General features: G+C 45.2%; 1 protein-coding gene across 4 annotated transcripts; it reads right to left on the bottom strand.

Annotated features, from left to right (window-relative positions):
• Positions 1-44,834: 44,834 nt before the first annotated feature.
• Positions 44,835-126,471, bottom strand: AADAC (arylacetamide deacetylase). Of its 4 annotated transcripts, XM_090054141.1 has the most exons (7): positions 126,455-126,471; positions 126,245-126,342; positions 114,734-114,837; positions 59,014-59,236; positions 56,918-56,987; positions 51,605-51,776; positions 44,835-50,290 (listed from the first exon to the last, which is right to left on the bottom strand). In XM_090054141.1, exons 3-7 carry the CDS (start codon positions 114,770-114,772, stop codon positions 49,682-49,684), a joined length of 1,113 nt encoding a protein of 370 aa, XP_089910267.1. In that variant the 5' UTR covers positions 114,773-114,837; positions 126,245-126,342; positions 126,455-126,471; the 3' UTR covers positions 44,835-49,681. The 4 variants fall into 4 exon arrangements, with proteins under 4 accessions (XP_089910267.1, XP_089910266.1, XP_089910268.1 ...); XM_090054140.1 differs by lacking the exon at positions 126,455-126,471 and having other exon boundaries at positions 126,245-126,384; XM_090054142.1 differs by lacking the exons at positions 126,245-126,342; positions 126,455-126,471 and adding an exon at positions 113,810-113,896 and having other exon boundaries at positions 114,734-114,782.
• Positions 126,472-144,179: the final 17,708 nt, after the last annotated feature.

Below are 144,179 nucleotides of genomic sequence, written 5' to 3'. Positions count from 1 at the left end.
CCCCATGCACCAACTTTGGGCAACTGGGCAACTCACCAACTTGGACAGAAGTCCGGCCACAGGAATTCCTGCTACTGCTGATGCTACCAGAGGACTTGCTGCAGTTGCTGTTCCTTCTGAAACTGCTGCTGGAGTTGGAGCTGGTGAAACAGCTGCTGTTGTTGCTGCTGTAGCCTCCTCTCTCCTTTTGCTACTCTCCTGAGGAGACTTTAACTATCCTTCTGACCAGTCAATCAACTTTGCCAGCTGATCCCAGGATTCTTAGCAGGTAGGCTTATCTCTAACCCCCCTGCAGCTGGGCTTCAGCTCACAAGCCATGCACATCATTACACTTACAATAAAATGGAAATTACATTTTCATTCACAATGCTAAAACATCTAACAATTTCACCTCCTATTATACAAAGTTTTAAAAGAATTTGGTTAACTTCTAGAAAGTTTGAATTATGCCTCAATGTGAGACCATCAGTGGTGATACGGGTACCATCTGGTCTTTGAAGTTTGTGTAGTTTCAGTCAGCATCCCTATTCAGCTTAATGATAGGAACTCAGGCAGACAAGGTTCTTTGGTTAAATCCAGTATCTTTTATTAGACCAACTCAAATAGTTGGAAAAATTCTTCTTAGTAAGCTTTTCAGGACAAATGTCCTTTATCAGCCTGAGGAAGTTTCTGAATAATGCCTGTGCTCTTCCTGGATGTAGTGGTAAAACAGACAGAGGTCAGTACCTATACAAAAAAGCCAGTCAGTTAAAGTGTAAATTGAGGTGGTCAGTAGGTGAGAGACAGGTGGGGGGTGGTGAAGGGGGAATAGACTCAGATTCATAGACATTAGGGCTGGAAGTGACTTCAGAAGATCATCAAGTCCAGCCCCCTGCCCCAGGAGCAGGAAGTCAGCAGGAATCATAGGATCCCAGCAAGATAAACATCCAAATGTATCTTGAAAGGTTTTCAAACTGGGTGCTTGAACCACCTCTGGTGGCAGTCTATTCCAGACCTTGGGGGCTCGGACAGTAAAGAAGTTCTTCCTTAAGTCCAGCCTCAAATGGTCCTGGAGGAGTTTGTGACTGTTTCACCTTGTCATCTCTTGGGGCGCTCTAGTGAACAGATGTTACCCCAGATCGTGGTGAGCACCTGTGATAAACTTATAGGTGGCCACCAGATCATCCCCAAGCCTGCGCTTTTCCAGGCTGAAGAGTCCCATGGCTCTCAGCCTCTCATCATAAGGTCTGTTTTCCTGACATCTGATCATATGCATGGCTCTCTCAAGCCTCTCCACGTCCTTTTTGAATTGTGGAGCCCAAAACTGGACGCAGTACTCCAGCTGCGGCCTCACCAAGGCCGAGTACAATGGGAGAATGACGTCCTGGGATTTGATTGAGAAGCATCTCTGGATGAAAGCCAGCATTTTGCTTGCTTTACTAGCTGCAGCATCACATTGAAAGCTTGTGTTCATCTTGTGGTCCATCATGACCCCCAGGTCCCTTTCATCTGTAGTGCTAGCTAGACTAGCACTGCCAAGCATATAAGTATGCTGCAGGTTTTTCTTCCCAAGGTGGAGAACCTTGCATTTTTTGGTGTTAAACACCATCAGGTTCTCATCTACCCATTTCCTGAGCCTGTCAAGGTCAGCCTGAATCACCTTCCTGTCCTCAGGTGTAAACACTTTACCCCAAAGTTTGGTGTCATCAGCAAACTTGGCCAGTCCATTTCCGATACCAATGTCCACATTGTTAATGAAGATGTTGAATAGTATAGACCCAAGGAAAGAGCCTTGAGGAACCCCACTGGTTACAGCGCACCACAACGATTGACTTCCATCAACCACCACCCTATGGGTCCTACCACGGAGCCAATTCCCCAGCCGGCCGGTTGTGGTGAAGCCAAGGCTGCAGTTAGCCCGTTTTGCTAAGAGGTGATTGTGGGATACCAGATCGAAGGCTTTTTTTAAATAAAGATATATGACATCGATCTCTTTCCCTTGTCCAGGTGATAGGTCACCTGGTAGTAAAAGGATACAAGATTGGTCAAGCAAGACCTACATGCAACAAACCTGTGCTATCTGTTAAGAATGGACTCTTTGCTCATTTTTTCTAAGACCTTCCTTGGGATAGAAGCCATGCTGATGGTCCTGTAGTTTGCTGGATCCACTTTCCTCCCTTTCTTGAAGATAGGCACCACATCGGCCTTTGAATGAATGTAGCTGTAGTCAAAGGATGAGACACAAGACGGTGGGGGGAAGGGAATGTTATATTGTGTTATAGATCCACATTTATAGGAACCCAGGCTTTTGAGTTATACTCATCACTAATACAAAATCTAGTCTAGATTTTGAGAATTAATCTCCTTTCTCTCAAATATGAAACATATTTAAATATAATGTACTGTTTTCCCTCTACAGATAATTATATCTTTCTGACACATAGCCATGTGGATTTTCAGGCAAACTGTCAATCTCCCAAATGATTGATGAGAGGGAAGTAGTGTCAGGCTGAAAATATGTCTCTGAGTTTGGACACAGGACATGTTCACACTGGTGCAGTCAGCCTTTACTCAAGTATAATAAAGGAATGAATGCACATTTATTTAATCTCTGAACTAAGAGTTCTAGAGTTTTGCATTACTTTTTGTCTCAGACCAATAGGACTATCAAATACATCCCTGAAACATAGAAGATGCCAAATTTTAGCCAATTTTGGATTATAAACTTCACTGCTGAACAACAAAAAGTTTCTATACTTCCCTGCTTGCATTCTCACACCACCAGAGAAGGAATCCTGCCTGATCTGCACAACAAAGAGAAACTCACAAAAACACTCAGAGGGACAGATTTCCATCCTCAGCTTCCTCTGTGCAAAAATGAAGTTTATTTCCTACCTATAGGGACTTTTTACCATCTTTAATTTTCCTAAGCCTGATGAAGGGCATGTGAGCCCAAAAAGTTGCAGAAAAAGATGGGGTTTGTTGTGATTTCTTAGTTTGTCTAATAAAAGGTATCATCTCTGAACCAAGAGTTCTAGAGTTTTATATTTCTTCATTGTACAACCCTCTACTCATGTAAGCCAGTCTCTGGCTCCAGCCACAGGAACTCTAATTCTTCAATTTTGTCCACCTGCATAGCCATCCAGCCTTGGGCATCTTCCACTCTGTAAGGAGTTTATATGGTAGGTTTGTCGATCCTTTCAGTGTCCCAGTTTGAGGACCTCATAATCTACTGATCCCATCTGTTGGGAAACTTCAAAGAGGCCTTGCCATTGTCTGGGCTGCTTGCTCACTGATGTAGGGAGTCTCATCAGGACCTTGTCTCCTGCTCACAAAGTCCTCATTGTGGTTCCTCTATCATACTGTGTCTTTTGCCTTTGCTACGTATCCTTTGAATTCTCATTGGCCAATTGCTGTACTTTCTGCAGGTGCTCTCACAACTCTTGTCTATACATTTCAGCCCCAACTCTGGATTCTACCAGCTTCTTCCATTCTTCCCAGAGGACCTGCATCAGGCCCCTATGGTTTTGGCCACACATGTCACAGAGTGGGGCCTAGGAGTGGCCGTGATCCCACTAGTGCCCCCTACCGTGTCAATTAGGCGATTCTTATCTCACCCGCCACATCTTTGATGATATCTGGTTCTATATGGGAGGCTGCCTTTGATCCCCTAATACGCGGTGTTATGCTGAACTATCCCCCATTCTGTATGAGGTGACTCGGTGCACCCCCAGCCTTATGGACAATGCATGCCTCCCACCTCCCCTTTAGCACGCCCCAGGCCTCGCAGCTCTTCCAGATGTTATCAGGTCCAATTGCTACCTGCACCTTGCCCAGCACACTTGGGCCTGGCACGCAACCAACGCCCCTTCCCTGGCGCCCCTGGGCTTGTCACGCAACCGGCGCCCCTTACAACTGATTAGCCCTACCGGGCTTACTAACAGTATTCTTCCCCACTGGGCTAGTGGCCTAAACCTTACCTAGCCCCTCTGGGTTTGTACCCCCAATCTGTATCAATTAGGCTTAGGCGGCCTGAGCCTTACCTGGCCCCTCTTAGCTTTTGTTAACAATCTGTATCCAATTTAGGCTCAGGCGGCGTGAGCCTTACCTGGCCCCTTTGGGCTCTTGTTAACAATCTGTATCCAATTTAGGCTCAGGCAGCCGGAGCCTTACCTGGCCCCTCTGATCTCTGGTTAACAATCTATATCCAATTAGGCTCAGGCAGCCGGAGCCTTACCTGGCCCCTTTGGCCCCTCGAGGTTCTCACTGCAGTGGAGCCTCTCTGGGGCTCCTTCCTGTCCGCACCCTCTCGAGGGTTGGTCAACCATACGACCCCCCTTCTTGAGGTTTCTTCCTCTACACGTGCCCCACCTGGGGCCTCTCTTAAAATACGTGCTGGCTCCTACGGCTTCTCGTCACCGTCTCCAGGCTCTATATAGCTGCTGACTCACCCTCACTGGGCTAGTCACCTTTACAGCACCCACCCTAGGCTTCCTCTCGTGTGGCTCCCACCTCTGGAGCCCAACACGGGGCCCTACAGGCTTCACTCTGGTGCTAGGACCCTTGGTCGGGGTCCTCTGCCCTGCTCAGGCCTCTGACTATCGCCCATACAGGGCTACCTGCCGTGCCGCCTCGGCACTGAACAGCTGTGCCTTTTCAGGCACCACTCGTGTGCCCACACAAGGCACCAGGAACCCCCAAGTTGCTGGGGAGCTCCTGTGAGGCCTCCTCGCACCCCTACAGCCTCACCCGGTCCTCCGGTGTAACAGTAACTAAACAGAACCATAAGCTAAACGGCTGAAACACAACAATAAGCCTCCTGGCTATAACATAAGATCTAAGCCCACCTGGCTCTCTCGCAAAGGCCTCCCAGTCAAGGTCCTCTCCACCCTCACCATGCTGTAGCCACTTGGATGGTCAGGCTGCAACAATCAATTCTGCTCTGCTCAGCTCTTCTGCACCTCAGGCTGCCAGAAGGGAACTGCTAACTAACACTCTGGCCTGGGCTGTTTATAAAGGCCCGGCTCTGCCCCCTTCTGGCCATGCGACCAGCCTGGTTGCTCTGGCAACCACCACCTGTGCTGTCTCAGGGAGCTTCAGCAGCCCTTATTCCTTCATAGGAACAGGGCACCTGCGTGACCCTGTGACAATACACTAGTTGGAATGGGGAGAACTGTGTCAACTCCTGAGAGGCATCCCATAAAGCAAAGAACAACGGAGTGAACACCAGGTTCCACCTGCAGGGGTCATTCAGTGTACACCTCCATATCATTCTCTTTAAGTTCCTGTTCAACCACTCAATCAACCAATTGGTTAGTGCGTGATTAAAGGAATTCTTAATGTGAGTAATCCCTAATGTGCTACGCAACATCTTCATGACATAAAATTGATCCCTTGATCAGTCAAAATCTCATGAGGGATGCCAACTCTTGTGATCCACTTCAGCAGTTCCCTGCAACCCTGGGGGCCATAACAGACCTAAATGGTATGGCCTCAGGAAAGCATGTAGTGTAAACAATAAGCACCAAGAGGTACTGGATATCCCATGCTTGTTTGGGGTAATGGACCCACAAGATCCAGTGCCACTCAAGAAAAAGGGGTCTCTCATATGGGAATGGGTTACAAGGGGGCTTTCAGAGGTCTGTGGTCCAGAGTCTTTTGGCACTCTGGACATGTGGATCCCCACTGTTCTACATCCTCCTGCAGGTGAGGCCAGAAGAAGTTCTGGACGATTCTCACATGGGTCTTATTTCTCTCCATGTGGCCATCCAGAAGGGATGCAAAACCAACTTTCTAAATATTCCTGTTACCACCAGCTGGACTATTTCTTCCCCTGTCCCTCTGCACTTCCAGATACACTATAGGAGAAGTTTCCTTACATTGTACAGGGTGTCTGTGCTTAACGGGCCCTCCCTAGGATCTTCCTCTGTGAGGTGCTGTAGTTCAGGATCATCACATTGTGCTTGCTGAAACTGGGCTGGACTGGCCACTTGTTCTATGTCAATGTCCATGCCGGCCTCAGCTGGGGCTACTGTTGACACTTCTCCGATCCATGCCTTGCCCCTCTTCTGTTCCTCTTCAGTGGTTCTAAACTTCTTCAAGATGTTGTATATTGGCTCCCACACCCTTCTGATAACCATTTCACAAGAGAGTGTTGGTGCTATCCCCACTTTCAACTCCTTCTGGTATTCCAAAGGGGCACACAGCAGCCTTCGAAATGCATTTCGCCCCGCCCCCCCCCCAGATACATGTCATTGTGATTGGCTCAGCCTGATAGACCCCAATTGTAAGAGCCAGGTTTGATCTTAACAGTGACTGTGAACACTTTGTGTCTAGGGTGGCCCTCACTGGCCATTCCCCAATCCAGGCTGTGACAACCGGGCACTCCCAACCTTTGGCATGGGTCCTGTAAGCAAGACTGCAATCCATAGATTCCCCATGCTCCTCCACCCTGGGTCTTTCCCTAATTGACTTACTCAAGGTACTAAATCCCTATGAGCAATCCTTAGCCATATGTCCTATGCTGCTGCAGAAATAACACACTACCCCACATGGTATTATCTTTGGTGGACCCTGCTTCCAATCTTCCTCATGTAGCCCACTCAGAGTAGGGGGTCAGAGACCTCAGCTGCAGCATCTGTCACATTCAGATACTGTGAAGGCCTCTGTGATTCAAAGGGCTTCCTCACAGTTATGGGGCTGGTGTCTGCACACCCACCTCTGTGTAGCTTCCTCTAGGTCCCACATGAATTTCCTTAGCAAAATCTAATCCAGGACCACGTCACAGTCATAACGGTTTAGAGGGAGCCACTTTTTCAATCTAACCTTTAGTACTGGCATAAGAATGCAAAGTCGTCTCTCCTTGCACACCTTCCAGACCTGGAATGCCAACCTATGGTTTTCCGATGTTATCTTAAGACAGTATAATATTGCCAGCTTGACAGTCTCATAATTACAAGTGTCCTGTCTAGACAGAAACCAGTAGGTGGCCTGAGCTTTATCGACTACTGATGTTCCCAGTTGATGAGCCAACTGGGAGTGAGCCAAGCCCACTTGTAAGGCTGTTCATTCAAACATTTCTATATATATAAGCCTCTAAATCATCTTCCTTAGTCATCCACAGCATTTAGAATCAGGAAGAGTTCCTTTGTAGCCATTCTTCCTGCGGGGCACCTTGCCATTGTTGCAGGTCTAAAACCTAGCCAGTGACCTGGAGGACCTGCCCCAACAGCTCCACATGTGATATAACTGTTAGATTCATAATGCAAGACCCCGGATCAGATCAGTGATCCTCTACCAGTCACACCAATGCACCACTGTAATGCTTCTACTTATATGCCATATGATTTTCCTCAAGTGCTCACATAGTTGGGCCTCCCCACGACTCACCTGCCATGACTTTGATGGTAATGAAATTAACAGGAGGGGTTCATTGTCATCATTAAAGAGGTCCCACTTGGGGTACTCATGGTTCTGGGAGTGGTTGACTCTGTGGCTCCACCTCCCCTACATCCCAGCCATGTGCCAGCCATCAGTGTTGAGATGATAGGATATGATGCAGGCCTTGAGCCTGATTTGGTTATGATGTGTGGCAATCCTGTTGGCGTTTTCCTGGCCTTCTTTGGATTGCCTCCTTAGTTCTTGTATGCAAGGGGGTTGATCCCCGAGTTGTTCCCTAGATAAGGGCCTAGCTGGGTACTGGTTCTAACAGCCCCTCCAGTAAAATGGCAAAGCAAAAAGACCAAAAAACCACAAACAAAGAGAAAACTTCTCTCCATCCTGGAGGGGTTCCCTTTTTTCTCAGCTAAATACCCCTGTAGGGTTTCTCTACTCTACTCCCTATGGGAGCTAAATCTAACAAAGCATTGAGGCTCAGTGTTCCAGCCTCTGCCCAACAGAGTCCCCTCTGTGCTAAATGAGATCTCACAGCTCCAGTACCATGCTGCCTTGGTGCCCCAAAGGTACCTCTGCCTCAGCCTCAGCAGGCCCTAAGGCAGTTCCTCCTCTCTCTTTGCTGGTACTCAGAGTGGCTTTTAAATTCTGAGGGTGGCACTGGAAGCTGACATCATCAGCCCCCGCTGTCCAAGTTGATTGACAGGCAATTTTTAAACCATGGTGACAGTGCCATGCATCACCACAGCTCTGCTGATTCCTGCCTAGAAGGTAAGTTTTCTTGCTTGTTGTGGGCTTGCCTGGCCTGTACAGGGTCCATGGGAGTGCTGGTAAGGTGTCTCGGGCCCCTTTCATCACAGATTATAAAAGTTCTCCTGGGTAGAAATGAAAGTTCATATTTCATAGGATTTCACAGAGGAGTCAATAGATGGAGAACTCCTTTGGGCAGATGGTATGGAGTCTCACACTTCTATATGAGGTTCTGTGATGATGCAAATTACCTTGAAACAAAGGCAGGGGCATTGTCTCAGGTTTCAGATGGTCACAGTTGCTTCCTGCTTGGGAAAATATGAAGATTTCATTTTAAAAAATCAGTTAAAATTAGATATCTTCCATGTGTCAGGCATTCAGGTTGTAGCCGTATTAGTCTAGGGGAAAAAGCAATCAGGACTCATAGTAAAGATGATATCTTTTATTAAACCAACAAGATTTTTGCAAAAAAAATTCTTTAATTGCAAGCTTTGGGGCACAAACACCCTTCATCAGGCATTGGAGAAAAGACCATCAATTGACTCTGCTGCGAAATCCTCTGTGAAATCCAATGAAATATGAACTCTCATTTCTATCCAGGAGAACTTTTACAATCTTTTCTCCAATGCCTGACAAAGGGTGTTTGTGCCCAGAAGCTTACAATTAAAGACTTTTTTTGCAAAAATCTTGTTGATCTAATAAAAGATATCATCTCTACTACAAGTCCTGATCACTTTTTCCTCTAGGCCAATATGGCTACAACCTGGATACCTGGTTTATGCCATGGAACTGATGCAAAAAGTGGTTCGTTTCTTTGGAGGCTCGCAAAGAATCTCAGACACACACTTATTAGCAGCACAAAAGGTGTATTTGCAAATAGGGTCAGAGCAGAGTCAAAGACTCAGATTACTCCGAACCCCTGAGGAATTTTTGCAGCCCGTATTTATCCTTTCCCTCCTGGGCACGTGTGCAGAAACAGGAACTCTTACAGCTCATTTCCGTTTCATACAAACATATGTGTGGTTACATCACTACATCCATCGCATGTACATTATAATTAACTACTTAAGTATGCAGGGTGGAGAAGTAAATATGCATCAGCTAATTGCGCATGCTCAGAAAGTTCTTTAGGTCACCAAGAGTTTAAATCCCACCCCCTTTCAAGGACACAGTCAGTTGAATTCCAGCTTTTGTAATCTGCATGAGAAAAGCTGGGGGGAGGCTGGGGGAGAGTGTGATTTAGTATAAGAAGAACTGTGGCAAGGCTGGCCAAGGAAAAAAAGTCCTTGGCAGTGTTTTTTCTTATCAGGTACGAGATGCAAACTGTGCATTTCTAACAACACTCCATTTCTAACAATATTATAACAATACACCATTTCTAACAATATTCCCCCCTCAAGATGCTTTCTGCTCCCCATTTTCATTTAAGCAGATCAAGATAATTACGAGGAATTTTTCTGAGTACCATGACTTTTGCTGCAGTCTGCGCTTTGAGGGGGACTGCTGCAACTTGCATCCCTTCAACTGTGGTGGTTACCAATCTTTTTGAAGCAGGTCTCTTCATCATACGGGGATGATTGTGGAGTGGATGGGTTACATTTCATCCATGTGGAGTTTGGGAGCTTAACAGCAGTAGAATTCCATTGACCTGCATACCTGCTGCAATTAAGGGCATAACAGGTAGTGCATGTTCGGACCCATTTCAATGTCCATGTACACTGGCTATGTCCCAAACTCCTCCCTGTACCATTATTGCTAATACAGTACTCTCCTAATGCCACTTGGGAAAGATCCCAGCTGCGGTTCTCATCCCATTCTTGACCAGTACTCTTAATATCCGCCTTATCACTTACCAAGCATTTTGGGGCCAAAGGAAAAGCCCTCCAAGGCCACTGTTCTCTGGCCTCTCGGAGTCCCCCACAGGCCCAGCAGTTGGTAAGATTGAAGGTACCTGCAATTCTTTCCATCATGTCAACATACAAATTTGTCCCTTGGGGGAGCAATTGGGGGAAGCGGGGATATAGGCTGGCGGCTAGGGCTGCTCAATCCTGCTTCTCTTACTACATAGATAACAAGGCATATTAAGATTCCCACCATATTCTCCCTTTCTTGAGATCAAATACAGCCTAAACTTTTCCCTTTTTACTTTCTTGTCTAATTTTCTGAACTTTGATTAAGCCGTCTCAGGCGCACTTGGAGATCACCAGTAGGTTCACAGCTCCACTTGCTGGCTTCTTGTTCCGAAGACGACTCAGCTTCCAGAGTGAGCTCGTCTTGGGAGTTGGTGTCCTCTGACGCTCGTGGATGTCATTTCACACGGGTATGGTGTATCCAACGGTCACGGCCAGCAATCTTTACAGTGGTGTGGGTTGTTAGAAGTACCTGGAAAGGGCCACTCCACCTCTCAGTCAAAGGTTCCTTTTTCCACCGCTGCACCAAAACCCAGTCTCCCGGGCAGAAGTCATGTACCGGAACGTCTAAAGGCAGATGCTGAAAGGAGGCTGCATACCTGTGAAGAGAAGACGAGAGAGACTGCAAAGCAATAATGTACATATGAAGCTCGCTATTACCTAATTCAAAAGTTACATTTTCTCGCATCCCAGGGGGTAAGACTCGAGGGGGCTTGCCAAACATAATTTCATATGGGGTTAATTTAAGGCCCCGTCGGGGTGTGTTTCGAATGCAAGTAAGAGCTAGCGGCAATGCTTGAGGCCACTTAAGGTGTGCTTCAATACAGATCTTGGTGAGTAGAGTCTTTAAGGTCCTATTCATGCGCTCCACTTGTCCTGAACTCTGTGGTCTCCATGGTGTGTGTAGTTTCCAAGTGATCTTGAGAGCTTGTGCGACTTCTTGAACTACCTTTCCCACAAAGTGTTGTCCTTGATCCGACTCGATGGATTCAGGCAGAGAATACCGGGGAATGATCTCCTGCAACAAATACTTCACTACTGTAGCCGCAGTGGCAGTCCTGGTGGGCCATGCCTCGACCCAACCAGAGAGCTGGTCTACCATGACAAGTAAAAACCCATGATGTCCAAACCGTGGGAGCTCGGCAACATCAATCTGCCATGCTTGTCCAGGGTACGCTGCCCAGGGTCTACCTCCCATTGGCACAGGGGGTTTCCTTCGAGGGTTTACTTTCTGGCATGTGATGCACCTGGTAGCAATACGCTGAGCTTCTACATATAGCCCTGGGGCTACTGCTTGGCGGATCACTAGATCACCCATAGCCAAGCCTCCCATATGGGTTCTTGCATGGAGCTGTTGCAGCACCTCCCGAAGCAATGGCCTGGGTATCATGACCTTTCCTCCTGGTACTATCCACCACCCCAGGAGTTCTTTTTTGCACAAGCTTTCTGTGCAAATTTATCTTCTTCAGGGGAATACTGCGGGACTAAATCCTGGACGTATGGCCATATGGCATGGGACAAGGCCTGCCTGGATACTTCCTCTGCTTCTCCACCAATACATGCGGCTTCTTTTGCTGCCGCATCAGCCTTTGCATTTCCAAGCTTATGCTTTTCCTCAGCAGCCTTCCCATGGGCCCACACATGAATGACTGCTACCTCTTTAGGCTGGTGGAGTGCCTCTAGTAGCTTGATAATCTGAGGGCCATTAGCAATTTTATTCCCAGAAGCCTTAATGAAACCCCTTTCTTTCCACAATAGTCCGTGAGCATGGACCGTAGAAAAAGCATAGTGAGAATCAGTGTATACATTAACCCGCTGGCCTGTCCTCAGCTGTAATGCTCGGGGGAGCGCAGTGAGTTCCGCAGCCTGTGCCAACCATGAGCTCGGCAATGACTCCCTCCATACTACCTTATCCAAGTTACCACTGCACATCCTGTTCGTCTTTTTCCATCGATGACAGAGCTGGAGCCGTCTACGAAGTATTCAGCATCTGGGTCTTCAATTGGGTCCTCAGCAAGATCAGGCTGCACCTGTGTGGTATGATTCAGGACCTCAAGGCAGTCATGCGTCGGTTTCCCTGGCTCCAGCAGCAAGGTTGCAGGGTTCAAGGCTGTAGTATGTTTGAAAGTAAGTCCTGGATTAGAGAGCAAAAATATTTCATACCGTGATTGTCTGGAGGGGTTAAGAAACTTTCCTCCCTCAGTCCCTAGAATCTGGAGAACTCCATGTGGGGTGTGTATTTCCATATCCGCACCCATGACTATCTTCTGGGCTTCTTCAACAACCACTGCTGTGGCTGCCAGGTTGGCTCCAGGTTGGGCCTGATGGCTGTGTCAGCACACCTGATGCGACCCCTCGATTCTCATGAACATACAGTCGATATGGCTTTTTACTATTTGGGATGGCCAGGGCAGGGGGCTGGGTTAATGCTGCCTTAAGTAGATCAAAGGCATGCTGCATTTCTTTATTCCATTTCCATTTAGCGAGACTCTCCTTAGTCAGGGAGTCATACAGTGGTCTAGCCTTCCCACCATAATCTGGTATCCATAGTCGACAGAACCCAGTTAGCCCTAGGAATGCCTGCAACTCCTTGGGTCATTTAGATGAGGTTAGACCTTGGATTGCCTGTATGCGATCTGCACTCAGGGCTTTGACTCCTTTTGAGAGCTTATATCCCAAAAATGTAACTTGAGGCTGACATATTTGGGCTTTCTCTCTAGAGACTTTATATCCTTTTTCCCCTAGAGTGTTTAGCAGTGACCTGGTGGCTTTCTCGCAGAGTTGCAAGTTTGGGCTTGCAACTAGCAGGTCGTCCACATACTGGAGGAGAGTCACTGTGGGGTGTGATCCCTTCCACTCCTCCAAGTCCTTCTGAAGGGCAAGTCCAAAAATATGGGGGGGCTGCTATGAATCCTTGTGGAAGAACTGTCCGCATGAGTTGGGCTTTATGGAAAGTATCTGGATCCTCCCATTCAAAAGCAAACAATTTTTGACTCTCTCGGTGAAGGGGAATGGAGAAGAAAGCATCTTTCAAATCTAGCACTGAAAATATTTCAGCTTCCCCCGGTACTTGTGTCAAAATCGTGTGTGGGTTCGGGACTACAGGATGGTCTGAAAGGACCTTCTTATTTACTGCTCGCAGGTCTTGGACCAGTCTGTATGAGACCCCATCTGCCTTTGGCACTCCAAGAATGGGGGTATTATATGGTGAGGATCCTTCCACTAGCTATCCGCACCTCTTGTATTTCTCTATTAACGGCTTGAGTCCAGCTCTGGCCGCTCGGCTGAGTGGATACTGCTTTACCCAAACGGGCCCCTCCCCATCCTTGAGTATGATCCTTACCGGGGAGACCGACTTAGCTCGCACAGGGGTTCCATCAGCCCATACCGAAGGGTCTACTCCAGTCATGTGATCTTCAGAACTTACTACAGGGCGTCGGTCCTCCAGGAGAGCCATCTGATAGTTCGAGCTCTGCTTGACAGGTAGCTGGACCACCATCTGGTCGTCTCTGAAAAATATCTCAGCTTGCAATTTTGTGAGTAGGTCCTGCCCAAGTAGTGCAACCGGGCAACTTGGAGAATATACAAAGGAGTGCTCAAGCAAATGGTCCCCCACTTTGGTGAGGAGTGGTTTACAAACAGGGAGTCGGGATTGCATTCCCTCAATCCCTTCCACAAGTACATGCTGTTCACTAGTTCCTGCACAGGGGGGGTTTCTGGAATCATTGAAAATGTAGCCCCAGTATCCACCAAGGCTTCAAAGTTTTTGCCACCCACCCTAATGGTTACCATGGGATCTTCTCGGGCTCCAACCCGAAGGGTAGTGGTCTTAGATCCCCGTCCCCTTCATTCTGTGTCCTCACCCTTTTCCTCTGCGCGCATGAGGTGACCTCTTGGCTCACCCTCTTTCTTCTCCTTTAACTTTGGGCATTCCAGTGTCCTTTATCCCTGCAGTAAGCACAAACGTCTGCTCCCACTCTTTCTCCTTTCCCTTTCTGCATCCCAGCCTTTCCAGGGTTACCTCCAGTTATAGCAGCTGCCAGCGCTGCCATCTGTCGCTGAGCCTTTTTATCCTCCTTGCGCTCCTGCATATGCTCATGATTCCCATATGCAATTTCCACCAGCTCTGAAATTGGTTTCCCAGCACCTCCCTCAGTTTTCTGTAACTTCTTACGAATATCAGCAGCGGATTGACCAATAAACATAAGATTTACCATGCGTTGATTATCTGGGGCTTCTGGATCTAGGTCCGAAAACCTGCGGAACGCCTCTTACAGCCTCCTGAGGAAAGCTGAGGGATCCTCTTCTCTCCTCTGTCTCACTTCATACAATTTAGACAGATTAGTAACCCAAGGCACTGCCTTCCCCATTGCTTCCACTATAATCCCCAGATACTGTGCACTCAGCTCTCTTCCTTCTGCAGTATGATTATCCCATCTCGGTTCCTCAACAGGGCAGGTATCACGCAAGGTACGACCAGCAGCTCCCTCCACTTCTACCCTGGCTACTGCAATGCGCTCTGCCGTCCCCAACACTAATCTCCTTTTCTCCGGGGTCAGGAGGGTTTGGAGCATCATCTGGACATCAGCCCAAGTGGGTCGATGGGTTTGCCCAATAGATCGAAACAGGTCCCTCATCTTTTCCGGGTCTTCATGAAAAGAGGGGCTCTGATTCTTCCAGTTAAATAAATCTGAAGTACTAAATGGGGTGTAGACAAAAGTTGCATTGCCCCCCTCTCCGATAACCTCTCGCATCGGGCAATTCAGCACCGGCTGTGATTCTACAGTCTTGCGCAAATAATAGCCCTTATTCCCTGATTCAGATGGGGCACTTGGCTGAGGCTCACGCTCTGAATCATTAGGTATGTTTTGATACACCGGTGGTGGTCTCCCTGAGGGAGGGAGCGGTGGTGCAGAAGGACTGGATCCTGAGGAGGTGTCTGATTCAACCTCACTACCTGACAGGGTGACCAGAGACCGGGTCCGATACTCAGTCAATTCAGAATTCCCCCCCTCATTAGACTCAGGGAGTACAGGTGGTCCTCCTCGAGTCTTTCCTTTAACAACCATCACATGAGACTTTACTAAGCATTTCTTAATCCAAGGTGGCTGATTTTGAACCACCCACAACCAACAATCGATATAAGGAAATTGATTCCAATATCCGTTCTGCATAACTATTTCATGGATAGCTATCACTTCTTTTACTACGAAGGATCCTTTCGGGGTCCAGTGGACCCCAAATGTTGGCCACTCGAGTTGACAAAACTTAATTAAATCACCCTTTTCCTCTTCACTCCATAATCTGCCTGCTTTCCAAATTTACTGAAGTTCCATAATATACATCCTAAAGGCGTATCTGGGCTCTCTACACGGGAGCGACCCATACCCATATGCCCACAAGAGTGCGCTCAATGCACACCAAATACCAACAGGTCCTTACAACAGATGATTTACTGTCCGAGCCCCCAAGGTCTGGAACAGTCTGCCAGCGGAGGTGGTTCAAGCACCTACATTGAACACCTTCAAGAGCAAATTGGATGCTTATCTTGCTGGGATCCTATGATCCCAGCTGACTTCCTGCCCTTTGGGCAGGGGGCTGGACTCGATGATCTCCCAAGGTCCCTTCCAGCCCTAATGTCTATGAAATCTATGAAATCTATGATTTATAACGAAAACCTGGCCAAAATTTTTCCTGGTAATCGTACACGTCTTTGTTCCTGGACCCAGACCAAATTGGTCAAGGGAATTCATATACTCACTCAGATACCCCAGAGATCTCGATCAGAATGCCGGAGTGTGTGTCTGGCATCCTCAGAAACTAAAAATTTGCACAGGAGCCTTTAACTTCCCGAATATTCCGACTCACGTCTCAAACCCCTGGGCGAGCCCAAAAAGGCGGCTCAGTGCGCACTCCCCGTGGTGGCAGAGACGGTTTTGTCGCTGAATTCCGGGGTAGTCCAAAGATGCCCCACGTTGGGCGCCAAATTTGATGCAAAAAGCGGTTCATTTCTTTGGAGGCTCGCAAAGAATCTCGGACACACACTTATTAGCAGCACAAAAGGTATATTTGCAAATAGGGTCAGAGCAGAGTCAAAGACTCAGATTACTCCGAACCCCTGAGGAATTTTTGCAGCCCGTATTTATCCTTTCCCTCCTGGGCACGTGTGCAGAAACAGGAACTCTTACAGCTCATTTCCGTTTCATACAAACATATGTGTGGTTACATCACTACATCCATCGCATGTACATTATAATTAACTACTTAAGTATGCAGGGTGGAGAAGTAAATATGCATCAGCTAATTGCGCATGCTCAGAAAGTTCTTTAGGTCACCAAGAGTTTAAATCCCCCCCCCCCTTTCAAGGACACAGTCAGTTGAATTCCAGCTTCTGTAATCTGCATGAGAAAAGCTAGGGGGAGGCTGGGGGAGAGTGTGATTTAGTATAAGAAGAACCGTGGCAAGGCTGGCCAAGGAAAAAAAGTCCTTGGCAGTGTTTTTTCTTATCAGGTATGAGACGCAAACTGTGCATTTCTAACAACACTCCATTTCTAACAATATTATAACAATACTCCATTTCTAACAAAACCCTCCTTGGTAACACAAACAGGCTATATATTAGCAAGGCACAGTAATTTGCATATAACCACCCCAGGATGGGTGCCTGGCTGTCCACTCTACACCCTGATGTCATCTACAGTGGTGTAGAACACGGATGGAAATTACACCAGTGAAAACAAATCATGTGTTCAGCTCTTAGAATGGAACAGATAATTAAGGAAGTTTCTTTTCCATTTATAGTAAAAAAGATCCAGTATTCAGTTGTTTGCAGGAAGGCTTCCAAACACAGACTTGAGTGCTAAATATGCAATTTTCCAACTTTCCTTTTGCTGTTCTTTTATAATATCTTGCACTGTTATAGAAGGACAAGTATACATTTATTTTCTGACCATTAGTACTTATCTGTGCTTTTTCTACTATCACCATCTCAAAAAAACCTTATCTTATGGTCCTTCTTTTACCCAAATAATCTAAAACCGTAAGCATCAGCATGACTAAAACCTGTACTTGCTCATTAAGTATGAATCTTATCATACATTCCATACCAAATTAAGATGACATTTTAATGAAAATAAGTTAACTTTGAAAAATATAAGATGGATTAATGCTCTCAATTTAGATTTAGCAACCCTGTTGTGAGACACATCAAGAGAAATCAATCTCTACCACACTTTCACAAAAATAAATATGTTGTTGGTATGTATGTGTCATGTTTGCTATGCATATACATACAGAGAGACAGACATAAGACATAAAGAAACTGTGAACTTGAAGATTTCAATACTTCCCAGGACACATGACTTATTAGAACAGTGAGATACAGAAGATAACTGGAGTTTCTAAACATATTTGGAAAAATCACATTCCCCATGGAGCTCTTTTCTACAAGAGAGCACACATCCATCACCGGCGAGTGAAATAATTTCTGAGATGCCTAAATCCTTGATGGCTAATTTATTCAGAAGATACCAAAAGTAACTGATGTTCTTCACCTGTAAGTTAGACATTATAAAAATACTATCACCAATATTTTCATTGAATGTCCCTCTAGCAGCTGGTATATATATTTCTGTGTCATGAAAATAACATGCAAATGATTTAGAAGGTAAATCCTATTGTGGAAGTGCAGGCGTTGAGCCATGAAATGCACTAGATGTTGTTTATTCCTAACAACAGGCAGACTCGTGTGTCTATCAGAAGAGGGTTCCAATGAAAGAATTAAGGAAGTTTTAATTATGCAGTGCTGACAGAAGTCAGTTTCTCTTGATACTACCATTTTCCTGAAAACGCAACTTGAAAATCTTTGGCTGCATATCTTTTGGCTCAGTTCAAATGATCTGAGAGAATTCTTCTAGGTTTGTTTTCCTGGTAGAAAAACATCCTCAGAGATCCCAGAACAAACACCAAGCCACTGAACAGCCAGGGAGCCCCTGTGCACAGATAGCTTATTCTGTATGCTCCCCAATATGCCTGATGACAGCTTGTCATAGTGCACAAGTCAGTCCTGGTTGGCTGACTCAGACTGCCACACAGGCTGCCTCCCTACAGCACAATGAGGGGGCTGTGAAGGGGGGTCCCTGAATTGTCAAAAATGCATAGCTACACCAAGAGAAAATGGCAGTGAGGTGCAAAAGCAGTTAGGTGATTTTTAACAATATTATATTTTTCTATTACCGTGACAAAGAAACATGCTGAACTAATGAACTTTGGTTTAGGAAATCCATTATTGCCCTTGACTGTTAACAACACGTTATAAAGAACAGGGATCTCGTATAAGCAGGGAACATATCACATTTTGGATTACATACAAAAAATGTATTAAAAGAATAGTATTTAGGTAGCAGAATCAAACAAGGAAATGCCAGATGACAGCGTTCCCCTTATAAACTTAATTAAGCTCCCTTGTGTGTCTATTCTGTGCACTGAATGAAGCAGGATTATATATGAAAAAGAGGCAAGTCAGGGCAAGAAAAGAGCCAGTGGGGCCAAATGCTTTTGTGAAACGAAAGCAGGATCTCTCACTGCAGGTTGGTTTGGTTCCATGTATTCCTGCTATAGTACGATAGTGTGGCTGCTCTGGTGGTAACATTCACTTATTTGCACTTACTGTTTTGACTAGCTGACAAAATTTGCCTCAGAAACTCAGCTAAGAATAAGTAAATTATGCTTTTGAACGATTGATACAGCAACAAAAGCTGAAAGGAATTTCATGGAACAAAAAAAAAAAAGGCATTTTTGTAGCCTAAGGCTCTTTTCCCACCAAATATGAAAGGCCTGCCACAAAAAGGTGGCAAGAATCCTTTATGATGGAAAGTGTAAAAAATTTACATATAGGGATCCCTACTATCTCTCCATATACACATGCTGCATCTATGTATTTTAATCGTCTCTGTACACCAGAAATTGGGAGACTCAGTATAATGGAGAACTATGGAAATTTCCTTGGTCTATATAGTGTATCTGCTTTGGTTTCCTGGAAGAAAGTAGTGCAGCACATGTGTCTTTCTAAGAATAATTTGCAGGTAGGAAAAGATTAGTTCCACCTTTACACTACTTTATATATATTATACAAAAAGCCTACTAAGGTTATTAGAAGAGGAAATGGTTATGTATTATAGGGGAAAGAACTAGCAGAAAGAAGTAAATACACAGAGAAATTAAGAAGGGATTGACTGGTGATAGCTGCATATGAGACAGAAAGCCAGAAGGAAAGGCAGAGAAACCGAGAGAAGCACTGATAAACATAGCCCCTAAAAGGACACAGAAACATAGCTCCTTGAGCAAAGAACAAACTGGAGACCAGGAAAGTGGAGACCAGGAAAATGTGAGAAAGGAAGCCCTCCTCTTTGTTCCTACTGTGTTCAAGGAAATGGGACTTTATAACAGGCTGTGTCAAGATTTTGTGTACATTGCTAATAAACCAACAAGACTGCACCAAAGACAGCTGATTTTTATTCTTACTTTTCCTTGTAACAGGAAACAACCTGGCCCCAAATATGGCCCCCAATTAATGCCATTATTCATGCCAAAACAGGGCATCAGTTTCTTTAAAGGGCCACATTCTGTTTGTGTCTTAAGTCCTGTGCAGTGTACTGTACAATTAAGACTCTTTAGCATGAGAATGATGTATAGTTACTGTTAGAAAAAAAAAGATACCATATAAAACTCCTTCACAGTTTTAGTAAATTTCCATTTAGTAGGAAAAGGTCAGATGGGTTGTTTATCAGTAGCATTCACACACTATAGTTTAGTGATGGCTTGTTTCCCATACACATGGTCTACTTCTTGAAAAGAGCAGCAAACTCTGTGAATCCTTATAGAGGTCTTTGTATTTGTATTGCCTCTCACACTTCCTAAATCTAAGTCAGGCTCTTTTCCCTTACTACATCTTTCAGCTGCATTAAGTTACACTTGTGCTGTTACTGTCTCTCCTTCATCTCATCAAATAACTATTGGTTTATTTCCATTGTGCAATGGCTAGAATTCAATTATATCAAAACATACACCTATAGGGCAATGTATTTTGCCCATCCCTGAGTTAAGCTATGACAGCTTAACATCTGAAAAAAAGCTTAAGCTAACATTTAGTTGCATGTTATTTGATACACAAGTCATACAGACATTGTCTATCTTAAAGGAAATCTAACAGTACAAAATTGGTAAACCAATGCAAATGTTTAACGAAAATGCAAATCTAGGTTTTAAACTACAAGAGATAAAATAGTAAAAATCCAAGCAGTGCCCTTTTTGTTAAGGTAAATCTGTAACTTAGAGGCATAATTAGGGTGGCATAACAACTTAGGCATAATAATTGTAGGGAAATTCAGGACAGGGAGTACCAGCACATGCACGTACATGCAAACACACACACCCACACAGCCCCAACCCCAGAGCTTCCAAGAGTGGGGCCAGGTGGGACTGCATGGCATATGTGCATATACACACGCACACACACAAGCTCTGATCCTGTGGCTCCCAGGAGTAGAGCCGGGTGGCACAGCATGGCACGCATGCATGTCTGCATGTGCACGTGAGCGCATAGTGTAAGAAAAACAAGATGACCCGTGAGAAGCAGATGACCCTTGAAAAGCAGATGGCCTTTCCCTAAGCTTAAAGATAGCCTTTTGCTGACAGCAAGCAAAAAACGTTAGCTGCAAAACTGGTTTCAAGCAGCCCAAACTTGCTCTGTGTATCTTGCAACTTTCTAATGGCAAGAGGAAAAGCCTGGATGCGCGCGCAGCAATGTAACGGTTAAAGTGTAAATACCAAGCTGTAAACTCAGGTCTTTGTCTTTGTGACACTGAGTACCCCTCTGCAGAGCAACAAACTTGCATACTGACAATCCCTTGTTCTGTGCAAATTGATCGCAGCTAGGAACGAGCCCAGAGACGGGACGTGGCCAGTGCTCCTCGGTGTATGAGCACACCCTTCGGTGAATGGGTGCTACACAGTAGCTGACCAAATTCCCCGACAAAATACACACACACACAGCCTTGGAGCAGGATGGGACAGCACAGAGGCCCACAATCAGGCTCCATCCTCCATGTGCAGAGACGGGGCCTAGCTAGCAGTGGCCCCTGTGTAGCATTCTCCAGGCTCCACCAGCTAATGCTGTGCAGCCACACAATGTCTCCCCACACAGCCGTCAGCTAGCCAGGGTTCGGTCCCAAGGCAGAGCCTGGAGCCCAGAGCCACGCCTCCTCCCCCCTAAACAAGGGTCCCCAGCAGCTGGGAGGGCAGGATTGGGGAGAAACCCCTGTTCCCCTCAGGGCAGGGGTCCAAGCTGCCCAGCCCCACAGAGAGGTCTTGTCTTCACCAGGGCACTAGGCAGTGGCAGTGGCTGCTCCCTGGTCCCAACTGCTGGACTGAAAGCCAGGAGTTGCTTGCCCAGTAGAGCCAGTCAGGAGCTGGGCAGGTTCCCACCAATGACTTTTGCTTCAGTTTTATTCAGTGGCTGGGATATTGAGACTGCCTATGTAATCCAGGACTGTCCTGGCCAATCCAGGGTGTATAGCCACCATAGGCATAATGTGAACCTAGACAGGTCTTTTGTTTTTCCAAATTTTCTCATCACTTTTTCATTAGGATTAGAGATAATAAATAACACTATTTATAAAATCTCAGGAGTAATGGGCATGCAAACCAGTGGAAAACTGCAAGATTGGCCATTTCTGAATAGGATAAAAACACAAAATAAAAATAGTTGTCAAACACCTGCTTAGGGTTATTTTACATAAGTAGCCCAAAATCAACAACGACTCATTTGTACCCTAAGGCATACTTCAGCCCTAAAACAACAGCCATTGATGAATCTGAAAACTAAAAAGGCATGTTTTACTCTGCATAGAAATATTTTTCTATAAAATTCATGATATATATATAACCTTTTTTAATTAATCTGTCGGTAAGGCCATGTTTGGAATTATACTAATTGTGCAAGCATACAATTTGTTTTTTAAAACAGTATTTTCAAAATACATGACAGAAATAATTTCTTCCCCAGTGGCTGCATCTACACATGTGCTTTACCACAAAGTAAACTAATTGCCTCCTCAGCTTCACCATCTCCACATGCATCAGTATTTGGGCCACAGTAAGTTAGTGAACTCTTTAATAGTACTATCTTACCACAGAGTCATTTACTGCCCTGAAACACACGTGTGGACAGTGAGCAGGGCAGCAGCACTTCGAGCTGGGGCAGAGCAGCCCTAGGCTGACACGAAATTCGAAGGGTCAGTCACATGGCTTCACAGTTTCAGCACTCTCATGCCTCGCCAGCCTGTCTGCCACCCAATGCTGCCACGTGGAGCCCAGCACTGACTCCCCATGAGCCTGCTGCCAGCCCAGGATTGCATTGTCCCAGCTCAACATACACATGAAGATGCTGCTCCTAGGAGCAATGTACTCTGGCACAAACTGCTCCAGATTTTATCATGTCATATTAATTACACATGTAGATGTACCCAGAATGACTAACGGGCATTATGCTAATAATGCCATTGTACCAAGGGTCCCTGCAAATGGCAGGAGGCAATAGGACAAAAATAAAGGGGATATGGAAGCTTCTCAAAAAGTATGTTGAGCAAAGATATGTAGATCTAAAACTTCTCACTCCTGCCCCTGGAAATTGTGTCAAGGCTAATGCTCATCAGAGTGCCTGAACAAACATATACTTCCTATCATCATGTTGAACCTAATCTAAGTCAGGTAAAGTATTTCAGGCTGAAATGCTCTAAATCTCTCATATGTATTAAACTGATTTTAAAATATAATGGAGACTAAAAATATAAAGCATTGCTCAAATTGTTACATTTACTTGGACTAAAGGACCAGACAGACCAGTAAACTTTGGCAACAACATAAAGAAGTTATTGAATCAAATGCTTTACTACACTTTGGAAATTTTGTTAAAAACACAATGAGAGATCCTAGCTTCAAATCATAATGAAGTGCGAGTCATAGGTCAAGCTTGTGATTGTGACAAAACAGAAACTATAGCCATGAGCCCACAATAGCTGATTCACTGGTTGAGTTGCAAATATTAAATTTGGAGTCATCACAAAGTTGCACCAAGAACTTGAATAACAAGATCAACATACTGAAAGTCCCTTGTGCCTTCAAAATCGACATACATTTATTTCTACCACTCCCAAAAAAGAGGTTTTCTAGGGGCATCAGTTTACCTAAAAAAAAGTACAGCAAAGGCATGAAAAGGAACAGCGTTCCCATGCAAGTTGTGGGTTAGAAAATACAGTAAATCGCTTCATATGTCTATTAGGACTGAGTCTTTCTTTTTACATTGCCTGATTTAGATAAGGATATTTCAGACCTAGAAACTAGACAGATACTACATATTGATTATAGAAGAGTAATCATTTTGGGTTACTGTTGACAAGGAGTAATTTTAACCTAGCAGAGGTAAAAGACTCTCTCTCCACTTATCCTGCACTTAACACATAGCAAGTCTCCCAGGGAAAACCTTGTATTCCCAAAATGCAAACATTTAGACTCAAACCTGAATGCCAGTGATACTACAGCGTTGCTCAGGCACTGCATTAACATTGTGGGTATATAGTCCTTGGCAATACTTTACTACAATGGGTAATATATAAGACCAATAGCATAACTAGGGTGAGGTGAGCTGGGCACCAGCACTGAGTGCTAAGTATGAGGGAGCACCAGAATTGCCCTCAGGAGTCTTTACCCTCGAAGGGCCAGCCCCACACTAAGTAGTGTATCTGGGGAGGTGGGGGAGCCAGTGAAGTGAGCAAAATGGTGCTCCCTCCTCCGCTCTCCCAAGGAGCCTTTGCCAAAGAAGACATAGCACTGTGCTCAATATGTATGTATGGGGGGCAGGGAGGAGCAAACAGGGCACCAGGGTTGGTTCCCGGGGACCCTGGCCACAGGGCTGCTGCTTCTGAGTGGAGCTTATGCTCCCATATACAGCAGCAGTGAAGTAAGCTTTCCCTTTCCCCCCACCCCAGTGATCGGCTACAAAAATTACATGAACTTCACAAACAAATATAAAGGAATGGAAGTCCATCTTGGGCCATTCAACAACAAAATCCATTTAAGCAGGATCTGATTCAGCAGTGTAACTGAGGGGGTTACAGCAAGTCATTACTGAAGCTGACAGCTTGCTGTAGTGTTTCCTCCACGAGTGTAGCAGTCAGCAATATCCCGGGGCATGAAGCTGCCCAGTTACACCCCCTAATCTAATGCAAAATGCAACGTAATTTTCTATTGGAATGCTATGCTTAACATTTAACAGTATCTATGTTGCACAATATAATTAATATGAAATATGTTTTGAAAGCATTTGAGATCTAGCAGAATCCCAGTTTTCACTGATACAGTCCATTTGGACAGTGGAATTTAGACAGTTCACCCTGGAGTCTAAACTGAACGGGCTGCCTCACAACACCAAAAGAAGAATTCCCTTCAGCAGGGCTCATATACTTCCTGAGCACTCATGACCCAAGAGGCTGCAGTAGCTGGTAATGTCTCGGCTTACACTAGGTGGCACACGTATAACATAACTCAAAACTGAATGCCAGCATTCCAAGAGATATGAGTTTTCTTCATCACCTGAAAACATTTTTTCTATAGTGGGCCATATGAAATTCAGCATGAATGAGTGCAGGAGCTCTGAAGGAAGTAAGAGAAACTGTTTCTAAAGTGGATGTAACTAAGACTGGCCATAAGACATTGTTTGGGAGAAAGGAGGTTAGTGGTCTGAGCTTCCTTTTTGATCTAGCTGCCTTGCCCAGGACCAACAGATTCAAATTTAGGCACATTTGAGTCCCTCACAGCCAGCTACACTGGGATCCAGGCCATTTACTGAATATTTCAAATGATACCTTAAAAATCTGATCTATGATATTTGGGATGACAGGGGTTTTTTTTAAATAAAGGAAGGGGTAATTTCCCTGGTCTTCTTAGGACAGCTTACCTTCTTTTCTCTGTTCATCTTGTATCTCCTTCTGGGCTAAATCAATTGCAAGGCTCCAAAAGTGACTCTGAATATATATCTAGTTTTGGCATGCCTGTGTAATAACAGGCAGCGGGTATTACAGTTCTACCCAAATGGAATGTAACAGTGAGCACGTCTACATGTCACTGTGCATGGGGCACTATGGGCAGTTCCTGCACCATGCACACGGCGCATGGATAATTTTCACTGGTATATCATCATAGCAGCATGCTGTACCCAGGGAGAATGCCATTATGGCAATGTAGCTGATGATCATGTGTAGACACATGGGATCACTATGTCACTGTTGTAGCGCATCGTATAGTGATATCGTGCATCATTACATCGCTGTAGGACGTGTAAACACACCCAGTGGGAACTTAATATTGAGCTTGAAGGGGAGACAGAGAGCAGAATGTGCCTGTTTTGATGTCAAAGTAGTTGTTCTATCTTATCAAAATTTCAGAAAAGACGATGCAATTTATAAGTGCATAAGTTTATTGGCTTTGGACTATGTAATATATGCAAATATCTATGTGTTTATCCACATCAAAAAAGCAGTGCTTATGCTATTAAAATACCAAAAAGGTGGTTTACTAGTTTAGTAGTAAATAAGAGTGTCTACATGGGAGTTTAACAGAACCGAGTGCATTGATTTAGCACCTTCAGTTGACTCAACTTTTTTAAGTATGTCTCCCCTAACAGTGCATAGACAAAATGCTCAGGTATTGCCTTCCCTCTGGGTATGTTCCTAGGGCCTCCCTATTTGCCACTGTGGAGCAGAAACTTGGCTAACCCAAATACACCCTCTTTGGATGTTTCTCAAAGGACTCAGCAGGGCATCATACTATTCCATCAGCCACATCAGGTCCTAATATCATAAGCCTTTTGGGGAAGGAAGTAACAGCCTTTTTATGACTAGTGTGGACAGATTTATATTGATGTGATTTAATTATGAAGCAGGAGACCTTGCTTTAAATCATGAATTCTAAACTTGTTTTGCATTTGTACTTCAGGTATTTTTCTAGAAAATGTGTTTCTCATTGTTTAGTGCGAGTTTGTACTTCTTTTTTGGCTGATGAGCATACACTACACTACATTAGCTTGGCCACTGACACAACCCCAGAATACAGGACATCCCCTGCAGGCTGCCACCTCCATGGCCAAAAAGCAGCAAGGGGGGTGCCCACTGGGCCCTTTGGCCAATCAGCAGCAGAAAGGCCCCCTCTCCCCATCCCTGGCTGGCTTAGAGCCTTGATCCTCTTGGCTGTGCATCACCCCATCTCTAGACACAGCCAATAGAATTACAAGGACAAATGACTGATGTGTATTTCCACCAATGAACTGAAAAACAAGACTTTTTGCAGTCCATTCCTCATTCAGAAACAGACAGGGGACACAGGGTTTAAAAACAGGATAGTCCGGTATGAAACAGAACCAACAGCCACCCTACACTTACACGTATGTATAGTGTACATCTTAGCTTATTTTTACTCATAGAATTATTTAAACAGTGTATAGCTTAGATTACCTTTTTTCAGATCATTTATATTTGAAAATGATGAATGACATTTACTATTCACCCTACTAATTACTTCATCTGTAATAATTTCAAACTGCATTTCAATAGAAAATGGATTTCAATGAATACGTACAAAAACAACATTTAAAAAATGTTTCTTACTAGATAAATAGAACTCCTTAAAATCATGAATACATAAGGAAAATTTCATCTCATCAAATTGTTTTGCATTTAAAACTAGCCGATTTACTAAATAAGGGAAAATTATGTGTGGTTAGCAAATTAAACTGATTTTTTCTGGTCATCATGTTCATTAGGATTTTATATCTCATTATTTATATCTTTACCACTGTCAAACTTTGGAACAAACATACATTGCTTGTATTGTTTATTTTTACATTCCTTTAACAGAGTCAGCTAAACTTACACTTCACTGTTAATTTTAAATGGCCATTTTTAAAATAAAAACATACTACTTTCCAAAAAAATAATTTTAAATAGATTATTTGGATTACAAAAAACCTGCAAAGACCTCTTGCATAATTTTCTCTGGGACCATTATGTTCAAATGAGCGAAAGAAGGACTGACAAAGAACTTCTGGGCATATCTACTGTGCCAGTTCTACTATAGGTGCATACTCACAGCACAGAATTCAGGCTGTATTATCTCATCTTCTCAACAATGTTATTCAGTCTTCTCACCAGCCCAAATTGGACAGATTCCTTACTTCTGGCAGTGTGGCGTGTTTCAGCATTTAAGGTAATAGTATAAACAAGCCCTTTTCCAACACAATAAAGACATTTGGCAGATCTTGTGTCCCAGTGTTTAAATCTAAATGTTTTATAGAAACTGCTTTTATCAGTCCCCATCTTTACCACACAGCTGTCATTATGGTATCCAAATACCTTTATAGGCCTTCAAAGATTTGCTGTGATGTGAGGCTCATAGTGGCAGCAGGGATCGAAGCCTCCACTACAATGCATTGGCTCTGCCCCAGGTACTACACCACTGCAATGTATTTAAGTGGACTTAGTAGAATCAATTATGCACATGACTCTAGGCAGTTCTGAAGCAATGTCACGATGATACAAACTAAAATATTCAGAACAAAAAATCTGTAATCCAGAATGCTGTTATCCCCATGGAGATCATAAAAATGTTTATCTAGTCTGAAATGCTCTTTCCTCTGAGACTCATTGCAGGAGATGTGTATTTGAGCATAAATAAATTATTAACCAGTTTTTGAAGTACTTGCTGCAGAAGCTTGTATTGACATCTTATTTCCTTCTTTAAAAGGCTAAATCCTTTCACAGAAGCAGGGGATTAATGGTTCTTCAGGGTCAAGTGCAGGTAAGAAAAGTTCAGTGGCTCTTATGGTCAATATTCCTGTTGGCTGCAATAGGCAAATGTTGCAAAGAGCACATACTGAAAACAAGAATACCCAAAAATGGTGATTTGAGTTTTTAAATGTATTCACTTGGACTGTTCATCCCGCTTCACATTCAGTTTCCACTTATATTTCAGGAGACAAATGCACTTGTAAGGAAGTTCCCTAAACAGGTTATTTCCAGCAAATATTGGAGAATATTTGTAGAAAACACATTCTTAATTACAAATGCCCATATTTGTACTAGAAAATTGTTCCATGAAAGGAGGACCCAAATCGGGGGGGAATGCTTTGTTCTTCCACATGCAAAACACAGTCAATTAGACCAATCTGGTCCCAAAATGAAAATGAAACGAAACTCAGTGGCTCGTGTATAAGTTTTGATAATAACCTAATTTTGTGTGCTTTAACCAACAGAGAAGTAGCTGATATTCATACTTTATCAATATTAAGTTTCAGAGTAAACACTCATTTAACATGAAAATAGGTTTGTCTAACTGGAGGCAGTAAAGAAAGTTAAGACAAGTAACTCAAGTTATCAAGTTAATCAGCATAAAAAGTCCCCCCCTGCAAGTGCCCATGTATAGTCTATGATCTATGGTTTTTAGCTGTTTGTAGGTACCATGACATAGCTTAGTAACCTGTTCACATTCTGAGGGTTACTTGTAGTTATAACAATAAGAAATGTATTTCATTAAAAAAATCATGTAGTTTAAAGCACGTTTGTCCAAATATACATAGCAGTCAAATGAACATGCAAGGTTTCCTCCCTCATCCAAAACCTGCTCTAATCCAAACAGAGCATAGATATACACTATGAGACTGAATCAAAAGTCACCTGTAGCTCAAATTTTAAATACAAATCAACTGCTTATAAAGAAGTCTACAAATCAAGAATTTACTGAAATGTTGATGAATAATTTACAAATTTCTCAATTGTTCATTATTTTAACATGCTCAAACACACTATGAAAAAGAACTAAGGAAATTATGCTGTAAAATTTGCTTTCATCTCAGGCTGTACAAAAACAGATATTTCTTTTTCTCTTTGGTGATTGTTAGAAATAGAATATTGTTAGAAATGCGCAGCTTGCATCTTGCACCTGATAAGAAAGAAATACTGCCAAGGACTTTTTCTTTCCCAGACTTGCTACAGCCTTTCTTATGCTAATCGCAGTTTCGCCCCCTCACCTGCCTTAAGTCTTTATCATGCGGCTTGCAGGAGCCAAAATTCAATTATCTGTGTCCTTGAAAGGGGAGGGGGAAGTAAACTTTTGGTGACCTGTTGTAGTTTCTGAGCATGCTTAATTAGCTGATGCATATTTACTTCTCCGCCCTGCATACTTAAGTAGTTAATTATACTATACATGCGATGTATGTAGTGATGTAACCACATGTATGCTTGTATGAAACGGAAGTCAGCTGTAAGAGTTCCTGTTTCTGCACACGTGCCCAGGAGGGAGAAGATAAATATTCCCTGAAAAATTCCTTTGTGGGTTCAGAGTAATCTGAGTTCTTGACTCTGCTCTGACCCTATTTGCAAATACACCTTTTGTGCCATCTAATGAGTGTGTATCTGTGATTTTTGTGGCCTCCAGAGAAACGAACCGCCTTTGTGCAACAATCTGGCACCCCAGATGGGACGTCTTCTGGATCACCTCAGGGCCCAGTGACAAGATCGTCTCTGCCACCATGGGGAGTGCGCACCGAGCCGCCTTTTTGGGCTCACCCAGGGGGTTTGAGACATGAGTCGGGGTACCCGAGAGATTAAAGGCTCCTGTGCAAAATTTTTGGTTTCTGAGGACGCCAGACACACATTCCGGCATTCTGATCGAGATCTCTGGGATATCTGAGTGAGTATATGAATTCCCTTGCCCAATTTGGTCTGGATCCGGGAAAAAGACGTATTCGATTTGGTTTAATACTGGGGAATTTTCGGCCTGGTATACGCGAACCGTCTGTAACTAGGATCTTTTGGTATTTGGTGTGCGTTGGGTGCACTCTTGTGGGCATATGGGTGCGCGTCGCTCCCAAGTAGAGAACTTGGATATGCCCTTAGGTTATATATTACGGAACTTCAGTAAATTTGCAAAGCAGGCAGATTATGGAGTGAAGATGAAAAACGGTAATTTAATTAAGTTTTGTCAACTTGAGTGGCCAACATTTGGGGTCCACTGGACCCTGAAAGGATCCTTTGTAGTAAAAGAAGTGATAGCTATCCATGAAATAGTTATGCAGAACGGATATTGGAATCAATTTCCTTATATCAATTGTTGGTTGGAAGTGGTTCAAAATCAGCCACCTTGGATTAAGAAATGCTTAGTAAAGTCTCATGTGATGGTTGTTAAAGGAAAGACTCGAGGAGGACCGCCTGTACTCCCTGAGTCTAATGAGGGGGGGAATTCTGAATTGACTGAGTATCGGACCCGGTCTCCGGTCACCCTGTCAGGTAGCGAGGATGAATCAGACACCTCCTCGGGATCCAGTCCCTCTGCACCACCGCTCCCTCCTTCAGGGAAACCACCACCGGCGTATCAAAGCATACCTAATGATTCAGAGCGTGAGCCTCAGCCAAGTGCCCCATCTGAATCAGAGAAAAAGGGCTATTATTTCCGCAAGACTGTAGAATCACAGCCGGTGCTGAATTGCCCTATGCCAGAGGTTATCAGAGAGGGGGGCAATGCAACTTTTGTCTACACCTCATTTAGTACTTCAGATTTATTTAACTGGAAGAATCAGAGCCCCTCTTTTCGTGAAGACCCGGAAAAGATGAGGGACCTGTTTCGATCTATTGGACAAACCCATCGACCCACTTGGGCTGATGTCCAGATAATGCTCCAAACCCTCCTGACCCCGGAGGAGAGGAGATTAGTGTTGTGGATCGAAGATCACATGACTGGAGTAGACCCTTCGGTATGGGCTGATGGAACCCCTGCACGAGCTAAGTCGGTCTCCCCGGTAAGAATCATACTCAAGGATGGGGAGGGGCCTGTTCAGGTAAAGCAGTATCCACTCAGCCGAGCGGCCAGAGTTGGACTCAAGCCGCTAATAGAAAAATACAAGAAGTACGGATGGCTAGTGGAAAGGTCCTCACCATATAAAACCCCCATTCTTGGAGTGCCGAAGGCAGATGGGGTCTCATACAGACTGGTCCAAGACCTACGAGCAGTAAATAAGAAGGTCCTTTCAGACCATCCTGTAGTCCCAAACCCACACACGATTTTGACACAAGTACCGGGGGAAGCTGAAATATTTTCAGTGCTAGATTTGAAAGATGCTTTCTTCTCCATTCCCCTTCACCGAGAGAGTCAAAAATTGTTTGCTTTTGAATGGGAGGACCCAGATACTTTCCACAAAGCCCAACTCATGCGGACAGTTCTTCCACAAGGATTCATAGCAGCCCCCCCATATTTTTGGACTTGCCCTTCAGAAGGACTTGGAGGAGTGGAAGGGATCACACCCCGCAGTGACTCTCCTCCAGTATGTGGATGACCTGCTAGTTGCAAGCCCAAATTTGCAACTCTGCGAGGAAGCCACCAGATCACTGCTAAACACTCTAGGGGAAAAAGGATATAAAGTCTCTAGAGAGAAAGCCCAAATATGTCAGCCTCAAGTTACATTTTTGGGATATAAGCTCTCAAAAGGAGTCAAAGCCCTGAGTGCAGATCGCATACAGGCAATCCAAGGTCTAACCTCATCTAAATGACCCAAGGAACTGCAGGCATTCCTAGGGCTAACTGGGTTCTGTCGACTATGGATACCAGATTATGGTGGAAAGGCTTGACCACTGTATGACTCCCTGACTAAGGAGAGTCTCACTGAATGGAAATGGACTAAAGAAATGCAGCATGCCTTTGATCTACTTAAGGCAGCATTAACCCAGCCCCCTGCCCTGGCCATCCCAAATAATAAAAAGCCATATCGACTGTATGTTCATGAGAATCGAGGGGTTGCATCAGGGGTGCTGACACAGCCATCAGGCCCAACCTGGAGACCCGTGGGATATTACTCAAAGGTTCTAGATCCAGTTGTGCTCGGGTGGCCAGCCTGTCTTCGGGCTGTGGCAGCCACAGCAGTGGTTGTTGAAGAAGCCCAGAAGATAGTCATGGGTGTGGACATGGAAATACACACCCCTCATGGAGTTCCCCAGATTCTAGGGACTGAGGGAGGAAAGTTTCTCAACCCCTCCAGACAATCACGGTATGAAATATTTTTGCTCTCTAATCCAGGACTTACTTTCAAACATACTACAGCCTTGAACCCTGCAACCTTGCTGCCGGAACCAGGGAGACCAATGCATGACTGCCTTGAGGTCCTGAATCAAACCACACAGGTGCGACCTGATCTTGCTGAAGACCCAATTGAAGACCCAGATGCCAAATACTTCATAGATGGCTCCAGCTCTGTCATCGATGGAAAAAGATGAACAGGATGTGCAGTGGTAACCTTGGATAAGGTAGTATGGAGGGAGTCATTGCCGAGCTCATGGTCGGCACAGGCCGCGGAACTCACCGCGCTCCCAGAGCATTACAGCTGGGGACAGGCCAGCGGATTAATGTATACACTGATTCTCGCTATGCTTTTTCTACGGTCCATGCTCACGGACTTTTATTGTGGAAAGAAAGGGGTTTCATTAAGGCTTCTGGGAATAAAATTGCTAATGGCCCTCAGATTATCAAGCTACTAGAGGCACTCCACCAGCCTAAAGAGGTAGCAGTCATTCATGTGCGGGCCCATGGGAAGGCTGCTGAGGAAAAGCATAAGCTTGGAAATGCAAAGGCTGATGCGGCAGCAAAAGAAGCCGCATTTATTGGTGGAGAAGTGGAGGAAGTATCCAGGCAGGCCTTGTCCCATGCTATATGGCCATATGTCCAGGATTTAGTCCCGCAGTATTCCCCTGAAGAAGATAAATTTGCACAGAAGGCTTGTGCAGAAAAGAACTCCCAGGGGTGGTGGATAGTACCAGGAGGGAAAGTCATGATACCTAGCCCATTGCTTCATAGTTTCATAGTTTCATAGTAGCTAGAGTCGGAAGGGACCTAGGTAGATCATCTAGTCCGACCCCCTGCCTTAGCAGGAAAGAGCACCGGGGTCAGATGACCCCGGCAAGGTGCTCATCTAACTTCCTTTTAAAAATCCCCAGGCTAGGAGCCTGCACCACTTCCCCTGGAAGCTGGTTCCAGGCCCTAGCCACCCTGACTGTGAAGTAGCGCCTCCTAATATCTAATCTAAACTTACCCTCCGCCAGTTTGTGACCGTTATTCCTGGTCACTCCTGGCAGCGCACGGGGGAACAGGGACTCCCCCAATACCTGCTGATCCCCCCTGACCAGTTTGTAGCAGGCCACAAGGTCCCCCCTTAGCCTTCTCTTGTGGAGGCTAAACAGGTTCAGGTCCCGTAGCCTCTCCTCATAAGGCCTGCCCTGCTGACCCCTGATCATACGAGTGGCCCTCCTCTGAACTCTTTCCATATTGTCCACGTCCCTCTTGAAGTGTGGCGCCCAGAACTGGACGCAGTACTCCAGCTGCGGCCTGACCAGTGCCGCATAGAGGGGGAGGATCACCTCCCTGGACCTGCTCGAGATGCATCTGTGGATGCATGATAGGGTACGATTGGCCTTCTTGACTGCCTCCCCACACTGCCGGCCCATGTTCATCGTGGAGTCAATGACAACTCCAAGATCCTTTTCCGTCTCCGTGCTGGCAAGAGGGGAGTTCCCCAACCTGTAAGTGTGGTGCCGGTTCTTCCTCCCCATGTGCAACACCTTGCACTTATCAGTGTTAAACCCCATCCTATTCTCATCCACCCACCGTTGCAACCTGTCAAGGTCAGCTTGTAGCCTTCGGGAGGTGCTGCAACAGCTCCATGCAAGTACCCATATGGGACGCTTGGCTATGGGTGATCTAGTGATCCGCCAAGCAGTAGCCCCAGGGCTATATGTAGAAGCTCAGCGTATTGCTACCAGGTGCATCACATGCCAGAAAGTAAACCCTCGAAGGAAACCCCCTGTGCCAATGGGAGGTAGACCCTGGGCAGCGTACCCTGGACAAGCATGGCAGATTGATTTTGCCGAGCTCCCACGGTCTGGACATCATGGGTTTTTACTTGTCATGGTAGACCAGCTCTCTGGTTGGGTCGAGGCATGGCCCACCAGGACTGCCACTGCGGCTACAGTAGTGAAGTATCTGTAGCAGGAGATCATTCCCCGGTATTCTCTGCCTGAATCCATCGAGTCAGATCAAGGACAACACTTTGTGGGAAAGGTAGTTCAAGAGGTCGCACAAGCTCTCAAGATCACTTGGAAACTACACACACCATGGAGACCACAGAGTTCAGTACAAGTGGAACGCATGAATAGGACCTTAAAGACTCTACTCACCAAGATCTGTATTGAAACACGCCTTAAGTGGCCTCAAGCATTGCCACTAGCTCTTACTTGCATTCAAAACACTCCCTGATGGGGCATTATATTAACCCCATATGAAATTATGTTTGGCAAGCCCCCTCGAGTCTTACCCCCTGGGATGCGAGAAAATGTAACTTTTGAATTAGGTAATAGTGAGCTTCATATGTACATTATTGCTTTGCAGTCTGTCTTGTCTTCTCTTCACAGGTATGCAGCCTCCTTTCAGCGTCTGCCTTTAGACGTTCCGGTACATGACTTCTGCCCAGGAGACTGGGTCTTGGTGCAGCGGTGGAAAAAGAAACCTTTGACTGAGAGATGGAGTGGCCCTTTCCAGGTACTTCTAACAACCCACACCGCTGTAAAGATTGCTGGCCATGACCGTTGGATACACCATACCCATGTGAAACGACATCCACAAGAGTCAGAGGACACCAACTCCCAGGATGAACTCACTCAGGAAGCTGAGTCGTCTTCGGAACAAGAAGCCAGCAAGTGGAGCTGTGAACCTACTGGTGATCTCCAAGTGCGCCTGAGACGGCTTAATCAAAGTTCAGAAAATTAGACAACAAAGTAAAAAGAAAAAGTTTAGGCTGTATTTGATCTCAGGAAAGGGAAAATATGGTGGGAATCTTAATATGCCTTGTTGTTATCTATGTAGTAAGAGAAGCAGGATTGAGCAGCCCTAGCCGCCAGCCTATATCCCCGCTTCCCCCAGGTGCTCCCCCAGGAACAAATTTGTATGTTGACATGATGGAAAGAATTGCAGGTACCTTCAATCTCACCAACTGCTGGGCCTGTGGGGGACTCCAAGAGGCGGGAGGCCGGTGGCCTTGTAGGGCTTTTCCTTTGGCCCCATAGTGGCTAGTGAGTAGTAAGGCAGATGTTAAGAGTACTAGTCAAGAATGGGATGAGAACCGCAGCTGGTAGCTTTCCCAAGTGGCATTGGGAGAGTATTGCATCAGTAGTAATGGTACAGGAAAAAGTTTGGGACATAGCCATTGCATATGGACTTTAAAAGTGAGATGGATGAACCTTACAAAATTAGAACAGCTTTATTACCCTAACAGCCCAGGGTATAATCAGCTAGTGTTGCAGCATCCTAATGGAACAATTGCATGGTTTAATAAGTATTGGAGTGCCACAAATCAAAGTAATGATTGGACAGATTGTACAAACAAGAACCAGGATGGGCTATGGGAATGTTCCATGAGAGGAGGCCTCGCAGCCACTGGTCCTTTGGGTCCAGAAGGAGGCTTGGGGTTTCCCGAGATGCCCTATGGTTGGGCCCCTCCAAATGCCACTAATAGAGAAAATAGGGCCTTAAGAGGATACTATTGGATTTGCGGATGACGGGCCTATACAATACTACCACAAGGGTGGGTAGGAACCTGCTACATTGGGGTGATTGTACCAGCTTTCTTTTTGCTACCATCTGAGGTTGGAAATAAGTTGGAAGTCTCTTTGTATGATGATTGGAAAAGGACCAAGAGAAGTATTGATGTAAGTTTGACACAGGGTGGCTCCCAAAAGTGGAAGGAGGATGAGTGGCCTCCTCAAAGGATTATTGAGTATTATGGACCAGCTACATGGGCTAATGATGGGAGTTGGGGATACCGGACACCAATATACATGTTAAATAGAATCATCAGGTTGCAGGCAGTCTTGGAAATAATTACTAACCAAACTGCCACTGCTCTCGAGTTACTGGCCCGACAAAGTTCTCAGATGAGAGAAGCCATATACCAAAATCGAATGGCCTTAGACTATTTACTCGCAGAGGATGGCGGAGTCTGAGGAAAGTTCAACCTTTCTAATTGTTGTCTCCAAATAGATGATAACGGAAAAGCAGTCTTAGAGATTGCCAAAGAAATTAGGAAAATAGCCCATGTACCAATACAAACGTGGGAAAACACATGGGATAAAGACTGGTGGTCTAATCTACTTGGAGGACCCTGGTGGAAGAAAGTAGGGTTTGTATTTTTGTGTGCTCTGACTGGTTTGATTTTTATTCCTTGCCTTACTCCCTGTCTCACTAGATTGATGACCACCACAGTTGAAGGGATGCAAGTTGCAGCAGTCCCCCTAAAAGCTCAGACTGTAGCAAAAGTCATGGTACTCAGAAAAATTCCTCGTAATTATCTTGATCTGCTTAAATGAAAATGGGGAGCAGAAAGCATCTTGAGGGGGGAATATTGTTAGAAATAGAATATTGTTAGAAATGCGCAGCTTGCATCTTGCACCTGATAAGAAAGAAATACTGCCAAGGACTTTTTCTTTCCCAGACTTGCTACAGCCTTTCTTATGCTAATCGCAGTTTCGCCCCCTCACCTGCCTTAAGTCTTTATCATGCGGCTTGCAGGAGCCAAAATTCAATTATCTGTGTCTTTGAAAGTGGGGGGGGAAGTAAACTTTTGGTGACCTGTTGTAGTTTCTGAGCATGCTTAATTAGCTGATGCATATTTACTTCTCTGCCCTGCATACTTAAGTAGTTAATTATACTATACATGCGATGTATGTAGTGATGTAACCACATGTATGCTTGTATGAAACGGAAGTGAGCTGTAAGAGTTCCTGTTTCTGCACACGTGCCCAGGAGGGAGAAGATAAATATTCCCTGAAAAATTCCTTTGTGGGTTCAGAGTACTCTGAGTTCTTGACTCTGCTCCGACCCTATTTGCAAATACACCTTTTGTGCCATCTAATGAGTGTGTGTCTGTGATTTTTGTGGCCTCCAGAGAAACGAACCGCCTTTGTGCAACATGATGATGATGGTGAGGGATGTTAGCCAAGATTCAGACAAGTCTTCTCTAGATATGGTTAAAGTATTAATGGAAGGTACTACTACACTCATTTCAATTTGATGAAAAAAACGTTTGTCAGAAGTCTTTTTCACAATCCCAAGAGTCACTTTGAGAACATTGCTGTTTATTTTTAGTGTGTATCAAAATTTAGAATGTCTTTTAAAATCTTGGGTGAATCATTTCCTTTTTCTCTTCTCCTTTTTTCCTCCTGCTGTTTGTCTACTTTGTCTATTTAAATTGTAACTCTGAGGCATGGACTGGCTATTATTACTATTTGTTCAACACCAGCCACAATTAAGTTTGCTAAGTACTTGTAGGAATTGTAACAGCATAAAACAAAAGGTTTTTATATATAATGTATATATAATAACAGTACTAATAAGTTCTTTTTTGCAACCTAACTTTTCCTGAAGTTTGCAGAAAAGCAATTAATACAAAAGTCAAAATAACAGATACACACCATGCACAAAAGAGACATTTATTCCCCCGTCTACCCCCACTGTTTCCGGGGGACCGTAGCTGGGGCCTTCCTACCCTAACTTCCACAGCAGCAGCTCACTCCCTGCATGGGGCAAACAGAGGGATAAGCCGCATGCTGCCCCCTCTGCCAGATGCTGGAGGAAGGAGGGAATGATGCCTCCTCCCTGCCCCCTTGCCTAAAGGGTCATGCTGACTGGTCTCTGGCCGGGCCCCCAACCTCACTGCTGGAGCAGTGAGGGGGCATGGCCCTGATGGGGCAGCAGCCTGAGTCCTGGTGTCTTGGAAGTGTGAGCTTCTTCCTAGTAGGGTGGGGAGGAGGCAATGGGCGGGGGTCAGAGCTGCCGCAAACTGTGTGGGGCAGATGACAGAGGCCATAGTGCCCCAAGCCTCCCTAGTACTGCTGCTGCTTGTCCTGCACAGTCCGTGGCAGCTTTCCCTGCCCTGCGGTGCAGACCCCCTGCCAGGAAGAGACTTACACTCTGGGACACCATGACAGGGGCTGCAACCCCCTCAAGGTCATTCCCCCCTCGCTGCTCGAGTGGCAGATGTGGGGCCAGAGGCCAGCCGACATGGCCTTATAAGGCAGGGGCAGGGAAGAGAGTTATTCCTTCCTCTACCCTTAGGGAACTACGGGGGGGGGGCGGGGGAAGGGTGTCTGTTTGCCTCAACTGCTGCTGCCACTGCTCACTCGCTGCAGAGAAGGAGCAGCAGTACTAGAAGGAGCAACATCCCTCTGCCGGATGTTGGAGGGAGGAGGGAATAACCCCTCTTCCTGCCCTCTGCCTAAGAGGACCTGCTGGCTGGCTTCCGGCCCTGCCCCTGGCACTGGGACGGTGAGGGGGAAGTTACCCTGATGGGGGTGCAACCCCTGTCACAGTGTCTGAGACTGTGAGCCTCTTCCCAGCTGGGGGGCTGCACTGTGGGGCAGGCAGAGTTGCTGCAGATTGCATGGGGCAAGCAGCAGCAGCACTAGAGTGGCTTGGAGGGCTATGGCTCCCTCCACACCCTGGTGCCACCGTCCACCCCACACAGTCTGCACAGCTCTGACCCCAGCCTGTGGCCTCCCAACCAGGAAGAGATTCCCCAGATGCCAGGACAGGGGCTGCTGCTCCATCAGGGCCCTGCCCTCTTGCTGCTCCAGTGGCAGGGTCAGGGGCCCAGCCAGAGGCTGGCTGACATGGCCCCTTAGGCGAGTGGCAGGGATAGAGGTTATCCCCACTCCCTCTGGTGCCTTGCAGAAGGGACAGGAGGGGGCTTATCTTGCTGCTTGTCCCATTCAGGGAATGAATGGCAGCAGTGGCAATTGGGGCAGGCAGTGGGGGTTGAGGGGAAATAATCCCCACTCCCTGCCCCCTTCTACCTCAGGGACCATGCCAGCCATCATCTGGCCTCACACCGGCCCCACTGCTGCAGCAGCGAGGAGGGAGTGCCCTGCAGACCCTGGCTGGAGTCCATGACAGTGGGACAGGGAGGGGGGATTTGGAAGGGGGGAATTAAACCGCCTTCCTGGCCACTTCACTCCAAGCTACTGCTGGGGCTGGCCATACCCCCCCCCTCCCCCCACCAGCACAGCTTTCCTGCAGCCAAGGGCTGCTCTAGCACTCCCTGGCACCTGGTCTGAGCCACTGCAAGCATGTGCCTGCATTTCATGAATATCTGTTCACTTGCAAACTGGTTCAATCTAGGTCGATTAGACTAACCTGCAAAGATTGAATCAACTCAGGCTCTGGATTTTTGAATGCCTGTCTTTAGCCTTTGTGTCTAAGTCTGCTACTTTAACACTCTTCTTACTTTGTTATGGAAGTTGATGACTCTTATGAGAGGAATTTGTTGGGGGTTTGATGGGGAGAGATGGCCCAGCTCCACCTTCCATATCATAATTCCTCTGCAAGCTTTGCCCTAATAGCAGGTTTCTCTGAAAGGCTGAGACATGCCTGGGCAATGAAATGGGAGCTACTGTTTCCTCCCTCTGGTGGGAATACTGTGGAGAACAGCAGGGCAAGATGCAGGGAAGCTTGCATCTTTCACTGTGTCCATCTGGGAAGGGTGCAGTTTATGGCTGTATGCAAATTAGTTGTGAAAATGCAAATTGATTTCATCTCTGATCTGCAGAAACACAACATGAACAGCACAAAATTTGGCACCACAGCTTGGTCCCATTTTACAAGGCTTCTGCATTCAGCCTGGCCCTCCCAAGCCTCTCCTTTGTCTGTCCCAAGCTCTGTGCCTCCTGCCCATCTACCTGAATCTGTTTTTCTGGGGCTGGGTCTTTCCACCCCTGGCTCCTTCTGCTAGCCAGCTGGGCTCAGTTCCTGTGCTCTGCCATCAGGAACAGGATGGCAGGGAGGCAACTATGGCCCCAGCAGGAGAATGAAGTGGCCTCTGGCAGCAAGCTCCTACTCACATAGCTCTTTCTCCCCTGGGACTCTTGCACTATTACTTCGAACAGGAGATATTATTGAATTATGCCACTTTCTGTAGGGATTTTTTTCTAATAAAGACAGAGCTTTTTCTCTATTTTTTTTTTATTTTTGCAAGCTCACCACTTATCTTTCTTTCTTTTCAACCATGAGTTATTTCAGCTTTTCTGCATAACTTCCCATGGGATAGTACTGATGAATTACTGCAGGAGTGAGAAGAACTTGCCACAGAAACTCATCTGGTGCTTAAGTAAAAGGATTATATTTTACTTTATTTTATTTTTATAGAAAAATATTTTTAAAGGAAAAAAGACATATCCACTGGGCAGCCTGAAATGTGGTGCCCAAAACTGGACACAGTACTCCATCTGTGGCCTCAGCAATGCTGCATAGAGGGGAATTATCACTTCCCTAGACCTGTTTATGATGCACCCACTGATGCAAGAAAGAGTGTGGTTAGCCTTGCCTTGTCACACTGGTGACTTGTATGTCAACCAGGACTCCGAGATTTCTTTCCACTGTTGTGGTACTCAGAATGGTACCCCCTAGTGTATAGGTGTGTTAGAGATTCTTTCTGCCCAGGTACAAAACCTTGCATTTATCCTTGCCAAATTTCATCCTATTCAGATCCACCCACTTCCCCAGTCTATCCAAATCCACCTGAATTCACTCCCTGCCCTCCAGTGTGTTTACTATGCCCCATAGTTTAGTGTCATCAGCGAATTTGGACAAGATGCTTTCAACACCTTCATCCAAATCACTGATGAAGATATTAAACAGTACTGGTCCCAGGACAGAACTTTGGGGGACTACTGCCCACAACCCTCCAGGGAGAAACCAACTCATCCACCGCCACTCTCTGGGAGCATCCCATAACCCAGTTTTTTACCTGCCTTACTGTGAGAAAATCCACATTACAGCTACTCTGTTTGCTCATAAGAATTAGGTGTGACACTGTGTCAAAAGCCTTTAAAATCCAAGTAAATAATGTCTACTTCCACTCCGGCACCTATCCGGCACCTAAGCACTTTGTGACCTGGTCATAAAAAGAGGATCTGCCTGCTATAAACCCATGCTGGTTGCCCCTTACCATTGTGTTACCTGCTGGCCCCCTGCAAATGTGATCCTTTATGATTTATTCTAAGGTCTTGCCGAGAACAGAGGTGAAGCTAACTGACCTATAATTACATGGGTCCTCCTTCCTCCCCTTCTTGAAAATAGGGACCACGTTGGCCTTTTTCCAGTCCTCTGGGACCTGTCCCAAGTGCCACGAGTGCTCAAACAGTTGTGCCAGTGGTTTTGCTATGGCATTGGCAAATTCCTTTAGTACTTGGGTGAAGATCATCGGGGCCTGCCAACTTAAATACGTCCAACCCTTCCCCTTCACCAGGTCAGTCCTAACCATTGGTGGATTGGTACTACTCTCACTCCAGACTAAAAACTCATTGGGAGGTGTATTTGTATCTGTGTCCAGGAAAACAGAAGCAAATAAGTTATTTAAGAGCTCTGCTTTTTCCATCCTATCAGTAACGAGTTGCCCTAGTCCATTCTGTAGCGGCCCTGTGTTACCTTGCACCTTCTTCCTGCTCCCTGTGTACTTAAAGGATTTTTTGTTATCCTTAATCTTTGTTGCCAACTTGAGTTCTGTATCTGCTTTGGCCTTCCTCACTTCTTCCCTGCAAGCGTGAGCCAAGCAGGTATACTCTTCCTTGGTGGCTTTCCCCTGTGTCCACAGCCTGTAGGCCTCTTTTTTCCTCTGAAGGCTCTCCTGGACTTCCTGCTCAGCCAAGGTTTTTTGGCTCTTTGCATGTACTGGGATGGTGTTCCTCTGTGCCTGTAGGATCAGTCCCTTGAGGAACGGCAACCTTCTTGGACTCCCATCTGACAGGTGTGATTACTCCTTAGTCCCACCCTAACCAATCTCCTGAGTTCATTGAAGTTGGCCTTCCAGAAGTCTAGCTGTCATGGAGTGGGGTCTGCGAGCGGCCGTGAGCTCGCTAGTGCCCCCTGCTGTGTCAGTTAAGGTGGTCCAGCACCCTCTACTCACCCGCCACGTCTTTGATCTTAAGTTCAGTTATGAGAGGCTGCCTACTTCCACGTTGACACCTTGCTGGTATTACCTCCGTTCCAAGTGGGGTGCTCCAACACCCCCAGCCTTATGGGCAATGCATGCCTCCTACCTCCCCTTTAGCATGTCCCAAGCCTCGCAGCTGTTCCTGGATGTTGCTCTGTCTTTGCCCTCCGGCGCCCTCTCTGGCGCCCCTTGGGCTCGTCCTGCCCCAGTGCCCCTCTCTGGCACCCCGGGTCTGTCACCCACCTGGCGCCTCTGGGGCTCGTCACACCCCAGAGCCTGTGTCCGAACCTCCTGGGCCTATCACGCTGCTGGCCCCCTTTACCAGCGCCCCTGGGTTGGTCACGCACCTGTCACCCCTTTACCAGCACCTCTGGGCCGGTGCTGCAACCTGCACCCCGTTACCGGTGCCTCTGGGCCAGTGCTGCAACCTGCACCCCGTTACCGGCACCTCTGGGCTTGCTGTGCTCAGGCCTCACCCCACTGGGCCGGTCTTGCGGTTTTCCCCTGCTCCTCGCCCTCTCTGGAGCCTCTCACCCCCTCTAGGGCCTTTTGCCATGCTCCCCGCGCTTCTTGCCCCTTCTAGGGCCTTTTGTCATGATCCCCGCGCTTCTCGCCCCCTCTGGGGCCTTTTGCCACGCCCCCCGCGGCTGGGGCTACAACCCCCACACATCGAGCGCCTCTCTGGCACACGTCTCGCTGTGCCCACTGTGGCACTACTCACTGTGCCCCTGCTGGGCACCGGGAACCCCCAAGCTACTGGGGAGCCCCCATGAGGCCTCCTCGCACCCCTACAGCCTCACCTGGTCCTCCGGCCTAACCATAACACAAACCATGAGCCAAGCGGCTGCAACATAACCAGAAGCCTACCGGCTTATAACCCCAAAGCTTGTTAGTCGTGGCCTCTTCTAGCGTTCTCTTTCCCCTGCATCACTGCAGCCAGTCAAAGTGGTCAGGCTGCGACCACTGACCCTGGCTGCTCAGCTCATCCGCAGAGCTCCTGCTCCTGCAGCTGCCAAAGGGGAACTGCTACTCTGGCTCCGGCCTGGGCAGTTTATAAAGGCCTGGCCCTGCCCCCTTCTGGTCACCTGACCTGTCTGTTTGCTGCGGCAACCAGCACCTGAGCTGCCCCTAGTGATTGGCAGCTCCTTAACCCCATATTAGTCACAGGACATCTCCTTGATCCTGTGACACTAGCACTACTGCCCTACTAGTTGTCTTTCCCACTTTACGCCGGATAGTGAATCCTATCAACTGGTTGGTGGTCACTATCCCCTAGGTTACCTTGTACCTGTAGATCCCCCACCAAGTCCTTCCCTGTGGCCAGCACCAAGTCAAGTGAGGCATCTCCCCTAGTGGGACTGCATACCTCCTGTGTAACATGCAGGTCCTGTATGCAGGTTAGGAACCTACGTGAATGGGCAGACCTGGCTGACTGCTCCTCCCAGCAGATGTCCGAGTAATTTAGGTCACCCATAATAACTAGGTCTTTTGAGCACTGTCTTTGAGAGGTGTTTCAGGATTCTAGGTCTAACTCTTCCTCCTGGTGTGAGGGTCTGTAGTAGACCCCCACTACCAAGTCCCTTTCACCCCTACCCCCTTGTAATCTAACCCATAGGACTTCAATTTGCCCTTCTTCTGCCCCATCTTTATTACAGAAGATGTATAAAGCTCCTGAACATATAGATCAATGCCCGCCCCCTCTTCCTCCAATCTATCCTGCTTGTATAGCCTGTAGACTTCAGTGCTTACTGCCCAGTCATGGGTAGAGTCCCACCAGGTTTCTGTTAGACCAACCAGGTTGAGGTCTTTGTCTGCAAGTAGGAGTACAAGTTCCTCCTGCTTGTTACCCATACTTCTAGCATTATGAGACACCTAACCCCCCCATTAGGTGCTCTTAGTATTCCCCTACCCTGATCCTAGTGGACCCCTTAGCACTTACCTGATCATTTCCAGCATGCAGTTTGTGGCTCGTCTTACCTGATCTCATCCTGAACTCGGCATCCCTGTCCCCCATCAAAGCTAGTTTAAAACTCTATGTAGGAGGTCTGCAAACCTGTAAGAGAACAGACTCTTACCTTTTGGAGAGAGATGTAGGCCATCCTGTCCCAGCAAGGTCTTATTCTGGAGTACAAATCATGGTCTAGACTCTAGAAAGCTGAACCCCATGTGGTGGTACCAGCTCCAAAGCCATGAGTTGACCTCCTTGATGCAGTGCCATGGCCACTGACTGGGAGGACTGATGAGAAATCTACATGTAACATGTCATTGTATTGTGCCCTGAGTTTCTGAGCCCATCTCCCAGAGCCATATCTTCTTATTAAAGTGAAAAACATAAGCATAGTGTCTATTATTTTTATGACACTGAGCAGGTCATATTGGCTGTCTTAGGTAAACTGGCAGTCCACAGTTCTCCTCAGCAGGGGCCAAAGAAACAATACTAGTTTTATCTTGCAATGAAGGGTTCTCCCTCTCCTTTGCCCCAAAGCCTAAACAAGGGCTGACCCTCTTTTTTAGGCCAAGAATGTAAGCATAAGAAAACACTCTTTTGATCAGGGTAGCACAAAAAGTTCAGATCTTTATTTGCAGAAAGACAGTTATCAACCCAGAAGTCTTGCATTTTTGTCTCCAGAGTACCCACCCCTACATCTTCTCAAGATTGAAGGGATTTTTTGACCAGAGCAAACAAGATCATCTTCCTACATGTTTTCCCTTTTACAAAGCCCTTTACCCAAATAGGATATGACCCTTAAGCCCTCCTACTACAATCACTGTATCCAACGCCCTCACCCTCATTCCCTCTTACTCACTTCACTCAGCCCCACCAGCTCCCAGATATTATCTTTACTTTCCTATCACCTCTCTTATGCCTTCTAGCCATAACTTCTGCTCTGACCACCTATCTCATGCCACCTTTCAGGCCCTCACCTTAATACCCCCATCTGACTGCCATGGCTTCATCACCAAACCATGGTTCACTTAATACACCCTCAGAATATGAAGGCCTAAAAAAACCCTACATTATATGAGCACTTTGAGTTGTTATCTGCAATTTCTAATTAGGCATGAAATACAGAAAATCATCATCAACACCAATACACATAAAAAACTTCAGAAGTCAGCTTCTAGGATTATATATACAATTTTGAATATAGGTTTAACCCAGTTCTCATTAGCACAAAGCCACAGACTAGAAACTTTTCTCTGTCCAACATTCAAGTACCTGCAACCACGTTTTTTTCTTCTTAGTTCCTTTCATACTGAAGGCCTAATCCTAGAAACCCTGAATAAAGGAAAGACACAATCTATCCTAAATGCAGCACTCCCTAAATGAGTATCAGTTTTAGAAATTTGTTTTCTCTCTGGAAAATAAGTAATCTATGTAAAGCCTTACATTAACCAATGTTCTTTTCTAAAGGTAAGCCACATATTTATTTCAGAATCAAAAGAAGCAAAACACCTGAGACAATGCACCATTTCTTTATGTAGATCAGAATTGCTCCCATGTGCAAAACCAGCTGTACTGTTAGGACATTACAACCTTGTCAGTCTGTACATAAACAGTTTTGAGTCCCTGTGAGAAACAACTGCTCTTCTGTTTGTTATTTCAGATCTTCTGTCAGGCTAAATCATAGAATCATCATAGAATCATAGAAAGTTAGAGTTGGAAGGGGCTTCAGGAGGTCATCTAGTCCAACTCCCTGCTCAAAGCAGGACCAGGCCCAACTAGATCATCCCAGCCAAAGTTTTGTCTAGCCAGGCCTTAAAAACCTCCAAGGATAGAGCTTCCACCACCTCTCTGGGTAACCTGTTCCAGTGTTTTACTAGCTTCCTAGTGAGAAAATTCTTCCTAATATCTAACCTAAACTTCCCTTGCTGCAACTTGAGAACATGGCTCCTTGTTCTGTCATCTGTCACCACTGAGAACAGTTACCACTGAGAACTGCATTCTCTTTCGAACCCCCTTCAGGTAGTTGAAGACAGCTATTAAGTGTCCTCTCAGTCTAGACTATTCTTTTCAAGACTAAATAAGCCCAGTTCCCCCAGTCTTTTCCCATAAGTCATGTCCCCCTGTCTCCTAACCAGGCGCGGCTGGTGAACTTAGACTGGTGGGGAGTGGAGTGTCCCACAGGAGCGGGAAAGGGCCACCCTACTCCTGGCTGGCTGCAATCCCCACCTTCACCCTGCTCTCATGGGATGCTCCACCACCCCACCAGTCTGAGTTCACCAGCTGCACCTGTCCCTCACCATATTTGCTGTCCTCCATTGGACTCTCTTCAATTTGTCCACACCTTTTTGGTAGTGAGGGGCCCAAAACTGAACACACTACTCCAGATGTGGCCTCACCAGTGCACAGTAGAGTGGAATACTTACTTCCCTGGACATACTAGCAACACACCTACCAATAGAGCCCTGAATCCCATTAGCCTTCTTGGCAACTAGGCACACTGCTGGCTTATATTCAGCTTATTGTCCACTGTAACCCCCAGATCCTTTTCTGCAAAGCTGCTGCCCAGCAAGTCAACCACCAGTCTGCACTGGTGGATGGGATTTTTCTGCCCTGAGTGCAAGACTTTGCACTTGTTCTCGCTGAACCTCATGAGATTTCTTTTGGCCCAGTCCTCCAATTTGTCTAGGTTACTCTGAATCCGAGCCCTACCCTCCAGCATATCTACTACTCTCCCCACAGCTTGGTGTCATCTGCAAACTTGCTGAGGGTGCACTCCATGCCATCTTCCGGGTCATTGATGAAAACATTGAACAAATCTGGCCCCAGGATCAACCCCTGGGTCACTCCACTTGATACCGGCTGGCTGCCAACTAGACATCGAGCCATTAGTTACTACTCTTTAAGCCCGATGTTCCAGCCAGTTTTCTATCCACCTTACAAGTCCATTCATCCAGCCCATACTTTCTCAGCTTGCCTGCAAGAATACTCTGAGAGACCATATCCAACACCATGCTAAAATCAAGGTACACCACATTCACAGAGCCAGTCATCTGATCACAGAAGGCAATTAGGTTGGTCAGGCATGACTTGGCCTTGGTGAATCCATGCTGACTGTTCCTAATCACCTTCTCCTTCTCCAAGTGCTTAGAAGTGGATTCCTTTAGGATCTGTTCCAGGAGTTTGCCAGGAACCGAGGTAAGGCTGACTGGCCTATGTGAGGAATTATCTTTTCTAAATATTTTTAAACACAGTCATGTCATTGTAATAATGGTGCTTCAGTGTTTGCAATGGATGAAACAATTAAACCAATAAGCAATAAAACAACTAGTGTCTAATCACAGATTGCTATGATAATGCTTAGTGTGTGTTGCTCCTTCTGAAATCCACAAAATAATGTTTATACAATCTATTTAAAAATGTATATGGGACCAGGTTTTACTACTGTTTAAATCAGAAGGAAGGCAATACAATCTCATATATTCTGACCAAAAAATTCTGATCTATGTCAGGGAGGCCTTAGCATGATGCGTGTGAAAACTTTCTCCTTATGTCCATAACTCTGATACACCTAAACACACTACCACCCTGAACCTCAGTCTGAAGGTATTTACAAGACTTAACAAGACAAACTGAAGCATCACAGATGATTAGTTTCAAATGAGAGATATAGAGGGAGGAGGAAGGGAGGAAGAAATAGAAAAAGAGAAGGGGTGGAGGAGACTATACAGTCAATATTGTATACAATTTCTGAGTGAGATGCTTTTTAATACAAAAAATGTTTTCTCTTTGATGGTTTGCTACCCTTTAAAAGGAATAACTTAGGAGAAAGGGAAAATAGAAATCTACTCCTTAAAAAATGAAATCAGTTTGTTCTGGCATTTCCAGGTACCCCACATCCTTCATGTATCCCAAAATCTTGAACCTAATATAAATCTCAGTATAATCCCACACTCTTTTGCTGATAAAATAAATTTATTATAGCATTGTTTTTCTTTTTAGAAGAGAAACATGGGTCTTCAAGAGTTGTGTTTGCTATAAGGCACTGAACACTCTTAACTTCTCTGGAATTGATGCAGGAGGTATCTCAATGTCTCACAGAATTACCCTAAACTGTTTATATTGATTACTGCTGCATAGACAAAGTGAGCCTCTTTAATTGTACCTTTAAATTGGATTTAAATGATGAACAGTACATCGTTAGAGAATAAAAAAGCTCACATCTTAATGTGAATAATTATAAAGATGAGAAATGAAGGCAAATTAATATTATAATCATTTTGTATACATTCCATTTCACACATACCTGGAAACTGTTGATTTTTTTTGATGTTTTAGTATCTTTTTCTAATGGGAAAAACACCAAGTTACAAGCACATAAAAATCAATAATCAATGTGGTGAGATTATTTTTCATTATCCCAACATTTTTTAGGATATGTATTCCTTGCACGAGCACATTCACGTTAAAGGACAGTGATGCAAATTGGAGTGTTGTATTGAAATATTACTAAATTAACTTTAAATTAGCTGTGTTTATTGATTTTTGACAGCTGAGATTACTAAATAGTGACACATAAGATTACTGAGTATCGATTACTATTTTAAGTAATGAGAAATACATAACAGAAAAATTATGCTATCAAATAGCTGTGATCTTCAGTTTTATTTGATATTGTATCCAATATTAAATTTTACCACTTAATTTATCCCAATAAGCAGAGGTTAATGAATGATCTTATTAGAGAAAGTCTAATAATAGCACAAAACAATTACATATTTGTAACGTCATTGTATTTACAGGCATGCAAGTTTAATTATCTTTTCGAGTGCTTACCTTGAATTCTGTTAAGAAGAGAAATAAACTCACATAAATGCCAGTCAGCAAGTCTTCACAGGTTTAGACCAAAACTTTTCTCATGGATTTTCTCTGAAATTCCACTTACATCTACTACCCCTTTTACTGTAGTATAATTTCTCAGTGGTGATTATCATTTAACAATGAGCATTTAAATATTAAGTAGCATATAGGGGGAACCCATTCTAGGGCAGATGCAAAGATTCTAAGATGGATCAGCAGCAAAGACTAAACATTGGTACTAACCAGTTAATATTTATATTATGGACACACACACAGGCTTACAGGGTGTGAATTTAACAGAAAAAATTAAGAAAAACCTCAAGAAATAAAATGAACTGTGAATCAGCAGCAGAGCTTATGGAATGGAAAGAGAATTCCAAAGGAAGAGGATTTCACACTGGGTATAGGTAGCTGGGTCAAAATGGTTCATGTTCAGGGGCATTTTTATTCCTGTTTAGCGAAATCTAGAGAGACTAATAGATGTTGTATGGACTTGGAGTTTACATGTCAGGGATGAAAGAGCACTTAGATTAGTCAGACTATATTACCTTACAGGATAACCAAGAAACCATCCTGAATCCAAATAATTTAGAGCAATATATATTAAAATATGGCAATGTCATGTTCATGAAGCTCAACAGGGATATTTTTGTCTTCAAATACAGCATTTTACTGAGACCCAGTGAGTAAAAACTACAGGTGTTAAATATGCAATTTTTCTTATAAATTCATATCTAACCATGCAATATATTTATTTGCTAGTCTGTGCCCTAGAGCGAGATCAGTTGGACTTGTAATAAACATTAAAGCCCCATGAAATGCATCTTCAATGTGGTCATGTGTTACTTGAATTCCTGCTTCCCTAAGTCGTGAGACATACATGATTCCATCATCCCTTAAGACATCATGTTGACACGTGAGGACATATGTCAGAGGTAAGCCTTGTAATTTAACATTATCAGCTAGCAGTGGTGCTGCTCTTGGATCCAGAAACCCTGGATATTTTTCTCCAAACTTGGAACTTCCATAAATTGGGCCCTTATAAGTGTGGTCCTTTTTAAACTTTTCAGGCAGCCAGTTGCTCCAGTTTACAAATGCAAATAAATGGCTTGATTCTTCAGGGACATGTCTGTTGGAAGCCATTGCTTCATTAAGAGAGGTGTCATTAGTAAAATATTCACTCCAGAACCTGACCATTAATGACTTGGGTAGAATCGGCTTGTCTTCATTATCTTGATAGGATGGTAAATCCAGATCAAGGGTCTGAAGAGCTGGATAAAGTAAAGCTTGTGTCTTAAGCTTAATTTTGACTTCAGGGTCATCCAGCAGCTGTAAAAATTAGAATTATTCCATAATCATTTCAAGGCTTTAGCACCAACACACAATGAAGATGAAGCTCCAACACACAATGAAGGGAATGTAATTAACATATTTATTATTTTCCAGTATATGCAACATAAAACAGATTAATTTTAAAAAAATCTTAAATTCATAGAAATGTCACCTGAAACAATATGTTGAATAGCAATTCTAACCATATCTGGAATGTTAGGAACTGTTTTCTCACATGTGCTCTTAAAAATATAGTCCCTTATTATTTTTATATTGAATGAAAAGAATACATCTGAAAGGGTTCTTTAATTGACATTAATTCAAAGTCACTGGTGCTTGTCTAATGAGTAAAAATTGCTACATAGAAACATCCATGATTTATAAACTGCAGACTTTTGAGGCTTCATTAATTATTTCACAGTTCATAGACTTCATCCACTCTGTCTTATTAAACCTGAGGAGAGTTTAGGGTGCTCATAATTAAGCTTGCATGCATCCTGAACACACAAAAAACAAAATGAGTAGACAAAGTAAATTAAAAACCCTGGCCACTTAAATGTCATCCTTTCTTCTGAGAGGAGACCCTAGCCTTCTCTCTTGTTTTCTGGCTGTAGCGGCAAGAGTTTATTTACATTTAATTTGTAACAAAACATTGTTATAGAGCTAGATTGCACTGACAACCCACTCATATTTGTTTGCTTTTTGCAGTTGTACTTCAAACTGGGTATGTCTACATGTGCAATTAATACGAAGCAATAAACTCCAGAGTTTATTGCTTCAATAGGTAATGCGTAGGGGGAGCATAGAGGATAATGTGCCCCCCCAGAGACTGGCACTGGTGGTTGGGGGGGGGTGATGGCTGGTGCCCCCCCGAGAACATGGGGGCATTGAGAGAAGTGCTGGTGGCACTTCCAGTTTGCCATTCACTGCTGGGGGACACCCCCTAGTTGGCAATTGGCTGCTGGTGCCCTCCCCCAGGTTCAGGAGGCACTAGTTCCCATGATTGCTTCTAAGTTTATTGCTCCCAGGCACACCATTTGAACATGAGTCTGGGAGTAATACACTCTGGAGCAACAAATTCCAAAGTTTGCTCAGCCTCAGACACAAAACACTTGCCCACAGAACTTGAGATATTTATCCACTGGCAGTCTGATTCAGAACTCACACGTACCAGACATGAAAGATAACTGGGAGGTTGATTAGTTTGTGTGTGATAACTGTGGGTTTTAAAAATATATTTTGTTTAAAATAATCCAGTAAGAAAAATTAGCAGAACAAAGTCTCTAAACCTGTAAAATATAAATAACCTACCTCCTGTGCCACTGCAGCAGCTAAGTTACCTCCTGAACTATCTCCTGCAACACTGATCCGAGATGGGTCTACTCCATATTGTGCAAGTATATTATTTTGTAGGAAGAACTTCAATACCATGTACACATCTTCAAACTGAGCTGGGAAATGATATTTAGGTGCTAGTCTGTATCTTTGGGAACATAAACAAGGGCATGTTATTGTTCTATCACTGCTTGGGGAAACAAACACACTTAATTTTACACTTGTGAATTTTAATGAAAATAAACCCATTTATACAGTGGAAACTTTTCTCATTTTCTATGTGAAATCCAAGTTGCTGTTGTTGTTTTTTTTGGGGGGGGGGAGAGGGTTGGCAGGGGGAGGTTGACCCCACAATACAGAAGCTTCAAGAATTTGTATGTATTTATTAAATTTACCAGAAATAGCAACAGTTTGTTATTGGGCCTCTTCTTTCTTATCTGCTGAAGAGGTATACAAATCCTGAGCTCAGGGAGATATTATCCTAAATGATGCAAAATTAATATTGAAGTCCCAATGTTCTGTGATTATCATCCAACTACAACAATTTCCTAATAGATTTATGTCATTGCTGTAATAATACCTTTATTCTACTGAGAGGCCATTTGCAATAAGAAGCACCATTTGTCTGGTATTGCTGAGATCAAAACATTCTTGGAAACTACTGCAAACCTTAAAACTCGGCTGCTATATACATACTATCCTTGCCCTGTGTTTTCCTTAAAAATATGTGTAATAAAAGTACTACTGATACTACTGACACAACTATAATAGTTGTGTCAAGAGCTGAGTGATATTGTACTGCAAGAGAAAATATGGAGAAAGTTAATCATTTCTGCATAATTTAAACAAAGGTAACGAATTTGATTTAAATATAATTAATGAAAGTTTGAACCCGTTATTGGGAGCTGAATAATAACCCTGTCTCAACAGTTACCCTAAGGCAAATGCATACCATGAAACAGTCACTGCTAAAGACAAAAGATCCTGCTTGCTTTCCAGGCTTATGTATAGGGAGACCCACCAGGCTTCACAACTTGAGATTTTTACATAATCAGAAAGATTTATGTGCCTTGCCTTCTTTTTCATTCAATTGAAATCCAAGGCAAAACCATGTTTAATTAAAAAGAAAAAAAAGGAAAATATATGTCCAGCACATGAATGAACATGACTTGCTCGGGAGAAACCAACATGGCTTTGTCAAAGGGAAATCACATCTCACAGCCTATTAGAGTTCTTTTGAGGGTGTCAAGAAGCAGAGGGATTATGGTGATCCAGCTGACATAATGTATATCTGGACTTCCAAATATAGCATGTGGAGGGTCCCCCTGCACTCCTGTGGGCTGCTCCATCTGCCCCAGCATCGCAGCATTCACAAGCCACACTGATACCTCGAGGCATGTAGAAAAAAATGTAAAGCTGTGTCTATGTCCAAATCGTTGATTCTCTGAATCAGCATTGGATCTTCAGATATGGATTCAGCTGACAGTGATCTGAATCAATGAATCAAATCATTGTCCTTGATTTGGGCCAAATGCGAATTGAATAGGGCTTGCTTCACACACCCCTATTGCTTAGGTATTCCAGTTTTCCACCTTTAACTGGTTCTGCTTCATAATGTAAATGTAGTTCTCTGCTTTCTTTGGTCACGCTAACTCAAACTGCCTGTGACCCTCGCTTGTTCTTCTGTCTCCAGCACATACACGTGATGATTGTGCCAGGTCTTTGCCCACATCTCCCACCTCTCAGCCTGGTCCTGCAGAGCTTGGCTCTGTGCTTACAGGTTGCTGGGGACCAGCCCTGTTCCCCAGCCTCTTCCCCCTCCCCCACGGCCTGGGGGAGCTGAAGGGAATTATGCCCCCTCCCCTTATCAACTGCTTGCTTCAGTCTCTGTCAGAGGTGGGAGGGGTGGAGTCTGCTGGTCTTCTGCCAATTGTAAATGTAGTTCTCTGCTTTCTTTGGTCACACCAGCCCAAGCAGTCCCTCTCCTGTTCCCTTAGCTCTATCTCCAGCACGTCTGTGCTAATTGTGTCAGGTCTTTGCCAGCAGCTCCCACCTCTCAGTCTGGCCTGCAGGGCTTGGTGCCAGCATACTGAGTGGGGGACAGGAGATTAAAGCCCCTCCCAGTCCCCACCCAGGGATTGCCTGGGGGGTACAGACCCTCTCAGGCTGTTGCCCACCCATGCCACGTGCCCTGCTCCAACAGAAAGCAGGGGGCATGGCCAACAAACTGAGCTGTGGAAGTGGGAGACTAAAGCCTCTCCCAAACCCCATCCAGGGTTTGCCTGGGGGGCAGTCCCTTTCAGGCTGTTACCTGCCTGCACCCCATGCCCTGAAATAGGAGAGAGGAGGGGGTGTGGGCAGCACATTGAGGTGGGTAAGGGACGATTAAAGCACGTCCAAGACTCCATCAGGTGTTTGCCTAGGGCAGGCAGTGCCTCTCAGGTTATTGCCCTGCTCAGCTTGCCCCACCCCAGAGAAGAAAGGTCTGACAGGGGCTGCCTCCTCAGGCAGACCCAGCTGCCATCCCCAGACGGGTTTTCCATCCCCACCCTCTTGTCAGCTAGCCCCACTGCTCTGGCTAGAGACTAGAGGGGCAGGGCCAACCTTGCTTTCTGGAGCAGACAGCATAATCCAGCCCAGGGCTGCAAAGCATGCAGAGAGATTCTGTTTTAACTTAAACTGGGACAAAAGTTCCATAAACTGGTTTGACCTCAATCAGCTAAGACTGATACTACATCCATCCAGGTTTATCTTAAACAAGTTTCAGCCATTTTGAAACAGGTTTATGTGCACTGAAATTCTGTTCTTTTACAGGTTTAAACCAGTTTCGGATCACTTAAACTAGCTTATGTGTAATTTTTGTTCCTAGCCGTACAGTTTAGAAGACATACAATTCAGGGTGGGGGACATGATAAAGATTTACAAAATACTAAATGGCAAAGAGAAAGTAAATAAGGATTTATTGTTTACTTTCTCTCTCTCTCCCTCTCTCACAATATAAGAACTAGGGGTCACAAAATGAAACTAGTAGGTAGTAAGCTTAGAACTTTCTTTTGTGAGGTTTTTTTTTCCCCACAGTGTCATTAAAGTATGGAACACATTGCCACAAGATGTTGTGAAGCTAACAGTTTAGCCATATTCAAAAAGAAATTTAATACATTCTTGAAGTAGCTATTCTTGGAGTAATTATCACTAGATATTGAGCACCTCCTTCTCATTTCTGAGCTTGTGGAAAGCATTGTGAACAATTGGACTAGGGACAGAAGTTACACATAAACTGGTTTAAGTAATCAAAAACTGGTTTAAACCTGTAACAAAACAGAAGGTCAGCACACATAAATCAGTTTCAAAATGTCTGAAATTGGTTTAAGATAAACCTGGTTGAATATCATATCATATTTAACTGAGTTGGGTCAAATTGGTTTATGATACTTCTGAGCCAGACCCCTTCCTGGTTCAAGTTAAATCACAGCCCTCAAGCATCCCAGTATGCTTTCCAGCCCTGGGCTGATCTGTGCTGTCTGCTCCAGCAGAGAAGGTCTGGGCAGTGGGGAGGAAGGAAGGGACTGTCCCCCGCCACCCCCAGCTGGGGTCAGAGGCCAGACAAGGGGGTTAAACTTCCCTTCCCTGAGTACAGAGATGCTAAATTTATTGCTGGCTGCAACTGTGGACTACAAAGTCCAGAGGTATCTGGAAGCAGGAAGAGGAAGCGATGAACAACCCTGCATGTGATGGCCAGAAACAAAAGGGGTTAATAAGCAACTTATAGCAAAAAAAGATCTGCTTCTTGAAAGCATCTGGTAATGGCATATAGTTAATATTAGCTAAGGCAAAGTTTGCAAGATTGTTTCCTGCACACATATCCTGTCAGAAGCATAACCATAATGTTAAAATTAACTGTCTGTACCAATCACAAGACTAACATGGGCCACAAGAGGCTGAACTAGAAACAAAACTGCAAACTTTAGCTGATCCAACAATTTTTGCTTAAAGGTCAGTAAAATTGACAAACCTGACCACAAGGTATAATTAACACATTTCAAAAAATTTCAAGTGGGTTGAATTTAGGCAGGAAAAAATGCTAATCTCAGACCCCAAAATAATGTGGTGTAATTTGCTTACTGGGTAAACCCAAGTTTAGGCAGTAACCTATTATAATAATTTCTAACACCTTTTAACCCCATAGGGTAACAGCTGTAGGGTAAGACTGTGAGTGGCTCTAAAGCCAACAGATTAGCATAGGACAGGTTATAAAGGAACACGCATGTCAGGTGACCAGTAGGAAGGATGGAACAGAATCCTCATTGCTGTTCCAAGCCCGGACTTCAGACTCCCAGTGTGAGCAAGAACCAGATCCTGACTGAAGGACCTTCCCCAGTGCTCCCTCCAACAGCATGGATCGGGGATAAGAAGTAGTTTATATCTATAAATTTAGGGCTTGGAGTTATGTGGTTAACTTTAAATAGTTGCATGCAAAAACTGCAAGGATTTTGATGAAATAGTAGGATTTGTGAAATAGTAGGATTTGGACATGCTTTTGTGAAGTGTCTGAGTAGGAAAACTTCTTCCCTTCAGCATAAACAGAAATAATCCCTGGTTCTCATACCACATGCAGGTCATATTCATAAAACCCTTCCCAACAGTGATTTTATATATATAAAAAAAGTCTTTGTGTTAGATTTTTCATATCTAGACCCTATGCTTCTTGCAGACAAGCAGACAGAAGCCAACTTGCAGATCTCTTCCTTGGGTAGGTTGAGAAGACTAGCATTGAATTAATTCATTTTAAGGCTATGAGAAAGTACAACTGAATTCAGTTATAGTGGAATGAAGGTTTGGGGAGAAAGGGAAAGACAAGTTAGTAATTAAAAACCAATTCAGTCATGTTTTAATTAAAAACTAATTCAGTCATGTTTGTGTAAAAAGAACTAGCTTATGATAGATTACTAGACAAATGTAAACTTGGGAACAAATCAGTTAAATAAGCAATAAGAATAAGCCATTTTTAAAATAAGTAAGCACCCTTTAAGTGCCCTTTTCAGAGCTCATGTTTTACGTTTTTGTAACGTTGAAACTGACTTTATTTTAAAAGCTCTCACTCTTCTTTAACCGAACTTACAACAGCAATAAAGTTGTATAGTTGTATTACACATCCCTGCATCTTGTATCACTCATTCACAATAGTAATATATGTATGTGTATATATATATATATTAAAAAAAAAATAAAACAACAAAAGATGTAGCTATCCCAAATCCTAATTTGCTTTAGAAACAAAATTTTTCTTACTCGACTGATACGACAACTGCATTTAGCTTGTTTGAAGTCCATCTCGACAGGAGGTCATAGGGCTCCATGGCTGAAATGAAACAAGTCACTTCAAGCATAGTCAGTTACAGTTAAAAACAAATATGTAAAATATGGCATGTGACTTTTGGCAGACTTGCCAGGCACTTTCCAAAACCTCCACAGTTCAGTGCCTTCACAGCAGCATAATGCAATGAATGCACACACAGCTTTATCTAGCAGTAGAGATTAAACAAATGATTATACTGTAGTTTGAACATTATCCAAGGGGACATCCATGAAAAAGCAGTACATTATTTAAATTCTCAAGTGCAATGCATAAAACAAGGTCCTGAAAGCTTGAATTTTATAGCAAGGGAAAAAAAGAAAGTCCAAGCTAAGTCAGGGGATAAGTTCATGAGTGCATCCAGGCTGAAATTAGAGAGGCTGCCTGAGCTCTACTGAGAGCAGAATTTGGCTGAGTCTCTACAACCCCAGCAATTAGCGTTCCTACATGCCTGGCAATTAGTGTCCTACAAGTAGAGAACAATGCAATGAGAGCTCCTGAGTGATCATTAGGAATTTAAGCCTTACATACTACGTTGATGATGCCAGTTTGGATGCTTGTGTAAGATGGTAATTTATAAGCATTTATTATTTAAGTCGTTAAAGTTCAATTAGAAAAAATGTGTGCTCTGAGAAGGAATATGACCAGGCTTCAGTGTGGAAACGAGCAAAAGCATTCAGATGAAGTATTAACAGGAAAAGCACAGCACAAAAATGAGACATGTTACACCATGTCTTGCTGGAAATAATGTGGGGAAAAACAAAAAGCCAAATACAGGGTTAGTCTGCCATACCACTAAACTGACTAAAGCAATTAACTAACTTCTTCCAAGAGAAAGCACAGGATTAGAAATGAAGATGTGATAAGAAAAAATTTCCTTAAAATTGGAAAGCACCCTCTAAATTATGTATTTGCTTCGGATTTCTTCATAACAGCACCCCAGAAGAAAAATGGCATATATAGAAGAGTATAATTAATGTATTGTAGTTAAAAAAAAATTCTCTCTGATAAGAGAAGTGCAAGCTAGGGATGGCTCTCTCTAAAATCTATGTAAATCCAGTCCTAATTTAGTTCCTTCTTAAGAGCAAGTCCTGAAATGAACTAAAATAGTAAAATCTATGTAACAATTCTAAAGGGTTATTTTTAATGAGTAAGTCTCCCTTCTTGTGGAGTCTGCATTACATAATGAACACAGATTTAGTTGAAATGCTTCTTAGGAAAGCATTCTGAAGAGGTACCTGCTAAAAAGAGGTAAAAAATCATCATAGGCAAGGTCCTCCTATTTACTTTCTATATTTATTCCTAAAGTGAACAGGGAATATCAGGATCAGGACCAATCAAGATGCAATTTAGGTGGCAAAAAGCTCGAGTCTATGTTAGTGTGCAAACTTCTGGTTAATTGCATTCTTTCGCCTCCTCTTAAGTAAGTAGGGTAATTATGGGGATGTTTCTGGTAGCCCACATTTCCCTTCACTTCTGTTCAACCTTCCTTTCTCTACTGTGTGTTGTCTTTTGCTTTCCTCTGTGACAGGCTGAGCACTCCATCCTGCTTCTATCCTTTGTACTCAGCCCATTCCCAAGAATACCCACCTACTCTTCACCTAACAGATACACAATCATTTCCTTATGATATGCATTTGCCTTTCCTTCTCATAGTCCTACCATCCATCTGTGGGTGACACTCACTGGGACTTACCAAATAGGTTCCACACATGGATGTTCTTCATCTTTATATGGCACCAAAACCTCCTCATTATTCTTCCTTCCCCCATTTGTCATCATGTAATAAGTTTATTTGTTATGTTGCAGTTAATGCACACAATTGCTGTATAACTGATACACATAGAGAGACTAGAACCTGTATCAGTTTTGAATGAAAGAGGTTCTACTTCATCTGTTACAATAATATGTTTCTTATCTAATATGTCCCTTCCTGTAAACAGATACCATAAAACGGCAACACCTTACACTAGCAGCTGACACCTGCCACACAAGATCCTAGCTAGTGAAAACAAGAAGCCCTTGTGCTTACCTGAGCCTCCAACACACCACCCTCCACCATGAATGTAAATTACTGCCCTTTTCAATTCACTAGACTGCTTCCTGGGTACATATAACCGAACTGGAACATTCTCAAATTCTGTATCTGTCACAGTGACATTTTCATCAGATGTTGGCGGAACATATTCATAACTTGTAATCATCATCAGAACTTCCATGTAGTGCATCAGACCCAGCCGCTCAGCTAAACCAGCCTGAGATCAAAGAAAGAAAGATCAAAGTTCAGTTTAAGATCACTACCTCACGTATTTTTTGAGTTATACTTCTGAATTACATTTTAGGTTCAACTAGGGACCTCTTCTTTTCTTAACTCAATAAAGCTAAGGACAGATAGTCAAAAATCCTGAGGCTGAATCAGTTCAGTCTTTCCAGGTTAGTTTAAGCTGTACAAATTAAACTGAGAAACAAATGGACAGACATTCACTTTTGATTCAGGAAATGCAACCACGTGCCTGCAGTGGGTCAAGCCAGAAAGCACAGCTATCTGGCTTGTAGCCAGGATGGGCTGTGTGTTTTCTTCCTTTTTCTACTGCTCCCAAGGTCTCTGAGATTTGCAGTCCAGAATTACAACAGCAGGACTCTGCAGAGTTACTCATCACTTCCTCTTCTTTTTCCAGGTGCCTCTGGGATCTGTAGTCCACAGTAGCAGCCAGCAGTAAGTTTTTTAGCAGGGCAGGACAGTTCTGTACTCAGGGTAAGGGAAGTTTACCCCCCTCCCTGGCCCCAGACCCCAGCCAGGGTTTGCTGGGGAGTGAGGAGGGTGGAGGAAGTCCCTGCCTCCCCTTTACCCATCAACCCTTCGCTGCTGGAGAAGACAATGCAGCCCAGCCCAGGGGTGGAAAGCATGCTGGGATGCTGAGAGACTGTGATTTAACTTGAACCAAGAAAGGGTCTGGGACAGAAGTTTCATAAACTGGTTTGAGCCAACTCAGATAAGTCTGATACTACATTCAACCAGGTTTATCTTAAACCAGTTTTAGCCATTTTGAAACTGGTTTATGTACACTGAAATTCTGTTCTGTTACAGGTTTAAACCAGTTTCTAATCACTTAAACCAATTTATGTGCAACTTCCAGCCCTAGAGCTTTGCCATTGCCATCAATGGCTGAGACCGTTACACATGCTTTGTAGATTTATCTTAATAATAAGGGACCACTGCTATTAGTGAGACTGTAGATGAACAACTGCAGAAGATAACTTTCCACTCCCAATATTCTGAAGTGCCAAAACATGTCAATCTTCATTCTTTCTTCGACATAACGTTCTGCAGATAGATCATTAGCCCTAGGAGGCAGACTGTCAGGACAGTTTCGGCCCCCCAGAAATCTTTAAAATTGTCCACCAAAGAATCAATTCGATATACCTCACTTTTGACTTTTATTCAGGTGTTTTACAAAGGAGAAAGGCAAGAAAAGCATAAAACATTAACTTACAATTAATAGACACACTCTTAGACACAGAAATTATGTCTGCATCTGGTTTTTGTTGACAAGTTTCATTTATGTTATGATCTGAGGCTCCCTCTAGAATATGTTTCCAAAATACAGATACCAGAAACTTCACTTTCAGCAGCTTTGTTCAGAACTAATGTCCATGAATAAAGAGGTTTAGGCAGATATTTTTATTGCTAAAAATAGATGTAAAAGCTGAACATAACTATCACAAGGGAATCTGAGGAAATTACATGATAAATTTATTTAGCCCATGGCATCATAGCTGATGGAAGCTGGTACTCGCATGATGAAGTCAAAATAAAAAATCCATTTTTATTTAGTGAAGGGTGCATGTCTTGCATCTCTGAGATGCAGAATATTCTATTCAAAAGTAATAACAGATCTAAAGTAAAACTCAGAATTCCTTGGGGAAGCATTCTATAATTTTCATAGATTTTTTTAGGGTTGGAAGGCACCTCAGTAGATCATCAAGTCTGAGCCCCTGCCTTGGGCAGGAAAGAGTGCTGGGGTCAGATGACCCCAGCCAGGTGCTTGTCCAGTCTTCTCTCAAAGACCTGCAGGGTAGGAGAGAGCACCACCTCCCTTGGAAGCCCACTCCAGATTCTGGTAACCTTTACCATGAAGTTCTTCCTGATGTCCAATCTAAATCTGCTTTTTCCCAGTTTGTGACTTGTTTCTAGTCACCCCAAGGAATGCCCTGATAAACAGAGTATCTCCTATTCCTTGATGCCCCACCCCAATGAATTTGTAGACAGCCACAAGATCACCTCTCAGCCTGCTTTTGTGGAGGCTGAAGAGATCCAGAGCCTTACCTGCAGGCCCCTAATCATATGAGTAGTCCTCCTCTAGACCCTCTCAAGGTTATCTTACTCCTTCTTGAAGTGCAGTGCCCCAAACTGGATGCAGTACTCCAGCTGCAGCCTTACCAAAGCTGCATAGAGGGAAAATATCACCTCCTGAGACCTGTTCATGATGCACCTGTGTGGTTAGCTTTACTTACCACTTCATCACACTGATGACTCATGTTCATCATGGAGTCTACTATGACTCTGAGATCCCTTTCTGCTGCTGCGCTACTTAGAAGGTCATCCCCCAATCTGTATGTGCTGATGATTCTCTCTCCCTAGATATAGCACTTTTTACTTATCTTTGTTAAACTGCATCCTATTCTGTTTTGCCTATTTTTCCAACCTGTCCAAATCCACCTGAATCCATTCCCTGCCCATCCATGTGTTTACTTTGCCCCATAATTTAGTGTCATATGCAAATTTGGACAGAGTACTCTCCACACCCTCATCCAAGTCACTGATAAAAATATTGAACAGCTCAGGTCCAAAGACCAAACCTTGGGGGACACCACTGTCCACATCTTTGATACCGACTCATCCACCACCACTCTTTGGGTTCATTCCATAAGCCAATTTGCCACCCACCTGACCATGTGATCATCTGCATCGCATCTGCTTAGTTTATTTATCACTTGATTAGTTTATTTACAAGAATGGGATGAGACACTGTATTGAAGGCCTTTTTAAAATCCAAGTAGATGATATCTATCTTGACTACTGTATATAAGCATTTTGTGACTTGGTCATAAAAAGAGGCTCATAAACAAGAATAGTCAGGAAGAATCTACGTGCTATGAATCCATGCTGGTTGCCCTTCAGCATTATTTTTCCTGCTGGACTTATGCAAATGTGTCCCTTAATCATTTTTTCAAAGGTTTCCCAAAGATAGAGGTGAGACTAACCAGCCTATAGTTACCACAATCCTCCTTTCTCCCCTTCTTGAAAATAGGGACCACATTGGCCCTTTTCCAGTCATCTGGGACCTGACTGGAGCACCACAAGTGCTCAAACAGTCTTGCCAGTGGTTCTGCTATAACACTGGTTAATTCCCTAAGCAAGCTTGGATGAAGATTGTCTGGGTCTGCTGACTTAAACGTGTCCAGCCCCTCCAAGTGTCCCTTCCCTAGGTTGATGCTAACTGTTGGTAGGCTAGTGTCCCTCTTGTGCCCATCTACAATTCAAATAGGAGATATACCTTTATCCGTGTTCAGGAATACAGATGTGAAAAACTCATTGAAGAGCTCAGCTTTGACACTCCTCTCTGTCACCAATTGCCCTAGTCTGACCTGTAGGGGTCCTATGTTGCCATGTGCCTTATTTTCTTCCTATATGCCTGAAGAAGGACTTTTATTTTATTGCTGTATTTTATAAGGTTGTGTTAGATTTCTGTGTTACTGTGCTAGTAACAATTGGAACAAGATGGCTGAGTTTTATATCTCTGAAATAATCAGGAATTATTTGGAAAATGTTAAACTTTTTTGGTATTGTAACCTAGGCCCTGCAAAACACTAGGCAATTGCTTGAGCTCTCCACATGTAGATTACTGAACTCCTCAAAATATTTCTTATTGCTATGAAGAAAACCATCCTGTCATAGTGAACTAAATTGAATCCCCTTTACAGGAAGTCTTTTTCCTTCATGGAACAGATTCAGTAGACTGCAGGGAAGGTATTTCATGCAATATAAATGTTATTGATTTTCCCATATAGGATATTGTTTCGCTAATGTATTGCTTGTCAGTAGTCAGTTGGCTAAAACACAATTTATATTACAAAGGAATGCAAAGAAAGCTGAAATGTAGTGCTGTGTAGGATCATGTAGTGCTGTGTAGGAATGCAAAGAAAGCTGAAATGTAGTGAAATGTAGGATCATTTAGATAACTAAAAGACAGTTTTTAAATGGAACACTTGCTTAACATTCCTACACAGAAAATCTTATGAAGAACAAAAATATAATATTAGTTCCTTCCCAAAAATTACATATGGGAACATAGTGAATTATCATATAATTCCTTGCATACTAATAACACACATATAATGCTAAAAATCATCATTTAAAAACTTCAGAAGCTTTAGAAGCTCTAGAAACATTACTGTACATGGATTTTTATTCTTCAAATTCCCAGTGGAAATGTTGTGGCCCAATCGTATAGTTGGAATTGGGTGTCCCTTTCTGAAGATTGGATACTAACATCAAAAGAACAGTAAGAAATGTAGAGGGCTTTTTTCCAAAAGCATGTACAATGAGGATTTTAGAAATAGTCTCTCACAAAAGTTCATTGTCAATAAACCTTCATGCACTTGAAGCGGTTTCATTAAGTGGAAATAAATTATCTTCAAACTGAGAAATCAGGTATGTTGATCACATGATTCGATACCCATAGCTCTTTAATACAATGATGATACATAGGGATGTAGTTGTCATGGGTGACTTCAATTACCCAGACATCTGCTGGGAGGAACAGTCAGCCAGGTCGGACCGTTCCAGGAGGTTCCTGGTCGAGATACAGGACCTCCACTTAATTCAGGAGGTGCACAGTCCCACCAGAGGAAATGCCCTGTTGGATCTGGTCCTGGCCACAGGCGATGACCTGGTAAGGGGCCTCCAGGTCCTTGACCACCTGGGTGATAGCAATCATCGCTTGCTGTAGTTTACCATCCAGTTCAGGGTGTCAAGGGCCAGAAGCAAGGCAGTAGCCCTAGACTTCAAGAGGGCCAACTTCAAGTTGAGGAGATTAGTGGGAGAGGCACTGGGGTTCTCAAGGGCAGGGCAACTCAGTGCCCAAGATGAGTGGTCATTCCTTAAGGAGACGATACTCAGGGCCCAAGGGGTGACCATCCTAACTAAAAGCAAGGGGGGCAGGAGTGCCTGAAAGCCCCCCTAGCTCACCAAGGGCGTCCGGGAATGCCTGATCACTAAAAAGGCGGTGTACAACCAGTGGAAGAGGGGTGCTATCTCCAAAAAGGAGTATACTTCCTCTGCTCTGGCCTGTAGGAGGGCTATCAGGAAATCTAAGGCAGACATAGAGCTAGGACTTGCGTCCAAAATCAAAGATAACAAAAACTCCTTTTTCAAATATACAGGGAGGATGAAGAAAGCACCAGGAAATGTGGGGCCCCTGCAAGATCCTCTGGGCAATCTGGTGGTTGTGCCAGAGGAGAAAGCAGACCGCTTTAAGCAATTCTTCACCTCTGTTTTCTTGGGCAGGAACTGAGACTTCCCCACCATGATGCAAGACGGACTTGAGGGGAACAGAGGAGGAAAAGGATTTTGGAGTCATCATTGACTCCAAGAAGAACATGGGCGAGCAGTGTGGGGATGCAGTCAGGAAGGCCAACTGCACCTTGTCATGCATCCACAGATGCATCTCAAGCAGGTCCAAGGAGGTAATCCTCCCCCTCTATGCAGCACTGGTCAGGCCACAGTTGGAGTACTGCATCCAGTTCTGGGCTCTGCACTTCAAGAGAGATGTGGACAACATGGAGAGGGTCCAGAGGAGGGCCACTTGCATGATCAGGAGGCAGCAGGGCAGGCCCTATGAGGAGAGGCTACGGGACCTGAACCTGTTCAGCCGCCAGAAGAGAAGGCTAAGGGGGGATCTAGTGGCCCGTTACAAACTAGTCAGGGGGATCAGCAGGCACTGGGGAAGTCCCTGTTCCCCCAAGCACTGCCAGGAGTGACCAGGAATAACAGTCACAAGCTGGCAGAGGGTGGATTTAGACTAGATATCAGGAGGCGCTACTTCATGGTCAGGGCGGCTAGGATCTGGAACCAACTTCCAAGTGAAGTGTTGCTGGCTCCTACCCTGGGAGTCTTTAAGAGGAGATTAGATATACACCTTGCTGGGGTCATTTGACCCCAGTACTCTTTCCTGCCATGTCAGGGGGTCGGACTAGATGATCTACTCAGGTCCCTTCCAACCCTAGAAACTATGAAATGCCTCCAGACTTCAGGTTGGGGAGGACCGGGTTAGAGAGCTCCTGGAGGGGCTGGATGTGTTCAAATCAGCGGGTCCAGATGCTCTCCACCCCAGGGTGTTGAGGGAGCTAAGCAGGGGTTATTGCAGGGCCCTTGGCACAGCTTTATGAGTGCTTGTGGTGCTCAGGCCAGGTGCTGGATGATTGGAAGGTAGCCAACATGGTCCCCATCTTTAAAAAAGGGAGGAGGGAGGACCCAGGACCCAGGCAACTATAGGCCCGTCAGTCTTACCTCAATCCTGGGGAAACTCTTTGAGAAGATCATCATGGAGCAAATCTGTGATGGGCCGGCCTCAGAGATGATGCTCAAGGGCAATCACCATGGTTTCATTAGGGGCAGGTCATATCAGACCAACCTGATTGCCTTTTATGATCATGTCACAAAAGCCTTGGATGCAGGTGTTTCCATGGATGTAGTCTTTCTGGACTTCAGCAAGGCATTTGACACCATCTCCAACCCCATCCTCTTTAAGAAATTGGGTGACTGTGGCATTGATGCCTACAGTCAGATGGATTGCAGATTGGCTGAAGGGTCGCACTCAGAGGGTGGTGGTGGATAGGTCATATTCGACCTGGGGAGAAGTGGGCAGCGGAGTCCCCCAGGGCTTGGTCCTTGGGCCCGCGCTGTTCAATCTCTTTATCAGCGATTTGGATGATGGGGTGAAAAGCACCCTGTTTAAATTTGCTGATGATACCAAAATTTGGGGTGAGGTGAGCACGCTAGTAGGGAGGGAGCAAGAACTGGATAGGTTACAGGGGTGGGCTAGCAGGGTGCTGCACTTGGGCAGTAGTAACCAGCAGCACACTTATAAGATGGGAATCTCCCTTCTTGAGAGCACAGAGGCAGAAAGGGAACTTGGAGTCATTATTGACTCCAAGATGAACATGGGCTGACAATGTGAGGTCACAGTTGGCAGGGCTAACCAGATCTTGTCGTGCATCCACAGGTGTATCTTGAGCAGGGCCAAGGAGGTGATCCTCCCCCTCTACGGTCAGGCCACAGCTGGAGTACTGTGTCCAGTTCTGTGTGCCCCACTTCAGGAGGGATGTGGACAACATTGAGAGGGTCCAGAGGAGGGCCACCCACACGATCCGGGGACAGCAGGGCAGACCCTACAATGAGAGACTGCGGGACCTGAACCTGTTCAGCCTTCACAAGAGAAGGCTGAGGGGGGACCTGGTGACCGTCTATAAACTCACTAGGGGGGACCAGAAGGGTTTGGAAGAGACCTTGTTTCCCCTAGCACCCTGTAGCATAACAAGGAATAACAGCCACAAGTTGTTGGAGAACAGGTTTAGATTAGAGATCCATAAGAACAACTTCACAGTTAGGGTGGCTAGGATCTGGAACCAACTTCCAAGGGAAGTGGTGCTGGCTCCTACCCTGGGAGTCTTTAAGAGGAGGCTTGATGCCTACCTAGATGGGATCATTTGAGCCCAGTTTTTTTTTCTCCTGCCCTGGCAGGGGGTCGGACTTGAAGATCTATAAGGTCCCTTCTGACCCTACTTCTATGATTCTATAATAATGCAGTGTGTGATGATTTTCTATGACATATGGATTACTTACTGCATTTTCTAGTCTTGCACCAAAATTAAATGAATGAATGAATGATTTCAGCAAAGAGGTAAAGAACAATGCAAGCAGATCATAACTGCATTAACAATACCCTGTAGCACAGCTCTGTGTATTCACAATAGATATATTTAAATAGGAAATGCACCAAATTTAGAGGAAGCACATTATGTAAAAGAGCCATATTGATTGCTCAGAGCTCCAATATGAAGCTGGAGATAGGCCTGTTGAGAGTCTCTGGGTTAGTATCAAAGTGGACAGCACTGGCGATGCATAGGGGGTGCACGTGGGTGCACATGCACCCCCCTGATCTTGGCAGTGCACTCCCTGCAAAAAGCACTGCCGACACTGCCAGTGGTGCTGTGGTTGCCACTTACCACCCCCGCCACACCTCCACCTGCGGGCAGTCACCATGCCCCCCCAGCCTCTAAGGGCATGGGTAGCAACATGGGCAGCAGGGAACTCATGAGCAGGATCCCCTGGGAAACTAGACTTAGGAAAGAAATCCCAGACAGCTACCTGTACTTTACTGCTGGCTGCAACTGTGGACTAGGGCTGTGCAAAGCTTTGGTTCACGATTCGATTTGGAGAAGATTTGGCCCAATTCAGAGGCCAAATCTCCAAATCCAAATCAAATCACTAGAAGCTTAAAACTTTACGGATCAATTTGGAGCCTCTGAATTGATTCAGAAGATATTTGGAGATTCAGAAGGCAGTCTTTATGGGGAAACAGAAACTTAGAAGAGGGAGGGGGAGCCAGGGAGGGAGTGGGGGAAGGACTGAGATTTCTAGCTAATCAGTGAATGTGATTTCTCCCTGACTGCCCTTCCAATCGCAGTGTCTGGGGGGAGGAACATAGAAACAGCATAAAAACTTCTGCATGCAGACTTTTCTGTCCTTTTCCTGAGCAATTTCTGCCTGAACAACTATGCCTCAAAGGTATTGTGGGTACTGGCCTGGCTTCCTAGTCTGTGGCCTGCTACTTTTTGCTGTTAGAAGGATTTGATAGGATATATCTTAGCTTAGCTTAGTTTAGCCTAGCATGTGTCTACTTTCAATTCATTTCTTGGGTTTTTTCCCCAATACTTCTGAAAGAAAAAGCTCAGTGTTATCCTTGGCAGTGTGATCCATCACTGTGCAGAGCAGCACGCATTGCACATACTCGCACACAGAAAAATCAGATATCCATAGAAGAAGAGATTCAGATTATATATAGTAGTTATTAATATTATTATAGTTAGTTTACATACAGGCTAAAGAGTACACAGAAGAAGTCAAACAGAAATTCAGATTGAGATTAACACACACAACACAGTAGTCAGAGTCCTAGAAGAAAATGAAGAAGATATATTATTTTAGGTACACTACACAGAAGACGAACAAGAAGTAGTCATACATTCACATTAATAGCACATCACAGAAGGCACCATATATTGTTATTAATCAAGCATAATCAAGAATCATTGTAGCAAATTCTAGTGCACCTAACACAGAGAGTAAAGCAACATACAGAGAAAAAGTCACACAGTCACACACACCTTTTGCAGCACAGGAAAGATTAATATGAAATGTGCTGGACAGGCAAGTGCCAAATCTTCTGGCAGGGGAGGGAATGGGGCTAGAGGGGTTAGGGAGAGACCAAGAGATGCAAGTTCCTCCCACCCCCAAACAGATGTATCACTGAGCAGCCACGGGGCTTCTGCTGCCAGTGGAAGCAAGGAGGTAGGAGCAATACCTGATGCCCCTACACCTGCACCACTTCCCCCAATTCCAGAAATAGGCACCAACAGCAGAATCACTGTCTCCTCCACCCCAATGTCATCTTCCAGTGTGAGCCTCCTGCTGCCAAAGGAGGAGCTGAAGCTGGAACCAGGGGACCTGAGCGCCCTGGCTAAAGCAACTCTGGGGACAGAGGAATCAGTTTGTGCTCCACACCCCTCAAAGTTCCCCTAGATCCAGCACCTCAGAGGAGGTTGAGGTTGTAGAGGCTTGGGCAACTGGCTCAGCTGAGACAGCTCCTTCTGCTGTTGTGCCTCAGCCTGCTGAGGAGGGGGATAAGGCAGGATCCCCATCCCCAACCCAGAAGTGGGGGAGTAGTGTAGTGTGGGTATTTTGAGCTTGCAGATGATCCCAGGTTTGCTATCTGCCAGCACTGCCAAAAGGCAGATCAGCTTGCGCAAGGAAGTGAAACACTTCACTATCACAGCGATGTTGCTGCATCTCAGGAGACAGCACCCCCTTGCCCTTCTTCCTGCTCAACCTGGCACCAGTGCAAGCATGCCCAAAGGGAAGTCCCCCACTTATTCCAAAGCCCCCGTCCCCTGCAAAGCAGAGGCAGTCCACCCTGAAACAGTGGAGGAAAGCTGCAGACAGAAGGGGGCACATTTCCAAGGTGAGCAATATCACCCAGACCATTGGGGAGATGCTTGTTCTGGATAGCCAGCCATCTCCCTAGTTGAGTGGCCAGGGTTCAGTCAGCTCGTGGCGCTTGTGGCCCCATCATACCAAGTGCCCACATGCACCACCTTCAGCAGGATGATGGTGCCCTCCCTGCATGAGGCATGCAGGGAATACTAGAGGGAGAAGCTGCACAAGGCAGGGATGCAGGTAGCCCTGCATTTCACCTCTGATTTCTGGAGCAGGCTGGGGATCATGCTTACATCTCCCTCACAGGGCACTGGTGTAATCAGTCAGGCCGTTGGTGGGCTCTCCTCCAAGCTGAGGTGCTGGAAAGTCTCACACAGCAAGAGAGATCATGGAGGACATGAACCACATGGTACAGGGTGGCTTGTTGGGCAGGTCAAGCTCACTTGCGGGTTCATGGTCACTGACAACAGGGCCAATATGGTCAAGGTTGTCCATGATGCCAACTTTGTTGGCATCTGCTGTGTAGCACACAGGCTGCACCTCATAATCTGAGACACCTTGGAGGGGAACAGGGCTACTGGTGATGGCACTGTCACCACTACCACTACCAGCCAGCTGATTTCAAAATGCAGGAAGGTGGCAGGCTACTTCCACCACAGCCTCAAGGGAGCAAGATGCTGTGGAAGAAACAGGAAAAGCTGATCATCCTGCAGCATAAAATCATGCAGGACGTGGAGACTCAGTGGAACTCCATATACCTGATGCTCAAAAAGCTGGTGGAGCAACGGAAGGCCATCCATGAGATGGCCTTGCTTGGGGAGATTGGGATCAGTGTCTCCCTTAACAGTGGGATACCATCTCCCAGTTCTTGGTTGTCCTCAAGCCCTTCTTGAAAGCCACTGAGACCCTCAGCACTGGTGATGCCCTCCTTAGCCAGGTGATCCCCCTAGTTAGTGAACTGGAAAACTAAATGGAGAAGTTCCAGGGGATCAACATTCCTGGCTGGAGCAAGCCACTGTCACCAGACATGCAGGCACTGGCGAGGCAGCTGAAGGAGGGCATCAGGAGATGGCTGGATCCCTTGCAGTCCAGTACAGTCCACATGCTGGTGTGTATGTGTGACCTGAGGGTGAGGGGGAGCATGTGCACTGGCAGCACCAAAACTCTCGATGACTGGACAGAGGTGCTGGTCAACAAAGTCAGGGAGGGAAGAGGTGAGGGGATGTGGAAGAGGGGGCACCACCACTGGCACCAGCACTAGCCAGTCTCCTCCATGCCAGCCACTGCTAATGTGCCAAGGGCATGGCTTCAATGCTGGGGTTAAAACACACCAAACCCCAGCCTCGGGCAGGTAGTGCCAACGCTTCAGTAGCTACCTATCTCGCCAAGGATGTGGTGCCACTGGACTGCGACCCCTTGACCTACTGAGGAAGCTGCAGCCAGATGTGGTGGGATCAGCTGTCCAGCAGATTGCAGCATGTCAGAATTCCACTGTCTAAACTATAGCGAGTCCTGTACCTAGGAGGCTGATGAAGTTAAGTTCATAGGCCGGGCTGTGAAAAGTGGTTTGTAATTTGATCCCTCTCAGGATCAGGCCTGAGATACTGGAGGCAGAGTGGTTTTTTGGTGAGGAACGTGCCCCCACAGGTAGTTGGGAAGTGTTATCTTTGATAGATTCTGGTATGCAGTTTGTGGGGGTACTGGAGATAGTTGGCAGGTTTTGTGTTTTGAGCTGTGGGAAGTTGGCTTCAGTTCTGGTGATGAGGTTAGGTGCTTGTTTGAATGTACATACCACTTTTCAGAGCTAAGCCTATGAACTGCACTTCATCAGCCTTCTAGGTAGTGGGTACAGAAACTCATGGACTCAATATACACAGTGAAATTCTGGCACACTGTGACCTGCTGGATATCTGACTCCCCAGGTACCACTCCAATTTTACCTGCGCCGCTACCCCACCCCAGCCTGTCCCTCACTCCCTGATGTCTCCATTTCCATTTTCACTTACTGGCATTCTTGCCTGCACTGTGTGCCAGGCCAGCCTCTGGCTTTTTTACTGTTCCTTCCAGGACCAGCAGACACACCAATTACAGGTGCTTCCTCAGCCTGACAAAGAGTTTTTCAACCCAAAACTTGCTAAAATATATTTATCTACTTTCATAGTTTCTAGGGTCAGAAGGGATCTGAGTAGATCATCTAGTCCAACCCTGCCAGGCAGGAAAGAGTACTGGGGTCAAACGACCCCAGCAAGGTGTTCATCTAACCTCCTCTTAAAGACCCCCAGGGTAGGAGCCAGCACCATTTCTCTTGGAAGTTGGTTCCAGACCCTAGCCGCCCTAACCGTGAAGTAGCGCCTCCTGATATCTAGCCTAAACCTACCCTCTGCCAGCTTGTGACCATTATTCCTGGTCACCCCGGCAGTGCTCGGGGGAGCAGGGACTTCCCCAGTGCCTGCTGATCCCCCCTGACTAGTTTGTAACAGGCCACTAGATCCCGCCTCAGTCTTCTCTTCTGGAGGCTGAACAGGTTCAGATCCTGTAGCCTCTCCTCATAGGGCCTGCCCTGCTGCCCCCTGATCATGCGAGTGGCCCTCCTCTGGACCCTCTCCATGTTGTCCACATCCCTCTTGAAGTGCAGTGCCCAGAACTGGATGCAGTACTCCAACTGCGGCCTGACCAGTGCCGCATAGAGGGGGAGGATCACCTCCTTGCACCTGCTCGAGATGCATCTGTGGATGCATGACAAGGTACAGTTGGCCTTCCTGACTGCATCCCCACACTGCCGGCCCATGTTCATCTTGGAGTCAATGATGATTCCAAGATCCTTTTCTACCTCTGTACTGACAATAAGGGAGTTCCCCAACCTGTAGGTATGGTGCCAGTTGTTCCTCCCCAGGTGCATCACTTTGCACTTGTCAGTGTTGAATCCCATCCTGTTCTCATCCACCCACCCTTGTAACCTGTCTAGGTCTGAATGTAGCCTATTGCTCCCTTCTAGAGTGCCCACATCCCTACACATCTTAGTGTCATCAGCAAATTTGCACAGAGTGCTTTTTACCCCCTCGTCCAAGTTGCTGATGAAGATGTTGAACAGTGCAGGCCTGAAGACGGAGCCCTGCAGAACCCCACTGCCCACATCCCTCCAAGCTGAAAATGTCCCATCTACTCTCTGGGTGCAGCTCTCCAGCCAGTTGGCAAGCCAGTTGACTGTGTGGGTGTCAACACCATAGTCCCCCAGTTTCTTAATGAGAACAGGATGAGAGACAGTGCTGAAGGCCTTCCGAAAGTCCAGGAAGACTATGTCCACTGCTACCCCTGCATCTAATGATTTGGTTATCTGATCATAGAAGGCCACCAGGTTGGTCTGACAGGACCTGCCACTGATGAACCTGTGTTGGTTGCCCCTAAGCATGAAATCCCCTGCTGGCCCCTCATGGATGTGTGCCAGCATAATTTTCTCGAACAGCTTGCCTAGGATAGAAGTAAGACTAACTGGCCTATAGTTTCCCGGGTACTCCTTCTTCCCCTTTTTGAAGATGGGAACCACGTTGGCTCTCTTCCAGTCCTCTGGCACCACACCAGAGCACCAGTAGCCCTACTAAAAGGTACCAGATTGACTTACCTGTTGTTAGGTAAAGTGATGGACTGGAGTGAGGTTGTAGGGGAGGAGGACACCTCACTGGGGCACACCTGAACACAGACACGGTGTCACCCACCCATGTAACAAGTTTTGCCTGCCTGCGGCCAGAGGTACAGGGCCCCAGAACCCAGACTCCCCCCTTCACCTATCTCCTTGACAGCTGTCAGGCTTCATGGCCATAGCAGGGCCTAGCAGGCCTGCAGTTTTCACCCCCTTGTGCCTTAACATACACACAGTGTCACCTTTCATGAGTTTTGCTTGTCAGTAGTTTGAGGTGCAGTTTCCCAGACACCCCTGTACCTATCTCCTTGGAACTTGGCAGGCTTTGTGGCCTTAGAAAGGGCTACCATCCCTGTAGTTTTCACCCCACTGTAGCTTAACACACACGCATGACATGAGTTTTGCTTTCAATAGTTTGAGGTGCAGTTTCCCAGAAACCACTGCACCTAACTCCTTGAAACCTGGCTACCATCCCTGCAAGTTCCACCTGAATCAGCAAAAACATGACAAAGTTATAGATACTTCATTGAATCCCCATTATACACAATGGCTGAAGATCTGAATTGGCACCAAATCTTCTGAAGACAATTCAGCCAAACTGAATCAGAAAAGTGATCCAAATCAAACCGCTGGCATCTGAATCAGCCAAATCCAAATCGAATAGTTCTATATTCACACAGGCCTACTAAGGACTACAAATCCCAGAGTACCCAGAAGCCCTACTGAGAATGCAGGAACAAAGCATCCCAATGCCCAGGAAGACTAGCAACTATGGTAGAAGACAAGCTTGGCTTAGCAGGGAACTCTTAAGTAAACTAAATCACAAAAAGGAAGCTTATAAGAAGTGGAATAACCAGGGAAGTATATAAGAGCATTGTGCAGGTATGCAGGGATGAGGTCAGGAAGGCCAAAGGGCAACTGGAGTTGCAGCTAGTAAGGGCTGTGAAGGGTAACAACAAGGGTTCCTATAAGTATGTCAGTAGCAAGAGGAGGATCTGGTAAAGTGTGGGTCCCTTACTGATTGGGGAAGGCAACCTTGCGACAGAGGATGCAGAAAAGGCTGAAGTGCTCATGCCTTTTTTCCCCTCAGTCTTCACAGGCAAGGTCAGATACCAGACTATTGCAACAGGCAGCAAAGTTTGGTGAGGCAGTGAGCAGCCCTCAGTGGTGAAAGAACAGGCTAGGGACTACTTAGAAAAGATGTACATGTACAAGTCAATAGAGCCAGATGGGATGCACCCAAGAGTGCTGAGGGAGTTGGCTGATGTGATTGCACAGCCATTGGCCATCATCTTTGAAAACTCATGGTGGTCAGGGGAGGTCCCAGATGATTGGAAAAGGGTAAACATAGTGCCCATATTACGAAAGACAAAAAAGAGGATCCAGGGAACAACAAACTAGTCGGCCTCACCTCAGTCCCTGGAAAAATTATGGAGCAGATCCTCAAGGAATCTATTTCTAAGCACTAGAAGGAGAAAAAGGTGATTAGAAATAGTCAGCATGGATTCAACGGGCAGGTCATGCTCAAGCAACCTGACTGCATTCTATGATGAGATGACTGGTTCTGTGGATGCGGGGTGTAGCAAAACCCCCCGTTTTTCTTTTTTTTTAATACACACACACATATATATATGATAGATATGCATTCCCTTCCCCAATTATTTCTGGCTTTTCTTTCTCTCCCTCTCTATTCCCTATAGACAAGCATAAGTGAGCTCAGACTTAGAATAAGCTTTAACTTTTTTATTTTGGTAGCAAGATTTTGGTTTTTTGTACCATCCAAGTTAGGAACTTACCTGTGTGTATGTGTAGGTGAGTTGTATGTGTGAACTGGTGAGAGAGAGAAAGAGAGAGAGAGAGAGAGAGAGAGAGAGTGTGTGTGTGCGCGCGCACGCGCGTGAATTGGTGATAGGTATGCATGTGCCTAGGCTGGTTTGGATGTGTATGTGTCTGAGCTGGTAGTGTGTGTGTGTATGCACCTAACTGATGTGTGTGTTTGTATATGTGCAATTGTGTCACACCCTCCTGTCTAACAGCGCAATATTGAGAGTTGGCCTGACCCCACAGGGCAACAGGGAAACCAGTGAACATGGTATACCTTGATTTTAGCAAGGCTTTTGATATAGTCTCACAAAACATTCTTGCAGGCAAGCTAAGGATGTACAGGCTGGATGAAAGGAGTGTAAGGTGGATAGAAAATTGGCTTGAGCATCAGGCTCAGAGGGTAGTAATCAATGATTCAATATCTGGTTGGCAGCCAGTAGCAAGCGGAGTGCCCCAGGAGTCTGTCCTGGAGCTGATTTTGTTCCATGTCTTCATCACCGACCTGGAAGATGGTATAGAATGCACCCTTCGCAAGTCTGCAGATAACACCAAGCTGGGGGGACTAGTAGATACATTGGCAGGTAAGGCTAGGATTCAGAGAGACCTAGACAAGTTGGAGGACTGGGCCAAAAGGAATCTCATGTGGTTCAACAAGGACAAGTACAAAGTCCTGCACTGAGGACAGAACAATCCCATGCACCAGTACAGGCTGGGAGTTGACTCACTGGGCAGCAGCTTTGCAGTAAAGGACCTGATGGTTACAGTGGACAATAAGCTGAATATGAGCCAGCAGTGTCCCCTTGTTGCCAATAAAGCTAATGGCATACTGGACTGCATTGGTAGGTGTGCTGCCAGTAGGTCAAGGGAAGTGATTATTCCCCTCTATTCAGCACTGGTGAGGCCACATCTGGAGTACTGTGTTCAGTTTTGGGCCCCCCAACAGCAGCAGTCTCCCGCCCGCAGTGATGCACGGGGCATCCCCATGACTGGGAGCTTTGTCAGCTGATGGGGCTCCCAGACACAGGAGTCCTTGGCCACATGTTCAATTGGATAGGAAGCAGCTGCATGATAGGAAGCAGCTACAAAGTTATTACATATTTTGTGGAATAATCTTGTAGCTTATTCCTTTTTTTATCATGCTATTAATTGACTGAACATGTGGCCGGGTGACCACTGCTGAGAAGTCCTTAACCATGCCTTAAGTATAATGTGTGGATGGGGCCTTAGAAACTCAGTTATCCCTGAGTTTCTAGATACCTCCTATATTGTTCATCTAAAATGGGCATTAAAATCCATGTCAACTAGATAGATTTCAGATATGTTCCATGGCAAGGCCAGCATTTTATGAGCTTAGTCCAGTGGTTATCAACCTTATTGACTCAAGGCACCCATGGAAAATGGCAGCTTTTAGCTTCCACTGTTTTTTTTAATACAATAAAATTATAAAGCAATTTTGTTGAAAAGAACTCGGGAAGTCCACAACAGGTAAGAAAGTTTTGAACAGTATAGAGTCCTATTTGAAATCTTTGAGTTTAGCTTGAGAATCATGCCTGCAAACCTAACAGTGTCAATATTGTGTGGCATCCCCACTGCACTCTTGAAAAGATATCAAGGCTCCCTAGGGTGCCACGGCATGCTGGTTGAGAATCAGTGAGCACTCAATTCTGCCTTGACAATCATGCCAGATGCATTCTTTTTTTTATCCAGTCTTGCACATAACGTCTGACTGAATGATCTACCAAATTCTGTTGATTCAATGTTGTCTATAGTACAACACTTTCTTTGCTTGGTTTAAACAGTCTGCCAAGCACAAAACATGAGTAGTGAGATCCAAAACATCTGATACAACTTTAGTTCCCCTGTATGGCTTTGCCCTGTTATTCTGTTGCTTTTTCATTTCTGTCTGAGATAATGAATGCATTGACTGCTTAATACTGTATTCCATCTCTCCAAAAACTGATATAGGAAATTAAAAGTAAATTATCTTAAGCCAATTCAGTGAATGTTGATAGGAATATCCAAATACATTATTCTTTCTGAAAAGCACAACTAGTCATTATGGACAAACAGATGAAATTACATTTAAAAGCTTGGCTAAGACGAACCTTTTGTGTAACAGTGCTAGAATAGAATCAAAGGTGTTTTTCTATGACCCTGTCACTGTACACACTGTATGTATTCACATGCTATCACTAACACACCCCTTTCCCCCCCAAATTAGCCATTCAAAATCAGGGTGTATAATGGAGAAACAGGACCACTGGAACGGTTCTATGTGGGGTTCATGGCAGCATGCAGGAGGGATAGAGTCCACTCCTCAGCATCACTCAACTGTCTTCTTCCCTCTCTGTTGCTAAATCTTTAATCCTGTCACAGCCACTGCTAAATTGGTAGCAGCTTTTGGCTGATCAGTAAGAAAATACAGTATTAAATAGTTAACCATCATCCTTGGTTTCAGTACAGAAACCTCAGAACTTGATTATTTCTATGACAATCAATTGCAGAAAGGAAGAAAAAACAAATTAAAATATTTGAAATGTATGGGTGCCTATACACATGCAGTAAGGCTGCTCCTATGTGCTGTAATTGTAGTGTTAAAACAGACTTGATTTATTGAGTCTGCTGGAGTGTGGCAATTACGGTGCCCCAGAAAACTCCAGCATCAATGTTTGACAAGCTTTAGTTAAAGTGCCCCCACTGCCATTTTTCAGCATGGGGACACTGATATGCATGTCGCTCCAGGTGCTTTAATTACAATGGCTCTCAGAGCTGCTCTAATTAATGCACCCACCACCACTCCCAGGCTAGGGACAGACATGCAAAAAGCCAGAGCCAGAATTGATTCAATCTTTGCAGAGTAGTCTAACCTGCCTAAGTTTAACCAATTTGCAACAGCACAGACATTTCTTGTGGACTGAGGAAATGTGGGCACATGCCCGCAGTTGCTCAGGCCAGGAGTTGGGGAGTGGGAAGCAGAGTGCATCCTTGACTGGAGGGAAGCTGTGTTGGGGGGTGTGACCAGCCTGGGCAGTAGTCTGGGCTGGATTGGCAGAGAGGGCTTTAATTTACCCCTCCCTGTTCCACCAGCAGGGACCTGAGTTGGGTCTGCTGAGCTCTCCCACCTTGCTGCTGCAGTGGCCCCTGAGGCAGAGAGGGCAGGGAGGGGGGTTATTCCCCACTCTATGCCCAACAGCTCTTGAGGGACCACAGCTGGGTCTGCCCACCCCAAATGCCACCCACTACCTGCTCAGGGCAAGTAGTGGAATATGCTCCCTCTGCTGCATGCGGGAGAGAGGGGGAATAACCCTTACCCCTACACCCTGCCTAAGGGGCCCTGCTGGCTGGCATCTGGCTGTACCCCTGCCCATCCTCTGCAGTGGTAAGGGGCAGGGCCCTTGATGGGGGGCAGCAGCCCCTGTCATAGTGTCAGGGAGTGCGATCCCCTTCCTGGTGGTCTGCCCCAGTTGGCACTGCCACCACTTGGTCTGTGCCCAGGGTAACCAGCAGAATAAGCCCCCTGCACTGGACACTGGAGGGAAGGGAGCAGGAGGGGGCTTATTCCTTGCTTGCCTTGGGCACTGAGCAAGTGGCAGCGGTGACTGGGGTGGGCAGACCCTGCTGCAGTGCCCTGGGGACAGAGGGGAGAATAACCCCATTCCCTGCCCCCTGCCAGCTGGCCACTAGAGCAGCAAGGGGAGAAACAACCATGACCAGGGCAGTAGCCCCTGTCATGATTTCCCTGAGCATAAGCCCTTTCCCAGCAGGGGGGGCCTGCACTGCAGGGTGGGTAAAGCTGCTGCAGACTGTGGAGTCGGTGACACTGTGGGGGGCTCTGGCCCCTTCCAAGCCCCAGTGCTGTTGCATGCAGTCAGCAGCAGCTCTGCCCACCCTGCAACAGCCTCCCCCCCTGCCACTGGGAAGGGGCTTGCGCTCCTCAACACTATGATAGGGTGCTGACCCCTCACCACTATCGCAGCAGGGCAGGGGTGCAGCCAGATACTAACCAGCAGGGCCCCTTAGGCAGGGGAGCAGGGAGGGGGATTATTCTACTGCTTGCCTGAAGCAGGGAGCAAACAGGGGTGGCAGTTGGGGCAAGCAGACCCCATTGCGGTCCACTGGGGGCAGTAGGTGTAGAGGGAGGAATAACCCCCCTCCCTTCCCCTTGTGCCCCAGAGAGCAGCCAGCACTGAGTAGTGCAGAACCAAGCTGGTGGGACAGGGGAGGGAGGGAGGGGGTGAATAAACTCCTTCCTTGCTCCCTTCTGGGACCAGCATCTAGCCAGACCCCCACCCCTCGGCTCGGGTGGGGAGCAGAGGGGTGGGGCCAGCCCTGCTCCATTGGAGCAGAGAGCCCAGCCCAGAGAGCATGCCAAGATGCTGGGGGATGCTGGTTTAAGTTAAACTAGGAAGGGATCTAGGACAGACATACATAAACCTGTCTGAGCTCAATCAGTTAAGTCTGGTACTACATTCAATCAGGTTCATCTCAAATGAGTTTCAGCTCATGAAACACATGTATAAACACCCTAAAGGATTAAGTAATACTTTCATTATAACAACATCCTTCTTTCTTTTTCTTTTTCTTTTATGTTTAGAGGAGAGTTGTTTTTTTAAATGTAAAGCCCCTTATTTGACAGTTTTTTAGATACTATTAAAGATGGTATGGTCCTTCTTAGGAAAGAGAATGGCTAAGTTGGACTGGAACTCCCAGCATTACAGTCCAATTTTGTTTTCTTAAAACACAAAATAAGAAGAAGCATATACAAGAAAGCAGTAGAAAGAAGAGCAAAAATATAGCTTCTCTTTCTCTGGTGCTGACTCTTTTAAACTCAGTCCCAAGAAAACAGGCACAGTATATCATCTTATCAGCAACCCCAGACTTGGCAAACTCATATCAGCCACTAGATGGTTTTTAGTTGCCCTCTTGGTTAGGGCTTCACACCAGGGTTGCAAATTATGCCACTTTATAGCCAAGTAGGCCAACTGTGTTAAACAGAAAGCAAAGAGAGAAGAAATACTATAAACAGGTAAAGGATTAAAAAAAAAAAAAGGAATGAAAACAGGAATGCTAGTCTTACATTTCAGGTATTGATGTTTAGCTGAAGGAAGTGAAGGTGGCAGTATCATCTAGGTCTGTCATCTCTGACTCAATTAGGTAAGGACATTTATCAGGATCAGGCCAGTGAAATGGTGCCTAGTGGAACCAGGATCCCTGGATATGGTAGGGATAGTAGTCATGATGCAAAAGCCCAACAATGCTTCTGGGCACCCAGGCAGTGGTTACTTTTGATTCCTGCCACAGTTCCAGCATGATCATGTGGATGCTCCTGGCAGCAGTTTTTTCACCCCACCCCCAAGCCAGCACCCGGGGCTGTTGTTTTGGTCATGTCCCTCTAGTTATGCCACTGGTAAAGCACACAATCCATCCCAACCAGCACCCTACATGTTTTCACAATCCATATCACCTTCAAGCACCAATGGAAAATAATGGATCCCAGAAAGGGAAGGTTGGTGATATCATGAATTGCCAAACAATTTTGGTTCATTGATTTCTAATCCTGCATAGCTGTTAAAAAGAGACATGACCTTAGTCTTTGGGTAGTCTCAGAGTCTTTGGGTTGTCTCAGGCCAGGCAGCACAAGAGAATTCGCTCCTACCCCAGCTCAGGGGCAGAACTCTTCTAGGAGTACAGGGAAGCCTAGGACTTCCAATGATAGTATTACTTGCCTATACACAAATGCCAGGAGCCTGGGGAACAAATGGGAAGAAACAGCCCTCCTACCAAAAAAGAATGAATATGTTCTCAGAAATAACAGAGACCTGGTGGGACTCCACCTATGACTGGACCACAGGTATAGATGGCTATAACTTGTACAGGAGGGACAGTGTTGCAAGAAAGGGCAGAGGGATAGCTCTCTATGTGAAGAAGCAGTATACCTTCCCTACAAGCAAATATTAGCACTCAAGGAGGGCAACTTGAGACTCTCTGGGTTAGATTACAGGGGGAACATGGTGAAGTGGATATAATGGTAGGAGTCTATTACAGACCTCCTAACCAAGGAGAAGAGCTTGACCACAAATTCATTACGGAATTGGCAGAGGTTGCACACTCTTGATGCATGGTTTGCACGAGCAACTTCAACTACCCTGACATCTCATGGGAAGAGCACTCAGACAAACCTGTTTGGTTGCAAAGCTTTCTCACTTGCATTGACAAGCTTTACTTGTCTCAAGAAGTCTATGGACTGACATGAAGCAAGGATCTGGTATTGGCCAAAGTGGATGATCTAGTGAGTGGCCTGCAATGGGGAAGCTTGGTGACAGTGATTACAAGTTGATCACTTCTCTATCCATCACAAAGCTGGCAGTCAGTCAGCAATGCAGAAATCCTCAACTTTAGGAAAGCCAGCTTTCACAAACTTAGGAGGCTGGTTGCTGAGGCCCTGAGTGGCCATGACCTGACAGGGAAGGGAGTCCACAACAAGTGGTTGCTCCTTAAGGACATGATCCTTGAAGCAGAAGGGCAGTCCATTACAGCCCATAGGAGAGGTAGCAAAAGGGGTGGCTGACCTCCCTAGCTAAACAGGGAACTCATGGACCTCCTGTATGTGAAGAGAGAAGCCGGTAAGGGATGGAAGTCAGGTACCACCACCAAGAAGAAGTATTCAGCAGTGGCCAACTTCTGTAGGGAACAAACTAGGAAAGCCAAGGCTGAAACCAAAATCAAATGGGCTACAGGAATCAATGACAATAAAAAGTCCTTCTTCAGATATGTGAGAAGTCAAAAGAAAAACAAGGCAACATTGGAGCCTTGCTAAACCAAATGGTGGAGTTGACAACCGACACCCAGGAAAAAGCTAAATCTCCTTAACAATTACTTTGCATCGGTCTTCCACTAGCCCAAGGGGCTCACCCTGCCTGACAAGATGCAGGATTACCAGGATGTGGGCAAATGTATGCCTACCATTGGCAAAGATCTCATGAGGAAACACCTTGAGAGGCTGGACATCCACCAATCAGCTGGTCTGGATGGATTGCATGCAGAAGTGCCAAAGGAACTGGCTGACATCTTAGTATGGCCAATGGCACGGAAATTTGAGAATTCATGGCACTTGGGAGAGGTTCCTGAAGATTGGAAGAGGGCCAATGTGGTGCTGATCTTAGAGAAAGGGAGGAAGGATGATCCAGGGAACTACAGGCCAATCAGTTTGACCTCAATCCCTAGTAAGATCTTGGGAAAAATTATCAAAGAAAACATTAACAACAGGCTCATGGAAAGCAACATTCTGAGAGATAGCCAACATGGATTTGCTGCAGGTAGGTCTTGGCTGACCAACCTCATTTCCTTCTATTAACAGATAATACTTCACTTGGACAAAGGAGAAGAAGTTGACATCATACATTTAGACTTCAAAAAAACTTTTGACTTGTTCTCCCATGATGTCCTCATGGTAAAACTGGGGAACTGAGGCCTCAACAACCTTACAGGCCAATGGCTGGGGAACTGGCTCCATGGTCAGATCCAGAGAGTGATAGTCGATGGAACCGTATCAATATGGCACATGGTGACAAGTAGCATCCCTCAGGCCTCTGTACTTGGACCAGTACTTTTTAATGTATTTATAAACAATCTAGATTCTGGTGTCAGAGGCGGACTGGTTAAATTCACTGACAATACCGAATTATGGGGAAAAGTGGTCACACTACAGGATAGGATAGTGATTCAGGCCAACCTGGACAGGCTCACAAGGTGGATGGATCAAAACCTGATGGCCTTCAACACAGAAAAATGCATGGTGCTCCACCTCAGGCGGGTGGCGGGGGGAACCCCGCACTATACTTATAGGCTTGGCAGCGCTACACTCACTAGCACCATGACTGAAAGAGACATAGGGGTCATGACTGATTACAAGATAAAAAGCCACCAATGCGATGCTGGAGCTGGCAAAACCCTGGCTTCCATCTACCTATGCATCTCTAGCAAGACCCAGGAAGTCATCCTCCCACTTTAGAAAGGATGTGGAGAAGCTTGATAAGCTTGATAGTCTAGAGAGAGCCACACACATGATTAAAGGACAAGAAAGTAGGTGTTACAAGGAGAGACTGAGAGCCATGGGACTCTACAGCCCGAAGAAGCGAAGACTCATGGTGGACTTGGTGGCAGCCTATAAATATATAAGGGAGGAGCATCAAGAACTGGGAAATTGTCTGTTCACCAGGGCACCCCAAAGAAAGACAAGGTCTAATGATCACAGACTCCTGGAAGACCATTTTAGGCTGGACATAAGGAAAAACTTTTTTACTGTCCAAGTCCCCAGAGTCTGGAATAGGCTCCCCATAGAAGTGGTGCAAGAACCTACTCTGGACACCTTTAAGAAACACTTGGGTGCCTATCTCGCTGAGATCATATGACCCCATCTGCCTTCCTTCCCCTTGGGCAGGGGGCTGGACTTGATGATCTTGCAAGATCCCTTCCAGCCCTAATGTCTATGAAATCTATGATTTTCACTTTGGACTAATACAGTTGCTTTGTCTCTAACTTTTCCTAACTAGTCCCTCAAAAACAATTTCTTAAAAGTAAAGTAGATGGTATGACATATTCTTAATGCTATTTCTCAATGCACTAGTTTAAACAAAGAAAAGGACACATAATGAGTAGGCCTCTGTGAAGTGGCTAATATTCACTTTGGATTTGGATTCAGCAAATTCAGGGGACAGTGATTCGAATCACTGTCCTGAATTGATTTGGCTGCATCTCCAAATCGGCCCTATCCCCAGCCTGCCCAGTGGATGCCCCTCCTGCTCTTCCAGCCCCCAGCTCTTCGAAAAAAAAAAACGCCCCCACTCACTGGCTGCTGCCAGGTGGGGGGGCAATCCCCACTGCCCCTGTTGCCCCATGCCACATGAGGGGCTCTGCCCTGAGCCCCCTGACCCCCGCCCACTCTCCCCCATGGCTACCTCATCTGCTCCAACTCTCAGCCCTTAAAAAATAAATAAATAGTTTCATAGTTTCATAGTTTCATAGTAGCTAGAGTCGGAAGGGACCTAGGTAGATCATCTAGTCCGACCCCCTGCCTTAGCAGGAAAGAGCACCGGGGTCAGATGACCCCGGCAAGGTGCTCATCTAACTTCCTTTTAAAAATCCCCAGGCTAGGAGCCTGCACCACTTCCCCTGGAAGCTGGTTCCAGGCCCTAGCCACCCTGACTGTGAAGTAGCGCCTCCTAATATCTAATCTAAACTTACCCTCCGCCAGTTTGTGACCGTTATTCCTGGTCACTCCTGGCAGTGCACGGGGGAACAGGGACTCCCCCAATACCTGCTGATCCCCCCTGACCAGTTTGTAGCAGGCCACAAGGTCCCCCCTTAGCCTTCTCTTGTGGAGGCTAAACAGGTTCAGGTCCCGTAGCCTATCCTCATAAGGCCTGCCCTGCTGACCCCTGATCATACGAGTGGCCCTCCTCTGAACTCTTTCCATATTGTCCACGTCCCTCTTGAAGTGTGGCGCCCAGAATAAATAACTTAATTAATTAATTAATTAAGTCCTGGCTCACTGGCTCCTGCCAGGCGGAGGGGGGTGGTGATCCCCACTGCCCCATGCTGCATGGGGGAGGTCATGAGCCCCCAGAAGCCCCAAGGCCACTGCAGCAGCTAGTGGGTTGGGGCTTTTTTCTTTTTTTTCTTTTTTAAAGGGCCGGGAGTGGGGTGGGGGGCCAGTCATGAGCGGGGAGGCTGGGAGAGTAGGCAGGGACTAGGGGGCACTCATGGGGGCTGGGGGAGCAGGCAGGGGATGGGGCCTGGCAGGGGTCCCTCCATGGTCCCCTCCCTCATCCTCCAGCCCCCCACTCTCCCACCCCCTACTTATCAGCACAGGGTCGGGGTCCAGCTCCCTGCTGCAGCCAGAGGGGACTGCCCGAATTGCCAAAGCTCTCTGAATCTTCTCCGAATTGATACAGAGAGCTTTGAATTGATTTGGACCTTTTAACTGGTCTCCTCATTTGATTCAGATTCAGAGATTCAGCCATCAAATCGGGCTGAATCTTTTCTGAATCGAATCAGCACCTGAAGCTTTGCACAGCCCTAATGATCAATGTTTGGTTAAGTACATGTTTTTTTTGGTTTGTTTCTACTTACAGTGTGAAAGCTTTTCCTCCCTGTCCTCTTCCTAGTGGAACCCTTGGTTTGAAAACATGTGAATTATGTTGCTCTTAAAATGTTTAACATGTACACAATGAGATCATTACATATGAACAGAGACATAAGAGAGCTTTGCCATCAGAGCTGCCAAACTAATCAACACTCTACTATCTACAAAATGATATCTAGCCTCCTTCAGAATTAGACACTAGCTAAATGTTATCATGCAATTCAATCTTACAGAAGTAATTCTGCAGGGATGAAAGGGAAATGTTGGACTAGATTCTCATCATGTGGAATAAATCCATTATGGAGTATCCATCTCATGTGCAGCTTCACTGAAAAAGTACTATATTTTGGTAATGAGCTACTCACATTTGCCCTCTGCTAAAAGATATCAATAAACTGTAATGTTCCAACTATAAATTGACATTTTTGTTCCACACACACCATCAATTGTATTTGATTTATAACCACAGTCATCCTATAAATGGACCTCCAATAATTCTTGATTGACCCATGCAGAAACCTTGAGTAATATTTTGGAGGCAAACTGTTTTTCCTAAAATCAAACCTGAAAATATGGGATCAACTTATAAGCAGGATCAACTTATAACTGGCACAACATAGTACTGTGCTATTCAGTATGCTTTATGATTTTGAAACTTTTTTGTCTAATTCTCACTGATATGTTATGTGATGGCTTTATTGTGAGTTAAGTGTCTCTTTACTAAGTTTTAGAAAACAGCCATCTGTCTGATTTATGGAAGCAGCAAAAACTGCAGTATATTGCAATCCTAATGTGTGTTTCAGGAGAATGAAGCCTTCCTCTGCATCATTTCACGCCCTCTGTTACTTGCAAATTTATTTCACAAATGCAGTAAATGCCAAATCTATGAAAGTGCAAGTATTTTACCACCTCTACACGTTTATACCACCTTTAATTTTTAACTGTTTTATGTTTCCACACACCCAGTAGGACAGTCTGATATCAGTTATACCAAACTTCATGGATATTTCTGGAGCCATTTTAGGCATTAATCTCCATATTGATGATACAAAATAGACTCTGACATCTTTCACTGTCATAGTTAGATATAGTTCTAGATAACAGAATGAACTTTCTCTGCGTTTCTGTGACCACCACCCACACCTCAGGGAGAGAGGACTCCTGGAACAAGACAGCATCCACCTTACGTGGAGAGTTGTAAGTCCTTGTTCTCAGCCAGGATGGCTGATCTTCTGGACAGGGCTTTAAACTAACTTCGCCGGTGGATGGGGAAACTCCAAACGGAGTATGACCAGGGACTGGTGCACAGCAAAGCTCAACTGTGGAGGACACTAAGATAACCACTTTTGAAAGAGTTCAGGGAACAGTTCTCCCACTACGTATCAGGAAATTGGGGGTATCAGTTGGGAACTTAGGTGTCTATACACTAATGCCAGAAGCATGGGGAACAAGGAGGAGGAGCTAGCCCTCCTACTCTCTAGTGGGCAATATGACCTTGTAGGGATTACAGAGACCTGGTGGGACTCCTCATATGATTGGAACATAGCCATACAGGGCTACACCCTGCACAGAGGGGACCAAGAAGGGGAAAGGGGTGGAGGTGTAGCTCTCTATGTGAGGGAGCAGTACATCTCTATGGAGGCTGACATTGGCTCCAAAATAAGCACCTTTAAACCCTCTGGGTCAAACCTGGGAGCGGGGGGAGCATGGTGAGAGCAACCTAACTGTAGGCATTTACTACAGGCCACCAAACCAGGGGGAGGAGCTCGATCTGGAGTTCTCTTGAGAACTGGCAGAGGACACATGTGCAAGGGACATGGCTATCATAGGCATAGATTGGGAGGAACATTTGGCTAGGTCAGATCTGTCATGTAGCTTCATAACCTGTATCAAAGAGCTCTTTCTGACTCAGGAAGTGCAAGGGCCAACCAGAGGCAATGCTCTCTCTCCTAGACTTGGTGTTGGCCAAAGGAGACCATCTTGTCAGCGACTTGAACATAGCGGGTAGCCTGGGTGACAGCAACCATGAGATCATGACGTTCGCTGTACACCGCAAGGTAGACAAACCAACTAGCAGAACCGAAGTCCTGAACTTCGAAAATACTCATTTCAACAGGCTCAGGGCATTAGTAGGGGAGGTGATGCAGGACCAGGGATTGAAGGTGAATGGAGTACACGAAGAGTGCTCATTCCTCAAAGACACAATCCTTGAAGCACAAAAGAAGACCATTCCCATGCAAAGGAAAGGCAGCAGAAGGGCTCTCAAGCCCTCTTGGCTCAATAGGGATATAAGGTCCTTGTGAAAAAGAAGAAAGAGGCCACTTTTGAAAGAGGAAACTAGGGACACAATGGAAACTAGGGACAGTCCTTAAGGAGGACTATACAGACAAGTAGGGAGAAAATTAGGAAAGCTAAGGCGGTGACTGAATTCAAGTAGCAACAGGAGTAAAGGACAATAAGAAGTCCTTCTTTAGGTATCTAGGAAGCAGAAGGAAAACAAATGGAAGCATGGGACCCCTGCTGAACACCTCAGGACAGCTGGTAGCTGACAACCAGGAGAAGACAGAACTCCTGAATGACCACTTTGCTTCGGTCTTTCACCAAACCAAAGGGAAAAACATGCAATATAAGGCTCATATGGTGCATGGTGGGAAGGACAGCCTTCCCACTGTTGATAGTGAGTTGGTGCATAGCCAACTAGAAAAGCTAGACATTTATAAGTCAGCAGGACTGAATGAACTTCACCTGAAAGCACTGAAGAAGCTGGATGAGGTCATTGCAGGACCCCTGGCAAAACTTTTTCAAAAATCTCAGGAGAGATCTCTGAGGACTGGAAGAGGGACAGCATTATGCCCATCTTCAAGAAGGGGAACAGGGAGGACCCAGGCAACTATAGCCCTATCAGCCTAAATTCTATCCCAGGGAAAATCCTAGAAACATTATGTTTTCCTTTAAAAATCCATTTTTTAATAAAACTCATAAATGGGTCATATTTCTCCAGTATGTAATTTAACTAAGGCACAAAGTTTCAAAGAACAATTAAAAAATTAGCAAAGATTACAGGTAAATCACAGTAATATGGTCATTATTAATTAATAACATTATTGTTATCTTACTAAAATGATCACAGAGGTCAGAAAGAATAGGTTATTTTATGGTGTTTCTTTGCAGGCCACCAGACCACGTATTATTAGATTATCTAAATATGGATTTATGTGCCTTAGTTTAACTATCTAAGTGTGAAAAGCTGTGCTAAATGAAAGACAGCACAACTGCCTTCAGACTTGGAATTTTTTTCAGCATTTTGTATTGCTTGCTAAATCCTTTCAGATATGGTTTTTGTAGGTCTTATGTGGTTTATTTAAATTTAGACACTTTAGCATCCAGCTGTTGCTGAAACTACATTTCATACTTTAGCCTGGAGGACTAACAGGGCAGCTCTGCAGCACACAGAGCAGTGCCAGCTGTCACCACCAGCTGTGGCTTTGGCAACTATTTTTGCAAACTCACAAAGGCTGCTGCCTCACTCACTCTTCACTCAGTGCTACTGCTTTAATAAATTAACCATCAAATAATTTCTAAGCAATTCAATTTCTTTAAATAAACATATATCACAACGTATGTCCTGAAAGAATGATACATTGCAACAGGCCAGATTTTACAGATATTTAGGTATCCAACGATGCAGAAATGTCCAAAGGGAATCTTCAGTTCCCATAGGCATTAGGTCTTGACAAATCTGGCCCTAAAACTGTAAATGTATGTATAATAAAATACTGTATAGGAAATACTGAATAGTCAGTGACAATATTTCAAAGCAGTTAACACAAGGAAAACATCCACCCAAACTCTGCACAATGCTTTGAAAATATGCCTTAGACTTGGAAAGCCAAAATGAGCAAAAGTGTGTACTTGAGGACATAAAGATAAAGGAAACATTTGGAAAACTGACAGCTAACCCTTCCCTCCCTCCATCTCCAAATGCAAAATAAACTTTCTCATGGCATGGCATGATCATGGGAAGAGGTTGTCGGGCACAGATGGAAAGTAGCTCCCTCACATTTAGACTAAGTACAGACATTCAAAAAACCCAAACCTGAATTGATTCAATCTTTGCAGATTAGTCTAACCTGTGTAGATTGAACCAGCCAGCAAGTGAATAGTCATCCATTTTTGGTTCCGGAAATGCAGTCACAAGCCTGCAGTGGCTCAGACTAGAAGCCTGGGATACTAGAGCAAGCCTTCCCTTCCTGTCTGCAGCAGCCACAAGGCTGGAGGGAAGCTAACCAGGAGCAGGGGCATGGCCAGGCCCTGGCAGGCAGCTGAGTATGACTGGGTAGGGGTTTAAACCCCCACCTTGGCTTCCAGGGTCCCCAGCTGAGGTCTGCCTGGCTTTTCCACGCCCCGCTCGCTGCTTGCGCACCTGAGGCAGGGGAGCCTTGTGACAGGGCTGCCAGTTATCTTATGTAGAGTTTAGAGTATGGGTGTGTACCAGATGGGCTGGACAAGGATGCTCCTGCCTCAGGCAGGGGCTGGGCTAGCTGTGACCCCTGCAAGTCCCTCCCAGCCCCACTCCTCTAGGATTCCATGACCTGATCCAGAGAGGACCCCCCGGCGCTGCTCCTCCAAGAATGGAGCATTTCAGGCCCCCATTCTACTGCAGAAAGAAGAGGGGCAAAGGCCCAGGGCCTGTTTCCCTGTTGCAGTGGTCACATGCATATCCCAGTGTGGAGGAGGGGCTGCATGAAGCCGAGGGTCTCACCACTCCCCCAGATAAGTAAAACAGGGCCCGATGCTGCACAGCCCCTGCTCTGTGTCTTCTCTTCCCTGTGGTCTTCCCACAGCCATGAGCAGGCATCAGGGCCCTTCCCCTCAGGCACCCTATCTCCCACTGTATTTTAAGAGGCCAGAGGGAGTGAGAAGTGCCCAACCTGCACCCTGGACATACCGGGACGAGGTGGGGAGTCCTTGATGCCAGGGAGTCCTTGATGCCAGGCCACTGTCTCTTTGAGTATGCTTGGTACCATGGGAGTGGTGACTCCCTTATCTTTGTGATGCAGAACAATGGGGAGAACATGGGGCATTTGGAAACAGGTGCCAGAGTCCAGGTGACACCTCCTAAGCAGCTTCTCCTCCCACCAGGGGCCATGCCTGGGCCCAGGCCTGGCTGCAGGGGGTGTGTCCCTCAGGGGAAGGGAAGGCAGTAACACCAATCAGGAGACAAGCGGGGAACTCCCTTTCCCCAACTCCCTGTTGTGTACCTCCACCTGACGTCACTCTCACCCACTTCTGGGGAGCCGTGATCTGTCACTGGAGAAGTTGCTGGCAATCACCTGCACCCTGTTACCAGGCACTGCAGCTGCCTGATCACAGCCTTCTCTTCCAGACCACCTGGCCAGGGTGGCCTGGCAGCTGGGCCAGGCTCTGTGAGCAGCGGCAGGAGCTCGGCATGTAGCCAGGAACAGCACCAGCGGCAGGTCCCCCGAGCAGGAGCCAGCCAGCCCCTGTGACACCTAGGGCCAGCGTGCACCTGGCCACCCAGCAGCTCTACCACTGCTGTAGGGCTGCTCCAGCCAAGCAGTGTGCCTGAGTGTATCATCCAGAGCAGCTGCACAGGACCCAGGGGCAGCAGCCAGTGCACTGCAAGCAGGAAAGTGGCTTGGGGTCTTCCTGGGGCTGGCCTGGCTGGGGCCACTTTCTTCTATGCTTGCAATGTCCTGGCTGCTTCCCCTGGACCCTGTGCAGCTGCTCTGGGCACCACGCCTAGGTGTTCTGCTCAACTGGGGCAGCCCTGCGGCAGCGGCAGAGCTACCACAGGGCCAGATGCAGGCTGGCTTGGGTGCCGCAGGGGCCAGCTGGCTCCTCCCAAGGGGACCTGCCACTGCTGCTGTTCTCAGCCACGCCAAGCCCTGTCACTGCTCACAATGGCTGACCCAGCTGCCAGGCTGCCTTGGTTGGGTGGTCTGAAAGAGGAGGCTGTGATCAGGCAGCTGCAGCACCCGGTAAATCTGTGGGCAAGTACTGGCAAGTTCCCCAGCAGTGGCCGGAGCTCCACAGAGGTGGGTAAGAGTGGCTCAGGTGGAGTGGGCAGTGGGGATTGGGAGGAGTGCCACTGCCTCCCCCTTCCCCAAGGACACTCACCCTACACCAGGCCTGGGCCTGGCCCTAGTGAGGGAAGCCACTCAGCAGGTGCCCCTGGATCTGGCACCTGTTTCCAAATGCCTCACATTGCTGCATTACAGAGGTGGGACAGCAACGGGATCCCTCCAGGGGCATCTCTCCTGCCCACCTCCCCTCTGCTTCTGCCCATGACAACACTGGCCCTGCCTCTCCCCATCATCTCAGGCCCAGGGCTGGCATCTGGCCACACACCCCCATCACTTGTCCCACCCACACCCCTTCTCAGCCAGCCATAACAGTGAGAGTACTCTGGCTAGGGAGGAGAGGACTGGGGCCAACCCTACTCCCCCAGCCCAGCCTAGCCCAGGGCTACAAATCATTCTGGGATGCCGCAGGACTGCAACCTGGTTTATCTTAAACCAGTTTGGGACATTTTGAAAGTGGTTTATGTGCACTGAATTCTGTTCTGTTACAGGTTTAAACCAGTTTCTGATCACTTAAACCAGTTTATATGCAACCTCTGTCCTAGCATTAAAGACCGGAAGCATTTTCATTTTAAACTTTATGAGCTTGCCCTCTCATTTCTCCACTGTACCTTGGATGTTTGGTGGGGATGGCAAGAAAGAAGTAAGTGTAAGTGTCTAGAGATAATACTGATTTTAAGGCCAGAAGGGACCAACTTAATCATCTGTTCTTACCTAAGGCCAGTAATTTCTGCATCATACCCTCTGTTCTAGCTACAGCATGTCTTTAGATAGGAATAGAGAATTCATTTAAAGACATCAATTGATGGACAACCCACCATGTCCCTAGGCAAGCTGTTCTACTGGTTGTTTGCTCTCAATTAAACATTCACTTCTATTCCTACTCTAAATTTCAATTAGCCTTGTTCAGCTTCCAACCAGTTTACTTAGGGGTTGTCAGTTCTCGGAGGGGAAGGGAGGCTCTGTTTTGTTTTGTTTTTACCCTTCAAATACTTTATTATAGTAAGAGTAATATTGAGCAAGTATTGGCACAAGCAGGGTATACAGACTACTTTAAAAATGGCAGATCCCGTACACCTGGATCAATGTGGTATTAGACTTAACAGATCTAGGTTAGACCAGTGAATCAAACTTCAGTACAAGGGCTGCTCAAGAATCAAAGTAGGTCACTGTCCACTGGCATCTCAGTTGCCTGTATGGTTTCCTGGTAGTCTCCCCTCACAGTGAGTCACTGGGCTGCAGAAATCTGTGGTGCTGGTTGCTAATGGGTGGGGGGAAGTAGGGAAATCAGCTCCCCGTGTGTTATAGATTGATTGATCAATTAAGGCAGATTAAAATTTTTGTTTGTCTGTTTTTAAATGTTCTACCCCCTTGATGGCCATTGGAAAGGGGATCAAGGAGAGACAGTGGGTGAATGGGTGAGAGAGGGAGAGAGAGCGAGCATGAGTGTGAGCACACTAGAACAAAGAGGATAAATAGAGAAGGTCAGGGAGAAAGAAAAATAATCTTTTCAAATCTCCTCCCTTTTTTTTTCCTTTTGCTTCCCCCCTCTGTTTTTTGCTTCTCTGTAAATCTCTTTGGACTGTGAAAGGCACTGTCTGCCACAAGAAGATGGAGATGGCCATTTCTCTCAGGTGCTCAGACCATGGAACTAACACCAAGGTTTCAGATTTGATCTGTGGTTGGACTAGATGATCCAACCAAACTAGATGATCTTTTGAGATCTCTTCCAGCCTTACTTCTCTATGAGATTTTTCTATAAGATGTCCCCACCATCCCCCTGCTGGGTGGCAGGCCGTGCTGGCCTTCTTTTTTTAAATTTCTTTTAAATTATTTTCAATGTTTCCCTTTTGGCATTCACCACGGTAATGATTTCTACCCACCCCACTCCTGGAGTGCCTGGAACAGTGCCATGCTGCCCCCCTGTGGCAACCATCTCCCAGCCCATGTGGGGTGGCTTTTGACTCTTCTTGGAATCTGTGCTTCTCCACGCCATGCACAAGCAGGCCAGGATAGTGGGGCCACATGTGCATGTGCATGTACAGGAGCCTTTGATGGTAGGTTCATGTGAGTCACTCCTTGGAGTATTTTTTCCCCCCGTTCCTCTCTCTCCCTTGTGTGGACCTGGCTGCTCCCCATCTCCCTCCACTGGCAGCAAAGCTGTTCTGATGTGCATGTGCATGTGCATGTCATTACAGTGCTCCAGAGCACTCTCAATTAATTAAGTCTGCTGGAATTTGATAATTACTAAGACTGTGTGAAGCTTCAGTAGCTAATTTGATTCAGAGGAGATTCAGCCCAATTCAGTGACTGAATCTATGAATCTGAATTGAATTCAGAGACCCATTAAAAGGTCCAAATTGATTTGGAAGCCTCTGAATCGATTCAGAGAGATTTGGAGATTCGGAAGGCTTTCAGGAAATCGAAACTGAGAAGACAGAGGGGAAGGGGGTGATCTTCCATATATGGAAAAGGCTGAGATGCAGGGAAAGACTGCTCTGATATTGACATCTGTAGCTGGCCAGTGACTATGATTTTTCTCTGAGTTCCCTTCCAATAACAGTGCTCTGGGGGAGGAACTTAGAAACAACATATCAAACTGTATCTGAAATGATCTGTGCCTTTTGTGAGCTGTGTCTCTATTGGACCATCAATGTCTGAAAGGCTGTGGCTTGCTATTTAGTCTCTTGCTAGCTAGTCTCTCTTGTAAATTGTATCCAATCATTTCCTACTTACCCTTGCTTACAGTCCCTTTTGTTATCCCTATCCATTCCTTTCACTTTATTCTTCCCCCCAAATCTTCTTATTTGTTTTTGTTAGTGTGTCTTGATTCTTTCCCCCCACAAAAAGAAATCTGTGTTTTCCCTGACAACGTGTCATCACTGTTCAGGAAAGCACAACATATCACACACACACATTCTGCAGCACACCAAACATTATGAAGCATGCTGGAAAGGCAGGTACCAGGTTTTCTGGCAGGGGACGGAGAAAGGGCAGAGGAAGAGCTGCAAGTTCTCCCCAACCCAAACATAGACGCACCCTCTTTCCTGACAGCAATGAGTCTTCTGCTGCTAGTGGGAGTAAGGAAGCAGTGCCAGCACCTGCACCACCACCACCAACCCCACTAACCAGCAGCAGCATCACATTCTCCATCCCAATTTCAGTTCCCAGTGTGAGCCTTCCAGTGCCTCAGAAGGAGCTGGATCTGGAAGCAGAGGAGCTGAGGGCCATAGCAAAGGAAATTCTGGGGATTGAGGGGGAATGTGAGTTTGTGCTCCACACCCCTCAAAGTTTCTGTAGAGGTAGGACTCCTTTGGAAAGCACTTCAGAGGAGGTTGTGGGGGCAGGTGGCTCAGCGTCTCCTGTTGTGCCTCTGCCTGGTGAGGAGGAGGATAAGGCAGGATCCCCACCCTCAACTCAGAAGTGGGTGGGTAGTGTACTGTGGGATCATTTTGAAGTGGCAGATGATCACCACTGCCACCACTGCCAGAGGCAGATCAGCCAGGGCAAGGATGTGAAACACTGTGCCAACATGGAAATGCTGCTGCATCTCAGGAGGCAGCACCCTCCTGCCCTTGTTCCTCTCAGCCTGGCACCAGTAGGAGCATGCCCAAAGAGAAGCCCCTTTCTTACTCCAAAGCCCCCATTCCCAAGAAGCAGAGGCAGGCCACCCTGAACCAGTGGGGGAAAGGCAGAAACAAAGTGGGGTGCCTTTCGAAGGCAAGTGAGGTCACCCCGAGCATTGGGGAGATGCTTGATCTGGATGGCCAGCCCTTCTCCTTCATTGAGCCTCCAGGGTTCAGGCAGGTCACAGCATTCATGGCCCTATCATAACAAGTGCCCACACACACCACCTTTAGCAGGAAGGTGATGCCCTCCCTGTATGAGGCATGCAGGGAGCACTTGAGGGAAGAGCTGCACAAGGCAGGTCTTCAAGCAGCCTTACACTTCACCTTGGACATCTGGAGCATCCAAGGTAGAGATCACGCCTACCTCTCCTTCACAGGGCACTGGTGCGATCAGTCAGGCCATCAGTGGGCTCTCCTTTAAGCTGAGGTGATGAATGAGTCCCACATGTCAACGAAGATCATGGGTGCCATGAACTGCTTGGTGCAGGGGTGGCTCATTGGGCAGGGAGAGCTCACCTGTAGGTTCATGGTCACCAACAATGGGGCCAATATGGTCAAGGTGATCCATGGTGCCAACTTTGTTGGCAACTGCTGTGTGACACACAAGTTCCACCTCATAGTCAGGGATGCCTTGGAGGGGAACAGGGCTCCCAGTGATGGTGCTGTCACTACCAGCCAGCTTATTTCAAAATGCAGAAAGGTGGTGGGCTACTTCTACCAGAGCATCAAGGAGAGCAAAATGCACAGCAAACAGGCAGAACCAAGCATTCCACAACACAAAATCATGCAGAATGTGGAGACTCAGTGGAACTCCCCATACCTGATGCTGGAAAGAATGGTTGAGCAACAGAAGGCCATCCATGAGATGGCCTTGGTCGTGGAGATTGGGATCAGCAGCCCCCTTAACAAAACCGTGGGATACCATCTCCCAGATCTGGGGGGATCCTCAAGCCACCGTGATGTCCTTCAAGCCTCAGTACCCATGATGTCCTCCTTACCCAGGTGATCCGCATAGTGAAGAAGCTTGAGAATGTAATGGATAAGTTCCAAGGGATTGATGTTCCTGGGTTGGGCAAGCCACTTTCACCAGAGGTACAGGCACTGATGAAGCAGCTGAAGAAGGGCATAAAAATAATGACTGGATCCATTGCAGTCCAATACAGTCCACGTGCTGGCTGGCATATGTGACCCAAGGGTGAAAGGGAGCGCCTTCAGCAGCAAAACCCTCAATGGATGGGACCCTGGATGGAGGTGCTGGAAAACAGAGGCAAGGAGGCAGAAGGGAAAAGCTGGGGGGATGTGGAAGAGGGGGATCCACTTTCCCGTGCTAGGACTCCAACCACGAGCCAATCTCCTCCACCACAGCTGCTGCCAATGTGGGCCAAGGGCATGGGTGCAATGTTTGGGTCCATAGGCACTAGATCCCACCATCAGGCAGGTAGTGCAGAGACCTCAGTGGCTACCTATCTCATCGAGGACATGGAGCCACTATGCTGCAGCCCCTTGGCCTACTGGGCAACCCCCACCAGGTGTGACAGGATCTGGCTACGGTTGCCCAGGAACACCTGCCCTGTCCACCAGCATTGCTGATGATGTTGTGACACCCCACCATGCCTCCTTGGATCCTGGTTTGGTAGAGCAGCTGGTGATCCTGAAGGTGAGCCTCCCACTGCTGGGGTTCCCCAAGATCCACACGCAGATGGAGTGAGTGCTACCTGCCTCACTCTGCACCTATTTGTTTTGTATTTGCTTTCAGAACCTGAGGTGCACTTTCACAGAAACCCCTGCACCACTCTGCCTGAAACCTGGCAGGCCTCATACCTGCACAAGGGGCTACCATCCCTGCTGTTTTCATCCTACACTGCTTTAAACACACAAGTGTTTTGATTTTAACAGTTGAGGTGCACTTTCACAGAAACCCCTGCACCTATCTCCTTGAAACTTGGCGGGCCCCTCAGAAAGGGCTACTAAACCTGCTATTTTCATCTGAATCTGCAAAAAAATTACAAAGTTATAGGTATTTTAGTGATTCCTCATTATAGTCCATGTCTGAATCTCCGAATCGGCACCAAATCTCCAAATCCGAATCAGCTGAATCCAAATCAAAATTGAACGCTTGCTGCTTCACACAGGCCTAGTAATTACTACGTTCCAGCAGACTCCTGTGTCTAGTGTATCAGCATCCCCACACTGAAAGATGGTGGTGGGGGCCACTGCCATTTTTCAGCACAGGGATGCTGATGCATGAGATGCTCCATATACTTTAATTAGCAGCTCTCAGACCCACTCTAATTAAAGCACTCCCAGGGAGATTGGGAGATGGGGTTGGAGATGCCTGTCACTGACTCAGCAGTGCTCAATAAGCCCCAGAAGCCTGGTCAGGCTGCAGGTCACACTGGGAGGCATGCTTGAGCACCCCCATCCTGCTGGCCTTGGCTAGTGCTCTCCCTCCGTACTCTCCCAAAATAGCAAAGTTCTGTTCTGTTCACTCCCAACCTAAACTAGAGTGCTTACAGAAACCCACAAAGGTTCTGCCTCCAGTTTTTTTAATGTCTTTACTTAGGTTTAGTGTCCAGAAAAAACAGCAAAAAGAATTCTAAAGGCCTGAAGGAAGGTAAGAAAAATGTTCAACAAAGAAATGTCTTAAGCAACCATCACATATAGTTGATACATATTAACCCATGCCTAGCACACACTCACTTTATTACACTGACAAAGATATGATTTTTCCAGCTAGAAATTTGTATAGTCATGTCATGTACTTAAACTTCCCAGTTTCCAGGGATCAGGGTCAACCCCGCTATGATATATGCTTGAGCAAGAAAAGTATTTTTGGCATTAGCATACAATCAAGTAAACTAAATCCCCCATCCTCTAATTGCATGCATGTGCGTGGAATTCTTTAATCTCACAGGCTAGGAATGGACATTACACATAAACCAGCTTAAGTGATCAGAAACTGGTTTAAACCTGTAACAGAACATAAGTTCAGTGCACATAAACCAGTTTCAAAATGGCAGAAACTGGTTTAAGATAAACCTAGTTGAATGTAGTATCAGATTTAACTGATCTGGGTCAAACCAGTTTATGCAATGTCTGTCTCAGACCCCTGCCTGGTTTAAGTTAAACCAGAGTCTTCCAGTTATCCCAGATGCTTTTCTGGGCTAGGCTGTTCTCTCTGCTCCAGAAAACAGGCTGGCCCTGCCGCTCTCCTCCCTAGCCAGAGCTCCAAGGGAGACTGCAGGCACAGCAGGGTCAGCCTGGCTTCCCTCACTGCTCAACCAGGGATTCCACCCTCCCTCTGTCCCATCTCTCATAACATGGACTCCACCCCATGGACCCTAGGCATGTGATATTCTAGCTAATGCTGAGAGGTGTCTGTGTGTGTCTACAGTTTCACTGGGATAGGCAGACAGAACAGTGTCTGCTTAGGGAGTTTTGGAGCTAATCAATACATCTGCTGGTAACGTCCCTCCCTTCCTTCCCTGGAAAAAGCTCCACACCCCCATTGCCTCAGAGTGCTAGCCCAGAGCTGGGGACTGGCAACACTCCCACTCCTTGAACAGGCAGCAGAGAAAAGCCTGAGGCAGTGGAGGGTTTACACCCCTCCCTAATCACAGCATCCTGCTGGGTCCTGGCAGGCCCCACTTTGCCTCAGGGAGCCATACCAGCACTATGGAAGGGAAGGGAGGGCTGCTCTAGCACCCCTGGCTTCTAGCCTGAGCCACTGCAGGCATGGGCCTGCATTTCCAGAATGAAAAGGAAATGTCTATCCACCTCCAAATCAGTTCAAGCTTTGCAGTTAGACTAACCTGCAAAGATTGAATCAATTCAGGGTCAGGCTTTTTTAATGTCTGTCCCTAGCCACAAAGCCCCACTGAAGTGAGAGGAGCTCTTCATAAGCAGGCACATGTGGCTACTAATGTGGATCCAAATGCAGTATTGAGGCATGATCCAATTTGCTTCACATTTCTTGCAGCCACAGCAGCGTTCTTTTGCTATTTTAAACATAATTTTGAACTGGAATCAAATGCATCCAGATGATCTATTCATCATCCATAGAGAGGTGTTAGACTTAGGGGTTGACAAACTGCTGAAGTAAAATGTCCAGGTGTAAGGGAAGCTGAGTAAAGGATTCAACTCATGGCCAATAATGGCCTTCAGAAGAATTTAGAGCACTGAGAAGCTGAGCCATGAAACTCAAAAGTAGAAAAAAAAGCTTGCCCAACTCTAATTTGGACTGTCTGCTGTGCCCAGAGCAGCATTCCCTAGGACTTCTTAAAGAGACAAAGCATTCAACTTTTGCCATTTCAAGGCTTTTATCTTGGCTTTTTAATGCAAGCTTTCCCCTCTCCCTTTTAAAGTCAAAGCAAGAAAATAGAAGGTTCAAAATAGATACAATCTTATTAATAAGTGCACCTCTCAAACTCAGACCTGCTATTAAGCAACTATAAATTGTTGCCATCTGACCAGATGCTCTTAAGTAGCCTGGGGAAGTAAGTTTGTTGGCAATTTACTTATTGGTCTTAAACCAAAAAAAAAAAGGAATACATAGAAAAAAAACTCTTCAAATGAATACTGAAATATATATCATTCTTATTAGCCCTCACTAGAGGATCAAACTACTTCAGTATTACCAAGCACAGAGTACTGTTCATTAAAGTAATTGATTACTCTTTACCTCAGAGTAAAGAGATGTCCATATAATTAACACCACCATCATAAGTGGCACCCTTCTTGACAGTCTCATAAAAAGTCCAGTGATTGACTATGCATGTAAATTATACTAATATCCTGCTTCTAAAGTTTGTTGATCCAGAACAGATTTGACGCACTTTAGCCACCACATATCTAATTTGTACTGGTATAAACACAGAAACTATTAGAATTAAAAGAGTCTCTCTAGGTTAACTCTGCTGTACATAAGATTATAATTTGAATAACTGACTGAAAAATCTGCTGTATGCTTTTTACACTGCAATAGTTCTGTAGGTTGAGGATGCCAATGTGAAGCACAGTTAATCCCTTGCAAGTATCGAGTCCACTTAAAAAATGAAAATAAACAATGCTCCAGTATTGAAGTAATGCATAATCCCTCTGCATATCTGCTTTCACCACAGAAGTCAATGAAAGTTCAGCGGAAGTAGGATCAGGCATGTAGCACCTACTGTACAAGTTACACAAGTACATATATTTCTTGCAGACTAGTCTCGGTAGCATGGTCATATACTGTACTATCCAAAAGATAGAAGCATATTACTAGGGCTGACATAAAGAACAATGCTATTATGGGAGATGACTTTATTTGGCACTAGTTAGGCCTCCGCTGGAGTCTGCATCCATTTCTGAGCACAACACTTTAAGAAGAATAGGAAACTGGAGAGGATAGGAAGGTGAACAATAATGATAATAAAAGGGCTGGAATGCAAGCTGCATGAGACAAGACTTAGAGAACTAGAACATTTGGTCTGCAGAAAAGAGATTACATGATACATGATAGCAGTTAATATAAAGAAGTGAGAGAACAACTGCCTTTCTTTGCCACAGAGGGCCGGATATGAGGCATTTCATTTTAACTATAGTAAAGCAGATTTAGATTAAACCTCAGGATAATTTTCCTACCTGTAAAAAGTAGGAAAAAGGAACAATCTCTGTAGAGGAACTTGAGACCCCTTCCAACCCTAGGATTCTATACCAAGCCTGCATCTGCCCTAGCATCTCTCAGAAAAGCTTCCATCACTAATGGCATGTTTGATGGCTGTGCTCTAATGCTACACAATGGGAGCAGACAGAAGTGACATTATTTGTGTAATCTGGCCCCTGAAAGCACTCTACAGCTGTGACCTAACACATGTGCATGGTTGCAGTACACTTCTAAAATGGCCAATCATGCAAAAAATTAACCCTTGTCTAATCAGGTAACAGATTAAGGTGCTGTGCTTTAGAATGCCTTAGGGAACTTGTGTTCCCTTGAGGGTTAATTTTTCATGCACGGGCAGGGCTGTCAGCGGAGAGAGAATGAAGGAAGCAGCAGCTTTCAGGCTTGCCAGGTTTTTGCGGGGGAACAGGTGGAGGAGGGAGCCCAGTCCCAGGAAAGATTATGGCCCTGCCCAGTTGGGTTGAAGCAGCCCCTGTCAGGGTCCCTCGCCGCTCCTGTGGCAGTGGTGGGGATGTAACCAAATGCCATCTTAGCATGGCCCCTTAAGATGAAGGGGGCACAGAGGGGATTTATTCCCCCCTCATCCCCCTCTCCCACTGGGTACTACAGCCAGGGTCTGCCAGGCCCAGATGCCACCTCTGCAACTTACTCCCACCAGGAAGACCTCAGCTGAAGTTCACCAGGGGGAGAGGGGGAAAATAAACCCCTTCCCTGCCCTCTTTGCCTTAGGGGGCCATGCCAGTTAGTGGATGGCCATGCCCCTGCAGCTGGAGCAGTGTAGGGGGGACCCTGATAGGTGTCCCCTGTCATGGTGTCCTGGGGAGCACAAGCCTCTTCCTGGGGGGGGGGGGGATGCACCATGGGCCAGAGTGGAATGGGAAGACTACACAGGGCAAGTGGTGGTGGTGGTGATAATAGGGAGGTTTGGGGGGCTATGGTCACCCCAAAATTAAAATTAGTCCCCTAGCCACCCCTCCCACCACCACCCTGCATAGTATGCAGCCACTCTGCCCACCCCACTCCCATCTGCAGTGCAGCCCTCCACCAAGAAGAGGTTTGTGCTCCCAAAGACACCATGACAGGGACTGCTACCCCTGTCAGGGTCCTCCCCCCCCCAACCACACCCTCACTCCTCCAGTTGCATAGGAGGGAGGGGGAAATAAACCCTCTCCTTGCCCCCTTCACCTTAGGGAGCCATGCAAGGAGCCATGCTCCTGCCACTGGAGTGGCAAGGGGTGGGGAGGACCCTGACAAGAGCTGCTTTGCCCCAGCCAGGCAGAACCCAGCTATAGCAAAGGGGAGGGAGGTGGGAATAAACCATCTCCCTGCCCCCATCACCTCAGGGGGCCATACTAGCCAGCATCTGACCATGCCCCCACCACTGCACTAGAGCGGTGAGAGGGGAGGGACCCTGAGAAAGCCTGCTTCACCCCAGCCAGGCAGACACCAGCTGGGGTCCCCTGTGGGGAGAGGTGAGGGAGGGGTAATAAAACCTTTCCCTGCCTTCTTCACCTCAGGAGGCCATGCCAGCCGGAGTCTCGCCATGTCCCCACTCCTGCTCCGGCTAGAGAGCAGAGGGGCAGGGCCAGCCCTGCTCTCTGAAGCAGACAACACAGCCCAGCCCAGCCCAGAGCTGCGGAGCATGCTGGGAGACTCTGATTTAACTTAAACTAGGAAAGGGTCGGGGACAGAAGTTCCATAAACCCATCTGACCTCAATCAGTTATGTTTAATACTTCATTCAATCAGGTTTATCTTAAACCAGTTTTGGTCATTTTGAAACTGGTTTATGTGCACTGAACTTCTGTTCTATTATAGGTTTAAACCAGCTACTGAAGTTACCAGTTTATGTGTAACTTCTGTCCCTAGCCATGAAGTGCTGTAATTGCTATACTCCAGCAGACTTGATTAGCTGAACCTGCTCCACTAAGATGAAAATCTACACATTGGAGCAGCCTCTGTGCTTGTGAACAGGGTGCCCTGACTGCCTGTGAGTGTCCAGAGTGGAGTATGTCCCACAACTTGGTGATAGCAACTATGCAACTATCAGTCTTCAGCTGAGGGTAATCACTGGTTCATCTTCCTCCACTTACTAAGATCAAACCTTTACCAGTTACTTCCTCTCAAAAACCTACCCATCTGTTCTAGACATACATCTTCTTGATCACCCTCCTACATAACTGAAACTTGAAGCAGGCATGACATAGAAATTTGGGGCAGGTTACAGTTAGATTATGTTAACCATGGAATTCTGAGCCTGAAAACAATAGGGTCCAATTGAATAGCTTTTCAGGAGCCATGCTTTGCTTCAGTTGGCCCTACATGTTTGAGTGGAAATGTAATTATGCACTAATGTCTTGAATTATACTGCAGATGCTCACTGCCTTGTAGTCTCAGCAGTTACATAATTAAGCAAACCCACAAAAATTAAATATGCACACTTTTTACTCACCAATAATTTTCTTATTATGTCATTTTATGTCAGACAATAAACATCAGACTATGGATTCCAGATGTGGTATAGAAATCACTTAGAGTAACTGTGGTTTCTATTTGAAAAGGCCATTATAGAGAACTACAACTAATCTAGCATTCTGTGTTTTGAAACTACTGTGCAAACATGTACTGATTAAACAGCACTGAGAGCTATACGCCTTCCTTTTGGGGGTGGGAAAATGATATAAGGAAAATTAACCCATGATTTGCCCATAACTATGCAGTGAGTCAGTGACTGGCCAGAATTACAATTCAGGTTTGCCTAAGTCACAATCACATGTTCATTCCTCTAGCCCACTCTGCTTTATTGATTTATGCCAAAATATGCCAGTAATAGAATATTATTCATACTTTCCTTTAGAACTCTGATTATGCCTATCCCTCTTGGCCTTTTACTACCTACTATCCCCACTCTGGAATCCCTTTTGAACTGCAACTACCAGTCACATGGGTTTGTTCCCACCCCCATTTAATAATCTCTGGGATACAATGAAGATTATGAGATCATGATAAAAGTATACAGAGTTTCTTGATCCAGCTGGAGTATGAATAGGAACACGATATCAAACGGTATTTTACTATGAAGTATTAGTAACTTTTACCAAGTGGTGCAGGCCAATTTCCTACAAGACAGAACTCATCTTATGCATTTAACTACATTTTGTAGATAGGAATGTAAAGGACACAAATAAGAATGCTTAAATGCAATCTGGAACAGGTCTGACAAGCTAATGCTAGAGGTATGAAGACCAAAACAAGGAGTGGCATCAAAAGGAACTTAATTATGAACAACTAGCCAAGACATAGCTTTTTTGTTTCTCACAAATTAGGTCACATATAACACAAATCCAGGGCTCCCCAAAACATTATCCAGTGACCAAGTACTCAAAACTGGGCAGTGATTTTATGCGACTAAAATGAGGCCAATAAGAGTTAATTTTTAGAGGTACTAAGGGCTCAGTCCTTAGTTTCTTTGCCTAAGTTTAGACAGCCAGAAACCCCAAGGATGAATTGATTCAATCTTCACAGATTAGTCTAAACTGCATAGATAGAACCTATGAGCAAGTGAACAGCAGTCGTGGCACATGGGACAGGTCCCGGAGGACCGGAAAAGAGCCACTTTTGATTCCAGAAATGCAGCCACATGTCTTGTAAAAGCCAAGCCCAGAAGCTAGGGGGCACTGGAGCACACTTTTCTGCTTCACTGGACCACACAGCTTGAATCTGAAGGGGATCTGGGACAGACAGAAGTTCAATAAAACAATTTAACCTAAATCAGTTAAGTCTGATACTACATCCATCCAGGTTTATCTTAAACCAGTTTCAGCCATGTTGAAAGTGGTTTATGTTCACTGAAATTCTATGCTAAGTACAGAGTCAAAAATCCCACAACTGAATCAATTCAGTCTTTACAGTTTAATCTAAGATGCATAGGTTAAACTCAGAAACACCTGGACAGACATTTACTTTTGATTCAGGAAATGTGGCCACATGCTTCCAGTGGTTCAGGTAAGAAGCCAGGGGGTGCTACAGTATGGATATCTGGCACATAGCCAGCTTGGGTTGTGTATTTTCTTCCTCTTCCTGATGCCCCTGAGGTCTCTGTGATTTGCATTCCAGAGTCACATCAGCAGGGCAGCTCTGTACTTAGGGGAAGGGGGGGTTAACTGGGGAAAGTGGGGTTTAGCAGTGGAAACAGGGAGAGATTACTAAAGAGGAGTATGCCTCCTCAGCTTGCAGTTGTAGGGAGGCAGTTAGAAAGGCCAAAGCTACCATGGAGCGGAGGATGGCATCCCAAGTTAAGGATAACAAAAAAAATGTTTTTCAGATATATAGGGAGTAAAAGGAAGGCCCAGGGTGGAATAGGAGCGCTACTGAATGGGCAAAAGCAATTGGTGACAGATAGGGAGGACAAGGCTGAACTCCTCAGTGAGTTCTTTGCCTCAGTCTTCCTAAATGAGGGGCAAGACAAGTCTCACAATGGGATTGTAGAGAGGCAATAGCTGGGTGCCAGACTACCAAGCATTGACCCTGAGATGTTGCAGAGTCACTTGGAAGGACTGGATGTGTTTAAGTCGGAAGGCCCGGATAAGCTCCATCCGAGGGTACTGAAGGCACTGGCTGATATCATTGCACAACCACTGGCAAGAATATTTGAGCACTCGTGGCACATGGGACAGGTCCCGGAGGACTGGAAAAGGGCCAATGTGGTCCCTATTTTCAAGAAGGGGAGGAAGGAGGATCCAGGCAACAATAGGCCAGTCAGTCTCACCTCCATCCTTGGCAAAGTCTTTGAAAAGATTATTAAGGCTCATATATGTGAGAGCACAGCAGGAAAAATTATGCTGAGGGGAAATCAGCCTGGGTTCATAGCAGGTAGATCATGCCTGACTAATCTAGTCTCTTTTTATGACCAGGTTACAAAACACCTTGACACAGGAGTAGGGGTTGATATCGTTTACTTAGACTTCAGGAAGGCCTTCAATATGGTATTCCACCCCATACTGGTGAACAAGTTAAGAGGCTGTGACTTGGATGATTACACAGTCCAGTGGGTGGCAAATCGGCTAAAGGGTCATACCCAGAAAGCGGTAGTGGATGGGTCGATATCGACCTGGAAAGGAGTGGGTAGTGGAGTCCCACAGGGCTCAGTCCTTGGGCCAATGCTCTTCAATGTCTTCATCATTGATTTGGATGAGGGAGTGAAGTGTACTCTGTCCAGGTCTGCAGATGATACAAGACTGTGGGGAGAAGTGGACATGCCAGAGGGCAGGGAACAACTACAGGCAGACCTGGATAGGTTGGACAAATGGGCAGAAAACAATAGAATGTGATTTAACAAGGAGAAATGCAAAGTGCTGCACCTAGGGAGGAAAAATGTCCAGCACACCTACTGCCTAGGAAATGACCTTCTCAGTAGCACAGAAGCAGAAAGGGATCCAAGATGAACATGAGTCATCAGTGTGATGAAGTCATCAGAAAAGCTAACTGCACTTTATCATGCATCATCAGATTCATAACAAACAGAACCAAGGAGGTGATATTTCCCCTTTATTGGGCATGGGTCAGACCGCAGTTGGAATACTGCGTGCAATTTTGGAAGCCACACTTTCAGAGGGATGTGGATAACTTGGAGGGGGTCCAGAGAAGGGCCACTCGTATGGTTAAGGGCTTGCGGGCCAAGCCCTATGAGGAGAGACTAGGGCAACTGGACCTCTTCAGCCTCCGCAACAGAAGGTTGAGAGGCGACCTTGTGGCTGCCTATAAATTCATCATGGGGCACAGAAAGGAATTGATGAGGCTCTACTCACCAAGGTGCCCTTGGCAGTCACAAGAAATAATGTCCATAAGCTAGCAGAGAGCAGATTTAGACTGGACATTAGGAGGAACTTCACAGTTAGAGTGGCCAAGGTCTGGAATGGGTTCCCAAGGGAGGTGGTGCTCTCCCCTACCCTGGGGGTCTTCAAGAGGAGGTTGGATGGGCATCTGGCTGGGGTCATCTGAACCCAGCACTCTTTCCTGTCTATGCAGGGGGTTGGACTTGATGATCTATTGAGGTCCTTTCCTAACATCTATGAATCTATGAAACTCCCCTCCCTGGCCCCAGACTCCAGCTGGGGTTTGCCTGGGAGGGGCAGTCCCTGCCTCCCCCTCCACCATTTTTAATTTCAGCCATTTAGAAACATAACTTCTGTTCTGTTACAAGTTTAAACCAGTTTCTGATGACTTAAACTGGTTTATATATAATTTCTGTCCGTAGCGCTGTTGTATAACAGATTTGAACTAATTTCTGATCACTTACACCAGTCTATGTGTAATTTCCTTCCCTAGCCTTTATGGCCATCTCCCACAGAGGATCCCAAGAAGTTTTGCACCTCCCACACAAACTCCCCCTCACCGGGTAAGTGGGTGGGTTAGCATTGGAACAAGCTGTCTGCTCCAGCTGTTAAAGTGAATTTAGTCAGGCTTTTGGCCTCTCTGACTAAAAAAAACAGAGAGAGACCAGAAGTGCTAATACTGCTTATTTCAGTTACATGTTCTGAGATAAAAAAAAAATTCCTGCGTTATTACTCTGTGCACAGGTGTCCAATTAAGTAAGTTTGGTTTAGTTTTTTCAAGGTCTTATTTTTTTTCTCTTTATCTGTCTTAAGTATAAAAATGCTTAGAAACTTAGGGAGGGGGAGGATTCCTTTGAAACAGACAAGTGGGTGATTCCCCTTGCTGTGCGGAATTCTCCCTGTGATCACAGTATAGCCCTCAATAAAGAAAAGCTGGCTCTGTCAGTTCTGATTCGACCACAACGCAAAGTTTGATTTCTTCCAGAATTTGGTGCTGTGACTAGGATAGAGACACCCAGAATGATCAGTTGGGACACAGACATCTTTTCACTGAAGCCCTGGTGCCAAACCAAGGTAAGAAACCTTTTGAAATCTCTATTGAAGTTTTTCAGTGAGAGGCTGTCTCTGCGTCTTCCTGATTCACTGTTTGAGGTTCACCCTATCCGAACTTTTTCTGCCAGAACTGTCAGACCCACTGTGTAAGTAGTAACTGTGAGTAAAAAGAGTTAAGGTTAAAGACTCTCTGTTGCTGTTGTCAATGAAAGTATTTCCCCGTGTGAATTGAGTTAAGTTTTGTAAAGAACTGTGAGGTCTCTCTGAGGCCAGGAGTGGAAACCTTGTGCAGCCGCCCCGAGGACACCGGACTGGTTCTGTATGCTCTTCGAAAGCAAGGGTACAAGGTGGAAACTCTTAGGATGTGACTGTTTTCCACGATAAGCATTGACCAAGGATGAGACTAAAGAAATGCTCTTGAACCTCATGCCTCAACACAGAAATTCCCTTGTGTGAATTGAGAGTATGAATTGAGAAATATGAGCCACTGACCAGGTCTGAGACTAAGGTTGGGTTCAGCTGCCCCAAGGCTGTCTGGAAGGGCAGTTTTGAATGCAGGGGGGCCCAACGGGACCCTCGTGACCCAGTGGACAGGTTTACCCTTTTCCCACCCTCAGAATGAGCCGTGTCTAACAGTGAGTAACTGTGTTGTGTGCAGTTACTGCAGTGGAGTCTTGTCTTTAGACATTAGCCACAGCATCTCTGTGCCGCTAGCAATCTCACAACCCGACCGGACATCCTAAATAAGCCATTCCTGTATGAAAGACCTGTGTGAATTGAGTTTAAAGATATGGGGAGCAGAGAGTCTAAAGACACACCGGCGGCTCCACCAAAAGGGACTCCAGCATTGTACATGTACACACACTATGGCCATAAAAGTTGTAAGTTTCTAGACAAATGGAATTGGTATACCAGAGATGATTTTAGCCAGCAGTTTCCCCTGGAGAGAACATTTGATTTAAGTAAAATTGTTCATCTCCGCAGAGACCTTGAGTTAAGAGGTAGTAATACACCACAGACTCAGTGGGACACATTTTTTGATTGGTATGAAGAAGCTTTCAAAAGACATCAAGAATCTCAAGTCTGGAGTCTTTAGGACTACCAAAAGAAACGGAAATCTCAGATAAAGAAATTAAAACAAAAAAGTGCACCAAAAGGGGGCCCCCCCATCAATAGTACCATCAGCACCAAAACAACTTTATCCACAAATAACTGAGAATGAATCTGCAGAAGATATAATAGATTTTCTTAATGTTCCACCCCTGTATCAGCCTCAGGCACAATCTGAACCTGAAGAAGTCCAAAGTAACCAAATAGGTTCTTCTGGCAGATAGCCCACCTCACCAGAAAACTATCACTCAACAACCATCACCTGCCCACAGGGCATGCCCATGTCCACCAGAGGGATGGCATCTGTCTCCTGAAATCTCAACCCCCTCCTCTTGTTTAAGGTCTGGTACCCAGTATGGTCCAGCCCCTTCTTAAAAATCTAAAAAGGCTCAGCTTATGCCTTTACGCCAACTTCCAGGGCAAGGTCCAAATGGGGAAACTACAATCACAGTCCCTGTCCCCTGGACCCCAGTAGATCTCCTAAACCTTGTTAAACAATTTCTCAACATCAGAGAGGAACCCCAAAAATATAGAGATGAGTTAGACATTGTAATCCAATGTTATGATCCAACATGGGCAGATTTGAACCAATTAATGAGAAGTGTTCTGCCCTCTGAGGTCCGCAACCACCTCATCGCACAGGCTACTTGGCCTACTCAAGACCCCGGAATAGGAGATCACTTAACAGATGCCTGAAGATGCCTCCTTGAGGCTGTGCTTAAAATTTGCCCCAGGAAAACTGACTGGGCCAAAATACATAACTGTAAACAAAATAAAGGAGAATCCCCAGCAGACTATATGGACCGCTTGAAACTAGTATTTGAAAGACATTCTGGTATTGAAAATGCAGCTGAAACTGCCCCAGAAGCACTTGCTTCCTCTTTTGTCCACGGACTTCTTTCTAAAGTCCAGGAACAGTTGTGCACAATTGCTGTAGGTTGGCAGACTAAGCCACTTGCAGAACTAGTCACCATTGCAAATCATTGTACAACCTGCCAGGAAAAGAAAAAGGAATCCACGGAAATTAAGCTAATGTCATTACAATTACAGACTTTAGGAAGGGGCAGAAGGCAAGGTTTCTATCAAGGACAGTTCAGAGGCAGGGGATGTGATCATGGAATGGGACGAGGAGGATTTCAGTCCCAAAATAATGGCAGTTGTCATTATTGTGGCCAACCAGGACACTGGAAGGCTAAATGTCTTTACTGGCCTGGCCAGCCAGGGATGACGTTTAATCCGCCACCACCTCCTCTCACTCAGTTCTCTGTCCCCAGTCAGGGAGCCTCCTGTTAGGCCAGGCTGAAAAATAGTAACATCATCACAGCCCCACTTCTCTCACTTAATCAAGATGATCCCTTCATTTCCTGCGTGATAAATGGCATCTCTACAAAATGTTTAGTAGACACTGGTTCAAGCTGCTCTACTCTGTGAGCTGAAAAATTTTCCACAACTCCCCTCTCCTCTGCTGTTGTAAATGCTGTAGGAAATTCAAAACATATAGATCCTCATCCTGTTTCCCAACCATTACATGTTTCTCTTGGTCCTGTTTCCGATCAACATGCCTTTCTCCTTAGTCCTTCTTCTCCTGTTAATTTATTAGGCAGAGATTTGCTTTGTGAACTCGGCTGTACTATCTATTGCTCTCCTGATGGTGTTTATTTAGATGTCCCCTGTGATAATGAGATAGCAGGACTTGCTGCTTTAGCTATTTCATCTCCTGAGCCTAAGTTCCTCAATCTTTCTGTGTTGCAAGAAGAAATCATAAAAGCTGTCCCTCTGTTTCTCTGGTCCCAGCATGCTAATGAAGTAGGACAAATCCATACTGCCATACCTGTCCTATTTGCCAAGCCCATAATGTGGGAAAGCCTGTAAAAACAAAGAAGGCAGCACATCCCCCACCTTGGGGACCGTTTGTAAATTTATAATGAGATTTTATTCAAATGCATAAATGTTGTTCTTATGAATACGTTCTTGTTATTGTATGCATGTTTTCTGGATGGATAGAAGCGTACCATGTGCAAAAGCTGACACATCACTGTAAGCAAAAAGTTGCTCTCAGAGACTTTATTCCAAGGTTTGAAATGGTGCTTGGTTTTCTAATGGTTCCTGGATATCTAATTACCCCCCTGCAGGTTAATTTTCAGGCTATTATTCACAATGGGTAATGTCCCCACGCTGTAATACAGGTGGATATACTGCACTAGCTGGTCACTATTTTGTGTGTGGAGATAAGGCCTATAAAAATCTTCCCTCCAGCTGGAGAGGAACGTGCTATGTCTCCACAGTGTATCCTGCCTTTACTATTAAATCTCACTTACCTAAAGGAAGAATTTGCAATGTTCGCGAAATTACAGAAAATCATAGGTTTTGGGGTATAATGTTCCCCAGCTATGGCGCAGGCTTAGCTATGTCCGAGATAAAGAAAGCTGCAGCATCTCTAGTAAAGACTGCTAATGCTACTGCTGATAGTTTTGATAAAATAAATACAGAAATGAAGGAAATAAGGCAAATGACACTGCAAAACTGACTTGCATTAGATTATATACCAGCCAGCAAAGGAGGAGTCTGTGCTTTAATAGGTAAAGAATGTTGTACTTATATTCCCAATAATTCAGAAGAAATTCAGGATTTAAGTAAACATATTTGAAAAGAAGCAGCCAAATTGCATGAGTCAGATAGTTGGAATTTGAGTTCTTGGTTTAGGTCTATTTTCAGTTCCTTAGGCTTTACCGTCATTCATAGTTTGTTGATATTGTTTGTTGTTTTTATTGGATTATGCCTAGTGTTTATGATAGTACAATGTTGCTTAAACTGTGCTGTTAAGCAAATGTGGAATAGCCCATCAACCAGAAACAAAGTATATAATTTGTATGTTGAAATAGCAGAAAGTAAAGAAAAAAAAACCTAGAAGTTGAAAGGCTAATGGCTATAAATATCTAACTTGTAGAAAAAAAAATTAGCAAATGTTAAAGTGAATTTAGTTAGGCTTTTGGCCTCTCTGACTAAAACAAACAGACAGAGACCAGAAGTGCTAATACTGCTTATTTCAGTTATATGTTTTCAGATAAAAAAAAAATCCTGCATTATTACTCTGTGCACAGGTGTCCAATTAAGTAAGTTTGTTTTAATTTCTTCAAGGTCACATTTGTTTTCTCTTTATCTGTCTTAAGTATAAAAATGCTTAGAAACTTAAGGAGGGGGAGGATTCCTTTGAAACAGACAAGTGAGTGATTCCCCTTGCTGTGTGGAATTCTCCCTGTGATCACAGTATAGCCCTCAATAAAGAAAAGCTGGCTCTGTCAGTTCTGATTCAACCACAACATGAAATTTGATTTCTTCCACACAGCTGAACAGAGAGGTATGTCCTAGCACCCAACTTCTGGCCTGCATTTCCAGAATCAAAAGTGAATATCTGTTTACTTACTTACTGTTTCAATCTATGCAGCTTAGACTAACCTGCAAAGATTGAACTGATTCAGCCTCAGGTTTTTTGACATTTAGCTTGGTTGGGCATCTATGTGGCAAAATGGGATAGGGGCCTGTAAGTCCCCTCCCATTTGGATCAATAACCTATTGCTTAGGGTACTTTGCCATGGAACAAAAGACAGGTTCTAGTCTCCCCTCACTGAGAGGGAGTTTGAACCTGTGTCCTGTACTTCCCAGCAAAGTGCACTAACCATAGGCCATGGGCTAGGCATTGCCCAAACTCCCTTCCAGCCCTCATCTTGAAATGGTTCACTGCATCTTGCATTTAATATTGACTGGATAAAATCCATAAAGGCACTGGGAAAATTTCTGCCCCACTGGGGAGCAAGGACTCAGGCTAGAAGCCAGGGCATCCCTTCTGGGGCAATCATAGTGTCTCTCTCTGACTGAGTTCCAAGTCCTCTGTCTTGTTGTCTTCCCCCTGGCCCCATACCTCTCCATAGGCTCTAGGCAATGCTTAGCACCTGCTTAGTGCTTGTGATTAGACCACTGTGCTAGGAAACAAAAGATGGGAGTTCAAAGTCTCTCTGACCAAGGTCCTAGAACCCAGGTCTTCTGGTTCCTATAAAAATGCTTTAACCAGTAGGCCACTGGGCTAAAACCATAGGCAGTGAAACACCGGGGCTAATGGGGCTTTGCTCTCTGCAAATGCAGGTAGCCCAGTTCTGGGCTCCGGGCATCTCCAACGGTGGGGAAAGAGTGTGGGGAGAGGAGAATGAACACAGATGAGCAGCCAGAGCCTGCAGGTGGTCAGGAACTTAGCCCGGCCTGGGCCATCCCATACCCAGCAGGTAAATGTGTGGACTGGAAGGGGTGCAGAGGAGGTAAGACAAATCAAGTTCCCTCAATCTGGGGGAGGGCGGGTGAATAGGGCCTGAATAGGGCCCTGGGGCAGGTTGTGAGATTCTCCAAGCCTGGGTGGCTTGCCCAGGGGTGCAAGGGAGGGAGGGTCCCACTGCTGTGTGCACCCCTGGGGCAGACACAGGGGGCACATGCCCCCTGATCTGTGTTTGAGGTGCAGGCAGCTGCCACTGTGCACTATGCTCTGGGCTCTGCCTCCACTGCTGGTTCCCAGACAACAGCACGATGCCACATGCTTCTCACTGCCGGGCAAGTGGCTCAGCCAGCACACGGGAGGCACAAAGCATCACACAGCTGCCAGGGCACCAGCAGTGGGGGCAGAGCATAGAGCCCAGCATGCAGCTGCCTCTACCCCATGCACAAATGAGGGGGCACATGTCCCCTGTGCCTGTCCCAGGGATGCATGCAGCAGCAGGAGCCTCCTGCTCCTGGACAAGCTGTCCAGGCTCAGAGCATCCCACAGCCTGTGCCAGCCCTGGCCCCAGGGCTCCATGCACCCCAGCCCCTGTCCCTGTCTCTGCCCCACTCTATCCATCATAGCAGGGGCCTCTATTTATCCCCCCACCCCTTCCCTACAACAGATTTACCTGCTGGGGGAAGAGGCATACATGCACAAGCATGCAGACCCCCAAAATTAAACCATATTTTCTTCCTCCACCTACGGCTAAAAGAGGTGTGCCCTCCTCCTATTACTACTCTGTTTTACTTCTGGCAAGTTTTCATAGCAATTCTGTTTAATCCTGTGACAAAACTAAATCTCAAACTGTGCATAAGTGCCAAAAAACCACTGGCACCTATCCGCCTACATGCCATGTAGGTGTGTATAGTGAAATAAGATACAACTCTAAGCATCAACTCCAGCTACAGTCAGTGACAAAGGTGGATCCTTAGCACATCTGAAAAGCAAGTCCAAGAACTCTTAGGACAGGCACTGACAAGGTCAGAGACACAAAAATCAGGCAGCACTTATAAATATCAGGGCTTGATGCTTAGAGCTTAAATCAGTCAGCCCTCCCCTAACCCCTCTCTGAAGACAGAGCAAAAATTACTTTACAAACAAACTCCCAAAACTTCATAAGGAATGCAACAAAAATTTAATACAAAATCAAATTTGGTGCAGTCATTTCTGATTTCCAAACGCAAGCTGGGTTCAAAGTAAAGGGCAGTGTGAATGCATTAGATGACATTTCTTAAACTATAGCACTTACCACACTATGCAGGTATGGTTATCAAGAGTTGGTAACCATAGGCCTGAGATCTACAAATACAGGAAAAGCCTGTTTTTTATGAAAAGCCTGTGAGGCAAACAAAAATAATGGTATGCAGAATAACATGTTATTTATGTAGTTAGGCATGATTGCATAATACATGACTACAGCAAAGCCAAGAAAACTGAAACTAAGAATATAATACGTTGAGGAATAAGAAATATAGTTAGTTACACAGGCCCTATGTATTGTAGTCACAGTACTATACCAGAGTACTATACCAGCTCATTTCTAGAGTGCTGTATATGGGGCTGTGCTGCTTTATTAACCATCTTGTGTAACACAAGATTACAGTTAGATACTGCATGAGTATTAAGACACTGTTTATAAATTCTAAGAGAATTATGCATAATTTATTATATTACATTAGCACTTCTGTAATTAGCTTTGTTTAGTAATAACCTCACCCGTGCAACCCATGGATGTTATGGATATCTAATAATGCACAGTATTTAAACATATCGCTAGTTCTTCTTCCTCAGAAGTCTGACCTAGTATTTCTAGAAAAGCCTAATATTACAGGTTATAAGGGAAGAAATAAAACAATCATATATACCTCAACTGAACAGAGTTATAGACTAAATTACAAATTGATAATAAGTCTGCACTCTCTCATCTTCATTCATGTCACTCCACTACATTCTGCTTTATTTCTATTACTATGTTTGTCAATTATATTCAGGTCTTTATGTTTCATTCTTTTTTTCTAATAAGTTGTTTAATGTCATGGTTACAGTTTAATACATGGTTTCAGGTACTGTTAGACAGCAGTTTTTATATTCCTCAATTCATCTCTTAATACTGTTCTATTCTCATCCCCTTCTCACACAAAAATACCTGGAGGAAATAAAATTCCAAACTTACCATATGTCCTACAGATCTAAAACCAGCACTTATGAGCATCAGTTTCCAGCGTTCCTCTATGTTCTCTGGAAGTGGTGTATAAACATAGTAAGCTACCAGAACAGCTGCAGTGAGAAGAAACAGTGATTTAGTTCCCATGTTTTACTATTCCCTTCTTTCGAGGCTGATCAGATTAAATGTTCTCACTGACTCTTAGTTGCAAGTCAGCACACTCTGATAGGGCAAAGTTAATCTGCTGCTATGTCTGGATCACGCCCAGGAGGTGAACTCGGAACAGAGGTTATTCTGATACACAGAGAGAAAACATGTGTTTCATTAGCAATCGTTCTGCTATTGAAAACAGACATAGAGTCAATATTTAAAGCTAAGTTTAAACATCAAAGTACACACATTGATATTACCCTGGTCCTTTAATTTAGATTCAATAGCTAAAGAGCTCTTGAAGCAGGAATCAGAGTTCTAAAAGGCAGCACAAACTTAAGGACAGAATGCAGCATATAAATTAAGAGCTGCTGCAGTGTGCTGATCATAGACAAATAACACCCTTGAAAGAACAAGAGTCAGATAAACTACTACTACATTACAATACAGAGAGATCCCGAATGAAATGCAAACACATCCCCACTGATAACAGAAAGAATCAATTTAGTGGAACAGATCACACCACCTATTAATCTGGTCTGGCATCTTGTATATTTGACAAAGGAAAATACCTAGTGCTTCAGAGGAAAGTGAATTGTTTCTACTCCCAGTTAAAGACAACTGTACAATAATGTGGTTCACTGAAACAACAACAACAATAATAATAATAATAGTCCTTGTGGAGTATTGTGCTCTGACAGGATTAGATAGATTTACTTGATCACTTTTATTTTAGAAGTTGTGTTACTACAAATAGTACTTGGCATCAACATATCTAACTCCTTGAAAACAGAATATCCAGCTCCATGAATTTTCACCATTCAGTCACTCAAGGCCTTGCATCTCAGTAACGTGATTTTTGAGAACATGGGAACACGTTCACTCTTCCCTATTCTGGCAGTCACTCACAGAGACAAGAAAATGCTAAAAGATCGTGGGGATGTTAAACCAAGCATGTGAAACTTGTCACATCTCTGCCTGAGCTTTGCAAATCCAATCCTAATGAAAATAAAAGAAAGTCACCGCAGTCACCTTGATTCACTTATAGGACCTACCTTGCCTTTTCAGTCAGATGCTTCACTGCCTTCTGGAGCAGCGGTCTCCAAAGTGGGGTGCATGCATGCCAGAGGATGTGCAGGACGATCCATTGGGGTGGGTGTGATGGCCAGAACCAAAGAAATTAATAAGCAAGAAATATGTGCTTCTTGGAGGCATTTGGAACTTTTGTCTAATATGAAGCTTGTATCTTTGTAACCCGCAAATGTAACTTGTAACGGTTTGTGGAACTGACTAGGCCTCAAAGACTAAGCTATAGACGTGAAATTAGCTGACCTAATAGTTCTTTCTCACTCAAAATTTAGCCTTGATGATGATAAAAACTGAATTCAACTGTCCAGCTTATCTAGTACATTTCAGAAAGGACATCTCAAAAAAGCATAGTCAGAGAGTTCTGAAGGGGCTGGATTTAGGCGGGGTAATGTTAATTTCAAACCTGAACATGCTGTGTTCCAATTTGCTTATTGGATAAACCCAAGCTTAGGCAGTAACTTATTATAATTAAAATAAATTAAAATAAAAATAAATTATTATAATGATTTCTAACACCTTTTAACCCCATAGGATAACAGATATAAAGCAATATAATGAATGGCTATACAACTAAAAATTAGCATAATTAGAATATAAAAGAACATACACGTCATAGTAACCCTTGGGAAGGACAGAACAGAAGGGGCATTGCTGTCCCATACCCTACGGGTATCTCTTACTCCCTGTGAGAGTGAGAACCAGATCCTGACTGAGAGGCTTCCACCGGTATCCTTCAAGCAGCCCGGTTCAGAGATGTCTGACTTCACTGATTCAACTTGCCGTGCATCTTCAAACCGAGGGACTATCGATAAGTTACTAACCAAGTGGGAATTCTTGGTTAATTTCTTTATCTGTTTTATTATCACTGTCAATTTTAATCTGTATTGTTATGTTGTCTGCTTATTAGCTTAACCTTTTTATTAACTATTATATATGCAAACTATATCTTTTGTTGTCATAAGTAAAATTCATTCTTTTTTGTAAGTTAAACTTGTCATTTCTTTCCTTTCCAATATCACCTTCTCGATCCCGAACCAAAAAGCCCAGTGGCTAATAAAGTTGCAGTGCTCAGTCAGTCTGCAACTAAATTGATATACTCACAGTGCCCAGCTGGCCTGTGACAGGTGGGGGAAGAAAATATTAGAACTTCTATTTATATAGATAGGGGTGCATGATCAAAATAAAAAATAGACTCAAGTAGCCATGATGTATGTAGGTGTATGCTTTGTGAGACTCTAGGAGACTGATATATCTGAGTACACTCAATGTTATATAGTTTAGCGTGTAAATTCTTACTCTTTATAAAATCCCTACAACAGAAATTCACCTAACTACAGAGAGCTGACAGCACTCTTAACTTTGAAAACAGCTTTAAGTGGTGCATACTTAGTCAAAATAGAGGAAAGGTTTGACAACCAGTACTATAAGAAAGCACAGTGGGAGCTCCCTGCTGGCAGGGGCTGGGGAGCTGTCCCTACCCAGCTCCCCAATCATGGAGCTGAGCAGGAACAAGCTTTCCAACCCCCACCCTGTCATTGCAGAGCAGGGGCTGGGAACTGTCCCTGTCAGGGGCAGGTCCCAGCCCCATTCCCCAATTGGCTGATCAAGGTGTGGAGCTTGGAAAGAGCTATAGGGGTGGGGTATGTCCCAGACCTCTGCCCCATCTGCTGGTGAAGCAGCTAGTAGCAAGCCTCTGGATGGGTGGGGAATCCCCACCCATCTAGGGATTTGCTCCTGGCTGCCCCACCAGTGGATCAGGGCATGGGGTTGGGACCTGCCCCTCCCCTACAGGTCTTTCCAAGTCCCCTGCCCCAATTGGGGAGCTAGGGCCAAGAGCTCCCTCCTGCAGGGGCAGGGGGACATTGTCTCTGTGCCAGCAGCAGGCAGCCCCCGGGGGGTAGGGAACAATATCCCAGCCCCTAGGCTAGCACTCGGGGGGAGCCTAGAGCTCCCCCTGGTGGCAACAGGGGCCCATTGCAGGGTCCTAGGAAGTGGCAGCAGTTTGCTGCCATTAGCAGCAAATCTGCTCCCACTTCCCTGCACATGTAGCTGCCCACCCAAGAGCATTTACTCATGAGTAGTTTACTCATAAGTAAACTGCTCCTGGATCTAATGCATGTGTATACACAACTAGTAATATAATATTATTTCTGTTAATTCTGCTCAAGTCCTGGGCAAATATTTGTTTGAAAATTAATTCAACACTTTCAAATTTCAGAACTGTGTTAAGTCACATATTTATTTATTTATTTTCCTCTGAACAACATCCATTTTGTTGCCATCTGCTTCTAATCATGTCCCGAATGCCTTCAATATTTATGTTAGGATACAGTTATTATTTAGAGAAGTACATCCAGTTTATAGGTTTTGCAACTCTAGCAATGGGCTCAATATTTAAAGTATATCTTAATGTGCCATACATATATGGAAGAATAAACCTGCTGACTTATTACTGGGTATCATTTAACTGACCCCCCACCAATATTGTCCACATAGGAAGAGTGTGAAGCAGACAGCAAACAATTACTTTCAAATAGTGGATTTTCTTTCACAGAATTTCAGACCTGTCTGGTCTGTTCTGAAGTCTCATTCAAGTATCTATAGCATAGTGTGTGAAGCCTCCAGATCAGGTTAGTGGCCATTCTTCTTCACCCACAGAATGATTGTGTCAATCTGCTTTAATTATTACTGGCATTTGATTAACGGAGTAATAAAATTATTTTACTATCTGTGATTTTGTAGGTCACATACTTACCTTCTTTTTAGTACACCTCTTTATATGAGATACCATTTGGGGAAGCATACCTGGTAATAGACCTTATACAAACCTTAAACAAACCTTTCTCCATATAATTTCAAAAAATATATATTTTTAATTGTACTTTATCATTTAAAGTGGGCTTTTATACAAGTCTGTATTCTAAAAGTCCTGGTTTGGTGGAGCAGCTGGTGTTCCTCAAGGTGAACCTCCAGCTGCTGGGGTTCCCTGAGCTCCACCTGTCTACTCTGATTTCCTTTTTCCATTTTTTAAAAACTATTTAAAAATCTATTCTCAGATCTGGAGGCAGCACTCACTGCATCACCAGCCAGCAGGGGAAGAACATGTCCCTGGTGAGCTCCCATGCCAGGACAAACTTGGAGGTATGGCCTGGGCCAAGGGGAAGGAGGAGGCCCCAGGTCCTTAGCATGACCACTAAAACAGCACTCTGCCTGGGTCAGGAGGCCTGGTGGGACTGCCAGCAGCACCACAGCCCCTGGAAATGCCTGGTGAAAGGCAGGTAGAAGGTGCTATAACCTCCAGCCACCACACACTGGAGAAAGCCCAGACCCATCACATCTTTGATAGGCCTGAGGCTTGCTGGTTGCAGTGGAGTTGTGAGAATCCGGGTGAGCTCAGCTTAGCTGCCTGGGATGCCAGCTTTAGAGTTGAAAAACCCTTTTTCAGGCTGAGTAAGCACTTGCAGTTGGTGTATGTGCTGTTCCTGGATGGAAGGAATAGTAAAGAAGCCAGAGGCTGGCCTGGCATGTAATGCAGACAAGAAAGCCAGTCAGTGAAAATGGAAATAGAGGCATCAGGGGCTGAGGGACAAGCTGGGGTGGGGAGGGAAGGGGGATGTAGCAGGTAAAACTGGAGAGGTACCTGGGGATTCAGATGTCTGGCAGGTTGTAGTGTGTTGTAAATCAAATGTCTGTATTGAGTCCATAAGTTTCTGTACCTAAGAGTTTGATGAAGTGCAGTTCCTAGGCTCATCTGTGAAAAGTGGTTTGTAAATTCCCTTTGAGGATCAGGCCTGAGAGATTGGAGACAGGTTGTGTTCTGTTCTTGTCTTTGATAGATTTTTGGTGTGCGCTCATTCTGGTGTGCAGTTGTTGCTTGGTGTCTCCATGTATTTTCCATCAGGGCACTCGGTACCCTGATGGAGATATGTAGTGTATTGTGAAGATATCTCCATACTGAGATATTGTTGGCAGTTTTTGCATGTCTTGTCATGGCATGCCCTGGCCTGGATCCATTCGGTGTGTTTTGGGCTGTAGGAAATTGGCTTCCGGTGATGAGGTTAGCAACGTTCAGTGCTTGTTCAAATTTACAAACCACTTTTCACAGGCAAGCCTATGAACTGCACTTCATCAACGTCCTAGGTACAGAAACGTATGGACTCAATACAAATATTTGATTTACAACACACTACAACCTGCCAGATATCTGCCTCCCCAGGTACCTCAAAACAAGGCCTTGGGGGCTTGGACAGACTGCTGCCAGAGGTGGTGTAAGCAGGGTACAAGGTAGAAAATAGTGCATGCCCTATTGATCCATGAGGGCAGGAATATAAAGAAAAGAGAAATATTTGACAGGATTGCAATCACTGGCTGCCTAAAAATGATGCACAAGCACAGTTTCCATGCAAGGCCTGAAGGAAATCAATAATGCCTCCAAAGCTAAGTTTTAGTAAATTACTGTGAATTTAGATGCACATGTGATATCCTCACAATCACCTGAATGATTGGCCCAAAGTATTAAGACCATGTTAATTCACAGTAATGGATTGTTCAAATCATTATATACCATGTACCAGAATAACATTTTATTCTTGATTAACATTATATTTAAAAAATAACTTGACAAACCACTGAGAGGCAGCACAGTACCACAGAAAAAAAATCCTCTCTCATGAAAAGCAATGTGTTTAAGAAGTCTCAAAAATACCAATGGTTTTATTCAGAATGATACAGTTCTCTCAAAAGGCCAGACAAAACTATATGACAGTTCTACACTTCTTCCCATACTCTGGGAAGCAGCAAAACTGAAAAAGGAATGTCATCAGAAATGTACCTGGCACATTTTGCTCCAAGAAGAAGCCTCGCTAACCTAGTGAGGAGGGCTTTAAACTAGGTTCACTGAGGGATGGAGACCAAAGACCTGAGGTAAGTGGGAAAGCAGGTGACTTAGAGAAGCACAAACCAGAGAGGGCAACAGGGAAGGCCTAATTCTTCCTGAGAAAGTAGGGCAACCTGCTAGTTACTACACTTGTCTGTACAAAAATGCACGGAACCTGGGAAACAAGCAGGAAAAAATGGAAGTCTTCGCATAGTATACTATAATGTGAGTGGAATAACAGAGACTTGGTAGGACAGCTCACATGACTGGAGCAGTCATGGATGGGTACAAACTGTTCAGGAAGGGCAGGCAGGGGAGAAGTGGAGGGGGAGTTGCACTTTATGTAAACAAGTTGTGTAATTGCTCAGAGCTCCAGTGTGAAACTGGAGGTAGGCCTCTGGAAAGTCTTTAGGTTAGAGTCATAGGGGAGAATAACAAGGGTGACATTGTGGTGGACCAGCAGATCAAGAGGATGAGGTGGATGAGGCTTTCTTCAAACATCTAGTGGAAGTTTCCAGATCACAGGCTCCGGGTCTCATGGGGGACTTCAGTCACCCTTGAATCTGTTGGGGGAGGTCAATACAGCAGTGCACTGGCAATCCAGGAAATTTTTGGAGAGTACTGGGGAAAACAGCCTGGTGCAAGTGCTGGAGCGGCCAAGTAGGAGCCAGGCTATTCTTGACCTGCTACTGACAAACAGGGAAGAATTGTGGGGGAAGACTATAGTAGCTAATAGCAATTTGGGCAGCTATGAGATGATTAAGTTTAGGATCCTTAGAAAAGCAGACTTGATTCGCTTAGGAAACTGGTGGGCAGGATCCCCAGGAAGCCAAAAGGGGTCCAGGAGAGCTGGTTGTATTTTTTTAAAAAACCTTACTGAGGGCACAAGAATGAGCCATCCCAATATGCAGTACAACCTCTATCTGAATGTGGAAGATATTGAACTTTTACCAGTTTTGTTTTTAATGAAATCTTCATAATTTTACATGGAGGAAGCAAGTTTTCCCACCTGAAATCTCCTGCCTTTCTTTGAGGTAATTTGCATTATCATGGAGCGCAGAAACACCTCACCACATAAGAAATTCCTACCCAGAAGAGCATTCCATCTTTTTACTCTTCTGTGAAATATGAAATGTCATAATCAGAAGGAAATATAACTCTACATCCTGCTTGCCACCAAACAACTTTGAGGTAAGCAGACTATTTTCAACTTTTTTCTGAGCCTAATCTGCATAAAATTAACTGTTCCAGACAGGAGATTTTACCACACCTTCAAATCTCCTATGAAATACGAACTTTCATTTCCACCTAGGAGAACTTTCACAACCTTTTCTCCTATGCCTGAAGAAGGGTGGTTGTGCCCGAAAGCTTGTAAATAAAGACCTTTTTTTGCAAAAACAAACAAACAAACAAAAACCTAGTTGGTTTATTAAAACTATCACCTCAACAAGGAGTCCTGATACATTTTTGAGACACTCTAGGATCATAGAAAGGCAGGATTGGAAGGGACCTCAGGAGGTCATCTACTCCAACTCTCTGCTCAAAGCAGGACCAGCCCCAAATAGATCATTCCAACTAAAGCTCTGTCTAGCTGAGATTTGAAAACCCTCAAGGATGGAGCTTCCACCACCTCTTTGGGTAACCTGTTCCAGTGTTTTACTAGCTTCCTAGTGAGAAAATTCTTCTTAATATCTAACCTAAACTCCCCTTGCTGCAACTTGAGACCATTGCTCCTTGTTCTGTTATCTGCCGCCACTGAGAACTGTCTAGCTCCATCCTCTTTCGAACCCCCGTTCAGGTAGTTGAAGGCTGCTATTAATCCCATCTCTGTCTTCTCTTCTCTAGACTTGATAAGCCCAGTTCCCTCAGTCTTTCCTCATATAAATCATGTCCCCCAACCCCTCACCATTTTTGTTGTCCTCCACGGGACTCTCTTCAATTTGTCCACATCTTTTCTGAAGTGGGGGGCCCAAAACTGAACACAGTACTCCAGATGTAGCTTCACCAGTGCTGATAGAGGGGAAGAATCACTTCCCTTGATCTACTGGAAACACTCCTACCAATGAAGCCCAGAATGCCATTAGCCTTCTTGGTAACAAGGGCACTCTGCTGGTTTATTGTCCACTGTAACCCCCAGGTCCTCTTCCGCAGAGCTGCTGCCCAGCCAGTCAGCCCCCAGCCTGTACTGGTGCATGGGATTGTTCCATCCTAAGTGCAGGACTTGGCACTTGTCCTTGTTGAACCTCATGAGATTTCTTTTGGCCCAGTCCTTCAATCTATGTTGGTCACTCTGAATCCTAGGCCTACCCTCCATCGTATCTACTACTCCCCCAGCTTGGTATCATCTGCAAACTTGTTGAGGGTGCACTCTGTCATCTTCCAGGTCATTGATGAAGACATTGAACAAAACTGGCCCCAGGACTGACCTCTGGGGGGCTCGCCTTGACACCAGCTGCCAACTAGACATTGAGATTACTACTGTCTGTGCCCAATGCTCCAGACAGTTTTCTATCCATCTTACAGTCCATTCATGTAGCCCAAACTTCCTTAGCTTCCCTGCGAAAATGTGGGAGACCGTATCAAAACCCTTGCTAAAATCAAAGTACACCACATAGACTGGTCTCCCCACATCCACAGAGCCAGCCACTTTGTCACTGAAGACCATTAAGTTACTTGGCATACCTTGGCTTTGGTGAATCCATGCTGACTGTTCCTAATCACTTTTTTTTTTCCTCCAGGTACTTAGGAATGGATTCCTTGAAGATCTGCTCCATAATTTTTCCAGGGACTGAGGTGAGACTGACTAGTCCGTAGTTCCCTGGATCCTCCTTTTCCCTCTCTTAAATTGGGTACTATGTTTGCTCTTTTCTAGGACATCTACCAATCACCATGAGTTTTCAAAGATGATGGCCCATGGCTCTGCAGTCACAGCAGCCAACTCCCTCAGTTGCATTCCATCTGGCCCCAAGTACCTGTACACATCCAGCTTTTCTAAGTAGTCCCTAACCCATTCTTTCAGCACTGAGGGCTGCTCACCTCCTCCCCAAACTGCAGTAGTCCTCTGTTTCAAGGTTGAATCCCCCATTCAGTAAGAGAACCACACTTTCCCCGATCCTCCTTGTGCTACCAAATACTTATAGAAGCCCTTTTTGTTACCCTTCATATTCTTTGCTAGCTGCCACTCCAGTTGTGCTTCACCCTTCCTGATTTCATCCCTTCATTGCCCAAGCAGTGCTCTTATATTCTTCACTAGTTATTTCTTCAAGTTTCCACTTCTTATATGCTGCGTTTTTGCAATTCAGTTTACTAAAGAGTTTCCTGCTAAGCCAACCTAGTTTTCAACCATACTTGCTGGTTTTCCTGCACATCAGGATGGTTTGTTCCTGCACTCTTGGTAAGGCTTCTTTGAAGTACAGCCAGCTCTCCTGGACTCCTGCTCCCCTCAGTCTGGCATCAGTCTCCTCAGTGAGTTGAAGTCTACTCTTCTGATATCCAGGGTCCTTACTCTGCTGCTCTCTATCCTTCCTTTCCCCATGATCCTGAACTCAATCATTTCATGGTCACTGCTGCCCAAGTCTCCAACTCTCTTACTCTATGGCTTGTTTAATATTTTACCTACTCTTTTCGTTATTTCAGTTTATGAATAAAGGAAGAGGCCTGTGGTATTGCTGTGACTGGGGAGTGACCTACAATTTAACATATAGGTAAATTGCAATAATTAGCAGGGTTAGAACAAAGATTCCCAGTTCTGTTACCAGTAATTTTTATGGTTCAGTTCTAGGCTATTAGAGCTCAGTATTCCCACTGTCCTGGGACCATTTCGATGTTTATCTTGCTGGGATCCTATGGCCCCAGCTGACCTCCTGCCCTTTGGGCAGGGGGCTGGACTCGATGATCTCCCGAGGTCCCTTCCAGCCCTAATGTCTATGAAATCTATGAAATTTGGGGGAAATTTTTAAAAGCAGAGAAAACAGGGCCAAGAGAAAGTGGGGAAGGGGGGAGGATGTAACTGACTTAATCATTCTTCTAATTCTTTTTGTCCAGCAGCACTCGTGTGAAAAGCATGTTCAAAAATTTCAGATAAATGTTAACCACATTCTGTGTGGCTTGATTAATTTGAAATGAAACAGGTTTTGAATTACCCATATTTTTGTAGATATTTGACTATATTTATTTACTGATTCATATTCTTGATTGCAGTTAAGCTATTAGAATGATTTATGCATTTGCCTTATGTTGATCTTAATTATCATTACTTTTTAATTCATATGTATAGGTGACAAATTTTTGCTTTGTTTTTGGCATGTTTTTATAAAACAAAGAGATTGAGCTCAGAACTATTTTATAACAAAGGAAATCTGGATTTCATTCTTTCATCTATTTATTATTATTTGTAAGTTACATAAATGGAAACAAATGTCTTAATGACATATTTGCATTTTTGTATCAGCAAACAGCAATTCACTACAATAAAAAAGAAAAATAAGCTGAAAGTTAGACTGTAGGTTATTGAATGTAAAATTGGCATCCTACATTCCAAAGCAATAATTCCAGCAAGATTATTTTATCACATGAGAAATAAATCTGGGACAAGATTTTTGGTCAAATAGTTTATCTGACAAAAATGTTCTGTCCAAAAATGGAGAATTTTTTTAAATTTATTTTTTTAAATATTTTTATATAGAAACAATTTGATTTTTTAAAATTATGTCAGGTCCAAGTTGAAATGTAATTTTTAAAAGTAAAAAGAAAATGTACAAGACCAAATTAAGCATTAAATCTAATCTAAAATAAATTTCTCAGAGAGTTTGTTTTGGGGAAGAACACAAAGCATTTTTTTGCCTCTCATGCCTTTTTCCACACAAGAAAAATTATGAATTTCATATACTTGCTTTAAAATAGTCCCTTGAGAGACAAGAAAGTGAATTATCTGAGTCACTAACCAAAAGAAACATGCTGCGGGGTAATGAATTTCAGCACAATATACTCATTCTTCATTAAATAGGTATGTTAGTGAAAAATAAAAATGAAATTTAAACACATTTCCTACATTTATAGCAAGAACTGGTATCATATTTTGAGAACAGAAAGAGCACAATATGGATGTTCTGTAAATCAAGAATTAGAGCAAGGCATCTATCCAAAGAGAAGTCTTTTTAGGTGTGACAAGTGGAAGGTTTTAAAAGCTTTGGACCCCATCCGCTGCATTACAAAAGCCAAAGAAGATGTCTTAATGATTGTTAAAAAGGCAAAATATGTTGGGTCTTCCTATAAATGCATACCCATAATCTAAAAATAATAATTCATAACATGCAATCCTTCCCTGCTCCTTGTTATCCAACCCAGCAGGAATCCAGAAGATCCTCACTATACAAGGAATTGTGGAAAAATAATTATGCCCCTACCTGTCTTTTTGCTGAGCTCTTAATATCTACCATCCTGCACACTGCCCTTCGGATTTCCACCGCATGCACCTTTGCAGATGAGGTAGGCTATCCAGAAGCTGCAAAGAGACACCCATCTAGTTAAAATCTGGCACACTGTTTCTCAAGATTCACCACATTTTGAATGACAATATTTGCTCACATTTGTCTTACTGCAAAGCAATAACTTACTTGGCCTTGCTGAAGGCTATACGTCTTAGTTGGGAGGCTCCTAAACTTAAAACATAAATAGCCTCTTTATGTGGGCTCCTCCTACTCCCACTTCCTCTCTATTTTTGGTTATTTAATTACACCCAGCATTCACTGTTACATTAAGTATTCAAAAAAAATTTTTTTAATCAGTGAGTATCACCCTCTCTCCTGTCTCTAGTTTCCAGCTGCATCAAGTCCCCAGTGCCTCATGTTCACAAACTATAATTATTTAAATACTATTGTTTACAACTCTTTTTTTTTTTTTAAGTATTGCCTGGATCCAGGAACAAGAATATTACTGGTGAAGATTTAAGTTTTCATCATAAAAAAGTACTAAATAGATGCCCCTGATAAAGAAGTGCTATCAAATTTAGCTATATATTGCTTACTGCCTTTTTCTGGTGGTGACTGTTTAAAATTGGAATCACTTGAGACTATAGCATCAATGGGTTTGGTGACACTGATGAATGGAAAAGACATTACTAAACTGAAGGTCTGTATATTTTTCGGGTTGATTGGAGTGGAATTTGGGAGGTGGGGGAAGATCATATCAGAAGTTAAATCAACTGAGTGGTTTTGAACTGAAGTTTCAATAGTAAATGAAACATTTACATGCACTGAACAATAAGATTGTTATATTTGAGTTTTATATTTATTTTTTAAACCTACACATTGTGAAATATTTCCCACACTGCAGCTCTTATTTTTATATGGGCTCCATAGTGGGAAGTCTGACGTATCATCTAACAAGCCAAGTCTGTGCAACAGAATTGTGGAATTCCTTCCTGCCAAAGGAGCAAGCAAAAATTTGAATAAAAGCTGATGTATGGGCTCAGAAGACATGCACTGTCTTTGATCCACATGCATGGTATGAAGTGGGAATGAAGATTGGGAAGAATATAACAAGCCTTTTTCCAAACTGCACAGCCTGTTTGAGGATTAAGCAGTTTCAGACCCTGTATTCTGGGAGGGAAGCTACTTCTCTCTTCACAGTCTCTCAGAAACATAAAACAGAAATTACTTGGTGGAAGCCCTGTGTGATGCACGAGAACGAGCTAGATAATTACAATAGTCTGTTCTAGTCTTCTGATCTATGAATCTCAAACAGGGAAGGAATGAGACAGGCCTATCACTTGTTTCTTGTCACCCCTAAATGCACTGGCCCCCAAAACAGTATGGACACAATAAACTTTCTACAAAAGGATATCTTGGAGGATGCCTGCCTGGGAGCTCCAAGAAGCTTTCTGACTCCTTGAGAAGCTTTCTGGGGTGGCACAGCTCTATGACACTCTTTGTTGCAAGCTGTGCCTGTAGTTTTATGGCTGCATAAACATGTTCTGGCAGCCCAGAGGAGTTACCTTCTAAACCAGACAAACAGTGCAATGCAGACACATACATTAAAAGGAGGATAGGTGACCACATGAAACTACGATGTAAAAAAAATTCAGGTTGCTATTTGTTGGTTTCTTTTTATTTATTTTTTAAATATCTCAAATATATTATTCATTTAAAAATTCCAGGTACTTATACTGAGAGACTCTAAGGAACCAGTATGCTTAAAGAAGGAGAGGATAGGCATTTAGGGTAGGATGATTTAACGAATATCATAGCCGGTAAAGCCATGGTCATGATCCCTATATGGAAGTTACTACGGAACATTTACCACATCAAATATAAATTAAAGCTATAATATAATACCATTCTTTTCACTGGCAGAAAGAGAAGTAGCCTTATAAAATGTAGTATTTGCTTTTCAACAATAAGAAAGGAAAAGCATTAAATAAAATAAGCAGTGAAAAATGTGCATGAGCACTAATGCACAAATCTGTACATATTCAGAAAATGTATAGAAAGAGGTTACAGTTCAGGAACCAAAGAACTTAATTCTGCATCTTTATAAAAAAAAAATTCTAACTATGCATTTCTTTGGGCTCATTTCTGAAACCCTTAGTGGCAGTAAGCAGCACTTATTTATGGAGTCTCACAATTGGTGCTCTCATTCCAAACAAAGGTTGTAGAACTGGATTTTGGCATTTTCTCTTAATAATCCCAAGGTATTGTTTACAGAAGATTATTCAGGTATAAGTATTTTTATATTAGAAAAGAAGCTACAGTAGAAAGGTTAGAAGATATTCTGATCTGTGTTTAGGATTATGCCTCCTAAAATTAGCCCAGTTTGATCATATTTTGATCTGCAAAAGAAAATGTGGTTTTGATTTCATTCAATTCCTGCTTTATAGACTAAGAAAGGATTTTGAAATTAAGAAAGGTATGCTTACAGGAAAAATGAAGATAAATTTGTGTCCTAATTATGCACCTGGTCTTAGCAGAGGTGGAAGAATCTAAATCAATGTGAAGAACAAGAACTACCTGTTAAACCTGTCAGATAGGTACAAACAGTCAAAGGCTACATTCAGACATTCAAAAACCCAAAACTTGAATTGATTCCATCTTTGCAGATTAGTCTGTTGTTCAACTTTTGCAAGCGAAGATGACCACATCCAACACTCCACTCTGGACCTCTAACCTACACACATTGAACTGATTTGCAAGTGCACAGACACTGACATTTAATTCTGGAAATACAGGCACATGCCTGCAGTGGTTCAGACTAGAAGCCGGAGGATGCTGAAGCAGCCGTCCCTTCCCTTTTGCAGCAACTGTAAGGATTTTCCCTGGATTTTCCTGTTAGTTACCACTTGGAATTCTCTCTTGATTTACATGGCTACAAGAATGTTTTGAAGACGCTGAGCTAAAGGGTATAAAAGAGGAATGAAACAACTAACAAGGCTCACTTCAAGAATGAGAAATCATTCTGACAAGAACTGCTACTGCACCCAGATGATCTTGTGGTGAATGAATCCACACCTTGAGAATATGACAAAACTCTGCCTGTGTGGTATATGAAATGCACCTTTAAGGGGCCTCCAGTGCAATGGTCCAGTTTTCCCCCTGATGCCATGTGGATGTGGTTTGGTGGTGGGTGGGTGGTTCTCCCTAAAAGCTGTGAGTGTGTGTGTGGATGAATCCTGTTGGCCTAATAAAGATGAAGCTGTTTATCATCCCGCAAGTCTCTGCTGAATGACGACTTGAGGACAGAACCTCAGGGGCACGGAGGTCCAAGTGAGTACACCATCCCTGGAATCCAAAGGCCTAGGGAGAACACTATAGCCTGTAGTGGTAAGATGCTATCACTTTTACAACTAAATACTGGACTTTGCTTTGCTTTAGACTCATTTAACGGTGAATACTTGTAGTAAATACAGTCTTTGTCATTCATTGAACAAGTTGTCATGTCAGTCCTTTATATACTAGTCCTGAATCCCATTTCATGTCTTAACACTGGCTCCCCTCTTACAAGTAAAGCTTGGCTAAAGCAATATGAAAGACCTTCAAAGAACTTGCACATGCTCCAGCATTAAGTGGTATTGATTCACTGGGTGCATTGATCCCTATGGATTTGTTTCAACTATCATTTAATGGACAACATTAAATTGTGTTGTAGAAATCCACTGGTTTTAAATAATTAAAGACAGGGCTGTGCAAGTGACAGCCAGTGGGCTGCATGCAGCCCCTAAGGAGCTAACAAGCAGCCCCAGGGCTCCTAGCTCAGATACACACATACAGCTTCTATTGCTGGAATCCCTTGGTTTCGCCTCCCTAACCCTCCCCCTCCCAGCACAAGAGGAGACTGTGGTACTGTAGTATGAATTTTTTCATATTGATTTTTTTCTTTTATGAACAACTAAAACTCCATTTTGTGCTTGTTCCCTGCTTGACATGCATAAGTGAACTTTGTATGCCCTGTGTACTTTGAAAGTCTGTGCGAGAGGGTGAATGGTGAAAGAATGGGAATTTTTGCATGAAAGCAAAAGAAGATTTAACTGTATATGTAAGCAACAAGGTGCCAAATGTGTAAGTTACCAGTCAGTAAACTAATTAATAGATGGCTGAAGCCTCTTGAGGCCTAGGGCACAAATGAGATAATGAGGAGGAGGAATGTACACATCCTGCCAGATGGGCAACAAGGACATGCCAAGGCTGAGATACCAACTTTTACGACCAAACTGATCTTGGGCTGAGATAAGCAGAAAATGGATGAGAAACAACTGCCAAAACAGAAATTGGCTATGAAAAAACCCCAAAGTGAAAAACAAAGGATGCCAACCACAAAAAATGATTCTGGAAAATACCAGTTTGGGTGAGTCTTGCTCAACTGCTGCTTTCATAGATTTCATAGATTTCATAGACATTAGGGCTGGAAGGGACCTCAGGAGATCATCGAGTCCAGCCCCCTGCCCAAAGAGCAGGAAGTCAGCTGGGGCCATAGGATCCCAGCAAGATAAGCATTCAATTTACTCTTGAAGGTGTTCAATGTAGGTACTTGAACCACCTCCACTGGCAGACGTTCCAGACCTTGGGGGCTCGGACAGTAAAGAAATTCTTCCTTATGTCCAGCCTGAAATGGTCTTGCAGGACTTTGTGACCGTTCGACCTCGTCATCCCTTGGGGCGCTCTGGTGAACAAACGTTCCCCCAGATCCTGGTGGTCACCCTTGATAAACTTATAGGTGGCCATCAGATCACCCCTGAGCCTACACCTTTCCAGGCTAAAGAGTCCCATGGCTCTCAGCCTGTCATCATAAGATCTGTTTTCCTGACCTCTGATCATGCACGTGGCTCTCCTCTGGACTCTCTCAAGCTTCTCCACATCCTTTTTGAATTGTGGAGCCCAAAACTGGATGCAGTACTCCAGCTGCGGCCTCACCAAGGCCGAGTAGAAGGGGAGAATGACGTCTCGGGATTTTCTCGAGAAGCATCTATAGATGCAAGCCAGCATTTTGATCACTTTACCAGCTGCAGCATCATGTTCATCTTGTGGTCAATGATAACCCCCAAGTCTCTTTCTTCTGTAGTGCTATCCAACGTAGCACTGCCGAGCCTATAAGGGTGCTGCAGGTTTTTCCTCCCAAGGTGGAGAACCTTGCATTTTTCGGTGTTAAACACCATCAGGTTCTCGTCCGCCCATTTGCTGAGCTTGTCCAGGTCAGCCTGGATCACCTGCCTATCTTCTGGCGTGGATGCTTTGCCCCAAAGTTTGGTGTAATCGGCGAACTTGGCCAGTCCACTCCTGACTCCAATGTCCACATCATTAATGAAAATGTTGAACAGGATGGGTGCCAGGACAGAGCCTTGAGGGACCCCACTGGTCACAGGGCACCACGATGAGTGACTGCCATCAATTACAACCCTCTGGGTCCGATCACGGAGCCAGTTTCCCAGCCAGCGGATCGTGGTGGAGCCAGGGCCACAACTGGCCAGTTTGGCCAAGAGGTGATCGTGGGATACCAGATCAAAAGCTTTTTTGAAGTCAAGATATATGACATCAATCTCTTCTCCCTTGTCCAGGTGATAGGTCACCTGGTCATAGAAGGAAATGAGATTGGTCAAACAAGACCTACCCGCAACAAACCCGTGCTGGCTATCCCTTAGAATGTTAGCCTGGGCCAGTCCCTCAAGGATGGCCTCCTTAATAAACTTTTCTAAGATCTTCCCCAGGATAGAAGTCAGGCTAATGGGCCTGTAGTTAGCCGGATCCACTCTCCTCCCTTTCTTGAAGATCGGCACCACATTGGCCTTCTTCCAGTCTTTGGGCACTACACCAGAGCGCCAGGAGTTTTCAAATATCCATGCCAGGGGCTGGGCTATGACGCTCGCCAGCTCCTTGAGTACCCTGGGGTGCAGATTGTCAGGGCCAGCTGACTTAAAGGTATCCAGCTTCTCAAGGTGTTCCTTCACGAGATCAGCATTTATGGAGGGTAGGGGATCCCCATCACCCGGATCTCCCTGTCCCATAGCAGGCATGGGCGTCCCACGGGACTGATGAAAGACTGACGCAAAGTACCTATTTAATAGGTTGGCTTTTTCCTGGGCGTCAGTTGTCAGTTGCCCCATCTGGTTTAGCAGGGGTCCAACGTTGCCCTTGCTTTTCCTCCGGCTCCCCACATATCTGAAAAAGGACTTTTTGTTGTCCTTGATGCTTGAAGCTAGTTGGAGTTCAGTTGCAGCCTTGGCTTTCCTGGTTTGCTCCCTGCAGGACCGGACCAGCGCAGAATAATCCTCCTTGGAGGTGAATCCCATCCTCCATGCTTTGTAGGCTTTCCTTTTTAGCCGCAGGAGGTCCGTTAGGTCCCTGGAGAGCCAGAAGGGCTGCTGTGCCTTCTTGCTGCCTTTCCTCTGTGTTGGAATAGATTTAGCTTGTGCATTGAGGATCACTTCCTTAAGAAGCAACCACTCTTCTTGAACTCCCATCTCCCTGGGGTCACGGTCCCTGAGGGCCTGACCGACTAGCCTCTTGAGCTTGTCAAAGTTGGCTTTTCTGAAGTCAAGAACTTCTGTGTTGCTGACTGACTTGCCAGCTTTACGGCAGATGGTGAAGGTGATCAGCTCATGGTCGCTGTCACCCAGCTGCCCATTGATCACTAGGTCGCTGATTAGGTCGTCCCCCATAGCCAGTACCAGGTCGAGCAGCGCTTTGCCTCTCATTGGCCCATAGACTTCTTGAGTCAGGTAGAGGTCATCCACGCATGAGAGAAAGCTTTGCGACCGCTCAGATTTTGCTGAGTGATCTTCCCACAAGATATCCGGGTAATTGAAGTCACCCATGACAACCAAGGCCCTGGAGCAAGCGGCCTCAGTCAGTTCCCGGGTGAACTCCTGGTCAAGCTCAGGACTTTGAGTGGGAGGTCTGTAGTAGACTCCCACCGCTGTGTCCCCTGTGCCGTATTCCCCATGAATTTTTACCCAGAGGGTCTCTAGCTGTCCATGCTGGTCACCAACATCAGCTTGCAGGGACCTGTAATTGTGTATTTCCTTCACATAGAGAGCTACACCCCTGCCCCTTTTGTCAACACGATCCCTCCTGTACGGGGTATAGCCCTCTATACCCGTGGTCCAGTCATGGGTGGAGTCCCACCAGGTCTCCGTTATCCCAATGACGTCATAATTCTTTGCACTGAGCAGGAGGACAAGCTCGTCCTGCTTGTTACCCAGGCTCCTGGCATTAGTGTACAGGCTGGCAAGTGGGCCCTTAGGGGCTCTTGCCTTGCCCACAGATTGTGTCAGGGCTGGGGCAGGGGTGGGCTCCCTTAAGTGCCTTGGTCTGCTGGCTTTGCAAGGGTCGCTCCGTGGGCCAGCAGTGGCAGTAGTCCCCCCATCCTCCAGCGGGCTTAGTTTAAAGCCCGGTGGAGCAGGTCAGCCAGCCTGGCTGAGAAGAGCCTCCTCCCCAGGGGAGAGAGGTGGAGGCCATCTCTTCCCAGCAGCTCGCTGCCTCTCTCACCAAAGAGCGGGCTGTGGTCATGGAAGCCAAAGCCTTCCCGATGACACCAGCTCCACAGTCTTTGGTTCACTGCGTGGATCCTCCTCTCCCTCCTCAGCCCATAGCCCGAGACTGGGAGGATTGACGAAAACACCACCTGCTTTGGAGCACAGATGGTGCACCCTGCTCCAGCTGCTATCTGCATCTTCTCTCAATACGGCTGGGCTGGCCACCCAGTACTCCTGTTGAACAACTGCTGCTGGTAACTATAATATCTGAACAGAATGGTTGTTTTATGTCTGTGTATGTCTGAGTATAATCATGTGTATGATGATTTGTGTTCACCTGTATGAGTGGTGTGTCTGAAACTCTATGTCTAATTCATGTAATCAATAAATGCGGCATTTTGCTTTATCCCCCTTTATAAGGTCTTCCTCTTGATTTGATAAATTGGTAATTCAAAGTAACAGTACATTGGGAGTTGTCCCTCTAACTTGGCAGGGGGCTGGAGTACATCTCCACATGCTGTAGGGAGGAGCCATATGGGGCAGGAGGTTCACACTACATGGTGTGGGGGCTGTATGACTGGGGGACAAAGAACAGTACATCAGTACACAATGAATTGTGATTGGGATGAGGGTTGTGTGAAGCTTTGGTCAGTGATTTGATTTGGAGAAGAGTTGGCCCATTTCGGAGGCCAAATCACTGAATCCAATCAAACTGGGAGAGAACCCCCCTTGAATTGATTCTGAACCTCCAAATCAAAAAGATTCAGAAAGCAGTCTTTCAGGGGATCATAAACTGAGAAGAGAGAGGGGGAGCGGGGGGGAAAGACTGACATCTGTAGCTGGGCAGTGACTGTGATCTTTCCCTGAGACCCCTTCCAATCACAGTGCTTGGGAGGAGGGACATAGAAACAGCATATAAACCGGTGTCTGCAGGCTTTCTGTGCCTTTTGTGAGATGTTTCGGCCTCAGCAACAGTGTCTGAAAGGTAATGGACTGTCTTGGCTTCCTACCTAGTCAGTCTCCTACTAGTATCTGTTGTTGGAAAGGATTGGATAAAGCTTACTAACTAGAATCCCTCACTTATCTCTATCCAATCCATTTCTTTCAACTTATATTTGTTCTTGGGTTTTCACCCCCACACTTATACAAAGAAAGCTGTGTTTTCCCTGACAGCGTGATCCATCACTGTGCAGGAAAGCACATACATTACACACACTCACATACATACATCATAGAAGAAGTCAGATAGAGATTATTAAACACAACACAGAAGTCAGATGGGTCATACACCAGAGAAGAAGAAGAAGAAGAAATATTATTGGTTAGTTACACACACTGGCACATTTTCCAGCACAGGAAAAAATAATATGAAGCATGCTGGTGTTGCCGGCACAAGGTGCCCGAGGGAGGCAACAATTGGGTTCGTTGCCCGGTGTGCGTCGCGCCAAATAAACACACTGGGGGAGAAGCAGACAGAGTTTATTTGAGCTCAAGTAAAAGGCACAGGGAGACTGTATTGTCTCAAATCCTGCACACCTAACCCTGCAACAGCGAGATCTTTATACCCCGGTCAGTTTCACTGTCAGTGATTTCCCACCAGCTGGCACCCCTCTCCCTCCTCCCTCCTCCTTTCTCTCTCCGAGCGGTGCCCTTGCATTCCACAGATAACAGTTTTAGCTCGCCTGCTTTCCAGAAGGACAGGAGATTGCAGGCGCCAAAGAAAGGGTTGCAAAGGTTGGGCAAGGGGGGACTTTGGCTCATCTGAGCCTGGAGCAGAAGGACTTCCTCGACACTCGTGGTCTTCCACCCCTCTGAGTTACCCAGGGTTATGCCCAGTGACACCAACACTGGAAAGGTAGGTGTCAGGTCTTCTGGCAGGGGAAGGAGAGAGGTGCTGCTACATCCCCCTTACCTCCTACCCCAACCTGTCTCTCTCAACCCCTGACACCTCCATTTCCATTGCCATTGAGTGGCTTTCTTGCCTGCATTGCATGTCAGCCTCTGGCTTCTTTACTATTCCTTCCATCCAGGAACTGCAGGTGCTTCCTCAGCCTGATGAAGAGCTTTCAACCCAAAAGCTTGCTATGATATATTTCTTCAACTATTCAGTTGATCTACTAAAAGACACCAGATTGACCCAAAGAACCTTGTCTGCCAGTGCCATGTCCTTAGACCAACACCCCTAGCACCTGTCCCCAGTCATCTGACCGAAAGGAGGAAGGGCCCTGGGCTCATATAAGAGCCCAGCTCATATAGGGCTGGGCCTGGCAGGTAGAGTTCTGTGGCAGCTGCTGGAGAAGAAGCTCCTCCAGGAAAGGAAAGAAAGGCTCTGTTAGAGTTTGACTGCCTGAGATGCTGCTACTGCTACTGTGCTGCTCACTAAGTTATTACCTGTTGTTATTTAAAATGGTAGACTAGACTGAGGCTGCAGAGGAGAAGGATACTTCATTGGGGCACACCATCATGTCATGTAGAGGCCCCAGCACCAGTGAGAGAAAGCCTTAACACACACACAGCATCACACGTCACAAGTTTTGCTTGTCAGCAGCCTGAGGTATAGTTTCCAAGAAACCCCTGAACCTATCTCCTTGAATCTTGGCAGGTATCATGCCCTCAGAAGGTGCTACCATCCCTGCAATTTTTATCTGAATCAGCCAAAATATAACAAAGTTATAAGTATTTCAATGATTCCTCATTATAGTCTGTGGTTGAATCGCCAAATCTCTCCGAATCAGCACCAAATCTTCCAAAGCCAATTCGGCCAAATCAATTCAAGAAAGTGATCTGAATCTTCAGATCAAATCACTGTCCTCTGAATCTGCTAAATCCAAATCCAAATTGAATACTTCCCCATTCACACAGGCTTACTGTACAGTGCCATGTTCAGTCCCTGCAGCATGCCACCAGGGCATATGCAGCCACCATGAAATGTATGGGGTATGTGGGGCACCAGTGGCCTCAAAAGATGGACACCCTAATTTAAAAAACCAAAATACATGGTTAGGAAGTATCCCAGTGTATTTTACGTCTAATTAGGGCAGGCTGAATATGGCCTGCAGGGCTATGTCATCTAGCCCATCAGGCTGGAAAGTTGAACACCACTGAGTTAGGTTGATTATGGTAGTCTCCTGGCCAAATTTCAGTTCAGATAACTGTTAGGGCTGTGCAAAACAGCACCACTTTGTTTCAACTTCTGTTTTGCCATTTTGAAGGGACAGTGTTTCATTTCACTGTTTTGAAGCACTGTTCCATTTTGTTTCATCAAAACTGTTTCACTGTTTCAATGTGTTTCTATGTTTCAGCCATAGGCTATAACGGGGAATAATGAAAATGCCTATAACTTTATCATTTCTTTCCTGATTCAGATGAAAATAGCAAGGATGGTAGCCCCTGCTGAGGCCACAAATCTTGTCAACTTTCAAGGAGATAGGTGTAGGGGTTTCTGAGAAACTGCACTGTGATGACTATAGGTATTGTAGGGCTGTGGTTTGTTTACCTACAGGTGGTGACAAGATGGAACTCAATCTTGGATCACCCAGTCTGCCAGGAAATTGAACTTATTTTTTTTCTCTCTTGTCATGACTTTGTTGGTACAATGTTAATAGGAGCCAATACTCTGAGGTGATCCTTCAGGACTCAATCTCTGTCTTCTTCTGTGGGACTCCACACCTCCCCTTTATCCCACCCTAGCCACTCCAGATGGAATTTGAAGTTTCTCCTCAGCCTGGTTTTGATGTTGCCTGAGTGTCTAATACTTAGCCCTCTGTAACCTGCCACCCAGATAACCATAGTCTCAGTTCGACACACAACCCATCCAGGGGATGGCCTTAGCCTGGGTTCAAACACCCCAAAACATAACTGTTTCAGTCTCTCTTTAGATTCAATCCATGTCCCCTTCACCAGGGGACCAATCTCTCATAGACAAAGAAACCTGTCAATATAATGCTGCTCAGTACAGATCCAAGTAGGTCTACTGGGGAGCATACCCAGTACCTGGTAGGATCTCTCTTCTGAGCACAGCAAAGCCTCCCCTTACCATGCATGGCTCCAACCATCCCTTACCATGCCCCATGCCTCACAGATAGCATATCGATACTGTCAACGTAATGAGGTCTTGGTCTCACTCTACCTTCTACTGTCGCTGGGTTCTCTCTGCCCCATCACTGCACCCTCACTGGTGCTGGGGCCTCTACACGACACAGCAGTGTGTCCCAATGAGGTCTCCCTCTCCCCTAAAGCCTCAGCTCAGTCTGCTACTTTAAATAACAACAGGTAAGCAAGCAGCACAGTAGCACTAGCATCTCAGGCCACAAAATTATCACAGAGGCTTTCTTTCCTTTCCTTCAGGAGCTTCTTCTCCAGCAGCTACCAGAGAACTCTCCCTGCCAACCCCATCCCTGGGGCTTAGATGTGCTCAGGGCCCTGCCTCCTTCCAGTCAGCTGGCTCGGGACAGGTGTTAGGGGTGCAGGTTGTAGCCGTGTTGGTCTAAGGACATGGCAGACAAGGTTCTTTGGGTCAATCTAATATCTTTTAGTAGACCAACTTGATAGTTGGAGAAATATATCTTAGCAAGTTTTGGGGTTGAAAATCCTTCATCAGGCTGAGGAAGCACCTACAGCTGGTTTGTGTGCTGTTCCTGGATGGAAGGAATGGTAAAGAAGCCAGAGGCTGACATGCAATGCAGGCAAGAAAGCCAATCAGTGAAAATAGAAATGGAGATGTCAGGGGGTGAAGGACAGGCTGGGGTGGGGGCGGGGTTGAAAGGGATGTAGCAGGTAAAAATGGAGAGGTCCTTGGGAAGTCAGATGTCTGGCAGGTTGTAGTGTGTCATAATTCCAATGTCTATATTGAGTCCATGAGTTTCGGTACCTAGGAGGTTGATGAAGAGCAGTTCGTAGGAATAGCAAAGAAGCCACACAACGGATGCCAACAAAGTTGGCACCACGGACCACATAGACCATATTGGCCCCATTGTCGGTGACCATGAACCTGCAGCCTGCCCAATGAGCCACCCCTGCACCAAGCGGTTCATGGCCCTCATGATCTCGGTTGTTATATGGGACTGATCCATCACCTCAGCTTGAAAGAGAGATCACCAACAGCATGACTTGTGTGGGCACTTTGTACAAAGGGGCCATGAGTACCATGAGCCACCTGAACCCTGGCCACTCAACACAGGAGAAGGGCTAGCCATCCAGAGCAATCAGCTCCCCAGTGTTCTGGGTGACCTCTTTACTTAGGGAACACGCCCCCTTGTGTCTACCTTTCCCTCACTGTTCCAGGGTGGCCTGCCTCTGCTTTGAGGGGGCAGTGCCTTTTGAGCAACAGGGGGACTACTTTTTGGCACACGCCCACTGGTGCCAGGCTGAGGAGGAGCAAGGGCAAGAGGATGATGCCTGCAGAGATTCATTAGCATCCTCATGGTGCTCATGTGTCTTGTTCCCTTGTCCCAGCTGGTTTTGGCTCAGCAGTGCAGGCAGATAGCATATATACGATCATCTGCCAGCTCAAAATGATCCCAGACCACACTACCCCCTCACTTCTGGGGTGTGGGTGTGTGTGCAGATGCTGCCTTTTCCTCTTCCTCAGCAAGCAGAGTCACAGCAACAGGAGAAGTGGACTCAGCTGAGCCACATGCCTCCATAACTTCTTTCTCAATCTCCTCTGAAGTGTCTTCCTGGCTATGGGAGAAACTTGAGGAGTGTAGAGCACAAAATCACATGATTCCCTCTTCTTCCCCAGAACCCTTGCTATGGCACTCAGATCCAGCTCTAGCTCCAGCTCTTCCTCTGGCACTGGAAGGCTTAGGATGGGAAGTGAAATGGGGGTAGAGGAGACGGCCATGCTGGTGCTGCTTGTTATCATGGTGGTGATGGGGGTGTGTTATGACTGGTGCTATTGGAAGGGATGCAGACTCAGACAGTGGAACTGCTCCCCTCTCCTTGCTGCCAGTAGAACCAGAAACCTTGTGCCTGCTAGTTGTAGGAAAGATGCTGCATCTCAGTGTTGGATGGGGGCGGAACTTACAGCGCTTCCTCTACCCTGTCTTCCTCTCTTCCCTGAAGGCTTGCCAGCTGCCTTTCCAGCACACTTTGTAGTGCATTTCATAGTGTATTTGCTGTGCTGGAAAATCTGTGTGTTCTTCTCTAATGTGATATGTATTTATGTAATATAGGTAGATAATTGTATGGATGTATTTATTTATGTATTTATGTAATAAATAAAATATATAAATGTTTGAATGTGTTCCTGAATAAATTCTATATTATAATATGCAATATATGCTGTGCTTCCCTGCACAGTGAATGGAATGTACATGGTGAGAGAAAGTACAGATTTCTTTTCTGGGGGGAAATAATCAAAGTAAACTAACAAAAGCAAAAAGAGGATTTTGGGAGAGGAATAAATCGAAAGAATGAATATAAAAATAAAGGGTATTAGGAAAGCAAAAAGTATTGGCTTCCACTTGCTAGGAACAGCCTAGCAAGTACGAAATAATAGTCTTTCTGATGCTGCTGAGCTACTGATCCCAAGGTATAGAGAAAGCTCAGGTCAAACAGTGCTTTTTATGCTGTTTTTCCGCCCCTTCCCCAGAGCACTGTGATTGGAAGGGACCTCAGGGAAGGATCACAGTCACTGGCCAGTGACACATATTAATATCAGACCAGTCCTTTCCCCCACTTCCCTTCCCTCTCCTTAGTTTCTGTTTAGCTGCAAGCAAGCCTGGCTTCGAAATTCAAAATGCTTCAAAACTTTCAAAAAATTTCGAGTGCCCTCATTTAATTTCAAAGTTGTTTCAAAGCCGTTCATTTCTTTTCTATTTCACTGTTCTGATCTTGAAACGTGTCAAAACAGCTTCAAACAAAACAGCCATATAATATAACCATATTTTATTACAGCTAAAATTACCCATGCAAGTTCTGTGCAAAAGCCATACTTGCTATTTCCTGGACTTCTGTAATGTTGCTTGGTGCTATTAAAAATGTGCTGTTTCATCTCAGAACTCACTGCTTTTCAGTGATAGGCAAAATTATCCCTGTATATTAGTTTGTGGAATGCTTCTGAAAGAAAGGTACAAAATGAATCTATTTATTAGACACCTCTTAAGAATTCCTTGGGAACCAGGGCATCTGTCACTTTTATCCATCTCCACATTTTAAATGGTCAGGGCCCATTTTACAAACAGTTTATCCTAGTTCTATTATCAAATTCAACCTGAAATATATTATGGTTCAATAGGTCTTTTGGCTATGGTAACTCCTTTAAAATTAATGTAGATATACACAGCCACAGTGCAACCAGTTCACAGAGGGATCACAGTGCATTTCTGGAGTAATGCTGAATCTCCTGTGCTCATCTGTTGTAACATTTAGCTTAGTGGCTAAATTCTTTGCTGACATGATGGGCAATGTCAATTAAGGCCAACACTAGGTCTGTGCAAAATGGTTATGTTTCATTTTGGTTTTGGACTTGGCTGTTTCAGAGGACAGTGATTCCTTTCGGTGTTTCAGATCACTTTTCTGTTTCAATTCAGCTGAATCTCTTTTGGAGTTGCAACACTGATTCAAAGATTCAGATAGGCTGGGGAGAAGTAGGCACAGCTGGGTGGCTGCAGGTTCTCCTGTGGCTCTTCCAGATATGTCTGCCTCTGCCCCAGCAGGGGGAGCCATGGGAGAAGCCCCTAAGGCTGTCCTGCCTGGCTCCATCCCCCACCTGGCCCCAGCCTCCCAGCTCTTTAAAAAAAAACAAAAAACAACAAAAAAAAAACCCCTCAACTCACTTTCTGCACCACAGGCAATCAAGGACTGTGGGCACTCATGGCAGAGCACCCCTGCATGGTGCAGGGCAATGGGGATTGCCCCCACCCCCCAGCACCCGCACAGCAGCTGTTGCATGGCAGAGGTGCAGTGCAGTTTGGCAGGGTGCTGTGGCAGCTCCAGCAGTCAGCCAGAGCCCAGCACTGCTCAGCTCCAGTGGCCTCAGCTCCCAGACAGCACACAGTGCCCTGCTGAGCCACACTGCACCCTGCAGCTGCCATGTAGGTACCAGGTGGAGGGGGGAAATCCCTGCTGCCCCCCCACTGCCCTGTGCTGTGGGGGGGGTCTCTGCCATGAGTGTCCAGAGGCCCCAATCACCACCGCTGCACTCACCAGCAATAGCAGCAGTGACTGGGGCCTCTGGGCACTCATGGCAGATCTCCCCACACAGCACAGGGCAGTGGGGATCACCCGACTCCCCTGCTTGGCACCTGCATGGCAGTTGTCACATAGCACAGGTGCAGTGCAGCTCAGCAAGGCACTGTGCCTTGTCTGGGAGCTGGGGCCACTGAGGCTGAGCTGTGCCAGGCTCCAGCTAACTGCTGAAGCCACACCAGCTCCCAGACACTATGCGGCAGCCTGCCAAGCAGGGGGGCAATCCCCGCCGTCCCCCCTCTGCCCCATGCTGCATGGAGGGACTCTGCCACAAGCCCCTAGAGGCCCTGATCAGTGTTTCTCCAGCCAGTGAGTGCAGGGCTTATTTTTTATTTTTTTTAAGTGTGGGGTGTCTGGGGATGGGCAAGGGATGGGGCCAGGCAGAGCAGCCATGGGGCCTTCTCCCATGGCTCTTCCAGCTGCACCTGCCTCTGCCCCGGTAGGGGGAGAAGCAGCCCCCACGGCTGCTCTGCCCGGCCCCATCCCCCGCCCAGCCCCAGTCTCCTGGCACTTTAAAAGGCGGTCTGTGGGGCTATGCCGAACTATTCCCGGGGGGGCACCTCCGAAACATTCCCAAACATCTGAAACATTTCTGAAACATTTCAGGTGGTTTTGTTTCATTTCAGAGATCATTCAGAGCTTTACATTTCATTTTGGATTTGGTGTTTTGGGCACCAAAATGGGCTGAAACACCTCCAAAATGAAACAGCTACTGAAATTTTGCACAGCCCTAGTCAACACCACTTTGGCTTCTGATTTAAACCTGAAAGAAACTACATTCAAGAAACTCAAAGCAAACTTCCTCCATTCTACCCGGATATCTTTCTCCATGTACTGATATCTTTGTCTAAGGCATGAAAGAGATTTTTTCAAAGTGCATCAGGGTCTGCCTGCATTCATTCATGACTGTTCTGTCCAGTTGAAATTCTAAATAAAATGCTGCAACACAGACAGGACACACTTAAATAATCAAATCATAGCACATGTTAAAGTACTGTTACCTATATGTTACACTCCACAATTTAGCTTATTTTCCCATTGCCTACATAAAAGTTAACAAATAGGCCTTTTAACTATCTGACATCTGGAGATCACATACCACGCAATGTGTACAAATGCTTAAATTACAAAGATATTCAAGAATTCATACAGAAACTGAGCTAAAGGGAAAGAAAGAAAAAAAACCCTAACCATAACATTTTTTCAGACAAAAGAAATCTCTGCTGTGATGGGGTTAACGCTGCAGTACCTATCAATAGGATAAGGAACTGTAACCTTAATGTCATTTTAAAATACTGACTTATGGAACACAGCAAAGTTACACATACATTAATATATTATATTGTCAATGGAGTGACACATATTTAAGTTTAAGAGAAAGTGCTATCAAGTTTTATTCCCTTCAGTTTTTTTTCAATTTATTAATATCATATTGTGGAAAAATGAAGAGTTTTGTCTGGGAATGAGAAATGTGCTTCTCATTTATTTCAACTTCTTTATTGGACAATGATTAAAAGTTCCATTTATATAATAGATTAGTGTCAGGGGTTCAAAACCTGCATATATATATTCTAATCTTTCAATCCTTTTGATTTCTACCCTTCAGAAATGAATAACCTTTAACATTTATTTATTTTTAATTTCATGCATCCTCAAAGTCAAAACCAGACCCAAATGTCCCTTGCAGGTATCAATGTTTCAGCTGAGTGTATTTTGACTGTGTTTTAAAATGCTAAATATTTAAGTGGTCACGAGCTGATTTTGAATTCAACACCTCATAAAGACAAATAAAGGACACTCACAATTTAGTTGCTGCTATTGAGCAGTCTCATAAGGCAAAAATAAGATTAATTTCACGGTGAGGTCAAGAGTACTTGACATTTCTCTCACAAAAAAGTCTAAATTTATGCAAAAAAAACTACAAGACCTTCTAGAAAATGAGCTGGTTGGGCAATGTAAATGGTCAAGGGGAAAGAAATTATATTTGATATTGTATTGTTATAAAATTCACTTTGATTTGCAGATTTGTTAAAAATGTATACATTTCTTCCCAATATTTCAATTCAATTCCTAGTGACCAATGAATTGTTAATCAGAACCTAGATTTATCAACCATATTTATACCTGTTTTCTCCCATGTTAGGACTCCAATGAAATCTATTGGTTTCGAGTCTGGAAACCAATCA

Source organism: Crocodylus siamensis, chromosome 6 (genome assembly GCF_052110815.1).
Source record: "Crocodylus siamensis isolate JL-2025a chromosome 6, ASM5211081v1, whole genome shotgun sequence".
Classification (NCBI taxonomy): domain Eukaryota; kingdom Metazoa; phylum Chordata; order Crocodylia; family Crocodylidae; genus Crocodylus; species Crocodylus siamensis.
This window is presented reverse-complemented; position numbering and strand designations above follow the sequence as displayed.

Bases quoted from the DNA above. Each gene is read 5' to 3' on its own strand.
- AADAC (XM_090054139.1), bottom strand. From the start codon at position 114,871: ATGGGAACTAAATCACTGTTTCTTCTCACTGCAGCTGTTCTGGTAGCT. The intron at 59,237-114,733 runs GTAAGTTTGGAA...CTTTGATCTCAG, and splicing joins TTAGATCTGTAGGACATATG to GCTGGTTTAGCTGAGCGGCT. The intron at 56,988-59,013 runs GTAAGCACAAGG...GTTTCATTTCAG, and splicing joins GTGGTGTGTTGGAGGCTCAG to CCATGGAGCCCTATGACCTC.